Source organism: Pogona vitticeps, chromosome 1 (genome assembly GCF_051106095.1).
Source record: "Pogona vitticeps strain Pit_001003342236 chromosome 1, PviZW2.1, whole genome shotgun sequence".
NCBI classification, from domain to species: Eukaryota; Metazoa; Chordata; class Lepidosauria; order Squamata; family Agamidae; genus Pogona; species Pogona vitticeps.
In genome coordinates, this window is record NC_135783.1 from 288,362,458 (window position 1) to 288,491,799 (window position 129,342).

The following is a 129,342-nucleotide window of genomic DNA, read 5'->3' on the forward strand; positions in this document are numbered from 1 at the left end:
AAACCCCCACCCCCCTTTTTGCTGTAACCTGTTAGGGATCTAAGCAGGCCACATGTTTCTCCTGGTGCTACCTGAAGCAGGCTGTGAAATCTACCAAATGAAACGGACTCATTTGACAGCTTCTGCCTTCTCGGTGCCCTTCCCAAGTTGTAGTTAAAGTAGAGCTGTTTGAATAATAGAACTTACAGAGAAGTTGACTCACTAAATCTGATTCATTCGGTGGCCCCCCCTCTGCCGAAGAGGCAGAGGAACTCGAGACCAAATCGCTAACTTGCGCTGGATTATGGAGAAAGCCAGAGAGTTCCAGAAAAATATCTACTTCTGCTTCATTGACTATGCAAAAGCCTTTGACTGTGTGGACCACAGCAAACTATGGCAAGTTCTTAAAGAAATGGGAGTGCCTGACCACTTTATCTGTCTCCTGAGAAACCTATATGTGGGACAGGAAGCAACAGTCAGAACTGGTCATGGAACAACTGAGTGGTTCAAAATTGGGAAAGGAGTACGGCAAGGCTGTATACTGTCCCCCAGCTTATTTAACTTGTATGCAGAATACATCATGCGGAAGGCTGGACTGGAAGAAGCCCAAGCCGGAATTAAGATTGCCGGAAGAAATATCAACAACCTCCGATATGCAGATGATACCACTCTGATGGCAGAAAGTGAGGAGGAATTGAAGAACCTTGTAATGAGAGTGAAAGAGGAGAGTGCAAAAAACGGTCTGAAACTCAACATCAAAAAAACTAAGATCATGGCCACTGGTCCCATCACCTCCTGGGAAATAGAAGGGGAAGATATGGAGGCAGTGTCAAATTTTATTTTCCTGGGCTCCATGATCACTGCAACTGGAGACAGCAGCCCCGAAATTAAAAGACGCCTTCTTCTTGGGAGGAAAGCGATGACAAATCTTGACAGCATCTTGAAAAGCAGAGACATCACCTTGCCAACAAAAGTCCGAATAGTCAAAGCTATGGTTTTTCCTGTCGTGATGTATGGAAGTGAGAGCTGGACCATAAAGAAAGCAGACCGCCGAAGAATTGATGCCTTTGAATTGTGGTGCTGGAGGAGGCTCTTGAGAATCCCCTGGACTGCAAGGAGAACAAACCTATCAGTTCTAAAGGAAATCAACCCTGAGTGCTCACTGGAAGGACAGATCCTGAAGCTGAGGCTCCAGTACTTTGGCCATCTCATGAGAAGAAAAGAGTCCTTGGAAAAAACCCTGATGTTAGGAAGGTGTGACGGCAAGAGGAGAAGGGGACGACCGAGGATGAGATGGCTGGACAGTGTCTGCGAAGCAACCAACATGAACCTGACACAACTCCGGGAGGCAGTAGAAGACAGGAGGGCCTGGCGTGCTCTGGTCCATGGGGTCACGAAGAGTCGGACACGACTAAACGACTAAACACACACTGTAGTATTAGTAGTATTAGTATTAGTATGCCACGTTTCTCCCAACAAGGGACCCAGTAGCGTGATTTTGGCCAACAAATATTCCCAACGTTTTGAGGCTTCAACATCCTTGTCGGTTCCACTAGTAATGAGCCCCAGTGAAAACTTCGGCGGCAGCCGGACTTAACTTCTGCAACGCAACCATAGGATTTTAAAGCAGCCATTGAAAGTGCCTGACCACTGGGCGACAACGCCAAGCCAGGCACAGCTCCCAAGACCTGAGATGTTGAACTTGTCCGTGAGCCTCTCAGGAGCCATTCCTCCCACACAGTACTGCCAGCCGCTAGCTGGGGTTCCCGTGTAGAAGGGCACGATCCTCTCCCACGCCCTACCTTCCCGGGGTCCCCCCTCTGGCGACTGTGGGAGGAGAGATGCAGCGACGCTCCCTCCCTGCTCGATGGAACTTGACGTCTATTTGATAACTGAACTCGCCCCGCCCCCCCCCCCGCGAAGTCCTCGGCGCTCTCTTCGCCTTCCAATGAGTAGTAGGCAGAGCTGGGAGAGGCGGGCATGGCGGTGGGCGGGACGGGTGTGGACAGTTGGGCCAATGGCGACTTTGGCGGGAGGGTTTGCCGGGGAGGCGGCTTGCTTTGTCCTTTCTGATTCGTCCTGAGAGCGGGAAGGGGTGTGTGTCTCAAGGTGCGCGCGCAGCGGAGAGGCGGCTCGCCTTCGTTCGTCGTCTCCGTTTGGAAGGCCCGGCTGTGTGTTTTGGGCCTGGTGAGCGGCCTGGCTTTTCTCAGACAGAGAGAGAGAGAGACGAGGAAAGGGGCGGAGAGCAACGGGAGGCCGAGCCGGAGCAGTTTCGAGAGGCTCAGGGGCGGTGGGTGGGCAAATAAACCCCTTCCTTGGAGTTCACTCGGAAGTTGTAAACGAGGGGGGGGGCTGTTAAAGAAAGGAATAAGAGGGTGGGAGGGAGCTGTGGGCAAGACTGGCGGAGGTGGTCGCTTTCCTTTCCTCCGCCTAAGGGAGAAGCCGGCTGTGTTTCAGTGCCTTCCCCCTCTTCAGCCCTGCAGTGAAAGTGCTGCTCCTGTTTTTTTTAGTAAGCGATCTGCCCTCAAGTCGGAACCGAGTTATCGTGACCGTAATAGGGCTTCCAAGGTGAGTGAAATATTTAAGGAGTGTTTTTACCAGTTGCACTCTCATCCGGTGAATTTTGCATGGCCGAGGGGGCCCTTGACACCTGGTCTCCAGAGTCCTAGCCCGCCACCACACTGGGCGTTTAGAGGATATGGAAATAAATCATTCTGATGTTCTTGGGATTGCCTCCTGATCAACTGGGCATAGGATTTGCAGCCTTGATTATGTGGCCCCTTTTAGAGAGCTTGGCTCTGGGGAGCTGCGTCTTTGTTGGTCACTCCCATAGCGTTGCAGATAAAATGTTCGTATCCTGTCGCTGAGAGTGAAGTGGGTTGGTTAATTTTCATTTCATAGTAGGATCCAGTCATGATTGCTCAGAAGAGGTCATTGGGGTCTGAATGAAGATAGGCTTGCAGTTTGAGTTCACACTTTTAACAGGGAATTTGCAGTTTGTAGACTGCGCTGTTAACTGCTATCTTGTGCCTCTTTAGAAGCTAGGGACAGTGAGCTAGATGCAGCTGTTAGTCCCAGCTAGGAAAAAAAACACTGAATGGGATTTGATGTTAATAATACTGTAGTTATGTTAGATGATCCCAATGTGTCTGTTGTAGTCAAGTTTAGCAGCGATTGGATTCAACTCACTGCAACATGAATGTCTGCAATGTTTAATTGTATTTGTCTTGTATTTTGAAGCAGAAGAAACTGGAAATTATTTGCAGGAGGACTGGAAGATAGTGAGACAAAAAAATGGACGATAAAAGAAAACGAGCCAGAGTTCAGGGTGGCTGGGCCAGTTCACTTAACAGCAGAGCTTCCTCTTGTGCAAGTAAGAGTCTGTTTTTATTGTAATATACATAGTGGAAAGGAAATCGCCTTGAATTTCATCTATTATAGGTTGGAATCTCAATGTCTTAAGAAAAATTCTTCTGACTGTAATTTTTTACACTGGTATCAACATCTATACTGTCCAGGTTACATTGCCCCTTCTGTGAGGTATCATATCTCATAGCATACAGGAGGAGAAGAGAGAGTGGGAGGGATTTTGTTGCTCTTCACACCTGTTTGCAGCCTATGCTTAATTGTTAGATATTTTTCCCAGTGTATGACAGAAATGAAAACTGCAACAACAGCTCAGAATATGATGCTAGATTTGCTTGGCTTATGACTAAAAATAAATAGAGCATCTGTAAGTGTAGGATGGATTTATGCAATAGGAATCTCCTGTATGTTATGCTACATTTTTCTTTGTGCATACGTGGGATTTTGCTAAATAGGTATCTGTCTAGATGTTCCAGTGAAAGAAAAAGATTTTTGAAATTGTGTTTCTAGAAATGCTTTGTTGGATATTCCAGTCAGTATTGGAGTTTTCTGTTACATTTTGAATCAGAAAACTTTTGGTTGGCCTACACAGAGGAAGGTTTGATTTAACATTTTTGCTGATTTAAAAATTTTTTTTGCATTAAATGTTTATCTTATTAGTTTTGTATAATGTGTAAGTACATGATTTTTTCCATAGAGCTAAAACGTAGCTTTACTGAAATATTTCATTAAGCAAAACAATCCAGTAAAAGACATATTCAGTGCAATTTTATGCATACTTAATCAGAAACCTCATATGGGGGGAGGGTGTATATGTTTTTAGATTATTCTCAACTTAAAGCAACCCTGTTAATTAATGACTTCTGAAAGATACTAGCATTAGTAGTCATAATCAGATCTTAGAAACAAACAACTAAATTCCTTTATTGAGTCAACTCATATGTTAAATCACTTTTTTTTCCTATTGCTATCCATATTTCCCAGCATTATTGTCTGTTCCAGTGAATATTGTCATCTCATTATATATCCTGAGTATGGTAGCCTTAGTTTAGTTTCTGGTGAGAATTCAGGATTGATTTTATCTAGAAACCCACTTGTCTTTCTGGCGATCCATGGTATCTACAAAATTCACCTCCAACATCACATTTTGAATGAATAAATTAATTTCTTGTATTCGTGAAGGCTTTCACGGCCGGGATCTAATGGTTGTTGTGGGTTTTTCAGGCTCTTTGGCCGTGCTCTGAAGGTTGTTCTTCCTAACGTTTCGCCAGTCTCTGTGGCCTCTGAAGGTGCCAGCCACAGAGACTGGCGAAACGTTAGGAAGAACAACCTTCAGAACATGGCCAAAGAGCCCGAAAAACCCACAACAACCAATTAATTTCTGTCAGATATCTTTGTTGTCCTGCTTTCATATCCCCATGTAGTAATCTTGGCCTTGATCTTGGAAAAGCCATACAGTAGTTCAATAATATTCCATAAATGTTGCCTGCAGAAGGTTGACATTATAAGGTAGTTCCAGGAAACTACCTTGATACCTTCTGCCACTTAGTGTTGGCACTGCTGGCTTGATTTGATATGAAGCAGTTTTCCTTTATTTCTTACTTTAGTAGGACATATTGGCTAGAATCTATTTGCATAGCTTTCCCTGTGCAGTGAGAATGACGTTAGTGGCCATGACAGCTCTTTTTTTGCATTTGGGGTCTATACAACTCACACATAATAATACAAAGTCATATGTGCCCTGGATTAGAAAATGGAAATCTTTAATTAACAGCAATCTGTTATGGCCCATGAAATCACTCTTGTACAGGTAAAGCTATGCAGCAGAATACTGACTAAAGATGGGGGTGTTTGTATACTAATACATATATCCCTGTGCAGCTGGACGAAATCGCTTAGCGACGGGGTTTAAGCGATCGCAAAAGCGATCGCTTAGCAATGGTCCCTATGGGGAAAATTCGCTTTGCAATGATCACGGGGAAGCGATCATCGCAAAGCCCCCATTTTTGGCCAGCTGATCGGCGGTTTCAAAATGGCCGCCCGCTGTGTTGCCTCGCTTTAGAGGCACCGAAAATGGCCACCCCTATGGAGGATTTTCGCTTAAGGTTAGTTTTGAAGCCCATAGGAATGCATTAATGGCGTTTTAATGTGTTTCTATGGGCTTTTTAAATCCGTTTAGCGATGAAATCGCTTAGCAACATTTTTTCCTGCAGGGATTAACGTCGCTAAGCGAGGCACCACTGTATTTGTAAACTTCTTGATAGTACTATAAATATTTTTAAATGGGGCAGCCCAATAGCATATGCTTATGTTGTTTAAATTAAGACGAAAGGACATCACAGAAAAGTGTTAACATATGAATTTTACTATTCCTAGATTGCTATGTAGCTAAGTTTATGTACTTCTTTGTAATAATAATCTGAAATCGTTAATTAGAAGCCTGAGTTTAGATTTCACTAGTATTTTAATCACTCAGGCTACATAGTTGAACTTCTGTTCTTTTTATTAACTGATCTTGTAAAGGGCCACATTTCTAAATGCAAAGTATATATACATCAGTAAAAAATTAATTTGTAACCTTAGGATTTTCTTTACAAATGCAGGGTGTAACAAGCAGAACATTCTGACTTTGAACTTAAACAGGATCTAGAGATGGTTTCATTGGCAGAAAATAGCTTTCTACTTGTGTAGGATCTGGTGGATTCTACTCAAGCAGCAGGAGAAGAGGAACCACCCATGAAACACAGCAAATTAGCAGGATGCTAGTTTGTGTTTTATGTTATAACTTCATCTTAGGAAAGGACCTTTCCTTTCATAGGTAGATCTTTGCAAATACATATTGACACAGAAGGTAGTATTGGAAATGTTAAAAAACATTTCTTAGTTCCCATACATGTTCCCTGCCAAGGGATATGTACTAGGTTGTAGCATATATGCTCTTAAAATTACAGTTGCTAGGTTTTGGGGTTTTTTTGCAGAGAAACTATGAGAGATAAACTGTTTATAGTTATCTGGTGTAGGAGTGTGCTCATAGTGCTGGATATACCAGTACTGAATAATGGTAAAGATACATTGTTCATATTTTTCCCATAGTTTATATTAAATTTTTAGCTCCTCCTTCTCCTTTTTACCTTAGCTTCTGGGGCTTCCAATGCTAAGAACCAAGTCTTTCCAAGCTCTCCACAGTCACGGGCAGGAAGAGGGGAACAGCTTTCATCCAAAAAGCACTTTGTTTTTAAAGCACCAGAACAGGTAAATAGTAAACCATCTTGTTCTCATGTTGTACATATTGCACACACATGCAGACACAAACATGTATAATCTGTTATTAATCTGCAACAGTTTCTAAAGCAGATTATAAATGTATAACAACTACTTCTTGCATATACCTTTTAAAAAGATTTATCTCAAATCAGATTAATTTCTGACTATTAGTTATTGCAAATAATGTGTAGGTTACATTCATAATTAAAAATGAAAGGTAAGTTTTCATAGTAACAGCCATTATTTATCGTATTTTACCGTGTATGACACTTTTTCCTAAAATAATTAGAGGAAAATTTAAGGTTTGTCTTATAAACGGAAGGAAGCAGTCACGCATGCATGCTCGGGCACCTCTTGCTGCCATCGCTGTCGCCCAATTGCCTCTTTCAGAGCTCATGGCTTGTCTGCTCCGTGGCTGACGCAGCATCAGCAGCAGGAGGCAGAGGCAAAGAAGCATTTCCATGCACTCCGGCACCTCTTGATGCCTGCCTCCCGCCCGCCCGCCCGATCACCACCTCCAGTGATACTGAGGGGCTCAGCTCAGTCTCTTCCTTGTCCTCTCCAGGGGCCTTGACAGCAGGAGGCATAGGTGAAAGAGCATTCACACGTGCTCCGGCACCTCCGGCTGCTGCCTCCCCCTGCCAGATCACCGCTGCCTTGTCCCCTCCCGTGGTGGAGGCAGCAGGAGGCGCACACTGGGGTGCCTCTTCCTGCCTCATTAGCAAAGGAAAGGGAGCAACTGCTCTTCCTTTTTTGCTAAAGCCCACGCCCCTTGCCTTTTGAGAAGGCACGGAGGTTAGCAAAAAGGGAGCAATGGTTCTCCATCCTTTTTTGCTAAACCCAGTGCACCCTCGCCTTTTGAGAAGGCACGGAGGTTAGCAAAAGGCATGCTTTTGCTAACCTTCTCAAAAGGCGAGGAAAAGCGGCAGCCACTTTGACATCCCCTTTCCTTGCCTTTTGCCAAGGCTTAGCAAAAAGGGAGCCATTTGATCTCTGCTTTTTTAAATTTGGGGTTAAAAAGGGGGGTTCGTCTTATACTTTGGATCGTCTCATACACCGAAAAATAGGGTAGATGTCTGTCAGATTTTTTCTGAAGCAGTGGTAAAAAAGATGACATTGAATAGTTTCTGTTATTGACATCTAATGTGTGTATTGTTTTGGTTGGCTATATGGGTAAAACCCAGCACTGGCTACTGATTAGCTTAAATATTTACCTTATTTGGATCATTTGTATGTTGCCTAGCAGAGCTGTGGGTTAGATTTAAAAATATATAAATGTGGCTGAAATTACTGTATTTTTCCATGTATAAAATGACACTTTTTACTTAAATAATTAGACAAAAAAATTGAGAGTCATTTTATACACGGAAGGCAGCCGCTTTCCCTGCCTTTTGCGAAGCCACAGGGTAAAGCAACCATGAAAGGGTAGCACACTCGCACCCCTTTGATCCTGAAGTAGCCATGAAAGGGCTTCAGGATCAAAGGGGTGCGATCGTGCAAATGTTCAAATTTGGGGGTTAGGAAAGGGGGTCGTCTTATACATTGGGTCATCTTATAAGTGGAAAAATACAGTAAATAGAGTGATAGATACCATATAAAATGTCTGTGTATAAAACGACATTTTTTCCTAAAATAATTAGAGGAAAAGTTGAGTGACGTTTTATAAACGGAAGGAAGCAGTTGTGTGTGCTCTCACGCACCTCTTGCTGCCGCCGCCGCTGCTGCCCAATAGTCTCTTCCAGAGCTCATGGCTTGTCCCCTCTGGTGGCCATGAGGCAGCAGGAGGCGGAGGTCAAAGAGCATTCACATGCGCTCAGGCGCCTCTTGCTGCTGCCTTCGCCCACCCGATCACGACCTCCACTGGGACTGACTGGCTCAGCTCACATCGCCGCCTTGTCCCCTCTAGTAGTGGAGGCAAGAGGAGGCGGAGGCAAACAACCACTTGCGCATGCTTGGGCGCCGCTTCCTGGTGCCGCCGCCAGATCACCTCCTCCCATGATCTCCTTAGGGCAGGGGACAAGGCAGCAACGTGAGCTGGAGGTGAGCCCCAGCAGTCACACTGGAGGAAGTAATCGGGCGGGCAGCGGAGATAGCAGCAGCTGGAGGTGGAGGTGGAGGAGCAGTTGCCCATTAACAGCTCTTCCGTATCCATCAAGGGTCAGAATTAGGGGGTCATTTTATACATTGGGGGCTCGTATACACGGTAAAATATGGTAATTCATTTTTCAGTAGAGATGGCAACTAACAGTATAAGAGAGCATCTACACTGGCATATAGATTTGGTATATGGATTGTAATGGCATGGTTTATATCGGGGGAGCCCATGTCTGCAAGTGTTTCTACTTAGATCAAACCATCCTTCCCCTTTAAGAGCTGTTGTGCACTTTTCTGGCCCAGCAGCAGTAGAGCATATATTCTTTTTAGCATGCTTACTTCTTGTTTAGTCTTTTTTATCTGGGAGATAGCAGTCTTGTGACTGAGAAAGTCAGATGGAATCCCAGTCTGGATAGGCCCCAAGTAAAAATATTTGGTTTTGCCTTTCTTGAAAAAATGTATGCAGGAATTCTCCCTCCACAGCTCCCAATGCAGTGCCTAAGCCCATAGAATGATTTTTTAAAATGTGATCAGTCCCTTAAACGAAAGATGTACCTCAGAATTAATGAGTCATCAAAACATTCCTCGTTGTCTCAGATACTTGGATATGCCTGCTGTATAAAACTTTGGTATTTTTCTTCTAGGTGATACGCAAAGCCCCACAGCCTAAAATGATAGAGTAAGTATGAATTCCATATCTCAGCTGTAGACCCAAGACCACATCAGCTGTTGCTCATTTTAACATCTCTGTTGCAAAGTGGCTTCCGTTGACTGGGCAACAGGCATAGCAGCTCATATTTCTGTATTTGAGCCCATTGGGTATATTTTCCTTCCTCTGTGCCTTTACTGTTGTTTGAAATCTTGTCCCTCCCTTCTCAATAGGAAACAAGGTGTTTATGAGATCAGCACATCACCTTCAGGAGTGTCGCGGTAAGCAAATAAAATGGATGTATATATTGTTGAAATATGATACAGTATGATTCTCTCTTAGGGCTTGGATCAGCTGGAATGTTGTGGGATGCACTATTGCAATACAGTGGTGCCCCGCTTGACGACGATAATCCATTCTGTTAAAATCACTGTTAAGCGATATTGTCATCAAGCGAAAGTAAAAAAAACCCATTGAAATGCATTGAAAACCGTTCAGTGCATTCCATTGGGAGAAATACCTCATCGTAAAGCGAAGATCCTCCGTAGGGGAAGCCATTTTTGATTGCTGTCTTCCAGAAATAGGTCCGGAAAACAGCGGGAGGCCATTCTGAAAACCCAACAATCAGCTGTTTTTTTTATCATCATGAAGCGAAAAACCAGTTCCCGAAGCAGGGAACCGATCGTTGTCAAACGAAAAAAACCCATTGAATTGTTGCTATAGTGATTGCAAAATACTAATCATAAAGCGATTTCGACAGCTAATGGGGTAATCGTCAAGCCGGGCACCATTATATAAAACTTTTGTTCAGTAGTCTAAACTTGGTCTATCTGACATGGCAGTACTTCTGTTAATTTAATAACTAGACACAGAAATTGTTGGAAGACTTCAGAACTACTTAACTCTATAAATCTTCATTTGAAAAACTCAAAAGTACGGAAATAGAAACAAACCCTGAAAGGCAGGCAACTGCTAGTTTTAGCACCGTTACACATATTCAGATTATCATTATCATCTTCGAATTGCAGAGCTGGAGGGGACCTTATTAATTATCAAGTCCAGCCCTGTCGAGGAGACACAGTGGGGAATAACTCCTAACCTCTGGCTCTGCAGCCAGATACCTAAACCACTGAGCGGTCCAACAGTTTTACGTTACTTGCTGTGTTCAGAAATATTTGTGCTAAAAGTTACAGTTGCGCTAGTGTGTCATTTTTAATACTGCAAGGAAATTGCAATTTTCTGTGTAATGTTGGAACTTGCTTGTTCATGTTCTTACAAGAAAGCACTGGACACTATGACTTTTGGAAATATGACCATAAGATTCCTCAGTCTATTTAGCTTCAGATTTTTAAAGTATCAAGAAAATTAGACAGCCCATTTGGATTTAAACTGAAATTGAGTTGTTGTTATTAGAAATGATCCCAGAAGTTAACTAACCTGCAGAATTGTTTACTGGCCTTTTGGGAGCTAGTAGAGGAGGGACTAATGACTTTGTGCATCCTACTCATGGGCATTTCTGTACCATTCCGGATTAATCGTCGCTATCCGGAAACATCACTAAACGGAATTAAAAACCCCATAGGAATGCATTAAACTTCGTTTAATGCGTTCCTATGGGGCCCAAACTCACCGTTCAGCGAAGATCCCCCATAGCGCCGCCATTTTCGCCGCCTCAGTAAGCGAGGGCAGCGCGCGAAAATGCTTGTGGCGGCCATTTTGGAACCGCCGATCAGCTGTTCTATAAACATCGCATTGCGATGATTGGTAAGCGTTTCGCGTTTGCCCATTCAGAACATCGCGTTTGCCCATTCAGAACATCGCAATGCGATCGCATTAGCGATCCCAAAAAATAGATCGCTATGCGGATTCATCGTTAAACGGTGCACTCGTTATGTGAGGCACCACTGTACAAGAATGCAGTTGTACATTGTCTTGTCTGGAGAACAGGTGTTGCAATAGTCTTGTTGAATCAGTTTTTGTTGTGTTCTAGAATCCATTTGATTCCTGGCTTCATTGATTTAAATGAAGCAGACTGGATGTTTGAACAGCTCTTCCATGAAATCCCCTGGAGGCAGAGAGCACACGTCAGACAAGGTAACTGTATCATTGTTCTCATTTAACTCCTCACTCTTGTTATGCCAGTCTGGCTCACTGTCAGCAGCCAGCATACATACCTACTGGTGTTCGCATACTCCAGTAGGACTCGCTGACTCCTATGTTTTGCCTCAGGTGCTACAGGGCTTGATAGTGTTGCATTGACAAGCCTACATCTTGCACAATTTCTTGGGCAGGCTTTCAGGAGGAGTGGCAGAACAGTAACGCACTGGCTACGTCTGCTTGTTTCTGTTGTCAGAAACAAGATAACAGTGCTCAGGAACTGATTAGAACAAACCAACAGCTCTGTTTCCAGCCCACTGCAGTTTTCTTAGGAGAGCACAAACTCCTACTCATACATAAGCAGCTACAGCAGTGCTTCCATCTAGGTGCCTGAATGTGAGCAGACACTAGCAGAGGTTGAGAAAATTGCTTTTTAAAGTGACTCAGAATCCCCCACCCTGCATGACTAATTTTGGGACCTATGTTCCCAATAAGTAACTTTTCTGATATCTAGGTGCTGGCATCATAGTGAACCAGGAGAAATACACCTCCCAGTCCTGACTATGGGCCTTATTGTGGTAAGTCTATTCCCTCTAGAGCAGGGGTCCCCAACCTCTGGGCCATGGACTGGTACTGGTCCATGGCCTTGGAAGGACTGGGCCACTGGGACAGATGAGCGGCAAGTAGGAGGTGAGCGGCGAGCAAAGCTCCGCCTCCTGTCAGCATGCTCCTGTTAGGTTGTCATGCCGCTGCTGATCTGACAGGAGGTGTAATGATAATATGAATAAAGGGCACCTACATGTAATGAGCTCGATTTAAAGCTATCTTCCAACAACCTACTGCATAACAAGTCCCCCCCCTGCCCGCCCCAGTCCTTGGGAGAATGGTCTAAACCAGTCCCTGGTGTCAAAAAGGTTGGGGACCACTGCTCTAATGCAATGGTTCCCAACTGTGGGTCCCCAGATGTTCTTGGACTACAGCTCCCAGAAATCCTGGCCAACATAGTTAGTGGTGAAGGCGTCTGGGAGTTTTAGTCCAAGAATTTCTGGGGACCTAAAGTTGGAAACCACTGCTCTAGAGTTCCCAAGCTCTAATTCTGACAACACTTCCTGCATACCTTTAAAAATATTAGGGTGGTTGTATTTCCCATAGTCTTTCGTAGCTGTATCTCATGACACAGTCTGAGGCTAGAGAAAAGACCTTAATGTTTCTGTTGTCTACTGTTTTTGTCCCAAATTTGCTTGCTGCTGCATGGAAGCACCTTGGCATGGAGCTTGTAGACTTTATGTAGCAAACTATTTAAATATTTTATCTAGGCACAGCTGTGATTTGTCGTATGTAATAACCTGCATTTATATTCTGCTTGATCTGACCATTAGGGGGCAGTTGTGCTGTTTCTTTGTAATGCAGGAAAGATGTCATTATTCACATGTAGTCTAGAAAATCCTGAAGGGGAACAAATTTCATACCAAGGGGCTTTACTAGAATGCACATGTCCAGCTCTATAATATTGTGTTTTTTATTTGGAAGCAGGGTGGATTTGATTTCAATCAAATTGATTTAAATTACAATTCAAATCACAGTTTAAATTTTAAAAAAATCAGATTTCTTGATGATTTAAATCAATTAGATTTTTAAAATCATTGATTTTTATCCACCCTGTTTGGAAGTCATGAATGACGTATTTTCTTTGTCTAGATCTATCTTATGATGAACCCAGACTCACAGCATGGTATGGTGAACTTCCATACACTTATTCCAGACTTACAATGTTGGCAAACCCTCATGTACGTATACGCTTACCTGTGATCTGAATTTCACTATTGAAAGTGGCCAATAGTGGTGTCATGGAATTAATAATAGTGATGATAAAGATGAAACAGTCAGGATGATAATAATTATATATGCCAGTTTTCAGATGATGAAGACAAATAGGGTATGTGAATTTAATGAATATAGTTTAAATGAATGTTGGATGACAAAACAGGCTTGAAATAATTCAACTTCATTAAACATATATGCATGCCTCAAGCACAGTAAATACAGCTCTTTGTATTTTTAAAAAAGTATTCCAAAGCATCACTAAGCATGTTTGAGTATGGATAGCTTGCTCACATTAATGAATAAAATGTGCATTTCTGTATGTCTTTCCTACAAGTAGTTTAGACTGGTGAGCTATATCCTTGAGTAAATATTTGAACCTGGGTTATCGCTAAGTGCTAAACATCCATATCTGACACTTCTAAAAAACTGTGCTAGTTCCAGATAAAACTTTATCTGGAAATTTGTTCCTTCTCGTTTGTTTAGAAATTGCATAATGGAAAAAAGTATATCAGTTAGAGTGAATATTCTTAAAATCAGTTTGTTAGTTGTGAACAATGGGATTGGTGTGCTGAGCTCAGATGTCACTTCAAGCAGTTCTGATCTGTTATTTCACTATTTCTTTTTCAACTTATCTGCTTCTTTGTCCCTCTGCAATATGAGGGTTTGATCCTCAGTGCTTAGTTTGTTGGGATAGCATACACATATCCTATAGCAGTCATGCTTAATTGCTAAGTGCTTTATAACCTGCAGTAACTTTTTCCATAACAATTACTGTTCAGTTGTACATAGATGCCTGTAGCCTTGCTGAGGTCACTGTGGAAGAATGTTGCAGTGAGAACCCAGGGGAATCTTGGAATGATTCAACACTGGAGGAGCAGTACTGAAAGATAAAAAATGTTATGATATGTGTTTCTTTACCTTAATTAGAAGGGATGGCAATCACATCATCTCCCTAACAGTATGAGTGAATGGCTCTGTATATTGGAACCAGTTCAAAATCAGTTTAAGTTACATGGTTTTGCTGAAGTCTAGAGTGCTGCCATCTTGAGACAGCACTACATGTTTTGCTAGTAATCTCTAATTTCTTTTAACACTTCCAGAGATCCTTAGGAGTCAAGGGAGTCCTTAGGAGTGTTAGTTTAAATTTTGTAATGCAGACAAGACACATGTAGTAGGGAATGCTTAAAGAAGTGCAGGGTGTATTGGAAATAATACTTCATATAGATAGTTGTGCATGAGCAGAGTAGAATATTAATTTAGAATATACCATATTTAAAATTATCTTATAATATGAAACATGTTCTAGCTTTGGTGTCACCAAGAGGAAGACTCTCCTCACTATTCTGTTCTGAAAGGAACTTATCAGATGTCAGCTGAACTTGGATCCTCTGACTGTTTGCTTAAGGCATGAGAAACCTGAGCCTCCAAGAGCTTTGTGTTAAGATCAGCACATCTCCAGAATCTGGAAAATTAAAAAGACTTCGGGACATTGTATGAACAGTGGTGTGTGTATATATGGATGTAGATACAGAAAAAAGCAGCCTTTCATACCCAGTATTTAGAATTAAGTTGCAGACTGTTAAGTAAGCTCCAAATTATGCATAGTGGCATTGGTAATTGGCATCCCATGGAGGCTGATAAATTTGATTTTGTGTACAGCTTATTTGCATGCCTCAATAATAGCAAATACAGCGCTTCATATTATTTTTATGTTCCAAAGCACCACTAAGCATGTTTGGGTATAGATAGCTTGCTCACCAGAATTTACTGTGTATTACTAGAGAAGACCATATTTTTTCTTTTGGCTCTCTTTCTCTATACTTACTCCTTTCCCACCATAGTACATTAGATGCATTGAGACTATAGTAGATGCAACATCTTGCTATCACAAGAGTTCTTGGGAAAGAGATGGACAAAGATTCAACATTCCAGGAGGAAAGTGCATTGAGAAATCTCAAAATTTCAAGCAAAAAGGATGAAAAGCTGAAATAAAATACATGAAAATGGCACTTCCTGTGCACGGATATACTGTGTTTCCCCAAAAATAAGACAGGGCCTTATATTAATTTTTGCTCCAAAAATGTATTAGGGCTTATTTTCAGGGGATATTTTATTATTTCATGTACAACTATCTACATTTATTCAAATGTAGTCATGTCGTCATCTTCTGGTTGCTGTAATGGTGGAGGGTGGACTTTCACTTAACTCGGGCTTATTCTGGGGGTAGGGCTTACATTATGAGCATCCTGAAAAATCATACTAGGGCTTATTTTCGGGTTAGGGCTTATTTTTGGGAAAACATGGTACTTAACGCATTTCTGAAGCCATGACCATAGTTATGCCATTAGACAGCTTTATGGTTTTCTTTTCCCATTCATCTACATTAATGTATGTGTTTGAATGGCATTTTGTCTGTGTATAAGTGTGAAAGGTGATAGCCTGGTCTTCAGAAATGTTTGATGTCAGTTCAGGGCCTATATAGTCAGAAAGATGGTGCTTGAAATGTGAAATATCTAGTAATGAGAAATGTTTTAGGCCATTGTTTCAGTATTTAGTGTTGCTAGCTAAAACCTTAGTGGAACCATTTAGTATTTTTGCCTGCTGTCCCTAGGGCTTCACGCCTCACTCAAATACTTTGCATTTCCCCCTCATGCCTTTATAGCTCTCTAGGTAAATTGAGTCAGATTTTTGGAATGCTGTCATTTCTGGTATTAGAGACATATCAAACATTACATGCTTTTAGCATCTGTCAAAAACCCTCCTCTTCACACAGGCCTTTTTGAACTGATTCTGTAGTACTGTTTCCACTAAGGGGGAGGATATAAGAGAAATATAAATTCTGCTGCCCATCTGAAAATTGTGCTTTGAGTATCTGATTTTAAATGCTACAGTTTGGTTGTTTTAATTGATTATTTAATGTTTTGTATTTTAATATATAGTATATTTTGTTACTTTATTGTCTACTGTTCCATGATACTGTAATGTATTGGCAGTGATAAAATAATAACTTTTCAAGTAATTCTGTTGATTTCAGTGGCATCCACTACTGACTATGCTGAAAGATCGTGTTGAAGATTTCACTAAAAACACCTTCAATTCTCTGCTCTGCAACCTGTATCGGAATGAAAAAGACAGTGTTGACTGGCACAGTGATGATGAGCCAGCATTGGGACAAAATCCTGTTATTGCTTCACTCAGCTTTGGTGCTACCCGGATGTTTGAGATGAGGAAGAAACCTTTGCCTGTGAGTGTGTTGACTCTCTACGTTGTATAGAATGTTGTAGTAACTAGAGATGGGGGTATTCATATTTGTACAGTATATGAATATGAATATCCCTGTGCAGCTGGAATTATGAGGGTCTGTCCCCTGGGGCCAGACTGTCCACTCACGCGTCCAGTGGCAGTGGCCTCACTGATCCAGTCACTCCCGGATACCTGGTCTTTTCCTGCTCGGCAGCTGTGCAGTAAGTCTCCTCCTCCCTCCCCTTGCCTGGAGTGGCTAGCCGAGCAGGAAGAGAGAGGGGCTCTGGGAGTGATTGGAAGGGTGAGTGAGGCCACCACCACCACCGGATGTGTGAGTGGATGGTCCAGCTCCAGGGGACAGACCCTTGTTAACTCAAGCTGCGTGGGGGTATTTGTATACGAATACAAATACTCCCATCTCTAGTAATAACCCTTTCATAACAGTTATTTTTAATTTATAAAAATGGTACAGCCAGTAGTAAAGAGCGGTGAAAACAACTAAAACAATAGTAAATGAAATTAGAAAACGTATTTGACTACCGCCATAAAATATTAAAAATGATGTTTATGGGGCGGTTCATAATTACTTAATAAAACAGGAGTCTTACTTATGAAGTGCTGTCAAGTCCCATCTGATTTACTGCAGCCCTAATAGATCTGCCTAACAGGATTTTCAAGAGGTGTGATATATTTAAGCAGTGTTTTTGCCATTATCATCCCCTGGTGCGTGTCTGTGGCTGGGCATGGTTTGAATCCAGGTTTCCGGAATCCTAGTCTGACATTCCATACACTATGCCATACTGACAATATTTAACTATCAGTTGTTCATTATTTGACTCAAGCAATGCAAAAAGACAGTCAAGATGCTTTGTTCCAAAACTAAATTTATTTATTTATTTATTTATAGCCCACCCATCTAGATTGAAGTCTACTCTGGACGGCTAACAATAATAGATAAAAGTAAAAACAATATATAAAATAAAAGCAACAGCAATAATATAATTCAAGATCAGAAAAATAATCAAGTGATGATAGGAGGAAAAGCCTGCCTAAAGAGCCAGGTCTTAAGTTTGCTCTTAAAAACACCCAACACGGGAGCCAGACAGATCTCTGGGGGTAGACTGTTCCAGAGGCGAGGGGCCACTGTCAAGAAGGCCCTGTTTCTTGTTCTTTCTCTCCTGTTCTCCTTCAGCCTTAGGCCCCTCAGCCGCCCTTCCTGGCTAGAATGATTGATTCGGGTAGATCTAGGTGGGAGGAGGCGTTCTGCTAGATATTGAGGTCCTAAACCGTTAGGGCTTTATATGTCATCATTAACAGTTTGAAATCAATGCGGAAGCTAGCAGGCAGCCAATGCAAGGCAGCCAGAGTGGGGGAAATATGCTGATATTTTCTCACCTCAGTAAGAAGTCTGGCTGCTGCATTCTGTACCATTTGAAGCTCCTGCATCAATCTCAAAGGTAGCTCCACGTAGAGTGTGTTACATCTCGAGATTACAAGTGCATGGGCCAGAGTGGTGAGCACCCCAACATCAAGATAGGGACGCAGCTGGGCAATCCGCAAGAGATGAAAATAGGTAGAGCAGACTACTGACACCATGGGTTTCCATGGTGAGTGCCAGATCCAGATCCAGAATCCCAAGCTATGAACCTTATTCTTTGCGGTGAGAGTCACTTCCCCAAAAGAGAGGGAGTTTCCCAAACCACCAATGGAGGCGCCACCCACCCTCAGAACCTCCGTCTTGTCTGGATTCAGCCTCAGTTCATTCTCCTGCATCCATTGCAGTACAGACTCCAGGCAGCGCTGAAGGGACGGAATGGCATCCCCTGTGGTTGGAAAAAAGGAGATGTAGAGTTGGGTGTCATTAGAGTACTGATGACACAAAGCCCCACACCCCCTGATGACCCCACCCAGCAGCCTCATAATAGATATTAAACAGCATGGGGAGATAACCGAGCCCTACAGAACCCCACAGTTGAGACTCCACGGGGCCGAAATACTCTCCCCAGTCTGTACTCTCTGAGGACAGTCCTCCAAGAAGGATCGGAGCCAGGCAAGTGCCAGACCACCAATTCCCAACATGGAGAGCCTCCCCAGGAGGATACCGTGGTCGACAATATCGAAGGTGGCTGAGATATCGAGGAGTACCAACAGAGACGTTTTGCCCTTGTTGACCTCCCTCAGTAGGTCATCAAACAGGGCGACCAATGCAGTTTCCGTACCTTGGTGTGGCCTGAAGCCCGACTAAAATGTATCCAGGGCATTGGTTTAATCCAAAAAGGCCTGAAGCTGGTCAGCCACCAACCTCTGTCCCACTTTGCTGAGGAAAGAAACATTGGCGACAGGCCTGTAATTGCCATTGTTCTCCGCTGCCAAACTTGGTTTCTTTCTAATGGGCCTAATGAGTATCTCCTGGAGAGACCCATCAATTATTGCAGTGGCCCATTCAGTTGTTATAGGCCTGGCTGCTTTGATGAGCCAGGCTGGGCAAGGGTCAAGGGAGGAGGTGGTGGCATTACAGTGGTCAAGCGCTTTGTCCACCATATCTGGTGTCAGAGGCTGAAAGAGATCGAGTCTCATCAGGCAAGGCGGAGTGCTGGACATCTCTGCTCGATCTATGTTCAAAAAAGGAGAGAGCTCCCAGCAGATGGCCTCCACTTTAGATTTTAAAATTCTGCAAATTGGTCAGGTCAAATACTAGTAGGAAGCCTATCACTTAGACCAATTCCAGATAGATCGCAGGCTATACAGAAAAGTTCTGCCTGCTGATTTGAAGCTTCGCTTATCCGGGCAGCGAAGTGAGCTTGACTGGCAGCCCAGCCCTCACCTTAGTAAGATAATGATTAGTCATGATCCTGACAGCTTTCCAATTATATTCTGTCGGGTTCCATCTCCAATTGCACTCAGGCCTTCTATTCTGCAGCTGCTGGTTAAACCAGGGTGCTGGATGAGCTCTGCAACAGTGACGGCGTTTAGGAGTGATCGTGTCAACAGTCCTGGTGGCGGTGGCAAGCCAGCTATCAGCCAGAGCCTCGACAGGCCTGTCAGATCAGCCGGAATCCTTCTCATGGAGTCCTGGAATCCTATAGGATCCAGTAGCCTTTGAGCGTGGACCATTAAAATAGGTCTTTACTCCCTGCAGGGAAAGAGAGCCACTGAGAGGTTGCATTTTCTTAGGCAGTGATCCAACCATGACAAGGGAACTGACACAAGGTCAAGTCACCATCAGACCACACTCACTCCGCTCGGTGGAGAACACCAGGTCTAGCGTGTGACCGCCCACGTGGGTGGGGCTGTTAACATGTCCAAGGAAGCCATAATTTCCAAGAACTCAAGAGCAGGACCAGAAACCTCCGCCTCTGCATGGATGTTGAAATCACCCAAGACCAGAAGCCTCGGGGATTCCAACAGTGCTGCAGAGACTAGGTCTGCCAGTAAGGAAATGGCTGGGTCACAGGGAGCGTGGTAACCCAGCAAGATACCAAGACCATCCCTGGCCCCAATCAACATGTGGAGGGCCTCCAGACCTGGCTTCACCACCGTAGAGCACCTAACAACCTCTAGAGTGCTGTCCTCTGAAGATGCCGGCCACAGAGACTGGCAAAACGTTAGGAAGAACAACCTTCAGAACACGGCCAAAGAGCCTGAAAAACCCACAACAACCATTAGACCCTGGCCGTGAAAGCCTTTGCAAATACAAACCTCTAGAGTGTTTCTATAAACAATGGTACTTCTCTCTCTCTCTCTCTCTCTCTCTCTTTCTTTCTTTCTTTCTTTCTTTCTTTCTTTCTTTCTTTCTTTCTCTGGTCTGCCCTAGTGTTGGACTGTATAACCGGGAGGACAGGCAAGGGTCAAGGGAACGCCCCCTTTCCTGCCCATCCAAGTTTCAGTGATGTATGCCGGATCTGCATCCTCCTCCAGAATAAGATCTTGAATAATCTGGGACTTATTGGATACAGATCTGGCATTCAATAACACCAGATTTAGATTGGAGGGATGGCTTATCTGGCAACCTCGAGTCTGATAGGTAGTCACAGTGCCAGAACAGTGAACAGCTTCAAACATCTGTTCACCATTCTGAAATGAGTAGGAACTGTGCCATCACCATACCTCCCTCTACCCCTAATAACTCAGATTACGCCTAAAGGTATTGGAATGATTTTGGTTGCTTATAGATGTAATCAATGAATGGAGACCATGTTTTTTTGGCAGTTTATTAATATGCATCATGTTTTGAAAAACCCCTCCCTCGACACCCCCAAGCCTATACACAGTAAAGAATGCAGGAAATTTGGAAATTTCTTTTGTTTTTAAAGAAGTCTGAAGGTTTCGTGAAGTTTTCAGGGCTAGTGTGGCTTCTGATGGGTTCTGGGATGGTTGTAGTGGTCAGAGCTTTCTTCTGAAGCATGCTTCCGTGTTCTGAGCAAATGTTTGTTGATGCTGAAACTGGAAGACTGAAATGCGATATTTGCATAAACCTTCGTAATGGATTCTTTTATTCCTGTAATGTCCTTACATAATGGCCTTTGACAAGCAGTTGTGTTTGTTTTCTTTATTATGCTAGACCCAAGGCTACTGACCAGCAGAGTCTGCTATATGCAGAATATGTGTGATGCCTTGTGGGTCTGTCTCAGCTGACAACATCATTTCCCTGGAAAAGTACTAGAATGGTATAAATCCTAGAAGCCAGTCACAACAATTACCTTGCACTGGTTACTGACTGTTGCATAAGAGATGCTGCATATAAGAGAAATGCTGATTGAGGAATGGAGTCAGTAATGTTTGTTTCTGTAGTGCGAGTACATATTCCTGCCAGAAAGAAATTCATTTGTTTGTTCAAAGCTCAGTGCATAGTCTCTGGAATGATTGGCCATTTGTGGCCTCAAACATGTTCTATTCTTTGAACAGAATTATCTGCATACTTAAATATGTTTCTGAACTCATTCACTGATGCTGCTTATGCTGTGTTTAGTTCTGTGGATGTTACTAATGTGTCAAAATAGGACTTTGCTGTTACTTATCTTGGTCAAGGTTAAGATTCTGGACAGAGAATCAAAGGAAATGAACTGGCTGCCTGAGCAAATTTCCCTGCCCGAGAGATGGTCATTGTCATGATACCTGCTGTGATGATACGTATTGGCCCAAATTCTCTCACTTAGTTATGCTGTCATAGCACAAACAATGTAACATGTGGAGGCACATTGCCCTAAGTTACGAAATCACCATGGACATTGTCAGTTGCATATTGAACTGCATGATTCAGCATGATTTTTTAACTTGGGGCAAATTTCCTCCAGAAGTTATGTATTTGCATAACTATGCAAAAGGATTTTGGTCATTATGGCCAAAAATTGACAGTCAAAAATTGATAGTCAATCTTGGGCTGTTTGAAGTGAAGACTGTGGATGAAACTGATAATGTAAGTTTTTTTAAAAATCTATTTGGCATAATACTATGAAGAACAATTTAAAGGTATTGTTCTTTCTCCCTGCCACCCTGCCAAAAAATCCTGGGTATTCATAGCGATTCACCATGCAGTTTTGAATATTTAGAAAGATCAAGGATTAATGTTCTTAGCATTTTATCTCAGAACCCTTTTTAGTTTCATGTTTCATGTCAAGGGAGATTTAACAAGCACTTTGTCATAGGCCTCACTATGTTCTCTTGTTCAAAGCTGCCTAGAAGCATGCCTGTCAGTAAATTTCCTCTGCCTGTTGAACTCATCCCAGATTGTGTGGCACCCTATGGGCAGGTGAAAGTGCTCATTTCTCTGCTTCTGTCATCCACCATTCATGGCAGTCAGAATGAATTTCATCCTTAGATCCAGCAAAGACTTCTGTAGAACCTTAAACCAAGAGATTTATAGTTATTTTACATAGCAGTATGGATCTTAGCCTTGCAAAGCAAGCAGTTGTGAGCTATAAACACACGACTGTGGGAAAGATCTGTGGCTTAGATCTCTTGCTTATTTCTTGAATGCTGCCACTTTCCGCTCTTAAAGATGTTGTTTGAAAAATGCAAGTCAAAACATGAGAGAATTCTGTATTTCTTCTCATCTAGTTCTGCAGTCACAGGTAAGCAGTTGCTGGCACAACTTCAGTTGAACTGGTTTAAACCAACAGGTAATCTCATTACAGATTTCTCCCTTTTGCCTCAAACTGTAACCTAAGCTTAATTTAAAGTTCGATAATTACAGGCTTTGGTAGAATAACCCACTAATAATAATTATTATTACATGGTGTCAAATTAATTCTAATTGAGGATGACACTTGCTAGAGTTTTCTACATATAGAATACTCAGGTGGTTTACCATCCCTTTTTCTGGGGCACTCTGGGACTGGGCAGCTTGCCAGGTGACCATGCGCAACCCCAATGGAGCTCTGGGCAAACACATGCACAGCTTAGAGAGAACATTGCTCAAGACTACAGAGAAGTATCAAGATTCTCTGGAGAGCCAGGGTTGCACCACTGAGAGTGTCCTTTCCCAAGTACCACCTGCCTCATCTCATCTGACAGATGCACACACAGAGCAAGGCCTCTAGAGTGGTTCTTAAGACCTGAGGCCACTTGTCCTGTCACCTCCTGGCAAATAGAAGGGGAATATATGGAGGCAGTGACAGATTTTACTTTCTTGGGCTCCATGATCACTGCAGATGGAGACAGCAGCCACGAAATTAAAAGACACCTGCTTCTTGGGAGGAAAGCGATGACAAACCTTGACAGCATCTTAAAAAGCAGAGACATCACTTTGCCAACGAAAGTCCGCATAGTCAAAGCTATGGTTTTTCCATTAGTTATGTATGGAAGTGAGAGCTGGACCATAAAGAAAGCTGACCGCCGAAGAATTGATGCTTTTGAATTGTGGTGTTGGAGGAGGCTCTTGAGAGTCCCCTGGACTGCAAGGAGAACTAACCTATCAATTCTAAAGGAAATCAACCCTGAGTGCTCACTGGAAGGACAGATTCTGAAGCTGAGGCTCCAGTACTTTGGCCATCTCATGAGAAGAGAAGACTCCTTGGAAAAGACCTTGATGTTAGGAAAGTGTGAAGGCAGGAGGAGAAGGGGACGACAGAGGATGAGATGGTTGGACAATGTCATCGAAGCTACCAACATGAATTTGACACAACTCCGGGGGGCAGTGGAAGATAGGAGGGCCTGGCGTGCTCTGGTCCATGGGGTCATGAAGAGTCGGACACGACTAAACGAAACGAAATAGATATGGAGGAAAGTGAACCTTCAGCTATGCTTGTCCCAAGCTATTAAGAAGGGTGAACGGTTAAAACAGCCATTTTAATTGAAGCTGGAAGTGGATGGAGACCCAGTGCAGCTGATAAAATGTGGGGTGGGAGGGAGTCTTTGTAGCTGAATGAGAGACTAAACCCTGGATAGACATTCTGCTAGGAGGTGTGCGAGAGAAGACATTCCTAACCTCCTAACACTAAAAAAAAAAAACAAAAAAAACCCAACAAGCAATTGGTTTAGTTAAAACATTATAGCTTTGCTCCAGGATTGGGGGAATGGCAATGTTAGGGGGGGGACTTTTCTGTTTGCCTTTCAAAGGCAAGAGTCCCATACAGTATTTCCCTTAATAGTCCCCAAAATTCAAAAATCAGTTCAGGGAGTAGTGCACAGTATAATTTGAGCAAAACCTGAAAATAACACAAGGGAGCATATAATCCTCTGTGACCTATGTCTGATGCCATTTCCATGAATATCATCCAGAGAAGTCTTATTGGTTCATTCTTCACTGAAGAATGTTGCTCCTGTATTAGCTCTCACCTTTGCTTACAAGCTGACTCGTACTTTTACTTGTGCACTTTTACATGGTTAACAAAGGATTTGTTGCTTTAGGGTTCCTAGCTTTGTTATTAGGTGCAATGCTAAGCCTTAATATGAGACAGGCAGGGAGTCTCCTTTTTCTGTTCAACACACTTTTTCGAAGAACCAGATTCATTTGTGGTCACTTCTAGATGGCATAAATATAGGAAGTGTACTGTACTTGGAATTTAAAAGTAGTGACATCGTGGCTAATTTTGCAACCTATAGAGTGGCCTTTAGATTTGGAAAGAACCTGGCATATTGTTTTAAGTGGCAGATCCTGAGATCTGCCAAAAATAAAAATCCCACTGCCCTCCCTCCCCCCTCCCGTTTCTTTGCTGCAGAGCCCTGTGTTTGCTTGGGGAATTAGTTCAGTGCTGTTAACTTGCCAGCTTTAAATCTACACTGCAGTGTATGCTATGAAACTGAGCTATAATCGCTAGTTGGCAAGCAGCAGTTAGTTTGTAACCAAGGAAACAGTGGGGAGGGGGCAGGAGGAGGAATTGGGATGTATGTGTTAGATCAGCAAACTCCAACCTTTTTTGAGACCACGGACCGGCTGAGCCTCTCAGGAAGGCGGGGCACCTCCACACACTTTTGCATGTGCATGCTCTCGGGCACATGCGCAAAGTGGTGGGGGAGCGCGGGTGTGAGCGCGCTCTCACCCCTTCATGCATGCACAGAAGCACCTGCATGACCTTGCGCGAATGCCCATCCCTTTGCGCGGGTGTGTGCACGAAGGGATGGGGGAGTGCTCATGCTGGTGCTGGCACGTGTGTGTGTGCGTAAAGCAGCTGTGGGGAGGGGAATACTAGTGGGGGGTGGAAGGTCTGTCTCCACAGCCCGGTCTGGCTCAGGCCACGGACCGGCACCAAGTTGCAGACCGGGGGTTGACAACCTCTGTGTTAGATAATAATGGGGTGTTCATAATGTACTGGAAATACTGGTGGTAAATACCATTGGAAACTCAGCCTCTGGATAACTTTGTTTTTCCAGTAAAATACCAAGCAAGGTGTTGTCTTCCTTGGCACTGTGGAATGTGAAGTATCTTATTTATTACAGAGTAAAAGAAAGGCGATTCTGGAAAACAGAGCAGATATTTTGCTTCGTTAATATGGAGACACTGAAAATCTCAGCCTGTAAAAGCAAGTCCCAATGTAGTGCAAAGGTTTACTACAAAGAAACATCCTATGTGGAAAGGGAAAGATGGTAAATTCCTTGTAAATGCAGTGTGGTGAATTTGTAGCCTGCCAAAGGTTGGAGTAGAACTTTCATCAACCTTTACCATTGGGGCTGAAGGGAACTGAAATCCAATAACTTGAGAGAACATTATTAGGTTGTCATTTGGGTTTTTGTAGATCACTACTCGGAGCAGAAAATCTACATGTAGGTGTAAAAGAAGCAGTAAACAGTGTGGTACTGTAATTGTAGCAGAGACTAGAGCTTATGCTGGTGATGCTTTGGAAATGAAAGGTTATCCAACTTGAAATGAGTTATGTAGACCTGTTAACAAAGATGGCTCAAGCACTGGATGTCAGTTATGATACCATGTTTGAAGCTATTATTATCTTTAGCGGGGGCAGTCTTGGGAGTATAGATTTGAAAATTGGGTTTTCTGGTTGTTGAGGCAGAATTTGTATTGACTACTGCGATGATACTATAGAAATGCCATGTTGACTTTTCTGATTGACCTTGAAACTTGAAGACTTCAAAGAAGAATCTTTAAGCTCCATGGTTCAGGGGTATGGAGATGTCTTAACTGTAGAATATTCCATTTCAGGTGTGATAATTAACTGTGCAAGTATTTATTTTATTAAGCAGAGAGAATATAACAGAGTTCTACTATAGCCAGGCAAGTCCAGCTCTGTTAAGCTGCCTGATGAAAGTTATGTATTTGTGTGTCCTTCATCCTGAGCTCCTTGGCAGAAGAACATGATACAAATATAGGTGTCACAGTAGTGATGATGAAATAGTTATTAATAAAGACCAGACTTGAATGCATTGATTATGATGAAAACATGGGGCACCTGGTCAACATGCTAACAAAATTTCATTTCTCTGTTAGGAATGCATTCCTGCTCAATGAATGCTGTACTTCGTGCTTCCTAGTCTGTGCCTAAGTGCTTTCTGAGGTCATTGCTGTTCTGGTTTCGTCCCATTCCTTGACTGATGCCTGACAAAATATCCAGCCATAGCCATCTGGGCAATTGTTTGTCCAGACACATCATCCAGCCAAATTCATGCTGGGCAGCTTCTTCCAGGGCTGCATCATCAGTGATTCATCTATGGTTGCCTCTTGCATTAATCAGTACTGGCCTGGATGAGGGACTCTTCTAATCTTAACCCTAAAAAAATATTCTGAGTTGGGAAAGAAGAGGACAAGCAATAGAACAGTCATCACTTATTTAGTTCTGCACTGAGTTTATTCTCTCTTCCCACCCCCACCCCCCCCATACTCTAAAGGCTAATATCCTATTCTCAAGCTCTGTCCTCCCTCTGGAGAAGGGATGAGATTTTCTGTCCTCCCTCTGGAGAAGGGGTGAGATTTATAGCATAGTAAGTGAAAGTGGTGATTGTGCTACAGAACGATTAGACTAGAAAACCCTTCTATGAGCAGCTGTTCATACACTGATCATATTAAACATTTGTCTTTTCAGGAAGATAACAATGACTATACTTATGTGCAGAGAGTACATATACCACTAGATCATGGAACTTTGCTCATGATGGAAGGAGCTACTCAAGAAGACTGGCAGGTGAGCCTGTTCTAAACACAGGTAGCATAAATGGTTTATTACAGAGTAAAGGAAAGGCGATAACATAGTGGTATGTTATCTCCTTCACTAGATAACCATTGGGGAACTTGTGATTATAAGTTAATTAGCAGTTGGAACACTTATAGGCAGAGAGACATGGAGAGTTTACCAATAAGAAAGAACCACTTCTCACACTTGGCTCACAAGACTGTTTCTTAAACAGAGTGGGGATGAAGGGTAGAATTGACCACCATTCCAGACCTAAATGTAATAACCTAGGAAGCCAGTGTATACTAAGACCATTGATCCAGCTGGCCCAGTGTTTCTGGATTCACAAGGCTCCAGACACTGTTCTGAAGGTATAAATTCTAATTTCTACAAATTTTAAGCTTTAAAAATCAGTTGCAATGGATTAAGGTCCCCAACTATCATCAGAATCCTATTGCTGATTCAAATTTTAAGGGCATCATTTATATCTGGATAAGTGCACAACCAATTGAGTGCAAACTCAGAAATGCAGCTGGTATCATGTGTAAAGAGCAGCAATTTATTGCAATTCGTCAAACAATTTCCATTAGACAAGTATAAATTGGTAATAAGATTCTGGCCTATACTAATGAAGTAGTATTCAGTGATCTGGGATAAACACAGAATACTCGTTATCAAAACGAGAAAGCTGATTTCCAGAAAATAGAACAAAAGGAAGCTAAGGGGTATTTGTATATTTAAGTGTATGAATACATATAATTGTCAGCATCATCTTAAAACTGCCAAGTTGAAAAGGACCCTGTGGATTGTTGAGCCCAGCCCCTGTCAAAGAGGCACAGTGGGGAATGAAACTCCTAACTTCTGGCTCCACAGCTAGATGCCTATACAACTGAACTACCTAACATATTTATATTAAAAGCTGTGTAGAACCTCAGCCTTTTGATCTGAAGTATAAATTGTGAAGAATGTGAAAATTTCTTTGCAGAAGCAGAGAAAAATGTTGATACTTCTATATTCCTATAAATTTAGCATATACCACACGTGGACTCTGTTTTGGTTTTTATATTTCAGCACCGTGTACCCAAGGACTATCACTCTCGGGAACCACGTATAAATTTGACGTTTAGGACTATGTATCCAGACCCTGAGGCAATGCATACATGACTGAGAGAATCTGTGATGCCCACTCCTGCTACTGAGCCCAAAGGTTAATTCTGGTCTGAGCAAAACAGCCCAGTTGGGTTTGGTGATTGGCTATTCATGTATGAGAGAGAAAAGGAAAATGTTGCTAAAATGAAAGCTACTAATTGTTTCAACTGCCTAATGATGAGTGGTGCATTTTATGGGACTGCTTGCTAATGCACGATGCTTGATAGAAATTGATTTTGTTTTGTTGAACAGTATGTTCGTTTGTTAGAGCATTCATTTTTGATAAGGCTCTTTTGAATCAGATCTGAGGCTTGGTTAATTTATTAATACCATCTTTAACTAGTTGTTTCTGGTAATGCTGAGATTTTCCTGGCAGAGAATACCAACTGCCTTCTTATATTTTTGTTTTTGTGCCATGTTCTGTCCTTTCATTTGTTTCATATATGTGAATAAGAATCTTCTTCGTTAACTGGACAAGATAGTATGAATATAACTTGCAGTACTGCAATCATGCCCAATAAGTCCAGGTCAGCTTAGAATTCTGAAAAACTTGATGTGAGAAGGAGAAAGGCAGATTTGAAGTAGGGAGTCACAGGTATCATAAAATGATGTATAAGAAGATACACAGAACAGTAACAGGTTTCAGAAACTCTTATCTCCATCTTTATTGTTATATTTACTTACTGTCTCCATGTTATTGGTATGTTCTTAATGCTCTCAGAATTATTGTTTAGGAAAATAAAATGAGCTAATTATGTCCCTGTGGTTAGATAAATAGCACCTTCTCCTTCCCAGTAAGAGTTTTTTCTGGAGGTGAGAATGAGCATGACATTGTGGCTTTTAAAATGTCAAGCCATAGGCCCATCTTACCCCATGCACTCACTGGTGGTAGTTTCCCACATTCTTGGGAAAGGGCTTCTCCCAGCTCTGATCTGAAGAAATATTTTGGCTAAAAATGCCAGAAATTGAGTTGGAGTTTTTCTGCCTGGGATCTACTATGTCACCCATCTGCTAAAGCTGGATAATATCAGATGGAGGCCTTTTCTGACATTATTGGCTCCCTGCCCCATTTAGTTATAGCGGCTTCACCCTCCCCAGTTGAGGAGGATTTAAAGTTTTTCAGAAAGTGGCAAATAAAGTCCTTGGTCTAGCTGCTTTCATTTCCAATTACTGATCAGATATACAGTGGTACCTCGCTAGACGACGACCCCGCTGTATGACAAATCTGCAGGACGGTGACTTTTTGCGATCGCTATAGCGATTCGCAAAACAGTCGTTCCTATGGGCATGGCAACCGTTTGTTCACAAGACGCCGATTTTTCTGGCTCCGCAAAACAGCTGATCGGCGCTCAGAAAATGGCTTCCCCATGGGCAATCTTTGCTGGATGATGAGGTAATTTCCCCATTGGAATGCATTAAACGAGTTTCAGTGCATTCCAATGGGAAATGGCTTTTCGCATGACGACGATTTTGCTTAAAAGCGATTTTCCCGTCATGCAGTGCACCACTGTATCAGCAGGGATTCTCCTGCTCATTTAAGTCTCAGTGGTGGGGCCCAGGAGACTGGCATGGCAAACAGAGAGTCTTACATGTAATAGTCTAGAAATTATGATCAAGACATTTTTGCAGAATTCTGCCACAGCTCCTGAGGAATTTGGTTTTCTTTGGTGATTGTGAGTTGATCTTGTCACAGGACTACATTGACTAATTTTTTTTGTCATAGTAAGGGAAGGGATGTATAACAGAATGTTAAAAGGAACAACATATTAAATCATGCATTAAAAATAGAGTGCATATTATTTGTTGATGGTTAGATATGTGTGTCATTCAGTGAAAGCAGATGAGAACCTCAGCATTACTTATCTAAGTAATTCTTCAGAAAATATACTGACAACTCTTCAGCCCATCTCTGTACCATGCCTAGAAATGTCTCCTCCTTGGGTACAGACTAAGGTAATCCTCTACTATATACAAATTGTTACTTTTAGTGATTTTTGTGACTGCAAACAATCAGTTCCTATGCCACTATGGGTACAACACAACTGTGTAGGACTTATTTTTGTATAAAAGTGATAAAGAGAATAGCTTGATGTTTAGCCAAAGAGAGGATACATATTTAAGAATGAATTATATCGCACTAAGGATTAACATCAGAAAGAAGGAAAGAACTGATTAAAAATGGGAAACGTTCTGTAGGTAGCCAAAGCCGAAAAGGCTTTGGCCCCCTACATTTTGGATGACACCTCCTAGAATCTCATAGCATTGACCATGCTATGTGGGGCCAAGGGCAATTGCAGGCCAAAGTATCTGGAGAGCCAAAGGTTCCCTTTGTGCCTTCTTTAGATGAGCTGTCTTCTACCTTTTTTTGGCCACAGCCATAACCACAATATGAAAGAAATAAAGTCCAAATTAGGATTTTATATAAGGTGGTGTGTGAAGAACTCTTTCCAGTTTGTTGCCCCGTCAAATTTTGCCAGGGGTCCCCATTGAGAATGGGTACTTTAGATCCTTAGTTGTCAACTGGTGTGTCATGAACTGTAACTGATACTTGATCCAACCTAAAGTAAGTAAGTAGGTAACATTGATGAAGTTCTTTCGTGTCTGTTTGAAAACAAAGGAGATCAAGAAAAGAGACATATGAAAAAATGCATGGAACCTAACCATGTAGGCTGCAGTTCAAGACACTTCCTGGGCCAGAAGAGTTTGAGAATCCCCAATCTATAATCTTCACTCTCGTGAACCCAAGCAACTTCGAGAAAATCTAATGATGTTGTTTTCCTGGAAGTCTCTGATAAAACTGCTGGAATATATATATATATATATAGTGTGTGTGTGTGTGTGTGTGTGGGTGGGTGGGTGGGTGGGTGGTTGTGTGTGTGTTTTTTGCAGTGGGTGGAGCTGAGAGCTTAACCCTTTCCCTTGCTCATTAGATTCTTTAAGTGCCAACTATCAACCTCCTGCCTCTCCCATCACTAAACTGAGTTTGCAGTTGCAACCTTATCACTGTTGCTGGTGATTACAAGTTAAAGAAACATTTGCAGTTGCAACCTTATCACTGTTGCTGGTGATTACAAGTTAAAGAAACATTGTGAGGCAAAATAACCAGTCATTGTTTTAGTGCCCCTTTCCCATCCCAGAATCAAAATATTATAGAGCAAAACATGAGGAAAAACAAACCTAATTCCCTACCTCCTCTACAATTTTTATCTTCCTGGTCCTTTTGCTATTTAAGCATTTCTGTTCTGAGCTATCTTCACTTAGTCATTCATGCATTTTTATCACACTGCCAGGTTAGCACCATTCCATCTCCTTCTGTTATCCTCTTTAAGAGGACAGTCTGAGTGATCAATTTGGCCGAGTTACCAAATTCCTAATGTGAGGGCCCAATGACATACATGCCTAGTGGCAGAAAAGAAGTTAAGGCACTGGAGAACTAACTTTAATGCGTACAAGTGGCCCAGGGCAGTGTATTTTCCCAAAGGGTTGACATGTGACATTATAATGAAGAATGGCAAGACAGTTAGAAATACATCAAGTACCGGCATCACTTACTTAACACAGTTATCACCCAGTTTGCCTTTTCTGGTCAAATACTTAGAAATAGAAACAGTTTTGTTGGTATGTTTTTGGTTCTACTTTTAAATCTCATGTTTCTATAGCAACACATTTTATTTACTTGAATTGTGTCCCATTAGAATACTCTCAAGAACAAATCTGTTCTGTGACTCGTGAGCATATCCCAGGTTTCTTTTTCCAAGCTAGAGCTGCTTTGTAAACACTTGGCTGCTTGGGTTTGGCCTCCTCCCCCTGAGAAGTACAAGACAGGCAAGTATTCCAGGAGGAGGGAGGAGGGTCTACACAGTATGGAGTGACTGCGATTGGATCTTCTGCTACATTTGCACTTCAGAGGCGCTTCCATGTTGGCTATCAGTGTGATAGGTCTTCCGCTCAGTAGTGCTCCTAATTGTACCCTATTACTTTTCTCTTTAAAATGTATTGATTGTCATAAGAGGAAGCACTTCGATGTGCTGTTCTTGACAACTCTGTTGTACTAACAGCAGCACCTAGTTTCCAGTCTTGATATGAGGTGGTTCAGCCTTCACAGACATGCATTTTGTAAGAGTATTATCCTGCCTTCCCAATCTGAGCTCTCAAGATGTTTTTGTGTCTCTATGGGCTTTAAACATCGACTATGTTAGCTGGTTCTTATAGGAGTTGTAGCCTGCAAAATTAAATTGTAAAATGCCTAGAAAGTGTTTTAAGTGCTATGGGGTAGTATATAAATTGCACACTTTGCTCTTTTGCTTTTAATCCCATGAAAGACCTGAGGGCAAGTCTATGTACAGATTATCCCCATTCTGCTTCCCAGGGCTTTGTAAAATACAAGTCTTTTCATGCATCAGAATCCTCCTGCCCTTCATAATGTTCATTCTTGCATCTACTAGATTATAGAATTGGGAAGCTTTCTCCATTACTGTATTGCCCACAAAAAATGTACAACAAGCAAAAATCAATAGGAAAAAGAATGGAAACTGTCAATGAAGAAAAAGACGCAGTTTTATAGACTTATGTTAGACTTTTATCTCTCTCAATATCCAGAGATCATTGAGAGTAGTCAGTGTGCAATCAAATTGAACATGGCAGTCTTAGTCTCTTCAGCTTAACGAGAAAGCATGTTTTAATGTAAAGTGCAGTATGCAATTAGGTAATAAAGCATGGTAAGGTAATTTTCAGTTTTCATTGTCTTGGTTTGCACCTGCAAGAATTAAAGCTGTAATATATAATAGAGTTTGGAATATGTACTTTTTTGTCTCTATGTATGTGTACTAATGGGTCTGTGTCTGCACAGAAGCATTCCTTTGGAACTTTCTAGATATATAGAGTGGCTTTTGGTGGTAGCCCTGGCCCTCTGTGAGTTCATGTGCATGCTGCTGTTCCACTCTGGTCATCATGGTCGCTGGTTCACTGCAGGATCCTAGACTTGACAGCCCAAAAAACTTACTTTCAGGCTCTTATGTCGAAACATTTAGCAGAGGCACAAGAATCCTTTGTGTGAGATAGTTGTTTTCTGAGCGGGGAAGTGGCAAGCATAATACAACATAATCAGAGTCACCAATACCCACCTACTTCTGCAAGAGGAGGAGGTATGTATGTGAATAGAGAGCCATTGGATAAATAAATTGACTTGAGAAAGGAATGTGTTTTGCCTACGTTAACGTGATGGATCTGCCTGTGCTTAAAAGCTGGACCTGGTTAAATTTCCCAAATAGGCTGATAATGCAACAAGGTAAAGTACAAAAAATAGTGTTTGAAAATAAAGCATATCTCAGATTAATTTAAAATCAGTGATGACCCCCTTTTTTGTCAACATTGGTATTTTATGGTGTTTTGTACTGCGAATGGAAGGAAATAAACATACTATTTTCTTTCAGCATGTTTTCTGATGGACTGTAGTCTTTGCCTATCTTTATTTTGACATGTATATCTTGGCTTTCTATTATACATTCAAATTTGGGGTGATCTGCAATTGAAAAAAAACAAACCACAAGGATATTTGAAAAGTCATCAATACAACAGTGGTAAAACAATCATAAAATGAGGTGATGGAAACCATATCAACAGCAGCTGACTAAAGGTACATTGAAAGCTCAATTAAAATGGCTTTCAGAGTGGTTTTTTTATCCCATTTAAAAGCAGGCAAAGAATGACAAAAGATTAACTTCTCTTAGGAAGCTGTTCTATAGATTTGCTACTACAACTCTGAAAAAGACCTCATTTATTTGGCTTTGACATTGTAAAACAGGAAGAACAGCCATTTATCTTGCTTTTTTTTACCATTACCTCTGGTTGTGCCATGTAACCAACCTGTTTCCTAGTGAGACTTAATCGACATTACTGCTATGCAACTCATAAAACGCAAAACTGAAGATGACCAGTTCTGATTATTTTTGCTTTTTCTGTCCGTTTCAGCCATATCTAGTTTTTAAAAGCTACATCGCGACTATGATATAGATATATGATATAGATTTTGGCTATTCCCAATTAAGGCACTGTGGCCTATATATCTTAAATTTGTTCTAACTGAACAGCATATGTGGTACTCTCATTTCCCTTGTCCTGTCTCAATCACTGAGAAGATATTTGAGGTAGAACGAGTATTAGTTGTTTGCCATATGAAGAGACTTTTGGGAAAAATATGGCAACCTGCGACTGTTGCTCACAAACAATGCCCTTCAGGCTGAAAGAGTGGGTCTCAGTTACAAGTTGTGCAACAACTGAAAGTAATAAGGCATTGGGAAATAAAGAATTTAGGCAGTTATAGAGATGCAGCATCAATATAACTCATTCAAATCTATGCTGCGGATGCTGAAGAAGAAAATGGAAGCTTTTATGCAAGCATTCAGGGGAAAATTGATCACACACCAAAACACAAGGTGCTGATAATCATAGGTGACTGAAATCTAAAAGAAATAAGGCAAAACTAATTTTTGTTGAATTTGCCCTAGAAGTCAGAAATGAAGCAGGAGAACAACTCAAGAGTTCAGTGAAGACAACAATCTGTATATCGCATGGGTATCAACAGCTGACCAATATAGAAATCAAATAAACTATATAATCAGAAGCAGGAGATGGAGAGGCTGCAATTTTTCTGCCAAAACAAGACCAGGAACAGATTGTGGAACTGTTAATTTCCAACAGAGTAATGCTGAAAAATAACTGTGCGAAAATATAGTTAAATTGCATTTCTAAAGAATTTAAAGGCTGCATTAAGAACAGATTTGCATTACTAAACTTAATGTACCATGATCAAAAGAACTGTGGCTTGAAAACAGATACAGTATGTTATTAGGGAAGAATGAGAAAAGACTATTCCTGTAATAAAAAGAAAAGAAAAATCTAGATGGATGATGGAAGAAAAAATTGTTAAGGATGATGAGAAGCAAAAGTAAAAGGTGACAGAAGTAGGGTGAGAATTTTGAATGAAACTTTTCAGTGCCTCATGTAGAGACAAAGAACCATTACAAGATTCAGTGCAAAGAAATACAAGAGAACAACCAAAGGGGGGAAAACAAGAACTCTCTTCCAGAAGATCTAAAAATTCAAAAGGAAACTTAAACCTAGATCACGAATGCTGAAAGGCAAACAGGGAGGCACACTATTTGACCAGGGTAAATTAAAGAGAAGGTGAAAACAGCAAGTTGGGGACTTCTACTGAAAAGTTTAAAAGTTTGACAGTTTCCTTTGAAGAGAAAACCTATGACAAAGAACCGACAGCTTTAGAAAGTGAAGTGGAAGCTGTTTTGAAAGCACTCAGAAAAAAATAATTCAGCAAGGTATGAATTAGAATACAGATAGAACTATTTCAAGCTGAAGAGACTGAATCTGTCAAAGTCCTAATAGGAATATGCCAAAAATATGGAAAACAAAACAATGGCCCACAGACTGGAAACATTAAATATAGATTCCAGTCCCCAAGAAAGGAGATGCCAAAGAATGCAGTAACTGTAGGAGATGCCAAGGAGTGCAGTAATTTCCTATGCTAGCAAAATGATGCTCAGGGTGTTGCAACAGATTTTTACCCTACGTAGAGTGAGACATGCTTGATGTTCAAGATGGATTTCAAATTCCCCCTCCCCAAAGCATGCTACTTGTACAGTTTAATTATGCAGGGCACATTCCCCCCCCCCAAGAGCTGGGTACTCAGTTTACCGACCTTGGAAGGCTGGGTCAGCCTCAAGCCAGCTGCCTGGGATTGAATCCTGATTGTGAGCAGAATTTTGGCTGCAGTTTAACCACTGCACCAGAGGGCTCCCAAAAAGGAAAAAAAGGCATGTAAGATCACATCACATCACAAATATATGCTGGCTACTGGCGCACAACAAAGTTTCAGAAGAAAATAAGTCTTATGTTTTATAGACTATAGCACAGCCCTTGACTTTGTGGATCATGAGAAGCTCTGGTTCTGCAAGAAACTGGTTTCAGCATTTGATTGTTTCAATTCATAACCTGTATTATGAACAAGAAGTTATTGTAGGAATGGTTTCTTACAGGCAAAGGTGTCAGACAAAGGAGTATTGTATCTCCCTGTCTGCTTGAGCTGTATGCAGAACATATTCAGAAAGGTGGACTAGGCACAGATGGAAGAGAGAAAATATTGATGGAAGAAACAATAATTTAAAATATGCAGTTGACACTATCTTGTTGGCAGAAAACAGCAATGACCTGAAAGGACTTGTAATTAAAGAAGAAAGTCCCAGAGGACTGAACTTTAAGACAAAAATCATGGCTACAGAAAAACTAAAGAATTTTAAAGTGAAAAATGAAGAAACTGAAATTTTTGAAGATTTTGTATACTTGGTTCAGTCATCAGTCCAAATGGAGACTGCAGCCAAGAAATCATAAGAGAGACTTAGAAGGACAACTATGAATGAACCAGAAAAAGATCCTCAAGTGCAAGGATGTGTTGCTGGGGACCAAGGCCAAGATCATCCACATGATTATGTTCCTGAATATTATGTATGATGTTAGAGGAAAGGTGGAGTACTAGAAAGATGAACCTGCAGATTCTAAAGCAAATCAAAACTTTCTCTGAAAGCAAAAATAATGAAACAGGCTGTTCTGCTATGGGCAAGAGGCCATGAGAAGGCAAGTTTCGCTGCAAAAGACAATAATGCTTGGAAACGTTGAAGACAGTAGGAAAAGAGGAAGATCAAATGTGAGATGGATCGACTACAAAAGAACCACAGTGTTAGAAGAGATGAGCAGAGTTGTTGAAGAATGTTTTGGAGGACACTCATTCCTAGAATCACTGTAAATTGGAGACAACTAGACAGCATGTAACAGCAGAACTAAACAATGTATCCATCCTTACATCTGTAAAGCTGGGATTACATTTTAGCTATTGCAGTAGATTGTAAATGTCAATTAAAGACCAACTAGTGATCATACCCAGTGACTGATACTCTACTTTCATAGTTTTGAAATTGGTTCCAGACAAAGAACAGTGAACTAAGAGAGAGGAGTGCCAAATGAATGGTTGCATGATATGTGATGCCACTCAGCTCTCCAAGTTAAGCAGATTTGATTTTGGACATTCAGCTGTCTATGTGGGAGAATTCTTTAAAACTACATATAAGCTTTCTTGGGATCTTCAGAGGGAAAACCAAGATGTGGGTGTAATGAGTGCTAGAAAAATGCTTACAAAATTTCTGAGTGCTGCTTTTGTCATGGCCACAGAAAGAAAGGAAACAAGTTGATTCACATTTGTAAGCCACTTCATACAGCTGCATGATTCAATACAAAACCTCAAGTTGCATCAATTTGGTGGTGAAATATTTGTGTTATGTTCCTTGAATTAATGTGTGCAGTGTGTCGTTGATGGTTTAGTGGAAGAGCTGCTATTCACTGTGACACCTGTCAGCCAACTTAACTAAAATACATAACTCATTCACTCACTGTAGCAGGATCTGTACTAAAACATTTCATTTTCACCGTTTGAAAGGAAACATCTCAGTTTTGTCTCTACATTGATCTGTGCTAAATTAAGAACTTTGAGCCCTGTGATATTGCCTCTTGCACACCCATGTATTGGCTATGCTTTTACGTAGCTGATTAAAAAAAATTTTTAAGAAAAACATTGCTCATTGTAGAGTAACACAAATTCCATTTAATTTTCAGCTACTCCATTTGTCTTTTTGGTGCAAAGATTGGTAAATTACTGTAATTAAAGGGTTGGGCAGGAATTACTACTGTGAACTAAAGCATTTTTAAAATATCTCATAACCCACAGTCATCTTTCATATCACTCCAACTAGTTCTCACATTCAACCAAAATATAAATTTTGGTTCCTCACTATAATCTGCATCTAATGGCAACAGCTATTCCAGAAAGGATTATTTCCAAACTTGTCGTGAAGATGGAAGAATGAAGATGCAAGAATTGGGGCTTTTGCATCCAAAGCATCTGAGTATGCTACAAGTTACAGCCCTTTCTCAAACTGGAGTGGACATCTAGGATCAAGAGAAAACTATCCTAAAGATGACCTTTTAATCCAAAGTTTCTCTTTAGCCCTCCAAAAATTTTGGCCATCCTAAAAGCCTTAGTTGGCACAGTCAGTAATAAGGAAGTATGACATCTTGGAACCCTGCAGTGTCTTTGCAAATGAGTTAATTGTGGAGATTGATAGGACATGTAGTGCTACCACTCAAAAGGCATTGTGCAGCTATTGTGTTGTTTCCTCTTGAACAGATTGTCTGTGGGGAAAAGGTGAGAAAAAAGAAGTATGTTTTCATTTCGTAACTGCAAAATGGTATCAGTTGCACTTTAAAAGTTTACATGGCACTCAATATCTGGACCCTGTGTAAAATTCTGTGAATGAGGTGGGATGATTCCAGTAACATGAAATATATAAAGAGAAACCCCATTCTGCTTTAGTACAAGGCTCTGAATGTTAAATTTCTGTCTTTATTTCCAATAGCTTAGATTAGAGGTAGACAAGCTTCTTTCCTCCACATGTTCCAATGGCAAGGAGTTACAAGAGCATCAATCCAATCCATCTTGTCTATCCCTGAGTGACATCTACCTTCTATACTAAATATTAGTAAAAAGAGCAATGGACAATTTGGGGCTCCACTACTATCACCCCTGTCATAAGGCATTTACAGTATTCCACACATACGAAATAATTTGTGCTGCTATAGAAACTATTTGTTATTGAATCAACTGGAGGACTTTAAAAAAAAAGACATACATTATTATAGAGTGAAGTCATTTACAGCCTAGGAACACAACATTATTTCTGTCTGGTGGAGCAGTTTTGTTATCAGCATCTTATTGTATGGGAAGCCTTCTCAGCTAAATGTGTTTTAATGTCAGCCTGTCTCTCAGAGTTTGTTTCTTGGCACTGATTACTTCTAGTGGAAAAATGGAGGTGCACTGAGGAAAACAACTGGAACTGAAGGAAAGACCAAAAAAAGTGTACAAATCTTCTTACCTTGGGGGCAGATTAACCTTGTAAATGTTTTACTGCAGGAGGATAGCAACTAAAATACATAGAGCACTTTATGCACTTGGCTTCATTTGAACCAAAGTACCCAAAAGGATTTAATTGGTATACTCAGTTTTAAAAACTCAGCCACTGCTAATGGTATGAGAAAAAATATACTTGCAAGTGAAAAATGCAAATATCTCACAGTGGCTATTTATACTGTTGGAAGCCAAAGTCTTCTCCAGATAGAATGTTTGTTCTCTGTTTTGGGCATCGATGCCAGTATTTTTCCCACTGAGCTGACTATGCAGCTCTTAAACTGATACCTATGGACTGCAACAGTGACAAGACCAACAAAACAAAACACAACCTGTTTTTCTGTGATTTTTAAAACCTGCTTGTTTTATTTTACTTTGACCCAATGGGAAAGTTCAGTTGGCAAGAGATTATCAATTTGGAAGATTTCAATTTAGTGCTATTTCACTGATAAACAAGCAAAAGCATTCACAAATAAGATAATTTTGAAGGGGATTCTGCCTGATTTTTAAAGGAATTGTAAAGAGAGCTGAAGCAGAAAGCAGTGGATCCATGCTGTATCAGAAGTTGTCAGTTTAAGCATTCTTTCAGTTGATAAAACCCCCCAAACCATAAAAATCCAAAACAGAAGTTCATTTCAGTGGTTGCTTCCAAATTTGTAAGAGTAGTTTTTGAAGGCAGCTGATTTCCAAAGTAGATTGATGGCAGATGTCTGCTGCCACTGAAAGCTTTCAATTTAGCTTTAGTATACTGAAACAAAGGGAAAATAGAAAATGAAACAGGTGATCACCTTAAAAGGGTTTTAAAGGGTTCTTGAAGGATTTTGAACAATTTTTTAAATCTTGTGTTAAAGAGCTGCTGATTACTTGAATGGAAGAGAAGTGAGAAGTCAAATGTTGATGGAAATCCCAGTAAGATCTGCACTCAAGTGGTACCAGTTGGCATAATGTTGAAATGTGTTTGCATTTTAGCTTCTTGAATCACTGCTTTAGCCCCACCCCCCACCAAAGATCTGAGCTACAGTTTTGTGAAAGGAAACAATTCATTTAGTCATCAAATATTTATAAAAAGTAAGGGACTCAATGTTGGCAAACCCTCTGATGAGGACTGGACAAAGGCTTAAGCATCTTTGTTGGAAAACTGTGCAGGTTCTAGGGAGAGGCAGTACAAGGACAAGAACCTTAAAAAAGAAGGAAAATAGAAAAAACGGAGCTAAAAGAGGAGGTGTTGGAAACATAATGAGGGAACTTATTATCATATGTGGTGGTCATGTGAAAAAGCCAGGGTTTATTGGTTATAGTTGTGGGAAATGATAAAAGGAATTATTCAAAAGAAATTAAATTTTAAACCTGAAATAGCATTATTAAACATTATGCCAGAAATTACTGACAAGAAAATTAAATATTGTTTGATGTATATATTGATAGCAGCTAGGTCACTCTGGGCCCAAAAATGGAAAAGTGAAGACGTACCTACAATGGAGGAGCTCCTGAAGAAGCTGTTGGACATTATAGAACTGGATTCACTAGCAGAAGCACTACGAGATCAACCAAGAGACTATGCAAAACGAAGTTGGAACTTAATACATGCTTGGGCCCAGGGGCAGACTTGAAGATAGGGCAAAATGATTAATGGGCTTTGTCTTTTTTAGTTTTTCTTTTTTCTTTTTTTCAATGCTCTCTGGAGTTTGGGAAAGCTGGAATATAATGAGGTCTGAATCCATGTCCTCAAAGGGGGGGGGAATGTCTGGGGTATCTGTACTGCATTTTAGATATGTGTAGTTGAAATAAAATTATTTTTGTTTTAAAAAGAAACATAATGAGGCAGCAAAAGGGTCAGAAGAAGAAGACTGGAAAAGAAGGTTCAGAGGGTTTAGTGCATAAAAAGAAGGAATGAGCAGAAAAGAGAGATACACATGACCATGAGTTTGAGAGGTAAGAAGAGCTGATACAGGGATTTCAAATAACTAGCAAAGCATTTGGTGATAAATCTTCATGGGACTTTGGATTCCTGAGAATAATATTTTAATTTACTAATTAGATTCAGAGATACAATTCCCCAAAGCACAAGAGGGTTGAAAAAAGAAACATTAATTCATAACTCTTATTCTACATAATACTGGCAAAATAACAGCTGTTCTATAATTTCAGTGGCTGTGGGAGAGGCAATGCAACCATGTACATTAGGACCTATCACCAATGGTGAGGTACCCCATTGCTGCAGCTGTCCAATGACTCTGCAATGAGTGTGAATCTGAAAGGGCCCTTTTTCCTTATGGCTGGGAATCCCGACTGAGCTAAAGAGCACCAGGCATGGACTGTGCTACTGTGCAAGACATGCTGTTACAACTAGAATGGTGTTTCCTAATTTTCAAGTCAATCCTTCCTGTGATTTAACTTACTGCTTTCTCTGATATAAGTGTACTGTACATACAAAGTAAACATTCTGATATAAAAAATGATACCCATATCACTGTCCAGTTGGGCTTACATAGGGACTGATGAGTGCTTATTTAGTGATAAATCCCACTTAATTCATTGGCATTTACTATCCATTAAGAAGTCATAGTATAGTAACCTTGAGCTTTTTAAGATCCAGAGGTGGGTCTCATGATGATGCAGTGGTTAAATTGCAGTCTTGCAGTCAAAGCTCTCCTCGTGATTTGCATTCAATCCCAGAGGATTCAGATAGCCAGCTCAAGATTGACTCAGCCTTCCATCCTTATGAGGTTGGTACAGTAAATTGAGGAGGCAAGCAGGTAGCCTGCATAATTAAATTGTAAACTACCCAGAGAGTATTTGACCTGATGGACTACGGAGCATTTCGATATCATCTTGTCATGTTTACTCTTGTTGTTTATTAGCTGGAATCACCCATGTAATTATTCACAGAAAGAAAATAATCATAAGGGAGTTTATGATGCTGCACCTACATTACTTCTTAGGTATTAGGAAAACAGTGGCAGTGACAGAATTGGCAAAGGGTGAATATTTGTGTACTTTTAGGGAATATTAGGAAAATATGCCTTCCCTAAAAGTGTTTTTAAAAACAAAAAAATGCAAAACACTTGGTGGTGTCAAGCCAGCTACCATTAAAACAATAGCTTTTCAAAAGCATCAGTTTTCTGAAAATTATCTGAAGGCTGCAGTTTTGATGTGAGCTATAATGTCATTTTATCAAAACATTAACTGTTCCGCTTATAAATGTATGAATTTGATTATTAAGAAACTAAAATATACAATAAAACCAGGCAGCATGAATTAAAGTTAACATAATAAGAGTTTTTAGTTGTCCAATCAAATAGCATAACTCTAAGCCAAAACATCAGCAATGTCATCTGGTTGCAGCTGCCTTTGCTTTGCATTATAAACTGTTGGTTTAAATAACATACAGCACTCCAAACATTACCAGATATAGACAAGAAGTGAATGCTTGTTTCTTCCAGTCCTGGCCAGCCATTTCGTGAATGTATATGCTATATTGAATTTGCTCTATGCAATGAATATACTTACTTGGAGCAACCACATGGCATGGAGTATCAGTCATCTATACGTCACATATCATATTTCAGATACCAGGAGGGATCTAGATTAAAGCAATAACTTAAGCCGCTGGAACAAATATAGACATCAGTGCACTTTGCAAGCCAAAGCTGGAAGATTACATCATTGCATATTTTCACTGATTTGGCTCATTAGTTTTTTAGCTTCCTTGGGCAAAACCTACTTGCCCCAGCTGTTGTGCATCTCTTCTGGTTCATTCACAGTTAGGAGTGATTTGCAGATGGGCTATATAATGAAATAAACAGAAACTGCTCAGCAGTATTGTTTGGCTGTCGGCTTCCCTTCTTGTTACATGGGGTGATGATACATTGACTCAGCAGAACATCTTCCAAAACCATTAGCAATTCCAGTGATGATGCATGAGTGCTTATTCCAGATGGACTAAAAGCAGTTATACTGGTTTATAAGTCTGTTTATAAAACGAAGGGAGAGAGAAAGGAAGAAAATGGTCAGAAATTGTCTTTAATTATAGGTTAGCAATCAAATATATTTTGTACGGAGCTTTTAGTTCTTTCCTGTCATGTTTGCTTCCAAGAAAGAACAAATAACTGTTTATGTAAGAGGAAAATTACTCTTGCTTAGTGTTTTCTCTCTGTGTTAGTAGCTCATTTCTAATACAGTGAAAATGCTCAATAATGTTACATAATTTTTTGCTGTTTGAAAGCAGAGACTGGGAAATATGTGTATTTACTAAGTATAAGCAATGTTATATTGTTTTGTCAGTGCAATTATCATGAGCCATTATTACTTTCCAGCAAAGACTGGTTGACCAGGAAGGCTATAGACTACATCTGTGTGATGCATTCAGACGTGCCTGTTCAGATTGCTAGATACTAAGAACAAACAACAGAGGATAGATATTATTCATGACCATCATCTGTTTATGAATCTGTTTGGGAAATATGACTGGTGATGTGACTAATTCCATGCAACACCATGGTTTGGATATGTATTTCTTAACCAATATTTTTATTACTGTGTAATGGCTATATTTTGAAACTGAAAGGAGTTTCAGAAATATCTTGAAATATGGAAGTGGCAAAGTCAAACATTGTATACACCCAAGCCCTTGAGTCACACAAAATAATTATTTTGATTGATGTCTAAATCTCAATTCCTGGGTGAAATGTTTCCATTAAAATATAGAATACATTATCTTAAAAAATCTGCAAAGCAATGATTGGCATCAAAAGTAACAATCATGCTTCTAGAAACTCCTAACCAGGTAGCTTCATTTGGTCTTTCATCAAGGAACTTGTTTTGTTAATGTGTAAAAGTCTAAATAACTCCTAAGGTTTCAGTCCTTTGTATATTTAGTGAAAGGAAGCTTCACAACATCATGGGGTATATTTTTTGCATAAGCATGCTTACTGTTGTGCTATAAAAACAATTTCATCCAAATGAAGAACTATAGCAATGTTATGTCTGGAATAAGAAACTTTCCTTTTAATGAGAGGTTACAGCAGAAGCTGTTTTATATTTCATACAACAAAGGCTCTGTTGACCTCTTCATGTATTATATTTATTGTGTACTTTCAAGTCAGAACTAACTTATAGACAACCCTAATAGGGGGTTCAAAGTAAAGTATGTGAGATATTTAAGGAGTGGTTTTACCAGTTCCATGCCCTCAGTGAGTTTCCATGGCTGAGTGGAATTTGAACACAGACCTGACCCTGTCTGTCACTCTGTCCACTACATTACACTGGATATGTGTGAAGGAGCTGAGAGCGCAATTGTTCCATCCGTAATAATAGAGGCCATAGGAGGAGGAGGAGGAGAGACAAATAGGGAAAAATCAAAGGAGAACAAGGTGACAGTTAAAGAAAAGGTGGGAGAATGAGAATCAAAGGAAAAAGTGGGAAACACGGAGGTTTATTTAGCTGAGGAGGCAAAAGGGGGAGAATGGGCGGAGCAAGAAGTGACAGTTTGGGAGGAAGATATATATGAGGAAGGGGTTTAGTTCAGTAGTGGCAGAGTATGAGAGGAAGAGAGCATAAGAAGGCATTTGAAAGAATAAGAACCCAAGGACTTCTAAGAGACTTTCCTAACCTCAGAGTGGGGGGATTGCTGCCAGAACCTATGCCAAGAGGAACTGAACCCGCGCACTATGTGACCAAAGAATGGACTAATAGTTGCACCGTGTGAGCTCGAGCTGCAGCGTGAGTTAGAAATCTCCCACAAGCCCGACTCTACGACAAGCCCGACGAAAGAGGGTGGGTTCGGCACACATGTTGTGGGCTGATCTGCGCCCTACGGAGTACTCCTCCCCAAGGCCGGAATACAAGGAATAGTGTGTGTGTGTGGGGTCTCCCCGTTGAGTCCCTGGGACTATGATAAAAGTTTTGGTTCACTTAGTTGTGGCTTGTTGCCGGAGTTAAGAGTTTTCGACCCCATAAGTAATGTGCTGGAGGATGAGAGTGTTAATAAAGATGAAGGTTTAAAGGTTATTAAAACGACTCCATTGTTATTTCCCGCCGAGAGTGAGGGGTTGCCCAAAAAGATGGAAGAACCTGATCACATTGGCGCCGAACGTGGGGCAACCCCTCTGGCGGGAAACTGAGATATTTTGAAATTGCAGCAGACGATAGAGAGACAAGAAAAACTCATTGAAAATCTGGCTGAGCAACAATTTGTTGACAAGGCAACTACTGAAACAAGATAATACCAGAGATAAGGGGGACAAAGGAGCGAAGAAGGTTAAGAATCCATGGGTAGCGGGACCAACGCCTATTCACATACAAAAAATGAGTTTGACCAATGACCCCGAAGCATACCTACACACATTTGAATGAGTTGCCACAGCTGTGAGGTGGCCAAAGGAGCAATGGACACTAATCTTAGTTTCGTGCGTGACTGGGATACTACAAGAAGTAGTGGATACTTTATCGCTGAGGCGACACAAAACGAGATGGTAAAAGGAGCTATCTTGCAGGCATTGAACTTGACTGAAGAGGCATACAGGAAAAGATTTAGGGAACTAAAACTAAAGACTGGAATACACCTGCATCCCTTAACCCAAAGAATGAAGGCTAACCTAGTACGCTGGCTACGACCAGAAGAAAAGACTAAAGGGGAGGTATTGAAGGTATTAGTGATGGAGCAATTAATTACGATGTTGGGGAATAACCTTCCCAACTGGGTACAGAGGAATCGGCCAAAACAATTGGAGGACGCCGTCCACCTAATAGAGGACTTCTGTATGGCCAAAGAAGGCAGAAGAGAGCCTTCCCACTCCACCCCGAGAGAAAAGATGGTGACTGGCAGCAGTGGCGCACCTCCATATGGAGCCTCTGGGCTGCCAAATGGAGCAAGGGAGAGAAATCGCAGCTTTGAACCAATGGGACCCAAACCTGTGAGACCAATCACCTATGACTATTGTTTGAGCCCGTCACAGGGCTGAAGATGAGTAAAGATGGCAAACCTGTCTGCTTCAATTGCAGGTGTCCAGGCCATGTGAAGCAGGAATGCCCTGGGACAGACTGCTCTTGGGTAGGACTGATAAATGAAACTACCCCAATAGTAGGGTCAGAACGAGAAGGATGGGAGGTAATTGTGCAAGTAAATGGGCATGAGAAGAGAGCTTTGATTGATAAGGGATACGGAAAGACTTTGGTACATAGTTTAGAGGGAGCTATTCCTAGTGAAGACTTGATGGTAAAATGTATACATGGAGATTCTAAGAAATATATGACTAAGTGAGCAACAGTACAAATTGGGAAGGACAGCCGAAAAATGAAGATAGGGGTGTTCCGGGACTGTCTAGAGAAATGTTTTTGGGAAGAGACTGGGTGGGTACCAGTAACCTACTACAATGGAAAGTGCATGATCGAGAAATCGAAACTGACTTTTTGAAAGATGCCTTTAGGGAACAAATGAGACTGTGGCAGCAAGATGACCCCACACTGCAGGAGGTATTACAAGAGACTCGTGAGGCTGGGACAACAAAGAAAGGGGAAATGGGGTTTGAATTAGAGGGGGGCCCCTGCTATATCACATGGATAAAGAAGGAGAAGACAATTGGTAGTCTCTTTGAAATGGAGAAAAGATATAATGGAAGTGGCACATGATAGTGAGGGATTGCCCAAAAAGATGGAAGAACCCGATCACAGTATGTCATATATAACATAGTTCTGACTGGGTACCAAGTGTGGTGTAGTGGACAGAGTGATTGATTAGGACTCAGGAGATCTGGGTTCAAATTCTGCTCAGCCATGGAAATTTACTGAGGGTGTGGAACTGGTAAAGTACTCCTTGAACATCTTACTCAAAAGCTTTATTAGGGTTACTGTTAGTCAGTTCCAACTTGATAGCATGTAATAACAATTCATGGACAATCAACTCAGCAGATCACCTCAGATGTATTTGGGTCACTGGGCAAAAAGGGACAGAATCAGATTTTAATCAAGCTCAATCTCAAGGCTTCATTTAAGGACAGATGAGAAGTGGGGAGCTGACATATAAAGTCAGGGTGTTCAGATGATGCTTTGTGTTCTTTTCCATCAGCAGGGCAATAGGTAAGCATGAGAGACAGAATCTTTTCAGGTGTGGCATCTAGAATATGAAATGCCCTCTCTCTGGGTATCCTTCTTTAAATGCATTTCCTTTTCCTATGCATATTTTGTTTGCTCCTAATCCAGACATCTAAGTTCCACTTTGCCTTCAAAAATTATGTTTTTCTAGTCAAAATGTTAGTAGAAACAATTGATACTTCCTTGAGTAAAAAGGAAAAAAAATGACCTTTCGTTTTTAATTTACTTGGTTTTAGGAATTCTTGTTATTAACTTTGGAGTCAAAACAGAAGTGGCAATTAGTTCAGGACTTAATTCACCCAATTCATGGTTTTAATTGTTTTATGAATAATTTTATTGTGAGCCGCCCTGAGTAGACATAGTCTAGAAGGGTGGGATAAAAATCTAACAAAACAAACAAACAAACTGATATATTTGTTTCCATGGTGTTCGCTTGAGTCTCTCATTTAGTAGAAAGGTTTTTTCTGCATCTGCAGGATGTCTGGAGGAGTACAACTGAACAAATGCAGGCACAGCATAGTAGCTGTAGCTCTTTGATATTTGTTGAGTCATCTAAATATGTTGTATAATGTTCCTTCTTAGTGTTAGGGTAGCTAGAGAGGAACTTCCATGAAAGCCCGGGTTCTACAGCTTCTAATGTTCTTACTCAATTGTGTTGTCTAGCTTACATTTGATCTAGGATTTGTCCTTTATTTCTTTCAGTATCTTCTGGGTAGACAAGTTAATGAATGTGAAAGTGAAACGGGATTAAGTGACAATGAAAGCACCCATCTACTAATTGTTAATATACTATACTAGCTATATAATATAAACATCTATGTAGGAAAAGCTTTAATCTATCTGCCTATATAGCAGCCTTACACTCCAAATGCCAGACAAGTTCCACTTTCTTAGTATTTCAGTGAGAATAACAAAGGCATCCCCATAGAAATCATAGCTGCCAAGTTAGCACCCTTCCAGCATGACCCCTGCCCTGATATGATTTTGTGAACTGAAATATGGTTTCACAAAGGACCAAGAAGTATACCAGATACTGTAGTAATCTCAATCAGAGCTTAATGCAGCACTTTGGGCTGTGTGAAAAAAGGACAAAGAAATTGTACCTGGGGCAACGTTTTGGGTTGGAACTTTTCCAGACACATAACCTAAATACCTCTTTCTCTGTTTCTTTTATAGATAGTGGAAAAATCACTTTACATTTCAGTAGATTTTTAAAAGATGAGAATAGCAAGTGGATCAGTAACAGAATCTTGCCAATCATTCTGTTTTGAAAAACTAGTTGAAGCATTTAAAAAAGTATAATCCTTGCTTCTCCAAAGGTTCTTTCTTGAGATACTGTTATCAAGTAGCTCTTTAGCAATTTTCCTTACAAGAACATTATCGATTATGGATTGGTCTAATTATGAAATGTCTTTACAATAAAAATGTAACTAGAACACTGAGTTTCTTTTCATAAAGAGTTTGAGGTATTCCATGGGAAACTGTGTTTTTTGCCTTCCTTTTATCTCCGCAATCCACCCTGATGGCCAAACAGTAATGATGGATTTTTATGAGTAACCCTGGGATCTCATAGCTTCCTTCCCAGAGACCACTTACCATTCTGTTCATCAGGAAATATGAGAAATTTTAACAATGTCTGTATTATATTGTATTGTGGCCTGATCCTTATGGAACAGGCTCCCCCAGGAGATCTGTCCAGCCCCTTCTTTGATTACATTCAAAAGGTTGCTGAAGACTGAGCTGTTCAAGGAAGTGTTCAGAGAGATCTTTGCCTGAGATGACAGTGGGATTTGGTTTCACTTCACACTACTTGTGTGGTGGCGCTGTGGGCTAAACCGCAGAAGCCTGTGCTGCAGGGTCATAAGACCAAGCAGTCGTAAGATCGAATCCACGCGGCGGAGTGGGCGCCCGTCGCTTGTCCCAGCTCCCGCCAACCTAGCAGTTCGAAAGCATGTAAATGTGAGTAGATAAATAGGTACCACCTTGGTGGGAAGGTAACAGTGTTCCGTGTCTAAAGTCGCACTGGCCATGTGACCACGGAAGATTGTCTTTGGACAAAACACTGGCTCTATGGCTTGGAAACGGGGATGAGCACCGCCCCCTAGAGTCGAACAAAACTGGACAAAAATGGTCAAGGGGAACCTTTACCTTTACCACACTACTTACATCATCAGTTGTTTTGGTTATTTTTAGCTGTCTTATTATCTAAATTTTAGTTGCTCTGTTTATGTCTTTATTGGGTTGTTGGGAATTAGCAGTGGATGTATTGTTTACATTTGTTGTTAACCGCCCTGAGTAGTACGTATAATCCACTAAATTGGGCAGTACGTATATAAATGGAATAAATAAATAATATGAAGTTGTGTAACATCAAGTCACTTCTGACTTTTGGCAACTCTACAAATTAGCAACTTCCAAAATACCATATTAATAATAACAGCCTCGCTCGGGTTTTCTAGATTCAGGGTTGTGTCATCCTTTATTGATTCAGTACAAGGAAAAGCTGTAAAAAAACTATTATTCTCCTTTCATTTTTATGGCTTATGTTTATGAACCCAAACCTAGATGGTTCTTGTGTCATAGGCACAGGACATTCTGTGTGAGTGTGAATGAGGAATGAGTCTTTGAACATGGCATCTGCCATCTACAAAGGCAGTGTATTTTAGTGAGTAGTGGTAGATTGGAATTTCAGAGACCTGGGTTCAGATCTATATTCAGCCATGGAAACTCACTGGGAGGCCGAGGGGATGGCAGTGGTCTGTGAACATCTGCCATACTTTTGAACTCAATTAAGGTCTTTGCAAGTCACATACACACACCTTTAAAGCATTTGTTGTGTTTTAAAAGGGTTGCTAGATTAATCTAATCTGCCTTTCCCCCACTCAGTTGGTAAATGTTTAATCAATCAGTCCAACCAATAAATGAGCCCGAAAAACCCACAACAATCACCAGAACATGGTTTGCTTCCTTGGGAAATTCTGTAAGCGGTCTGTTAATATATTGCCTCAGGAAATTGTTGCTTTTATGTGGAATTTGTCTGGGGCCCTTGGGCAGCACCGGCCACATCGCGCGACGTTGAGCATCCCAAGAAACCATTGCAGGGAAGCGAGAAGAGGCGATTGCATGGAACCTAAACAGACCTTGCCAACGACGCCTTCCTAAAGTGGATCGGCTCTGTGAAGCTTTCCTTTCCTGGAGACGGGACCATTTGCCGGGTTCCTGTCACCTTTATATTCTCAGATATAACGATGCGTGTCTTTCCCTGCTGCTGCTTGTAACCTACGCGACCCCACAGCTAGACTAACAGTGACGAGATAGACGGGGGCGCAAGTCAGTGGAGTTTCGTCGTCGCCCTCCTTTTCTAAGGTTAAAACTCGACATGGCTTGCTTTAGTTCTTTTTTAAAAAAGTTACAGCAAGATGCGTGGTAGGAAGTCCTACCACGCATCGTGTCACGCCTGTGCACCCCCCCCCCCCACGCCACATATTTATCCCTGAGAGGCCGGAATAATTCGCCTTTCCGGCTATGCAGTCATCTCTCTTCCCCTCACACTCTCGGGCCTGTAATTCCTTCGTCTTCCCCCGTGCAAGGAACGGCTGTCAGATTTTCTCGTCCCATCGATTATCTAGGGAAACCCCCTCCCCGTGGGTGTTGAAGTCTATGTACTCCGTGTCCTTCCCCCACTTGCTTCCCCTTCGCCTTCCGGATTCCCTCTCCTTTGTGCGGGGGCTTGCCGTCGCTGCTCTGATGATAATAACAATAATAATATTTTGGAGGGGGGGGAGAGAGGATGTAGACGTCAGGCGGAAGAGAAGCGGCCTCATCGCCTTTAAATGGTATTGCTTGTCATCTGAGCATGCTCCTGTGTGGGCAGGCGAAGGGTATATAATGGCTGGGACGCGGCACCGGGGAACTCAGGCAAGCGACACCAACCAGCTGGAGCAGCCTCGCCGAGCCAGGCGAAGGATTGGGGCGAGCTGCGTTTTTCTGCTGGGCTGGAGGTGGCCGCTGACTGACTGAAAGGGGATTTATTCTCCGCGCTGTTGACGCTAAGGCGCAACAGAGGCGACCTTCCTTCACACACACCCCCTCCGGCGGCTTTCCCGCGCTTTTCGGCGCCTTGGATCGTCCCTGAAGGGAAAAAAAAAACTCGACACCCCGAGGAGAAGTCGCAACAGCGAGACAAGCCGAGCAGCAGCTCCCTTCGTGTTGCCCTTGCTGCCGGGCGGTGACTTGTTGTTGTTGTCGCCCTCGTCTTCCTTGCCTCAAAAGCAAGCATGATGGCAGCCGCCGCCAAGCCCGCCGAGCTGATGGGCATCTGCTCGAGCTACCAGGCGGTCATGCCGCACTTCGTGTGCATCGCCGAGGAGTTCCCTCAGCCCATCCGGCCGGCCAAGTTGTCCAAGGGCAAGCTGCGCAGACCTCGCCAGTCCCGCTTCAAGACGCAGCCGGTCACTTTCGACGAGATCCAAGAGGTGGAAGAGGAAGGGGTCTCTCCGATGGAGGAGGAGAAAGCCAAGAAGTCCTTCCTGCAGTCCCTCGAGTGCCTCCGCCGCAGCACCCAGAACCTCAGCCTGCAGAAGGAGAAGAGGCTCAGCAGCTGCAGCCGCCTGAGGAACAGCCTCGACTCCAGCGACTCCGACTCGACCCTCTGAAGGGTCTGCAGGACTGGCAGAAAGCGAGCCGAGGGACATGGCGCGGAGTATCGCTTTTTTTAAAAGACAAAAAACCCTGAAAGGGACCGTTTCCGAAGAGGCTTGGCTGCTGCTGACTGTGGTGATTTGGCTTTCCCCTTTTCCAATAAACGCCCACTGGGCTCTCGCCTCTTCATTTTGAACGGTGGAGCCGAATCTTTACGGACAGGAACTTGAAAGGATGTCATATGTCCATCCTCCTCCTCCGTTTTGCTTTATTTACGGGGGGGGGGGGGGAGCCTGATAAAAATCCAGTGTGACTGTGTTAAAAGTTGGAGAGCAGTTTGCAAATAACGTCAAAATCTTTTTAAAGGAAGTGCTTGTATGTATGTTTCTACCTTGGCTATTTTTTTTAAGAAAATGAAAATGCACATCTTTTTCTAGCTGTTAAGGGGAAATATATATTTACAGTACATATATATATATATTGAAATGTTTTATGGATGCAAACAGCTTCTGGACTTTATATTTATTTTTGCATTTAAACTCTTGACTATATTAATTTAATATGTTTCTACCTGAATGTCTGTAATTATTTACACAAGCAAGAAATAAAACTGATATATTTGCACAATGCATTCAAAGTGGCTGATACTGCAAACAGTATTTTTTGTGTTCTTTGGGGATAGAAATGGATTTGGGGGGAAGAAAAGGAAGGTACTGGTGAATGTGATACATTGTTTTGGAATTTAAAAAATTAAGTGTAGTTTGCTTTAAAATCAAATTTTGCATCAGAATGGGCATATTTTTCTTTTAAAAAAACCTTTGTAAACATGGTAAGAATTGGTTGAACTACCTTCAAATATACTTTCCAGGTCTAAAATTCTGTTATTTGAAATCTAAGCAGATATGCAGAGGGGCCAAATTCTGATACTGACAATGGCCTTTTAAAAGAGCCATCCTCCCATCTTTTGGTACATCAAATGATTTAAAATTGAGACTGGATACAGTGCTGATGTTTGTTACACAAGATATACAAGGCATTTTCTTTGCATCCCTATAAAAGCTAAGAAGGTAGCCTACACTACTGCCTTGCTGCATATAGTCATGCAAACACAATTTTTTTACATTTAATTGCTTTATTTTTGTAGATTAAATTCAATTGTAAAATGCTAAGATTCCCAAGAACTACTATACCCACTTTCTTAGGCTTCAGTATACTGTATCCACGAGCTCTTCTGGTTATCTTCACATGTGTACAGGCTCACATTGCACTACCAGCTATCCATTGTTATTCTATCCAGATTTACTGTTCAAGGCTCAGCACTGTAGTTTTGTATAGCAAAGGACTTGTAGATTGCATTACTCGTGGTAAGAACTTTCCAACTCTGTATGGATAGAAATGGAATTGATCCTTTAAAGGGATAACCAGATTCTGCATATGGAGATTTGGGCATACCAGTGCCGGAGTGCACTTTGCTTACTAGCTAATGATCAGTGATGGGTTTCAGTACTGTAGTTAAAATTTGGGACTACAAATAATATGTGTTAGGAATACAAGACATTTGAAAAGCTTGAATATATAGGACCGTTCAGGAGTTTTTGGTTCAAAAGAAAATGTGCTAAAACTGGAATAGCATTAAACACTGTAGATTAGAACAGAGGCAATTGAAGGAAGCCTCATTGTCTAATGCTGCTTATCAATGTTGAAGAGCATTAGCAAAACAGTGTTTGGACTATAGCTGTCACAATATTTTTCCAATAAAAATCAAAATGTAAGAAAGTCTTTCATGCTGCATCATGCAGAAAAGTTTCATTGATAATCTAACAAGTAAAGAAATAAGATTCAGCAAGATCATCCTGTAAAAGAGCCAGACCTCTTCATCATAACACAATGAAGTGTATTTTGTGTGTGTGCATAAACATGCATATTTACGTACAGGTAGACAAACAGACTCAAGCGAAAGATTCCATTTTAAATTAGAAGGTAGTCTTTAACCTGAATACAAATAGTCCCATGTCAAAGTTCATGAAAAATTAATCATTTACTATTCACCTAGATGAGTTTTTTCTCCTTAACAAATTCCTGTCACTACTTTACTGCAGCATATTGATGTGGATGGAAATCTGGGATTGATTTAAACATGGTAACATAACTGTGGTAGGAGACCAACCATTTATAAACACTGGGATAAATTCATTAAAAATTTCTTGCCTGAAGAAGTGGTTTGTAATCCATGAAAACTTACATTGAAATAAATTTGTTACAGCCATTCCAGATGGGGCCTAAACTTTGTCCCAGTTGATCTCTTAGGCACAAAGGAGATTGGAGTTTACCAGCATTTGCATCCATACTATACCATAGAAGGCCATCATCACTTCTCTTAACTAACAGCCTTTCCAAGCTTGTGTTCCTTGTAGCAATAGTTGGAGAAAAAGTAATGGGGATCAAAATGAGTAAAGGGAGCCAGGATGGAAATTACTTCTTTCAGACACCCCTCTCATCTTTTTAGTGAACAAGGAGATGCTACAGAAGCAGGGAGGGGGTGCTGTTAGAATTCCTTCTTTAAAAACAGTTCCTTTAAAAACCCAACTTTTTTGAAGCTTGTACTAGAAAGCAGTTGATAAATTCCAACTGAAGGGATGATTGGAAAGTCCTAAACTGCCCTCCCTCAACAAACTGAAATAAACCATGCCTTGTTAAACGAACAAACAAACAAATAGACAGAAAGTCATAGATTTTGTCACCAATTGCAATGAGGCAATCATTTATGTCATTTGGATGGTGGGGGGAAAACTGTTAACATCACTATCACTACAACTCAATCAGAAAATGGAGAACACAAGCTCTCTATATGGACAAGTCCTTAGATTTAAATACATGCCATTGGATGTTTGCCAAAGCCAACACACCTCTTCCTGCGTAAGGGAAATTCTATTGTTAATAGCCAATTGCCTCTCATTAAAAACTTGCTTTCTAGACTTTAGGTATATATGCCTCACATACAATGTGAAATCACATGAACCCCAAAAGTGAAAAAGGAAGTCTCTAATCAGTGGCAGTCTGATAATGATGTCATTATTGTTACAAAGGTGGAACCCAAAAGGATTTCAGACTTTGTTTTTACAGTATTTTTATTATACCTTATGTTTATTTAACATGCAGAAACAAATGAACATGGCTACCTTTTTGAAAATTGGTGCTTCAAGTGAAGCCACTCTGCAGATTTTTGAAAGCCTAAGTAAAAAATTGAAGTTCGTTATACAAAAAGTTGGCTCAGGAAGCATCTCTGCATGAATGGAAAAAAAAAAACACACCTCCCCTTCTTTTGCTTTCTATTCTGCTTTCCAAGCAGGCATTAAAAGGAAACTGTTTACCTGCATGCTTTTCACTGCTGTGTTTGAATATTTCTAGCCTACAATGCCATCAGAAATTGGGTAAGAAAAGCTGCACTGTCAGCCTGCAGACAGAACTCAGCTGTAGGCAGTGACATCCGTTGCAGGCAGAGAATTCACATTTGCTTTATACTTCCAAGAATTGAATTAGGAACTAATCTCACACAGAGAGAGAACATTATTATTATTGCTCCACGATAGCATCTCTTCCAAATAAACAGAAAGAAATTATTTAGTGGAATATATCAAGTAATTGAAATGAATGCAAATGCATTTTTTCACGTTTCTTTGAAAAGAAAAACAGCCATGGCATTAAAACTTCCATTTGATCTTCTATCTTCCATAAAATGATTCAGTATCTCTTCCTGAAGAATTTTTCTGCGCTTTTGAGTATCTACACAATGTGGAAAATTTAGCAGATATCACTTTTCCTGTTATTTCAGCATTGTGGGGAAAATATTTAGGTTTTCCCTACCATGAAACTAAAGATTCAGGGAGCCTATTTGAGTCAGAGGTTCACGACCCTATGACCCAGATAAGCAACTTAACAGAAATGAAATCATTTGTATTTGTTTATACCTCACCTTTCTCCCAGTACTGAGGCTCAAAGCAGCTCACAGCAAAATCAAGACAGATACAAATAAAACAGTTAAAACCAGACACAGGTAAAGACATTACATGGTTAACACATTTAAACAAGTTTAAGCTTGTTACTTAAACTAACAAGTACCGAATTAAAAGTAATTCTTTAAAAAATGATTCAGTCACCACCACCACCTCAAGCTATTAAAAGCCCTTTCTTAAAAGCAAAAAGAAACAAACAAAAATTGCATAAAACCTGACAAAATAAAAAAAAGTCTCTGCTTGGAAGCAGAAGGGCAACAGGGAGGAGGTGAGTTTAATTTATCTTAGAAGGGACTTTCACAGCCTGGGAGCAACTGCTACAAAGACTACTGAGGTAGCTAAAGAATAGGGGTACCATCTTAAAATGATTCTCTCTCCCTCCCTCTCTTTTGGTTTCAAAATTCTTGAACTTCATCTCTAAATTGAAATACTGTGTTTAGTATATTTTCTGTAGTAGTTTTATCAATATTATGGCCAACTGCTCACTTAATAAAATAATTCCTTCAAGGATCTTTTTCAAATTTTGTTCTAACTTAAGATGACCCTATAAATTACTGATATCATGAAAGGATCTGATGATGTTAAGGAGTCGAGGTGGACATCCAATCTTGGGAAGCATTTTAAAAAGGTCATCCCTGCTAACCAAGTCAAAGGTCTTTGTAAGATCTATGAAGGCCACAAAGAGTGGCTGTCATCGTTCCTACATTTCTCCTCGAACTGTCTGAGGAAAAATACCATGTGGATCTATTAGCTCGAAATCCACACTGTGATTCTGGATAGACTCTGTTTCCAAGCACCTGGAGACTCTTCAGCATGTCCCGGGCAAGCAGCTTCCCTACAACACTGAGAAGAGAGATGCCACAGTAGTAATTGCAGTCACCCCTGTCACCTTTGTTCTTACACAGTGTAATGATGTTTGCATCCTTCATGTCCTGTGGTACTCCACCTCCCCTCCAGCAAAGACAAAAGATTTCATACAGCTCAGTGATGATGGTCTCTTTATAGCACTTCAGCACTTCAAAAGGGATGTTATCCTTCCCTGGTACTTTCCTGGAAGTGAGGGAATCCAAGGCCCCTTTTATGTCTGCTATAGTTGGTTCGCTGTCCGACTCTTCCAAGACAGGCAGGCACTTGATTTTATTTAATGCCTCTTCGGTTATTACATTCTCTCTACAATATAGCTCAGAGTAGCGCTGCACTCAGTGTTCCATCTCCTGTGCTCGTTCCTGGAAGAAATCAAATTTACAGACAACACAAAATTGGGTGGACTAGCTAATACCCTGGAAGACAAAAACAAAATTCAAAAGGATCTGGATAAGCTTGAGCATGGGGCTGAAAACAACAGAATGAAACTTAATAGGGATAAGTGCAAAGTAGTGTAGCTAGGAAAAAGAAACCAATTGCACAGTTACAAGACGGGGAATACCTAGCTCAGCAATACTACAAGTGAGAAGGATTTTGGAATCATTGTGGATCACAAGCTGAATATGAGCCAACAGTGTGATGTGGCTACAAAAAAGGTGCATGCTATTTTAGATTTTTTTAAATTTTCTATAACTATAACATAAACAAAAACATATACATATAACATATAAACTCAAATACAATAACTGTGTTCCCCACCACCATGTACAGGACCTCTTGCCATATTCTTCTTCTTCTTCTTCCTCCTCCTCCTCCTCCTCTCCAAAACTGCATTGATTCATGATTTGGAGCTTTCCCTTTCCCCCTTATCAACACATATTCCAAAACTTTACCCCATATTTCATAAAAAATATTCTTTTCCAACTCTCCTTTCTTAATCTTTAAATTACAAGTTAATTGATCATTTATTGCTATATTCCATATTTCTTTGTACCATTCTTCGATTTGCAATTCAGCTTTTAATTTCCATTGCCAAGCAATAATCAGTCTAGCTATTTTAGGCTGCATTAACAGAAGTATAGTCTCTATGTCCTGCGAGGTACTAGTTCCCCTCTATTCAGCAGTGGTTTGGCCTCACCAAGAAGGATGTTACTAAATAGGAAAAAGTTCAATGGAGGGCAACAAGGATGATCAGGGAGCTGGAAACCATGCCCTATGAGGAAAGCCTGAAAGAACTTGGTCATGCAGAGGAGGGGCAGGATCTGTTCTCGATCATCCCAGAGTGCAGGACACACAACAGTGAGTTCAAGCTACAGGAACCCTGATATTTCAGTTGAATGTCAGAAAAAAACTTCATAACTGTTAGAGCAGTGCGGCAATGGAACCAATTATCTTGAGAGGTGGGGAGTGCTCCAACACTGGAGGCATTCAGAAGAAATTTAGACAACCACCTTGCAGATATCCTTTGATTTGTATTCCTGCATTGAGCAGGGGGTTGAGCTTGATGGTCTTATAGGCCTTTTCCAACTACATTATTCTATGATTCTATGATTCATTCATATATTTACTCATTCATTCATTCAAAATATTTTACCTCACCTTTCTCCTTAAAAAAGACAATACTTAAAGCTGAAAACAATGAGTATACAATGGTGATTTACACCATGTCGTCTCATGATGTCGCTTAATTATAGTAATCTCAATTTAATCATTTTTTATTCTAGGGAAACTTTAAGCTTGAATTGATCTAACACCCACTTATTGGTGGTCCATGAGATCCATAAAACTTCAATCCAACACCATATAGAGTGGTCGAAATGACCAGATAGGCAGGGTATAAATTGAATGAATGAATGAATGAATGAATGAATGAATGAATGAATGAATCAATCAATCAATCAATCAATCAATCAATCAATCAATCAATCAATATTTCAAATGAATAAATTGATTTCCTGTTGTCTTTCTTCAACATCCAGTTTTCTCATCCATATGTAGTAATTGAAAGTATCATAGTATAGATAATCTTCACCCTGGTTTCCATTGGCAAATCCTTACTCTTGAGGATCTTTTCTTCTTCCTTCATAGTTGCTCTCAGAGCCTCATTCTGTTTCTGATTTCTTATCTGGAGTAATGGATCGAGCAGAGAGAAGTAGATTAAGCACTTATTAAAAAAAAAGCAGAAGCTAAAGTATAATAAAAGATATGCACTCCAGTGCTGCAGAGCCAGAGATTACACTTATTTTAGAACCTTTTTTTAAAAAACAAACAAAAAAACAAGGAAATATCTTATAAAATGTTTTGCCCTAGATAATGAGACCATATTGGTGGTGTTTGCTAAGTTTTTTCCCCCTAAGGGCTCCATGAAAACTAATGCACGTGGTTGGAAAATGAAGACAGTTTTTAAGGAAGCATCATTAATCTTATAATCTTAGAACTGCAGAGCTGGAAGGAACCCAATGGATCATTGAATCCATCCCCAAGGAGGCTCAGTGGGGAATCAAACTCACAAGCATACCTAACCCACTTCCCCCCCATGAATCAAGAAAGGGCCATTATTGAGTAACCCACACAGATTGCAGTAGCCTTTGTGGAGAGAATGACATTCTGGGAATAACAATATATGAAAAATTCCAACTCTCAAACATACTGTAGTTGATTTTTTAAAGAAAATGTTTCTATGTTCAGTGAATAAATGAGGAAGAGCTGGCCACTCTGCATTTAGGAAGCTCTCTGGAGGTGCCTGTGGCGGAACCCCCACGGCATGCCTGTCCATCATGGGGAGCTCAAGGGCAGGAGCCTATGAGAAGACAGGAGGGGCGGAACCAGAAGAAGAGTTAGAGAGTTAGTTAGAGAGGAGAGTTGGAGAAAAAGAAATTTGAGATAGGGAATTGAAGAGAGAGAGCTAGGAGTTTGATTTGAGAAAGATGACAGAGATTTGAAAGTTGGAGGGCTAGAAATAATAGGAAAGAGTTCAAATGCATAGTGAATAAATAGATAGTCAGAGAATATTGCAACAGTGAAGAAATACACATACAAACCAATGTAAAAGCAAATGAAATTAAATGACCAATCCTAAACATCTGTGATTTACTCCTGTGATTTGCATAACATCTATATTATCAATAAATCTGTAGTATTGGCAATACGTGTCTAAGATCTATTTATTTATTTATTTATTTATTTATTTATTTATTTATTTATTTATTTATTTATTTAATATCCCGCCTATCTGGTCGGATCAGGACCACTCTAGGCGGCTAACAATCAGATATATACCAATATATTTGGTAAGGGAATAATACCTGGTGGCAGCGTGAAGAGAGGAAACACATCCAGAGGGTGGACTTGTGTTTAGAGGGAAAATAAACAAAGGATACTGGGTGGACGCGACAGTGCCCTTTCTTGCTACTGGACATAAAGTTAAGGTCATTTTCCAATCTTAATTGTCAAAGCTGGAGGCAGATAATGGACAGAGATAGGGGATGCCTTGCCCCAAAATTTCAGTGGGAAGTGCCACTCTCCCAGTTGCAAGCTGCTCTGCCTAGTATCCTGAAATCCTGTTGCTTAGTGTTGTAATTCTAGAGTAGAATGACTGAATCATTGGGGGTTTCGCAAGTCAGCTCCTGTATAAGTTTCACTGACATAAATCACAAGTAGAGTAGGCCCATTTGAATCAAATGAACCTACTGAGGGGTTGACACACCAGATTCCCATTGATTCAATGGAATTACTTTAGTATAACTTACTACATTGAGCAATGTGGTTTCAGCGAATGTCTCAGTCATCATAGTGGAAGTTATTATAATTTTTCTCCTTCCCTCACCAAGGATTCAAATCAAACAAAGTACCATATTTTTCAGTGTATAAGATGCCCCCATGTATAAGACGCCCCCCGTTTTTAATCCAAAATTAAGAAATTTAAGTGGGGCTTAGCAAGTGTAGGGGGAAAGGGATCAAAGCGCTGCAGGATTGCTCTGATCCCTGCTTTCCCCTCCACTTGTTTTGTTCTCTCCTCAGCTTACTTCCATGTATAAGACAACCCTCAATTTTTAGTTTAAAGATTTTAGACAAAAGTATAGTCTTATACACGGAAAAATACGGTATATAAATAAGAAAACGCATGACATTGAGTAACTGTAACATGTAATCATCCCCCAATGCTCCATTTTGATTGGTGGCAGCTCCTTAATCCATCTCATTGGCACCTCTAAAGGTCTGTTGCATAATTAGTCACTGAAAATCCTTAAAAACCAGCCCAGCACCTGCCTGCCTATTTCTGCTCCATTCTACTATTCTTCTAAGACACTCATGCTGCTTGACATGCAAAGTATGCATTTTATCACCAAGCCCTGGCTACCGTTATCCCTGAATACTGATGAAGTATGGATACAGAGAGAGAAAGGGATCTTTTCTTTCTCTCCCTACACTATGCACACTATAGGAACACCTTAGTATGTTAATCTGATTAGGCACACTAGTACATTTGTGCTGGAAAAATATGTAAATTGTATTCCTATAATATGAACATTTGTATATTTTCAAAAGATGTTCAGCACATTCACAGTGTTAATATGTCCCTAAAACCACTGAGCTCCTAAAACCTCACTGTACAAGTCTTATACTGTAAGGCAGGGGTAGACAACCTGTCCCCCCCCATCTGTTGTTGAACTGAAACTCACAACACTCTGAGCCAGAACTGTCACTGATAAGGGAGTCCTAGGAACTCTGGCCCAGCAACTGTGCCTGACATTCCCACTGCTGTATGATACCAGCAGTACACTGAAGGTATTTAATTATAATTCATCTCCAATCTCAAAGGTCAAAGGACATCGATTCACAAAGAAGAAACCAACAAGCCTCATTGCACATTGCCACACATTATTATTCACTGTTAAATGCTTAACAACAATGAAAATATGCTCATTTTGGGTGAATACTTTGGGAGTACTGGTAAATTTTCATGCAATATGTAGTGAAATTGTGTGGTAATATAAACCTAATTGTTTTCCTATAACTTTGATCTCTGTTCTTTCTTCCTCCTCATTTGTCTTTCAGGCAAGAGTTAGCTGAAAAGATTTAGGAGGCATCTATTTTACATAATTTTTAAAAATACTTTGTGTCCTGAAAGTGCTATATTAATTCAGATACAATACTGGATAAGCTATGGAAAAGTACAAGATCATTTATACATCTTGGATGTAGTCTGTGGTTGCAAGCTGTTTTCCCCTCATAGTTCTGAGCCATTAGACAGATCAATAAACTGAGAGCAATAGATGAGATAGTCTTCTTATGTGATGGCAAAACTCCATTTAAATAAACTGATGTGTGCCGCTTTAGAAGTTTCAAAGCTTTCAAGTATTAGCTTGAACCTATAGTGATCCTTTCAGGCAATCAGGTATTTGACAACTATGTCACATGAAGATACCTGGAGGAATGATACCTTGAGAACATAAGTATCATTCCTCTAAGAAATTCTTCTGTTTCAAAAGCAACACCATTTCCCTCATGTATAAACTACATAATGTATTATTATTAGAACCAAACAGTCCCAATTAGTAGGCCATTGTGATTTGGAGTATTGCTTTAAATTTAAATGATGATTGTATGAACATCTTTTAAAAAACCACAAAAAACCCACCACATTTTATTAGTTTTTCAATCTATCTACATTCAATTTGTGCTTGTTAAGCATCATGTTACATGAGTTGCTTATAATAATTTTTTTTGCATCTTGTCTTTTTGGTTGTCTCTTCAAAATCTATACATTTTTTAAGCATTTAAACCATTCATGTGTGTATTTTAGTATACAATATTGGCTACTATCATAATATTGCTCTCAGAGTATACAATGTTCTCAAAATCCTCTAGAAACATACCTAATAGAAGTAATTCTGGTTCTAAATCTATATAATTTTGAGGTGATTTAACTGACAAACTTTGTATTTTATACCAATAATAACTGAGTAGGTTCCTAACAAATAATAGATTTTATCAAAAGCATTTTATACAGATTTTATCTATGTAATTGTTTAGCCATTTCTATCTCCACATTTTCTATCATGTCTCTATCAATATCATATCTAATATATGTTCATTAAGTACTATTTGTTTTGTCCCGTCATTATATCTAGCTTCAATTTACTGTGTTATGCATTTACCCTGATTAATAATCCCTTATTTCAGTTTAATTCCCCCTTTTAATATATAAGATATGCCCCTTTACAATTCCAGAAGTTAAGTATATATAGGCTTTCAATGTTGAGGGCCACCTTAATATTTTTCCCTTTTTCATCTTTCTAAGTAGCTCCTTCTCTTATTTGTCTTTTCCAATTCTTGTTTCTATCTCTCTAAACATTCTACCATCCCTTGTGTCATCTGAAAACATTTTATACACTTGATCTATCTCCAATAGCTCTTCCAGGCTATTTTTTAATTAATTCTGCTGGTTTTTCCTCTTATCTTCCCTTAACACAGCTAAAATTCTCATCGGCTCTAGGGTTAGAATTAAATCTCCTAATTTGTCCCCTCTAATTTCCACCAGCCCTTCTTTTGGTTGGCATACATCATCCACCACCCTCACATTTCCTTGTTCATTATTCCCTGTCTCCTGTTGAATATAATCCTTTAGTTGCTCCTTGAATGATTTCATCTCTTTGTTATGGGATCTCACTATTTTTAAGATTGCTTGAAGGGCAGATTTTGTTTCATCCCAAAATTTCTCTTGTTGTAGCATTATGTCACTAGATGCCAAGTACTTGTATTTCAAGTAAAAGATGTCCAGTAGCTTAGAGCAGTCAGTCCAGTGCCATCAATAATGGCTTCAATAAGTCCACTTTATTAAATTGATCACCTTTAGGGTTAATTTGAATCCAGTCTCTGATGTAAGTTGACAGCCCCATTCACTCGATGTTTGTATTAGACTTTCCAAAGTCTAATAATTGTATTAGACTTTCCAAAATCTAAAAAAGACATAATTGTCTATGTTTTAGTCAGTTCTCAGAAAAAAAGGAAAGTCAAAACAGAGTTTCAAGTTTGAGTATTCAAGGTCATGTTCTGGGCTTTTTGCCAACACTGTAGATAGCCATAACAGTTTAACTCCCAGCGTTGTTTGGCTAAAATAATTTTAAGAGGAAAATTTCTTAAGTTTAATGCCAAAGTAATACCAAACTTCCTTCCTTGAAATATAATTGTTTAATTAATGTCTAATTTATTTTCTTTGCATCTCTTTGAGTCTCTTTCTCCTTCTCCAGATCCACTGCTGCTAAATTTAGTAGTGGGGCTAAGAAACACTTTTTTTCTGTTAAAGGGATTATTCCATCCAGGGATAATCATAGAGCAGTATACTTATGATTTTGTATCTCACCCAGTGGTAATGACAATGTTAAATTGACTGATTTATCACTTCTTCTTTTGCCGACTGCTGATGACTTGCAAGGAAGCTAATTCAGCTGCTTGTTTCCACCCGCTGGTTGAGTGGAAAGTTTCCTGGATCAAATGTGGGTAACCACTACTCCCCCCATGATAAACAGTCTTTTCCTCCATTTCACCACCTCTTTTGGGTTGTTTTAACCTAACCTGTTTGGGGAGGAGGTCCCAAACAGGTCAGAATTCAGCCCAGGACTGAATTAAGTCTGTCCTACTCCTGCTGTCTTGTCGCAGCATCAAGACAGAAGTCTAGCAGTTGTATGAACATCTGAGGTACCTATTGGCTAGTGCCTGTGACATCACAACCCATTATTCATGCAATAGCCAAAATCTGCTACTTCACATAAGCAAAATTGTAACTTTTCATCTGTTCCTCTCTGGAAATATAGCATCCTCTCTATGATTCTCAGGGCATAGGTGTGCTCACATCAAAAATGGTGGCAGGGATAGTTTGTTTATTGGAGAGGAATGTACCAAATGTTACAATCAGACTTCTGCTAGGCAACAGGATTTCTGTGAATCAGTCACTCCAAACCCCCTGGTAAACAGGGAAATCCAGCACACCATATCGTGAGAGTAGGGCAAACCTAACAATCCCCCTCTGCTGTTGCTATCTGTTATCTTATTGTTCGGACTCCAACCTGAGTAGTACATATGTTTCTTTCCTGGAATAGGCCCCTGAATCAGCATTTTGCAGTTGACGCATAGAATTATAGAATAATGAATTGGGAAGGGGCCTATAAGGCCATTAAGTCCAATCCCCTGCTCAGTTTAGGAATCACATCATTTCCTGGGACTAGTAATAAAGCTAGGACTCATTTGGGACCTTAGGTTTATTTAACATTGTCACTGAATAGAAAGAGAGAGAGGGAGTTCCAGAATACCATCTACTGTACTTGGTAAGGCAAGGGTTTGAATTTACCATCGAACTTTCTCTTGTTGCTATCTATTTACCTTACCCCTAGGACTTCAAGTTCTCATTTACAAAGGCAGTGTTAATACTATTTTCTCTGGTCATGTGCATGTGTGCATATGTTGGAACACATCTGAAAACACAGTGAATTCATCTCTATTATTTACAACAACAAAACAAATTGAACCTGAACTATTATTTGTAATTTGAGGCTCCTTTGTGTCCGTCTTTTCCCCGCAAAATCTTCGTATGGAAAAGGCTGAGTTGTTCATTGAAATTAGGATACAGAGGAAATTTTCTCCCCTGTTTGATTTTAAATCCTGTTCATCTTTAATGCCTGTGGAAAAAAACTAGCTTTCTTGAGGAAGGAGGAAGAAAGATAGTGTTGTGGGAGAAAAGGAGCTTATTATTGTTGCTGTTTGGTCCTGGCAATTGAATGTCTGCAAACCACATAAAGTCCTAAACTAACTGCTTGCAACAGTCCAAGAGGACTGCACAAAGCAAAGCATGATTATACATTTCTCAACACAGTTCTGGAAATGTTCAATGACAGGAGAGTACAGTTCCTTAATACCCTGGAAAAAAACATGAATAACTGCTCAAGGATTTATTTTTTCATTGTCTACAGCAGTTCCACTCCTATCAGATGTGGTGATCTTTGATTAGTAGCTTTATAGCAAGTGACATCCACCAAGTCTTTGGCAGTCTCTATCTCATTTAGCCCTTATAAGTGTTTCTGTGCAGTATAGCATTATTATTTTAATTGTACACACACAGTACAGATGCATTTCATCTAGGTGTGTCTCATTTAAGGCCAATTCATTTGTTTTTGGCTGAGCAGATGTATGGGGCCAGCTTGTCAGGGCCAACCCTACCATTACACATGGTGAAGCAGTGGCGAGCTATCATAAAAGAACAAAACATTTTTAGTTTTTTAGATTTTAATTTTAGTAACAGGAAAAGGGAGCCATGAGAAATGTTCTGCTTCAATTGGTAAAATAACTTTATAGGCTATGGGGACTACATATCCATACTTGGAAGGGAAGGTATCGTTTGCTGATCTATAGGCAACAAAAAAAAGTCTTGGGTCAACTCTGAAGATGGTCCATAGTTAGAGAGTGGTAGACATTCATATGAGCAAAGCCAGTGACAAATAAATGTTACTGAGACTTGATTCAAGGTTTCTCAAATTAACAAGTTTGACAAGTGTGGGACTGACTATCAAAATACTCTCTGTATGAGAACATAGTATAATGCATTCTTTATTGATCATAATCAGGCTGATGGTTGTCGAGACTGTAGGAAAATGGCAGCATCTACTCCTGTACTTTTAACAGTATGTGAGTATTCACAACACAACAGGAAATACTTGTCAGGGGACATAATTAAATGTTAGCTTTTTAAACTCATTGCATTGAATGTACAGATGCCAGGAGTAGGAACCACCTCTATGTGTTCATTGTATTACATATGAAAAGGGCTGCAGCCATCATAGCCTATCAATGCCTGTATATGAAGTTGATGCTAAGAAAGATGGCTGATGAGGCCAAATTAATTGTTGGCAAACCTAGTGTATAATATCTGGCACCAAGTGGGTTGATGTTTGATCATTATGCTAACAGCCTTGTATTTTCCAGGAAATAAGTATATGCATAAATCAGTGCATACCAGGCCAGATGATGCTATTTTAAAACCACAGAAATCCAAAGCTGTGTTTAGTGGACGTGCTAGGACTTGGTGTTCTCTGAGAATGGTACTATGGATAAGAATTAAAAGAAATAAAGAAGGAAAGGAGAGATAAAAAGAAAAATAGGATCTTAAAATAACATCCTTGTCTCTGAATACCATTGCAGATTACATAGTTGCGGCTATACAGTGAATGATTTATGTCGTCTTTAATATGTGATTACTTTAATTCTCCTTTCTTTAGTGAGAACTAACAAAGTCACAGTGCTGGCCATACACTTATTACTTTGTAAGCACAGGTAAAAGTAAGAACATGTGATTAGGGTCAGGGCATTGTTGAAATGCCTGTGATGCTAGAACAGCCCTTTCTAAGTTATAAGCCTCACAAACCTTTCTTTCAAAAAAAATTTGAGATTTTGTTATCCATTGTCATTTCAGCACTCTGGGTCTCTTGCTTCTCCTCCATTTGGCTAATTCTTACTGTGACGGCTGAGATCACTACTGCTGCCCTCCAGTACAACTGTACCCTTAGGATTGCAAACAGGCAGGCGGGTTGTGGGGGATGCCATAATCTGCCCCTTATCCCTTTGACAGCAGCTTAATGTGTAGAAGACGTGGCTGTTAACCAAAACACATCGCCTGTTTGTACTTGTTGGCAATATGACCAATCAATGTTGATTAACGTAGTAATGTTGACTAATAAATCAAACATTGGTTTTTAACTTTATAAAACTAAAAGCATGGAAGTAGTTACACCATCTGTGTTCTTCTTTAGGGAGGCTGTCCTCTAAAACACTGGTTCTTAACCTTGGGTTACTCAGGAGTTTTGGACTGTAACTCCCAGAAGCCTTCACCACCAACTGTGCTGGCTGGGGTTTCTGGGAGTTGCAGTTCAAAAACATCCGAGTAACAAAGGTTAAGAACCACTGCTCTAAAACTATGTTCTAACTGAAATATTTTAAAGATAGAGACCCATAAGAATGGAGAGTAATTGGTCCATCAGATGTGACCACCTGAACAGTAGAGCAAGAGTATTTTCTTGCCACATTAGTCTCCGCTAGAATGAACATATTCTATTTCTGAATGGTAATAAATGATAACAATATATAGATTTGCATCTCTACAATCAATCTAAGCAATCTTGTTTTTCCCCCATTTTATTTATTTTTTATTCTATCCCCACTGATATATTTCCCACAATGTTTGCTGATAAATGCATGGATACCTATTAAACTGTGTTGCTTGTGGTTATCTCAAATATGTTCTCTCCAAATGACACTCCTTGGTAGAGGACCTAAATGTTTGGGAAATATGCATTTTTAAAATTGGGGTCTTTTCTGCCAGATTTTAAACTTCTTTTCCTTTATCTTGAAAAGCATTATAAATGCACCCGAAAATATCCTGATTCCTCAAAAAACAAACAGCCCTTTCTGAAAAGTTAAGAACATTCTAATTAATATGAAATATCAGCTGATTTCAAGGATTTTTAAGTACCAAAGAAGCATTTTGGTTGCTGCTGAAATGTGTACCAATATTTCACCTCTACCTCATCATCTATCTAAGCAATAATAAGATTGAAGGATCTTGTTTTGTAGATTTATCCTTACATTCGCTTTTCCATGAGCAAAATGCTCAGAAAAGTTTTCAGCAAAGTAGATGCTGTTGACTAATGTTCCTGATCATGCAGTACATTGTAAACATGCTTCTTATTCCCATAAAAGGCTAAGAGAAATGAACCACCAAGCTGACTCAGGACTTTCCATACCCCCTTGTCACCTATGTGAGGGAGAGAAAAAATGCTTGTGGGTCCGGTGGTCCAGATAGGCGGGGTATAAATCAAATCAAATCAAATCAATAAATGAATAAATGAATAAATGAATAAATGAATAAAAATAAAAATAAAAATAAAAATAAAAATAAAAATAAAAATAAAAATAAAAATAAAAATAATAATAATAATAATAATAATAATAATAATAATAATAATAATAATAATAAGAAGAAGAAGAAGAAGAAGAAGAAGAAGAAGAAGAAGAAGATGATGATGATGATGATGATGATGATGATGATGATGATGATGATGATGATGATGATGATTTTGGTGAAAATTAAAAGGTCACATCTATCATGTCTTTACCCAAATCTTGTTGCAGAAGTTCTCTCATCTCCTTCAGGGGATGGGAACCTGCCAACCCACTGTGCTTAGCTGGCCAGCATCTACTACGTTTCTCTGCCTGCCATGTTACTATGGCCTGTCCTCTTTTACATACTAGAAAGATCTCTGCCTGAACCTCCACACACTGCCCTCAAGTAAATGTAAACAATAATAGAATGAATGTACAAAGAATCTGACACAACATAGGGCATCTCCTACGTTCTTAAAACGATCAGCACCCTGCTTCTATTCTTATTGCACAGAAACCCACACAAGTAGAGAGAGCTGTTTTTAATACAAGGTGTATGCTGGATAGTTTGTCACTGGGACATATCCATATCCAGAACCCAGATTCAGGCAGCAAGGCATCGTCAACTCACCCAAAGGATTTTGCATGTTCTTGCTCCTTGAATCCAAGCAATCCTGGCACTGGGCATAAGGATGAAAGGATCCATGCATTACTGGATTTACAATGTAAAATCTCATGTCAGGGTTTTGAAACACAACAGGAGGAAGATAAGGTAGCTGTGCTGATGGTATGCAGACAGAGCGATGAAACCAATACATTTCTTTTTCTGTTGCGTGAAGAGAGCACTGTTGAAGGGAAAGCTCTTGAACAAGCTGCCCTGTAATTGAATGCTGGAAGTTATATAACAGAGACACTGTAAAACCTCTTGCTGTTCCGAGTCGTGTACTGCATTGGTAGATCTTATGCAGGGAGACTATGCTCCATTTTCAAACATATGGATTCAGAGGATTGGAGATAATTACATTGTCAGAGTTCAGCAGGCAAGCTTCTGAACTCTGACCACCTGGCTATGCATTTAGAGTAAACACTCAGGATGTTTATGCAAGCAAAAAGCCAAGCTTTGCCTGCACCCCAAGTGGTTCAGGATAATACAGGACAAAACCAAGACATGAGTTGAGAAGTCCCTAGGGCTAACTGCTTTCTGGGCAAGTGTGCTGAGGGCCAACACTGAGGCCTTGTCTGGCCAACCATTAAAGATGAAAGATGAATGAAGAATAAGAAACAATTTCATTGAAGTGGGGGAGTGATCTAAGCTAGAAGCAAAAATAGACAAAAGTCAAAAGGCGGGGGGGGGGACACATCCAAGACTACGTGGTGATCACCTATTGGTCTCTTGCCCCCTACTGATTACTTTTAAATATGGCATTGCTGCATTACTTTCAACAAAGCACGAAGGAAGAGCTTGAAATAACAATTTATAAGTAACATGGTCACTTCTTGTGAGGTTCGATTAAGCTCTCAGGCTGGTTGGACACAAACACAGTCGGCTCAGTTTTCTTGAAGTCAGAATGAGGATTTATTGGAACATTAAACAAGGAATTTTCAACATTAAACTTGTCTGTCGCTTTGTCTCTTGCCGCCAACGGGTCAAACGAGGGTGTCCATAAATCTTGTAAAAATGGGTTGTAACCAGATTCATACCAGGGACCTTTAACAAAAGGGTTCGTGTCCTCATGGTCCCGGTTGTCCAAACCAGTGTCTATCAAGGGAAGGGTCTCCTCATCCCTTCCCTCCAAGTCAAAGGGGTCATCCCCCTCTGTGTAGGGGTCCCAGGGTCCAGTAAATACCTCCTCCGGCGAGCCTCCTCCAGATGCCATGCCAGTCTCTCACGCTATTCCCTCTCTACTGCCTCTTTCTCCTCCCTTAAATGCCTCCGCCACTCTCTGGCTTCTGATTCTCCCCAGTAAGAAGGTTTTGAGGGTAGACCACGTCTCCTTATGTAGTCTGCCTCTTCCCGAGGCACCCGAACCTTCTCACATCTCCCTGTCCAGGGATCCTCCACCCATATCAATTCCCAACCTCCTGGTATGGCGTCTCGTTCCCCTTTTATATCTCCAATTTCTGCCTCAACCAACGGTCTACCTCTTTCCTCCATTCCCGCCTTTTCCAACCCAGTCTGAGTTGCTATTGACAGTTTTGTCATACCCCATTCTAGATCCCGGGTGTCTACTCCCTGTTGTATTTTCACGACTTGGGGAGTTGTTGCCTCTTTCTGTGTCTCTTGCTCTTTCTTAGAGGAGGACGACACTCCTGCGAGGGCTTCAATCCCCTCGCCTCTGGTCTCACACTTCTATAGTACTGAATTAGGTTTTTTGTAATGACACTATAATAGATGTGCATTTCAAAAGTAATATTATAAGTGTAAATGAACTTACAACAGGTGTAGCTAATAGCATTTTCTAGTTTTAAAAGGTATTTGTTAAGGACATTTTAAGACATTCTAGAGGTGTTTTGACAGAAGTGTTAAAACTTTGTGCCATTACCTATCTTGGATATACCCACCCCCGAGTAACAAAAAGAATGGAAAAGCAGTGAGCAAATCAACAAGTAATGAAACAAATTACTTTTAAAACGCTGAAATAAATAACTTTTAGAAAACTAAGGAAAACTTCCCATGTTCTGATGAAAAATCAAGAATAGGGTTTTACAACACCATTAGGCCCAAGATACACAGTTTCCACCACATTTGTTACAGGTGCCTTTATGGTTTGGTGACTAAAGAAAACCTGGTTCTCTGAATTCTCTGTAGATGCTACAGTACAAACCATTGTTCTGAGCTAAAACAAAAAGGACATCATTGTTCTTTATCAAAGGATGGAAAGAGCAAGACTCTCGTGGCCCACTCTTCTTCCCTGTAGCAACAAAGGCAATATGCCTCTGTACATCACTTGCTGGGCATCACAGGCAGATAGAAAGGTTACTTACCTGTAACCATGGTTCTTCGAGTGGACCTCTGTGAATTCACACATATGGGTTTAGTCTGCGCCTGCGCTGACATTCTCGGAGCATTCTAGAGCTAAAAGTAACAATTTTATGGTGTGATCCCCCATGAGGCACAAGCTCCTCCCACCCAAGATTCCCCTCAGTTCCTGCAATTTGTCCGTCGGGCATGAGAGTTATACAACAATAAGATACCCGTGACTACAGAGGGGAGGATGGGTGGGTAGTGTGAATTCACAGAGGTCCACTCGAAGAACCATGGTTACAGGTAAGTAACCTTTCTTTCTTCTTCGTGGCCTCTGTGAATACACACATATGGGTGACTGGCAAGCTTACTTATTGGCAGGTGGGACGTCACGGTAGGAAGGATGGCATCACATTTCTGCCAAATCTAGTGGTATTGCATGTACCTATGTGTAGCCAGTATTGCTCTGCAAAGGTAGATGGCATGGATCATATTGGTGCATGGTAGATGTCGAGAGTCTCGATTGTACTCTGAATGCAGCCGAGGTAGACAGCACTCCGTGGAGCGAGGCTAAAGCTAATTAGACGGTGACTCGTCTGACTGCTGGCAAGCCATAGATACAGCCTGGACCATCGATCTAGAGATGGATAGGAAGAAACTAGACTTTTGAAATGAAAAGAATGAAAGCATCAAAAGAGCCTGTCATCTGTTTAGAAGCTCTGGTAGTGTCCAGAGAAAATGCTGGTGAGCATCTTACATAAATATTGTGGAGCATGTGCTTTAAAGGAGATGATGGTGATCTGAAGAATGATGGTAAGATGAAGCATAGATAAACATGAAAATTAGTCGAATACGTCAGGAATGAGACATTAAAGTAGGAAGTCACTTTATCAGGAAAATTGAATAACAGGTGGATCAAATCACAATCCAGCTATTTCGCGCGTTCCCTTGGCAGATATGACAGCCACTAGGAAGGCTGTTCAAAGTAAGTAATTTGGCATTTGAAGAGAAAATGGGCTCGAATGGCGGGCACATGAGTGAATTTAGAAATCTATAGACCATTGAGGAACAATGTGTTTACATGGAGGACGGATGGTACTGAGTCCTGTGAAAAGATGTTTGACCCTAGAGTGAGACAAAAGTCCTACCTACCAGAATAATCTGGTTAATGGGCAACAATAGCAGATTATAACATTTTAAAGCATAAACAGAAAGCCAAGTAGGCAACAGTTTCTAAGAAAGTTGGTAAGGTAGTTCTTTGTTTCAGTATATTTAATAAAGATTTATTTATTTACACATCGACATCGAGTTCATGGTTTTTGAGCTCGATTGAGCACTGATGCCAAAGTGGGAGTATTTCCCAGGTTGCCTAGTTCATGGAAGTTAGGAGGTGAGGAACCAGAGGGAACTGACATGTGTCTGTCTATATCGATCTGAGACAGGCGAACTAGGACCAAGTACCTCAAGGAGGTATTTGGATCGCATTTGATTAGGAATGATGGTGATGGAAGATTCTCCGTAGAATGAAATGTATCGGAGGGAAGAGTTATGGCAAATTCCCTGTCCACTGCCATATGAATATGTCCCCAACAGTGTTTCCGTCCGCACCTGCACAGGAGCAATAAAACCTGTAGTCGGCGTACGGACCCCAGTGAATACATTGAAGGTCGATACTTTCCAATGGTGATAGAACCGAACTTGCAGTTACTTGGATTAGGGATCCTGCAGTTGGTCAAAAGGAAAAGATGCCACTATTGGAGTGGTTGGAGGCTGAGTCTGGATTGCTTTAGCACTGAAGCCGTGGAGGCCATGAATTTGGGGAGATGATTGCTAGTTATTATTATTATTATTATTATTATTATTATTATTATTATTTTTAAAGAAAAACATACACTATAGTACCAGTACAGGTAGATGTCCATATCTCGCAGGGGAAGGTTATTATCAAACTGATATCCTGTACCATCTGAAAGACCTTGCAAATGTTGAAAAATTGAATGGCAGTGAAACCTTAGGAATTACTGATTAGATAATAGTGTTGAGGCTGGAATCTGAAACTTGCGGTAGAATACACATGAAAAGATTTCTGAGACCAAGGATGGGACGGATGCCTCCGTCCTTTCTATGTATATAATAGCATAGAAGTAGAAGCCATGCATAAGCCAGATGTAGGAACTTGGATTATGACATGTTTGCCCAGGAGGCAGAGGTCTCTTCCTGGAGGATATAGACAAAAAGAGTGAATCTAACGTTACTCAAAGGGGAACAAAGACAATTATATAACGTAACCTTGAGAGATGTGGTGACATTCTTGTATGAACCGAAATGTCTGGGAGGCTGAAACTCCAGATATGGTTGAAAGGACTATGGGTAGAACTGAAAGAGGGATGAAAGGGCTGTCGGCCCATATATAATTTAGCTGTTTTCCTATTCTGTGTAAATAATAATAATATTTCTAGTGTCACCGGTCTAAGACTGAAGAGACTGGTACCATGTAATGGAAGACATTCAATTCTGTCCTATGTGTCCTTGATGAGCCAGTGGTTCGTGACTAGGTGAGCCTTCTATAGATACTAAGGATGTGACAGTAGTTGAAGCCCTTTGCATGTCAAGCAGCAATCCTGTGTTGCTTTGCTAGAGTCGTGGTCTCAGAGCAAGAATTTCTAAGCTCTGTTTTAATGGATTTCAAGAGAGGTAGAATTTGAGACCAAAATTGCTCCAGGTAGGCGCCTATTGTGATTGATAGTTGGCCACATGGAGCAGAAGTGAATGAAGGGAATAAGTCTCCCTGCCAAAGACATCAATGTTTCCGTATTCTTATTAGTAGGGTTCAGGGAAATCATTTCTCGTTTTGGATAAATTTGTTCTACGATGATAGAAATGGGACTGGAGTCATCCCAAAATTTCTATGTCATTTCCTCGTACCTTGTACCTGTAATACATTCTTCCTAGATCTTTAATAGGAAGTGGCTTGGTGCAAGCATCCTTTATTAGCTTCAGCATAGTTAGTGTAAGTGCTCAGCTAAGTGATGGCTGGGTCTGGAAAAGGCGGTTCCTCCATTCCCAATAGACGGGATGCGGTGAACTGAGAAGTGAGCTGCGCGAATGAAAAGAAGCACACTGAAGGTGACAGAGGATGATAATGGATCGCATCATATTGGAGGGAGATTAGTTCAAGGAGTGAGATCCGAGCTTATGTCCAGAATTGGCAGATTCGAAGCCAGGACCGGTCGTGCTCGATCATAATGGGCCTTGACACGAGATGGATTGGAATTTGGAAAGCATCTTTTCCTGCCAAAGTGTTATATGGTAGAGAAAAAGAACAAAAATCTTTTCCATGTTGAGGTCGATCCTAATGGGTTCAATGTACATCGAAGATAGTGGCAAAGCTGGTAGCTACGATAGAAAGAAGTCAAACGGACTGACTGGTTAACAACAGAGAAGTAAAGAGCCTGCTCAGTTTGCAGTCCTACCAGCAGTTCTGCCGGTCAAGGCACTGCCTCCCCACATGTCTAGGGGTGGCGGCTGGTAACTTTGGGGTTGAGGCGTTTAACGTTCCCGGAACGCCATAGGCTGATGGGAACATCTTCAGGCTCTTGCAGATGTTACAGCACAATGAATGTGTCACCTTCTAGATCCTGAACAGGTTATCAAGAATAACAATTTTTTTCTGGCTAAAAAGCCATACACCAACAAATGGCAGGCCCTAACCTGTCAGTTGCTTAGACACTGGTTTTCAGGCGTATCGAGCAGCAGTGTGTTTGTGATGCACCTGCAACAGTGCCTCCCAGTGATGCGGAAGGCCTGAACTGTAAGCGTGCACATGAGCTAACTGCAGGGTGGGCAGAACCAAACTCCATAAGTGGTGATAAGCCCTCATGGCAGAGGAGTACGTGGCTACACGGCGACCAAAAACAAATAACAACGCTGACCAAAGAACTCATCTGTTGACAGTAAAGGAGTGTGACCATCTGTGACAACTGAGAGGGGTGTAGGAAGATTGGTTGGAAACTCTTCCACCCCCCAGCGACTCATGTGAGTCTCAAACCTGAATGGGTTAACAGCAGGTTTTATCAAGGCTCCAAACATTATGATGACGGAGGCGAGTTCGAGGGAGCACTACATCTGTAAAGTGCATGTGGAGGCATAAAGCACTCCATAGCCCATGGCTCAGAATGATGCCAGGTAGAGCGGGATGGTGATGGTGGCCGAGAGCTCATAGCTCCTATCCCAAACAAAAGGGACTGGTCCTACGCAACCTTGTCAGTGTGACAGGACCTACCTGAGGAAAATTATCCAGACTTACCAGACAGCGGCAGGGTTCTCGGGTGGACCCTTGTGAGTCCTTTCCTTATGAGCCTATGCGGGCACTGGCAGCTGAGACAGGGCCGCAGGCTACTTTGTGAGCGAGCCCATTGATAAAGAGGGCTGTTTTGTGCCAAATTAACAGCCACCTGCAGGTGCTGCCCCAGGCAGGAATATCACCGACTAGCAGGGCTAGTGGTGGGAGTTGCTGCAGCCTCCCTTTCAGAGGCAAACTAGGGCTGTCAAGTGCTGCCAGAAAGCTTTCGCCTCAGCACCTGGTTTTGGAAATAGCAGCCACGTGAACAAGGCCTCTGATAAATCAGGCCCAATATACCAAACACCCAAGGGCGTTACCCCAGACAGGCAAAACACTGACATGCAGGGCTAGCCGCAGGAGCTGAAGGGGCCCATTGTATCCCCAAAGGGAAACCAAGGCCTTACCTTATGTTGCTGGCACATCTACAGCCTCGGTGTGCAGCTCCCTCCAGAAGTCGCAGCTACATGAGCAGGCGCACGAAGGAGGGTTGGTGTGCGGCACTCACACACAGAGGCGCTTCCCATGTCAGGAGGAATCACTGACAGTCAGGGAAGGTGCCTGGGGCAATAGGAGGCCCTTCTTCTCCTAGGGACAGGGCAACAGAGCCCTAACTCCTGCAGGGTCCCTTGAACAAGCCCCTTGAAACAATCATCCATCACCAGTCTCTCTCATGGTTGCTCATAGAGAGGGTGTGGTGAGACATGCCTCCTTTTCACTCTCTTCTCCTCATGAGATAGAGAGACTTAAGCTCCAACTCAGGAACGTCAAATGCCCGCCCTCATGTAGGGCTAAAAGGGCCATGGCCGGACTGGATGGTAGCGCAGTCACTGAATGGCCAGTTGGAGCAGAGGCTATCAGGCGATCCCAGAGTCTGTGCAGGTAGAGCTGGCACGTCGTCTCCTCAGAGGCAAATTTGCTAGCCTCTGGCGAGGATTCCTCTGTTGATGTAGACTTCGATTTTAAGGACTCCTTGGCATTGTCGGGTCCCCTACTGCGGCCTGCACCTATCTGGGTAAGATGTAGCTTACTCAGGCAGAAAATCATTAATGTGCCTGAGAGTCAAAATGAGTAGGCCGAAAAAGGCGGGAAAGGAGAAAGAAGCAAACAGTTGAAGCGTGTGTGTGTGCAGGGGGGGGGAGGGGTAAGCCAAATAGCTGGCAAGTGAAAAGAAAACAACTCATGGGGGATCGTAGATTAGATAATTGAGAAGGGAAAGAATCCAATTTAGAGGGAATTGATCAATAAGATAAGGGGGAAAACCCCTGTGGAAATAGCTCTATGCTCTGTAGAACTTTACAGCACGGCGGAAAAAAGGAACTGAGGGGAATCTTGGGTGGGAGGAGCTTGTGCCTCATGGGGGATCACACCATAAAATTGTTACTTTTAGCTCTAGAATGCTCCGAGAATGTCAGCGCAGGCGCAGACTAAACCCATATGTGTGTATTCACAGAGGCCACGAAGAAGAACAATGCAGTTGCACTCCAGTCCCTGAGCACTTCCCACTGGTTAACTCCTGTGTGAGCAGAATACTCTACTAGGTAGTCCTCTAGTCCAATCCAGCAGGGTTCTCCTTTAAATACAATACTCTTAACAACCAAGGACTAGTAGCATCAATGTGAGGAGACCTGTAGGGTTGTTAATTGTAGGACCTTTTAGAGGACAATGATATGCAATGTTGCTGTCAGTCAGTAGTGATTTGATGGCACATAACAAAAGTTCCTTCTCAGTTGCTAAGAGGATGATACTTAAAAGTGCTTTTGCCTGATGTGATCTTACTCATGGCCAGCATCTGCATCACCCTAATCCCCCAGAAGTGGTGGTTGTTCCATAATGTCATAGCTTGTACATGAAAGAGAAGAGAGCTTTCAAGAGAGTCAGCATCTCTTGCATCACAGCTCTCGGGATGGTGTTGGGTCATTACTTTAGCACGAAAGGAGAAGGAGCTGTCTGCTAGCATTAACACTGGCATCTGGATTTTCACACGCATTGGCTGAGGCCAGGAACAGATGTCGGAGGGAGATTCTTAAGTCATGGAAGCATCTGAGTGTCGAAGCTCAAGCTTCTCCCACCTCTGGGATTATACAGATTACCTTGCTTCCTGTGGTGATCATTCTTCAGGATTTAAGTGTGGGATTCACTGGAAGTCTGATTTCACAACTATGGAAAGACTGCCTCACTCACTCTGCTTTCTGCTCATCGCAGTTCTCCCTAGCATTTGTTCCTGGCCTGGGATAATATTTGCAGCCTTAACCACAGACACTTGGAAGAAAACAAGTGCATGTGAAGTAAACAGTAGTAGGCATCCTTCAGTCTCAAGAGACTATGGTAACCTGCTTTGAACAGAGGTCTCGGAACAGCATCTAGTGTGTCTGAGAAGGCCAATTCGAGAGCGACAATCCCATCCACACTGAAGATAAATACAGTCCAGCTCCCTGATTTTGCTGGTTTCGGGACTGCCTCTTTGCCTTGGCCTCCTGGACAAATGTCTCTTCAAAATGGGAGAGGCCATAATGCACCGCCTGCCTCCAGGCTGAACGCTCAGATGTCAAGGTTTCCCATCTGTTGAGGTCCATTCCTAAGGCCTTCAGATCCCGCTTGCAGATATCCCTGTATCGCAGCTGTGGTCTCCCTCTGGGGCGATTTCCCTGCACTAATTCTCCATACAGGAGATCTTTTGGAATCATCCGACTGTCAGCCATTCTCACAATATGCCCAAGCCAACACAGACATCACTGTTTCAGTAATGTAGACATGCTAACAATTCCAGCTCGTTCTAGGACTACTCTCTTTGGAACTTTGCCCTGCCAGGTGATGCCAAAATGCATAGGAGACAACCCATATGGAATCTGTTCAACTTCCTCTCCTGCCATGCATGAAGGGTCCAGGACTCACTGCAGTACAGGAGTGTACTCAGGGCACAGGCCTGTATCTTGGTATATGCCATCAGCTTTTTGTTAAGCCATACTCTCTCTGTGAGTCTAGAAAACATGATAGCTGCTTTGCCAATGCGTTTATCAAGCTTGACATCTAGAGGGACATTGTCAGAGGTTGTTGAGCCAGAGTCAGCAGGAGGGCACAGTCCTGTTTCACTCCGCTTCAGATGTCAAAAGGATCTAATGTTGAGCCATCAAAAACTACAGTGCCCTTCATTTCCTCATGAAAGGATCTGATGATGTTAAGGAGCCGAGGTGGACATCCAATCTTGGGAAGTATTTTAAAAAGGCTGCCCCTGCTAACCAAATCAAAATCCTTTGTGAGATCTATGAAGGCCACAAAGAATGGCTGTCGTTCTTCCCTACATTTCTCCTGGAACTGTTTGAGGGAAAATACCATGTTGATGGTGGAACTATTAGCTCGAAATCCACACTGTGATTCTGGATAGACTCTGTCTGCAGCACCTGGAGCCTCTTCAGCACAACAGGGGCAAGCAGCTTCCCTACAACGCTGAGAAGAGGGATGCCACTCCTGTCATCTTTGTTCTTACACAATGTGACAATGTTTGCATCCTTCATGTCCTGTGGTACTCCACCTTCCCTCCAGCAAAGACAAAAGATTTCATACAGCTCAGTGGTGATGGTCTCTTTACAGCACTTCAGCACTTCAACAGGGATGTTATCCTTCCTTGTTGCTTTGCTGGAGGCGAGGGAATCCGAGGCCACTTTCATTTCTGCTAACGGTGGTTCGCTGTCCAGCTCTTTCAAGACAGGCAGGCACTCTATGTTACTTGACGCCTCTTCGGGAAATAAACAGTACTTGCTTACTATTGCTTGTTTGCTTGTCTGAAATGTTTTTACTTTTTCCTTAAAAAGGACCCAGGGACTTTTAATTTATGTAGCTTACATCATTAAAAGATGTTTAAAGCTATAATCAATAAGTATACATATACTAAACAAACACCACACTAAGAAATGGTAAACAAAAGCAATACCAAAAACTCATTCAAAGTACTAAGCCACAACAATCCATTTAAAAAGCCCACTCAGGAAGTAATTCACTCAGGGAAAGCTTGCTTGAAGAGAAAGGTCTTTGCCTGCTTGCAGCGAAGATTGGGCCAACCTGGTCTCCTGTGGGAGGGAATTCCAATGTCCGGGTCCAGCAACAGAGGAGGTCCTCTTTTATGTTCCCACCTAACACATCCGTGAGGGTGGAGAGACTGAGAGAAAGGCATCTCCTGATAAACTTAGCACACAAGTAGGATCATAAAGCAAGACACGACCCTTGCGATAGTTTGGAACCAAGCCATTTAGGACTTTATATGTCAGAACCAGCACTTTGAATTGTGTCCAGAAATGAATCAGCAACTGGTAGAGCTGCTGTAACAGGTCTGGGGATTATGTGAACCTGGTAACCAACCCCAGTTAATAATCTGGCTGTTGTGTTTTGGACCTGCTGGTTTCTGGACACTTTCCAGAGGCAGCGCTACATACAGCATGTTACAGTAATCGAGATGTAACCAGGGCATGTGTCACCATGGCCAGATCAGCCCTCTCAAGGAACGGGTGAAGCTGGCACACTAGTTTTAATTGTGCAAATATACTCCTGGCCACCACCAAAACCTGGACATCTGCTTTCAGAGGGAGTGTCACCCCATCCAGGTTGCAGCTTTAAAGAGAGGTTGTGCCCTGTACTTTGTGGTGGTGGTGTTCTTTCTTGGGTCCCTGGCCAGAGGGACGTGCTGAATGAAATTCACATTTAGCTTGCTCTTTATAATGATAACTTAAAGCTCTTTGTGCTCTCCCACTAATCCCCCATTGTGCTCCCAAAGAACCTAAGTGGCATTACTCAGATTGGGGAGTGGTTTGACTATGAAAGAAACAGAAAATTACATGAGCAGAATTTGTTCTGCTAAAGCAACCACACAAAGAATGAGAAAACAGCTCTTTACATCATAGCTGCACTAGAAAAGGAAGCTTCTAGGACTATAATCCTGGGAGCATTAAGTTGTAGTTGTCATTGAATTCAGTGGAACCTGTTTTAACACTATAGTATGAGGTTGTTGGTTTGTTCTGCATTCCCTGCTGGGCAGTCCTCTAGTTATGCTATTTTGCTGGTACAGTAGGAGAAAGCTTTCTCAGTTCATTTATTTGACAGAATGAATAGTATTGCAGATTTTTCTGAAGAACACTTATCATAGCAGCAAGCTTTACTCATGATATGATGGAAATCAAAATTTAGAAAGAACTAGTTTGGAATAGCTACTGTACTTACTTGTAAGTAATCCCTTCACGGATTGCTGCCTTGTTGTGGTGAAGGGGCTTGAGTAATTCAGAGAAGCTATGGGCAATGCCACGCAGGGACACCCAAGATGGGTGATCGTGGAGAGTTCTGACTAAACGTGATCCACCTGGAGCAGAAACTGACAAGCCACTCCAGTATCTTTGCCAAGAAAGCTCCATGGACAGAACAAAAAGGTTAAAAGATATGATGCTAGAAGATGACCCCCTCAGGTCGGAACGCATCCAACATGCTACTGAGGAAGAGCAGAGGGCAAGTACAAGTAGCTCCAGAGCTAATGAAGTGATTGGCCCAAGCTGAAAGGACGCTCAGCTGCGGATGCACCTGGAAGTGAAAGGAAAGTCCGATGCTGCAAAGAAAAATACTGCATGGGAACCTGGAATGTAAGATCTATGAACCTTGGGAAGCTGGATGTGGTCAAACAGGAGATGTCAAGAATAAACATTGACACCAAGACCGTCAGTAAACTAAAATGGATGGGAATGGGTGAATTCAGTTCAGATGATTATCATATCTAATATTGTGGGCAAGAATCCCATAGAAGAATGGAATAGCCCTCAGAGTCAACAAAAGAGTGGGAAAAGCTGTACTGGGATACAATCTCTAAAATGATAGAATTATTTCAATATGAATCCGAGGCAGACCTTTCAGCATCACAGTAATCCCAGTCTATGCATCAACCACCTATGCTGAAGAGGCTGAAACGGACCAATTCTATGAAGACTTACAACACTTTATAGAACTGACACCAAAGAAAGATGTTCTTATCATTATAGAGGACTGGAATGCTAAAGTAGGGAGTCAAGAGATAAAAGGAATAACAGGCAAGTTTGGCCTTGGAGTTCAAAATGAAGCAGGGAAAAGGCTAATAGAGTTTTGTCAAGAGAACAAGCTGGTCATCACAAAGACTCTTTTTCAACAACACAAGAGGTGACTCTACACATGGACATCACCAGATGGGCAATACCGAAATCATATTGATTATATTCTCTGTAGCCAAAGATGAAGAAGCTCAATACAGTCAACAAAAACAAGACCTGGAGCTGATTGTGCCTCTGATCATCAGCTTCTTATAGCAAAACCAAGCTTAAACTGAAGAAAGTAGGAAAAACCACTGGGTTTAGGCAGGTGTAATCTAAACCAAATCTCTTATGAATACACAGTGGAAGTGAAGAACAGATTTAAGGAATTAGATTTGGTGGACAGAGTGCCTGAAGAACTATGGATGGAGGCTAGTAACATTGTACAGGAAGCAGCAATGAAAACCATCCCAAAGAAAAGGAAATGCAACAAAGCAAAGTGGCTGTCTAACGACACCTTACAAATAGCACAGAAGAGAAGGGAAACAAAATGAAAGGGAGATAGGGAAAGTTATAGAAAATGGAATGCAGACTTCCAAAGTATAGCAAGGAGAGACAAGAGGGCCTTCTTAAATGAACAGATTTGGATGTTCCGGACAACCCAGGAATTGTAGGAATTGTAGCAAGTTGTTTTGTTGCTTTTGAAGGGGGCTTTCAATGTTCCTTTACCATGTTTATAAATATTAATGCATGTGGGTCTCCACAGACACTGTCCAATATGCTCCTTAGCGTTTGTATGAATCATGCTCAAAAAGTCCCCGTGCTCCTCTTCTCTCTTGCCAGCAGTCTGTAGCAACCATGCCAGCCTACTTCTCAGAAGGAGACAATGATGCAGAAAGAATTTAGTCATAAAATATAGTAAGAAACATGTTGCCTTGGGAGAAAGGAAAGACATTTTCAATCAAATTTATGAAACGGGCTATGTTCTGCTTTACGTGAATTTAAACAGATTTCAGAGAAATATAAACTGGCGGTACCCTCTCAACCAGGCAATACCCTTTGGCCATGATCACATAAGCACAGCCACAAGATGATGTGTGGCATAGGAAACTGTGTGGCATTGGTGCTGCCCACTCTTCCCTAGACACCAGGCCAGGCATGAAGACTATGTGGTCTTTTAGATGTGGCTTGACTTCAGTTCCCATAATCCTTCACCATTGGCTTTGCTGCCAAAGATTGATTTATTATTTATTCATTTAAAATATTTTTACCCTGCCTTCCTCCTTAAAAAGACCCAAGGTGGCTTACATCACTAAAATACAATATTTAAAGCTAAGAACAATGAGTATAAAAAGGCAGCTTAAATCATTAAAATACAATATTAAGTTAAAAACAATAAGCATACAAATATTAAAAGGAACAAGCAAATACTACTCTGAGAAAGTACAAGCAGTAGTAAAAACACAACGCAGCAATACATACCAATCCATCTAAAATCACTCTAAGGTAGCGAATCACTGAGGGAAAGCTTGCCTGAGGAGAAAGGTTTTTGCCTGGTTGTGGAAGGACAGCAAAGGTGGGGCATCCTGTGGGAGGGAGTTCCAAAGTCTGGGAGCAACAGCATGAAGATCCTTGTTTGTGTCCTCATCAGACACACCTATGAAGGTGGTGGGACCACACGAAAGGCTTCTCTTAATTATCTTAGAACCTGAGTTGGGTCATAATGGGAGATACGGTCCTTGAGATAGCTTGGCCCCGGCCATTTAGTGCTTTATAGGTTAAAAACCTTTAAATAAACAATCAAGACCAGTTTTAGCTTTGGTGGTCCTAAACAGGCTGCCTCATTGACCCCACCACCTCCTCCAGCAACAAATGTCAAAATAGAAAATGGAAATTACATATTCTATATAGGGACATTACCTGTAATATGATTCTTTTTTGGGGATGGAAATGGTATTATTTCTGTAAAATAATGTCTATACGTTAAAACCTGTAAAATAATGTTTATAGGTGAAAATGTATAATGGGAGCTGCAATGAGATAGCTTCTGGCTGGCCACATATCTCCCACTCTGGTCTAGGTACCATGCTATTTGGCACCTGAGCTCAGCTCTGTGTTATTATTTGGTAGCAAAGGTACTTGTTACTATTGACAAAGAAGCTCTCCCACAACACTAATGATTTATAGCTGGGCTACAGAATTCCATGATTAGGATAGATATTGGTTAAGGCTTGAAGGGGTGAATCATGTAGTTTGTATAGCATCAGGTGGTTTCTTTGCCTTATAAGCTAATAATGCTGACCTAGCTGACAACCTAGCTGGTCATCACAAACACCCTTTTCCAACAACACAAGAGGCGACTCTATACATGGAAATCACCAGATGGGCAACATCGAAATCAGATTGACTATATTCTCTGCAGCCAAAGATGGAGAAGCTCTATACAGTCAGCAAAAACAAGACCTGGAGCTGATTGTGGCTCTGATCATCAGCTTCTCATAGCAAAATTCAAGCTTAAACTGAAGAGAGTAGGAAAAACCACTGGGCCACTCAGGTATAATCTAAACCAAATCCCTTACGAATACACAGTAGAAGTGAAGAACAGATTTAAGGAACTAGATTTGGTGGACAGAGTGCCTGAAGAACTGTGGATAGAGGCTCGTAACATTGTACAGGAGGCAGCAACAAAAACCATCCCAAAGAAAAGGAAATGCAAGAAAGCAAAGTGGCTGTCCAACGAGGCCTTACAAATAGCAGAAAAGAGAAGGGAAACAAAATGCAGGGGAGATAGGGAAAGTTACAGAAAATGGAATGCAGACTTCCAAAGAATAGCAAGGAGAGACAAGAGGGCCTTCTTAAATGAACAATGCAAAGAAATCGAGGAAAATAACAGAAAAGGAAAAACCAGAGATCTGTTCAGGAAAATTGGAGATATTAGAGGAAAATTTTGTGCAAAGATGGACATGATAAAAGACAAAAATGGAAGGGACCTCACAGAAGCAGAAGACATCAAGAAGAGGTGGCAAGAATACACAGAGGAATTATATCAGAAAGGTTTGGATATCCCGGACAACCCAGACAATATAGTTGCTGACCTAGAGCCAGACATCCTGGAGAGTGAGGTCAAGTGGGCCTTAGAAAGCCTGGCTAACAACAAGGCCAGTGGAGGTGATGGCATTCCAGTTGAACTATTTAAAATCTTAAAGGATGATGCTGTTAAGGTGCTACATTCAATATGCCAACAAGTTTGGAAAACTCAGCAGTGGTCAGAGGACTGGAAAAGATCAGTCTACATCCCAATACCAAAGAAGGGCAGTGCCAAAGAATGCTCCAACTACCGGACAATTGCACTCATCTCACACGCCAGCAAGGTTATGCTCAAAATCATACAAGGTAGGCTTCAGCAGTATGTGGACCGAGAACTCCCAGAAGTACAAGCGGGATTCCGAAGGGGCAGAGGAACTCGAGACCAAATTGCCAACATGCGCTGGATTATGATGAAAGCCAGAGAGTTCCAGAAAAACATCTACTTCTGCTTCATTGACTATGAAAAAGCCTTTGACTGTGTGGACCACAGCAAACTATGACAAGTCCTAAAAGAAATGGGCGTGCCTGACCACCTTATCCATCTCCTGAGAAACCTATATGTGGGACAGGAAGCAACAGTTAGAACTGGATATGGAACAACGGATTGGTTGAAAATTGGGAAAGGAGTACGACAAGGCTGTATATTGTCACCCTGCTTATTTAACTTATATGCAGAATACATCATGCGGATGGCTGGACTGGAGGAATCCCAAACTGGAATTAAGATTGCAGGAAGAAATATCAACAACCTCCGATATGCAGATGATACCACTCTGATGGCGGAAAGTGAGGAGGAACTAAAGAACCTTGTAATGAAGGTGAAAGACGAGAGTGCAAAAAACGGTCTGAAAATCAACATAAAAAAAAACTAAGATCACGGCCACTGGTCCCATCACCTCCTGGGAAATAGAAGGGGAAGATATGGAGGCAGTGACAGATTTTACTTTCTTGGGCTCCATGATCACTGCAGATGGAGACAGCAGCCCCGAAATTAAAAGACGCCTGCTTCTTGGGAGGAAAGCAATGACAAACCTTGACAGCATCTTAAAAAGCAGAGACATCACCTTGCCAACAAAAGTCCGAATAGTCAAAGCTATGGTTTTTCCTGTAGTGTTGTATGGAAGTGAGAGCTGGACCATAAAGAAAGCTGACCGCCGAAGAATTGATGCCTTTGAATTGTGGTGCTGGAGGAGACTCTTGAGAGTTCCCTGGACTGCAAAGAGAACAAACCTATCAATTCTAAAGGAAATCAACCCCGAGTGCTCATTGGAAGGACAGATCCTGAAGCTGAGGCTCCAGTACTTTGGCCATCTCATGAGAAGAGAAGACTCCTTGGAAAAGACTTTGATGTTGGGAAAGTGTGAAGGCAAGAGGAGAAGGGGACGACCGAGGATGAGATGGTTGGACAGTGTCATCGAAGCAACCAACATGAATTTGACACAACTCCGGGAGGCGGTGGAAGATAGGAGGGCCTGGCGTGCTCTGGTCCATGGGGTCACGAAGAGTCGGACACGACTAAACGACTGAACAAACAAACAAACAAAACAGCTGACAACCTTGCCATTACCAAGCTCCTCAGCAGAGACTCCAAATACTGTGTTCAAGTAAGTGAGAAAAGGAATACAGTCATGGCCAAAAATATTGGCACCCTTGCAATTCTGTCTGAAAATGCAACTCTTTTCTCAGAAAATTTTTGCAGTTAAAAATGTTTTGGTACTCACATGTTCATTTCTTTGGTTTTTTATTATTATTTTTATGATGATGATGATGATGATGATGATGATGATGATGATGATGATGATGATGATGATCATCATCATCATCATCATCATCATCATCATCGTTGTTGTTGTTCTTGTTGTTCTTGTTGTTCTTGTTGTTGTTGCCTCTATTCACAGCTTGGTATTTACTCTTTTATTTTCTACAAAGAAGTGACAGTTTACATCTAAATACTACCTAGAAACTGTAAGGCAATTATTTTTGTTTTTGCTCCTCATTCCACTGAGCGGTTGCAAGTTTCATGAGCTATCTTTCTTTCCAAACATCCATTTCCTTGTAAGGAAGAGTTCTAGTGCTATGGTGTTTTTGTAATGTTTATTTCCAAAATATTTAAGCTGAGAAAAAGGGATTAGGCAGGCACCATGAAAGACTGCACTTGCTTTTTAAAATATTGTCCATTTCAGCATTGCAGCGGCAGCAAATCTTTGGTTCCTTGAAGCACTTCCTTACCAGAAGGCTCCAGAAACAGACCTCTCACTGCTTTGCTGGTTACATTCAAAACTCTCCTGTATTTCCTCCCCCAAGTCTAGAAAGAAAAGGGAGTTCAAAATTCATCCTATAAATAGATGCCTGGAGTTTGGAAAAGTTACTCTTTGGGACTGTAGCCCCAGCATCTGGGAACTGTCATCACAAACAAAAGAACAAATATAGTCTAAACTCGAAGTTTGATCTACCTTCTTGGCTCTCAGAATGTAAACTGGCCCTCAATGACTTTTAAGCAAGTTCCAAAACAATGAAAATCATTCTACAATTGGTTCCCAGCCGCCTTGGGTAACCCTGGTATTATTATTATTATTATTATTAAAACACTTTAGAAAACTTATAAGTACTATGTTGGTAACATGATTACTACATGTTGCTTTTTTTAAAAAAGAAATGGATACTTTGCCATATATTTTCAAAATTAAAAAAATTTAAAATTCAGACTGCCATTCTCTTATTGTCTGGAATCCTTCAGAGGTGGCACTAATGCAGTTGCCATCTTCTGATTCTCATGAGAACATGCATATGATTTCCTGGTGGTGATGGCACTGGATAAGCAAGGAGCTAAGCAGTCATTTAGCCCAATTTTTACACATGGCAGATAGCAAAACCTTGGGTTGGCTTGTCCAGGAGCAAGAGAACAGGGGCTGTAACAGCACTGCTGTCAAGATAGGTTGTGGGAAACAGTGGGGAGGGGGAGGGGAGGAACAGCCACTTCAGTGGGCCTTACCAGAGTACATAGAATCATAGAATAATGGAGTTGGAAGGGGCTTAAAAGGTAATTGAGTCCAACTTCCTGCTCAATGCAAGAATCCAAATCAAAGTGTATCTAACTGATGGTTTTCTAATTTTTCTTGAATGCCTCCAGTGTTGAAGCACTCATCAACTCCCAAGGTAATTGGTTCCATTGCTGTACTGCTCTAACAGTTAGGAAGTTTTTCTTTATATATATTTACTCCTAAGCTAGCTTCTTGTAGCTTGAGCCCATTATTACGTGTTTTGTACGCTGGGAAGATCGAGAACAGGTTTTGCCCCTCCTCAGTACGATAATCTTTCAAGTATTTGAAAACTGCTATCATATTTCCCATCAACCTTCTTTTCTCAAGGCTAAACATGCCCAATTCTTTCACTCTTTCCTCATAAGTCTTAATTTCCAGTACTCTGAACCTCTTGAATCCAAATGTGTATCCCTAATTAAAATCTTCCACTGAGCCAGAGCAGAATCTTCTAGTTTTACTTTATCCACTGCATTTGAAACAAACACTCCAAGGTAGTTATTAATATTATACACATTGTCTCTTAACTATCTTGGAATTCAAAAGAATTGATTACACATATTTTCTCTTTAAGTCTGCTTTTTACAGTTCATAATTTATTTAAGACTAAATCAATCTTTCTCCACTAACCAGAATCTATGGAACTTTTACACAGAGTAACAGTTACACCTTTCTGTATTACCATAGGTCAAAATGGTGACATACATCTGTGTTCCATAGATAACATCCAGAGGCATAACAATACAGTACATCAGTTCTCTTAGGAATACATCCTAGCGTGATCTGAGGCAATTTGCTTTGTCATCTCTGACAACTGTACGTTTGGAGGACTGTTGACTTTCATTTTATTAGTTTCAGTCCGGCATTCCAACCAGCCGAGATCATTTGCAAAACTGATTCTATGTGGTGTTATTCAACCCTCCCACTTTCCTGTCATCTGCAGATTCGGTAAGTCCCTTCTCTACGCCTTCTTCCATGTCATCTCTAAAAATGGCGAGCAGTACCAGGCAAAGGATCTAGATTGGTATTCTTCGGCTTTGTTCTTCCTCTATGTCACTTTTTCTTCATTTCGTCTCCTAACTGGAGAGAGAGACCACATAGCTTCTGCAGAATAGCTGCCAGCAGATCTACAAACATGGAAATTAGTTCTATGGCTTCTGTCTTAAGATCTTTGTCTTCCTGCAATATGACTAAATGGGTTTTTAAAGAGAGTAAACTACAAGACTTTTCTTTTTGACTATTACCATTATCCAGGGCCGCTTTATTCAGAGGGCAAAGTGGGCATTTGCCCAGGGCCCACTGTCTGTAGGAGCCCACATGAAGAGGGGCATGGAGTAGCCAGAGCAGCAGTAGCAGCTGGCCAGAAGCGGTTGGAATCTGGCCTGGGGCAATGGTGCAGTGCTGTGGGGGCTGGACAGTGGGCAGGTGGTGTTCAGCTCCTTTGTGCACCGCGTCCTGCCCCCAATGGCCCACCATGGTTCTGCCGCCGCCACCATGCCGGGGGAAGAGTCGCAGGACCCTCCGGCAGGCACACTGCTTTCCTCCACCTGCTCTCCACTCTCCCAGAGGCCAGGTTGCAGTTGCTGTAGGCACCATCCGGGCAGCTGATCTTCTTCCTGTGCCAGACGGTGTCACTGCGCAAGTGGGAGGTACTACTGGGCATTCTGACCGGATGAGGAGAAGGGTGCCCTCCTGCACCTCGAGGGCCTGGTCTGGGACATTTTCTGGGCCCCAGAAGGCACTGTGCCCAGGGGTGGGGCTGCACATGGCCGTCTTCGCCCCCAGCCACTCCAACAACATCCTGGAGCTCAAGCATCTCGGGAAGGCCTACCTGTCCCGACAGAGGTCAGGTGAAGAACAGGGGGCTTCCCTGTCATCATCCTTACAGGTTCAGCCTATTGTTCTCATCCTTGATTATAACTCCCTCCTCCCACTTCTTTTTTTTTTTAAGTCTCAACTCATCAGAAAAGTTCCCTGGTTTATTTAAAAGTCTCTTTTCTTCTTACTGGAATACTTTTTTTACTGCACCATGAACATCTCACTTGTTTAGAATCTCCCATCCTTCTTATGCCCTTTGTTTTTTTAGGATTTCCAGCCAAGTCATCCTATTTATATTTTCTCTGAATGTCTTGAAGCTAGCTTTTCTGAAATCCAACATACCAAGAAATGCCCAGTTTCCTGTCCTTTATCATGACAACCCTGAAATTATATCATGGACTCTTTTTCTGCAGTTTCGACCATTTTGATCAAGTAGTTCTTCTCTATTTGATCTAAGAGGGCCCTGAATTCAACTTCAGGCTTTATCCCTGATTCCTCCCTGTTTTGAATGTTCAAAAGGTGGAAATTAAGCTTTCTCTCATTAGCAAAGTAAGCATTGGCTCTAAGCAAAGCTAAACATCAACACATGGGTTGTTAGTCCCACATTAAAGCAGGTGGAATCAGTTATAAGAAATAACTAACCTTTATTAAGAAAGTTACATTCAAGATAGAATAACCTAAACCCTGATTCTAACTAGATAATCATGTGGACTTGGAGGACACATGAGGGAGAGGCAGCAACATGTCTGCTTCTTAGACAGGAAAGGAAGTGAAGGGAGACTGACAGGTGGACGCTGAAAATAACAATATAACAATAGATGTAGGAAGAAGTTGAGGTCAGAGAGTCAAAAGGACAAACTGGATCTCTGACTACTTTGTTCATCCCCAAATGACCCTTGCAGTCATCTAGCCTGGATAGGAACTATGACACACTGATTGGAGGATGCCAAGCCAGCACTTCCAGCCTTAATATTAGCAACATCATCTCCACACACTACAATAACCTTCTACAAACAGTAGATGGGAGACCATCTTAAAAGGTAAAGGCTTAATTTAGCCACATCCTCTGTAATTTTAGCACCCCAAGTTGAATCCATGAAACACAGTAACACTTTCAATTACAAGATATATTTATAATTCACAGGTTTCAGAATATTTTGATTCTGAATCTCTAGGCCTGAATTCCAAGCGATGTGAGAAAAGACTCTTGAGTCTAGGATTAAAAAAAGACAACCAGGAAAATCAGGCAAGGGACATAGACTTACGGAGACCCCTTTTTCAGGGTTTTCCAGGTGCCCAACTGAAGATGTGTGTGTGTGTGTGTGTGTGTGTGTGTGTGTGTGTGTGTGTGTGTGTGTGTGTGTGTGTGTGTAATACATCACTCATGCAAACAAAGCAAAAATATTATTGATTTTGGTCCATTGGCTTACTAGGCTGGATTAAAAAAAACTGTCTTAAGAAAACAAATTTAAATCATATGTAAAGTAGGTAATTTTCTTCCTATTCAAAATGTTTCCATTTGTCACTGAGCATTCCCCACCATACCCCAATGGCTTTCAGGCAAAATGAGCACCACTGACAGCTGTAACTCTGCCTAATAAATGTCCCTGCAGTGTTTTTCATCTTCCACCCTGAACTTTGTACGTTGCTTGATTTACAGTTTAGAAACAAAATAATCCTTGCTTTCATAATTCCAGTAGACTCACATTTTCCATTTGGCCATTGCTCTTTTTGTTTGACGTATTCAGAGCGGGATGCAGGCTTGGCTGGCTGGACTCAAACTCTGAAGCAGTGGTTTTTAAAGTATTTCACATCTGAAAGTAAGGATCACTATTTTCTTCTTCCCTCTGGTGACACAGATTTGAAATAGATGTCTTCCTGGACAATGGAACTCCTATGCAAAATAACTCAATTCAGCATGTTGATTGTATTTAAAGATGTTCACAGAAATACCTAGTTTTTTCTCAGAATCCTTGACCGAAAATACAAGGCCAAAACACAGCCTTACATTATACGAAGCTAGGAAATACTTAAGAACTTTACATTTCTAATAATACATACACTGGCATGGGCATAACTAGAATCTGTATAATGAACAATGTGATCTAGTGAACAGAAAAGACTGCCCAGAGTTGAATGCAGGTCCCACTACCTGGTTTTTGTTTTGATTTTGTTTTGTTTTGGCAAGCCACTCTATCTCAGCCTTTAATGTGCCAGAAAAAGAATAATATTGGTCTACTTTTTAGGGCTATTGTAAGATGAGAAAGAGTTTAAAGCCAGTGTATAATTTTAAAGAAGTGCTATATAATAAAACACATGGTTGCAGATCATGCATAGTTAATGATAATAATGAGAAACATGGGTCAGACCACACAAAAAAGCAACATCATCCCCTAACAGATTATTCTTATCGTTATTTATTTAAATATTGCTAAACTATTGGGTACTAAGCTGAGCCAAATAAAGTAAAATTGTAGGGCTTTGTTTTACATGCTTGAAAGAGGAAGAATATTAGGCCAGAAAGGCATGAAAAGATACTGGTTATAGGCAATTACAAGCTGCAAAGGCAAACATGTGGTTCCTTTATCAATATTTTTAATGATTAAGGGAGAAATATTGTGGCATTTTAGAAACAGCATATTTTGAAGAAAGGATGGGTTAAAATGATGAAGAGATTAAAGGAACTTTAACTGGGCATATTCAATTAAGACGATTATCATATCTACGACTGTGGACAAGAATCCCGTAGAAAAAATGGAGTAGCCCTCATACTCAACAAAAGAGTGGGAAAAGCTGTACTGGGATACAATCTCAAAAATGAGAGAATTATTTCAATACGAATCCAAGGCAGACCTTTCAGCATCACAGGAATCCAAGTTTATGCACCAACCACCCATGCTGAAGAGGCTGAAATGGACCAATTCTATGAAGACTTACAACACCTTATAGAACTGACACCAAAGAAAGATGTTCTTCTCATTACGTATAGGAGACTGGAATGCTAAAGTAGGGAGCCAAGAGATTAAAGGAACAACAGGGAAGTTTCGCCTTGAAGATCAAAAGGAAGCAGGGCAAAGGCTAATACAGGTTTGTCAAGAGAACAAGCTGGTCATCACAAACACTATTTTCCAACAACACAAGAGGCGACTCTACACATGGACATCACCAGATGGGCAATACCATAATCAGATTGATTATATTCTCTGCAGCCAAAGATGGGGAAGCTCTATATATAGTCAGCAAAAACAAGACCTGGAACTGATTGTGGCTCTGATCATCAGCTTCCCATAGCAAAATTCAAGCTTAAACTGAAGAGAGTAGGAAAAAACACTGGGCTAGTCAGAATTAAGGAACTACATTTGTTGGAAAGAGTGCCTGAAGAACTATGGATGGAGGCTCGTAACATTGTACAGGAGGCAGCAACAAAAACTATCCCAAAGAAAAGGAAATGCAAGAAAGCAAAGTGGCTATCCAATGATGCCTTACAAATAGCAGTAAAGGGAAACAAAATGCAAGAGAGATAGGGAAAGTTACAGAAAATGGAATGCAGATTTTCCAAAGAATAGCAATGAGAAACAAGAGGGCCTTCTTAAATGAACAGTGCAAAGAAATAGAGGAAAATGAGAGAAAGGTAAAAAAACAGAAATCTGTTCAAGAAAAGTGGAGATATTAAGGGAACCTTGTGTACAAAGATGTACATGATAAAGGACAAAAAAGGGAGGGACCTCACAGAAGCAGAAGACATCAAGAAGAGGTGACAAGAATACAGGGAGGAAATATACCAGAAAGATTTGGATGTCTCGGACAATCCAGATAGTGTGGTTGCTGATCTGGATCCAGACATCCTGGAGAGCAAAGTCAAGAGGGCCTTAGAAAGCACGGATAACAACAAGGCCAGTGGAGGTGATAGCATTCCAATTGAACTACTTAAAATCTTAAAAGATGATGCTGTTAACGTGCTACACTCAAAATGCCAGCGAGTTTGGAAACCTCAGCAATGGCCAGAGGATAGGAAAAATATCAGTTTACATCCCAATCCCAAATAAGGGTAGTGCCAAAGAATGCTCCAACTACCGTACAATAGCACTCATTTCACACGCTAGCAAGGTTATGCTCAAAATCCTACAAGGTAGGCTTTAGCAGTATGTGGACCGAGAACTCCCAGAAGTACAAGCGGGATTCCGAAGGGGCAGAGGAACTAGAAACCAAGTTGCTAACATACATTGGATTATGGAGAAAGCCAGAGAGTTCCAGAAAAATATCTACTTCTGCTTCAATGACTACACAAAAACTTTTGGCTGTGTGGACCACAGCAAACTATAACAAGTTCTTAAAGAAATGAGAGTGCCTGACCACCTTATCTATCTCATGAGAAATCTATATGTGGGACAGGAAGCAACAGTTAGAACTGGATATGGAACAACTGATTGGTTCAAATTGGGAAAGAAGTACAACAAGGCTGTATATTGTCACCCTGCTTATTTAACTTATATGCAGAATACATCATGCAGAAGGCTGGACTGGAGGAATCCCAAGCTGGAATTAAGATTGCAGGAAGAAATATCAACAACCTCCGATATGCAGATGATACCACTCTGATGGCGGAAAGTGAGGAGGAACTAAAGAACCTTGTAATGAGGGTGAAAGACGAGAGTGCAAAAAACGGTCTGAAACTCAACATCAAAAAAACTAAGATCATGGCCACTGGTCCCATCACCTCCTGGGAAATAGAAGGGGAAGATATGGAGGCAGTGACAGAATTTACTTTCTTGGGCTCCATCATCACTGCAGATGGTGACAGCAGCCTGCTTTTTGAGAGGAAAGTAATGACAAACCTAGACAGCATCTTAAAAAGCAGAGACATCACCTTGCTGACAAAGGTCCACATAATCAAAGCTATGGTTTTTCCAGTAGTGATGTACAGAAGTGAGAGCTGGACCATAAAGAAAGCTGACCGCCGAAGAATTGATGCTTTTGAACTGTGGTGCTGGAGGAGGTTCTTGAGAGTCCCCTGGACTGCAAGGAGAACAAACCTCTCTGTTCTGAAAGAAATCAACCCTGAGTGCTCACTGGAAGGACAGAACCTGAATCTGAGGCTCCAATACTTTCACCATCTCATGAGAAGAGAAGACTCCCTGGAAAAGACCCTGATGTTGGGAAAGTGTGAAGGCAAGAGGAGAAGGGAACAACAGAGGACAAGATAGTTGGACAGTGTCATTGAAGCTACCAACATGAATTTGACCAAACTCCAGGAGGCAGTGGAAGACAGGAGGGCCTGGCGTGCTCTGGTCCATGGGGTCCCGAGGAGTCAGACACGACTTAACAACTAAACAACAAAGAATAAAAAGAACTGGGCACAAGCAGGTGGCCAGTGAGCTGGGGATCAAACTGGGGGTTGTACAATTTGTTTCAGCATGTTTGATTAAATTTAACAAACAGAAAAACAAAAGTATTGTGTCACCTTAAAGACTTACTGAGCTGGAGATTAGATGCAGGTACAGAAAATGACGTATCAAATTGCTAGTAGCAAGACATCAAAACTGGGAAAAGAACGTCTGTCAGTCTTTATTGAAAAAATTAAGGGAAAAAATTTAAAAGACATTTTGTAAATAAACAAGCAAAGAGCAACAGAGACTCAAAAACTCAAAACCTATTTAGATTTTTAAAGAAACCATACGTATTCACAAGAGAAATAGATCTAATTAAAGACTCTCTCAATACAGGGCAAAGGAATCAGAGTGGACATGTAGCAGGAAATACTGTACATGCCTGAGAGTATTCTAGGCAGGGCAAAGAAGAGTTTGGAGCATAAAATGCTTCAGTGGAATAGAAGGAAACAAAACAAGAAATTGCTTTGGATGTGTATAAGGAGGAAGTTGAGAAAGTGGTAGTGGCAACAGAGCTACCTAAGGAACAATAATAGCTTTGTTGCAGTCAAAACAGTGAGTGGTGTCATCAGTCTAAGCAACAGAATTTTGTGAGGATACTATGCTATGAAAGAAGGCAACAGAGAAGAAAGTGCCTGAAGTTAAGGAAGGTGTGTGTAAGAAATAAATAGTATATATAAAAAAGACAATGTTGTTTTCTCAGAGGTGCTCCTATCGGTTTGAATCATGGTGCAGTCACATGTACAATGGTTTTCTGAGAGAACTTAAGGACTGTTAACTACACCAGTTTGAATGAGTCCACTTCTGCTCTAGCAGTACATTATTATTCACTACAGAGGTAATGCCCAGAACCCTACAAGTGTTTGTATAATTGTGCATAGCTTGCTAAGATGCATCTCTGTCGTGTGCCTGGTCATAAGCCTGACTGAGCAGCCATGATCTGCTTGCTCCAGCACCCTATCAATTAGTCACAACAAGTTATGCAAACCTTACATGAACACCTATAGGATTCTGGCCAATGTATTTGAAGCACATTTTAAATATCCAAATGGCTCTCTATAAATGCTACTATGCTTGCCATTACAAGTACTATGTCCAGTATTCCACAAAACAGAATGGTCCCCATACGGTTTTGCAGATTTTGGTAGTCGGACCACTGGCTATGCATACCTACTTTAGTGATTTCCTACAGGGCAGTATGTCCTATAATCTCATAAACAATACACTCCTCTGCAAGGGTAGTGGGTGTATCTAGTAGCATACAGTCACACAGCATCATTTATTTCTGCTCACATGGTAATCCAGGAATATCTCCACAGGAACATAGCCTTCTTCCCTTTCATATGTCCTTTATCATCAGAGAAGAATTGATGACTAGAAGCTGTAAAAACAACTACCATGGAAAAGCAAGAGAACTAGTCTTGCCATGGGAATAATTAGCTGCAGAGTGCTTTGCTGATGTTGCCTTTGCGCCTGTAGCCAAGTCAGCTGGCTTCTGCCTCCAAGAGAAGTGCCAGCTAAATATAAAAGACTCTTTTTAGTTTGGTTCTTGTACATTTTGACATAATTTATGATTTATGGACATTATCGCTGCACATTTTTTCTTACTAAAAGTTTCCCTCCCCAAATGTAAACACTTCCCACAACCCCACATATTCACTTTTGCACAACATGCATAAGCCTACCCAGCACATTCATCTGCACATGCAAACTCTGGGGCATTTCCAAAGAGAGATCTCTCTTAGCTCTTGAATGAGGCACACCATTAAACCAGGAGTGGGAACATGGTGGCCTTCCAGATGTTGTTATATAACGCCCCCAGCTGTATATCATGGTGAGTGGCATTGAAGGAGTTCTTATCCAGCTATATCTGGAAGGCCACGTGTTTCTCCACCCCTGCTTTAGACAGTTGCAAAATAGCTATTTATCCATAAGCAGTCACCACTCTCCCAAAGCTGAGCTTAGACTTAATTGGCTCAACTGCATAGAGGAATACTGACCAGAAGAGAAAGACTTGTGCAAGTCTTGCAAGGAGAGTTGTGGGATGCGGGTGGGGGAGAAGATGAGACTTCTGCCCATTTAATGGTTCATGATAAGCTATACTCCTGCCTCTGAACGACTACTGAAGTTATATGAGCCCTGTCCTCTTTTGCATCTGATTCCCCTTAACCATGTCTACAAAAGAGATGGGGAATGTGCAGCCTACCAGATGTTATTGCCCTATAATATTCATCAACCCTCACCATGTTGGTTAGGACTAATGTGACTTTACAGTTGGCAATACCCAGAGGGCTATAACTTGATCAACAATTATTTATTTATTTATTTACAAGATTTTTTTAGCCACGCCATTACCAATGGTCTCTGAGCGGCGTACAACAATATTAAAACTTTAAAAACATTAGAACCATTAAAAACAGTCCTATATTAAAACAGTCATTAAAACATTAATATTAATAAATCCTGCTGCTCATATGGCCATAATGTACAGTTTAAACATTTTGCAGTTGTGTGGAAGCTTCTCATGGCTGAGAAATTCCCTGGTGATTGGGAAAACATCTTCTGAAAGAAGACTGGGGGACCTTTGGCCCTCAATCTATTTTTACTTCAGCTCTGAGAAGCCCCTGACTTTATGGCTAATGGTAAGGGATTATGGGAACTGTAGTCCTATACCCTCAGACAATCAACTGTCCTTGTTCTCTGAGAAAAAGAGCAAAACAACATTTTGAATAATAAATGCCCCCTCAATTCTCTCCAACTTCTTGAGTTCCTTCCAATGACATTGATCTACAGCTTGTGATCTCCTCTATACTTAATCATATTCACTGGGTGTTGGCAGAATAAGGAGTAAACTTTAGAAAGCAATTTGCGTATATAAGTCAGCTTCTTGTGTTCTGAAATGGGACCGTTAACCTTGTGACTTCACGTAAGAGCAGATAGCTCTCCATCTGCACAGTGTCTCCTAGAGACAAGTTAATAAATCATCAGGTTTGCATCAAATTCTCACTAAAAGGCAGCCAGAAATGGTAACAGACAGAAGATTTCTGACATGTGGTTATAAATCTGATGAGAAGGAAAAGAGGAAAAAGCATTCACACAGAGGCCCTATATTTACCCTTGGTCCATTAAGGTGGGGGGGGGCATGAGCTCAGAGTAGAACACATGATCTACACGTAGAAAATAGTCCCAAATTAAACTCTTGTTAAAAAGAAATATTCCAATAACTAGAAGCAAAATGAGCTGAATTCCCTTACCCCAGCAAAGATCTATCTCTGGATAAGTTAGATAATTCTACATTAGATAGACCGCATGAACCAAAATTCCCTTCTAGAGGAATATTCCCCAACTTACACAATGAGAGAAATGCACATTTACTTGTTGTGAAGTCGGACCAGGGAATTCTGATTTTTTTCCCCTAGAGTTCTGTAGGGCTCTTAGGAGAATGTTCAGGCATCAGACTTTAAACTGACAAGGCCACAAGGAGGTGGAAGGGAGGAGTGTTTGTTTTGTACCTCAGACTAGCATTTAACATTCAGATGCTTTTCAAAGAAACTTGAAAGAATTTTAATCTTATAATCTTGGAACTGCAGAGTTGGAAAGGACCCACTGGATCATTGAGTATTCTTGAGAAATGAAAGAGCAAAGTAACCTTTTCAAAAGTTATTCATAAGTTCTAATTATAACTACCTATGGTAGATAGAACTATAGTAGTGCCCTAATTATTTTTTAAAGGCTGCTTTCCAAGCTCTGTTCCTACAAGACAAGAATAAGTAAATAATGAGAACTGTTGTGGAAATTATGCAGCCCTCAGATTACCCCTATCACAATAAAAGCTCCCATATTTTTCTCCAAAACAGAGGGCAAATTGCCACTGTAGGAGTATACTGGATGCCATACAGTTTTGGCCAGGTATATACTGGAACCACAAAACAAAGCATCCACACCAGAATCAAAGAACATGAGAGACACTGCAGACTAAAACAACTGAAACAATAGGCAGTACCTGAACATACCCTAAAACAAGCTGGACATGAAATTCTATTTCAAAATACTAAAGTACTGGATAACATCAGCAATCATTATGTTAGACTGCACAGGGAAGCCATTGAAATCCACAAACACCAGCAGAGCTTTCAACAAAAAAGAAGAAAGTCTAAAACTCAACAAAGCCTGGCTCCCAGCACTGAAAAACAAAGCCTGCAAAAGGTCAACAAACTCTACCCACCCACAAGGACCAGTGATCACTCCACACAAAAGACCAGCTAATGGCACCCATCAATCACAGTGACAGATCATCTCTCCCCCTTATCACAACAATACGCCCACAACAAAAAACACACTGATCACCATAATCACCCAATCTCCTGAAAAGGACAAAAGCTGATCCCACAGCTATAAATACTCAACTATCCAACAAACTGCAACAGAGCACAGACAGAGTTCTGACTCCTGTCCTCTGAAGATGTCTGCCACAGAAACTAATGAAACGTTAGGAAGAAAAACCTTAAGAACACAGCCAAACAGCCTGGGAAACCCACAACACAGAGAGAGCAAATTGTTCTCCACAAAAGCATGGTTTGATATTTAATTGTCTTTTGGGTCTTCTGCAGCTTGTTTATTCTCTAAATGTCACACTGGGAAACAGTTTTGAAAAGAATGGTGGGTATAGCCAGTGGGAATGGAAAAGGTTGTGGGGTGACACATCTTCTGTTTTAAGGAGACAACAATCATGTTATAGTAAGGCATCAGAAGGCTAAGCCTCATACTAAGACAGCTACCCTCAACCTAATGCCATCAAAATGTGTTGGATCACAATTGCAAGCATTTCCAGATAGAATTGTAAGAATAATGTAGTTAGAAGGGGCCTTATAAGGCCAACCCCCTCAATGCGGGAATCCAAATCAAAACAGATCTGACAGATAGCTGTCCAATTGGATGGCTCCAGCATTGGAGTGCCCACTACCTCCGAAGGTAATTGGTTCCAGTGTCATACTGCTCTAACAGTATGACACTTAAAGTTAGGATGCTTCTCCTGATATTCAGCCTAAAACTGGCGCCCTACAGCTTGAATGCATAATTATGTGTCCTGCACTCTGAGATGATTGAGAACAGATCCTGCCCCCTCCTCTGTATGACAGCCTTTCAAGTATTTGAAGAGTGGTATCCTATGTTTCCTCAGTCTTCTTTTTCTCAAGGCTAAACATGCCCAATTCTAAGATTGGATAGCATTGGGTTAGAACTGGGAATACGATTGCTGAAGTGCAACTCCTGTCACCTCTGGCCAAAGACCGTACTAGCCAGGGCTAATGGGAATTTGAATCTGCCAAGTCATCGGTTGCCCTCCTCCTCCTTGAAGCAAATTTAGAAGGGATGCTGAGAAATGCGTATACATTAGATGTACCCGAGATTAGTGTCTGAAATTCAGCTTTCTTTCCACATGCTTTAGTCATCAGTAAGTTATACTGGAAATTCTTTCAACAAAAATTTCTGCAAAACTCTTTTGTCTGAAACCCCAAAGAAGCCCACAAAAGATTAATAGTTCAAAACATGTCACTGAATGGCAAATGGTGATGTGTTTCTTGTCATTAAGGGAGTTCTGCTTTTTGTATTTCTGTTTAGTCATCCCCAGTTTCCCTTTACAAATGGATTATACAAAGTGATCCACATTGAAAGTACTAGCATTGTTCACTAATGGTTTTTTGCTACCTACCATCTGGGGAGAATATCCTCAAATGGGAGCTGAAGCAGAACTCACAGTATGGAAGTAATGAGCAGTTGATGATATGGCACACAGTGACTGATACTAGTAGTCAGCATGGGTATGTGAACTCACGATTGAAGTATTTCTTTGGAGTGATAAGCAATTTAATAGCAATGAATCATCATATTGTGGCTGAAGCTTGATTCACAGAGTCATATTTTGTGGGGTGAAGTCAGTACAAAGTACCTGGAGCTCATTTGCTTTAATCATGTTATGAATGTGTATATATATGGTGTGCCTGGTTCAGTGATGCACCTGCCCAGGGTGACCTTTAATAGTTATCTAGAAGAGGAAATTTCAGAACGAGTCAAGCTACAGTTAGCCTGTCCTCTTTTTCAACTAGCCACCCTGCACCTGCCACACATACTTCACAGTGTTGTTTGGGCCAAGATGTATTTGGTTGCAATCGGGATATGGATTCTGCAAGCCAGAGCAACAGATACATAAGCATTGAAAAAGATGTTCCACTAGGAGCCGTGAGAGCAAAGCCAGCCCTGAGACCTAGATCAGGTTTTCTGTGTTGCACAAAACTTTGGGGCAGAGGGAGAAAGTTCTGACCACACTATTCCACCATAAGTCAACCTTATCGCCCTGAACACATCCGGTCCTGTCAAATTTTGGAAGCTAAGCAGGGTCAGGGCCTGTTAGTACTTTTATAGGGAGATGCTGATGATCTCTAGGGACAGCTAGGAAAGAATTTTGGCTAAAGCTCCAGATAGCCACTGCCAGTCAGAAGAAGAAGACCCAGTAAAGACAATGTCTTATATTCCTGTCACAAGTGTTGCATCAGATCAAATATTAGGTCCATATCTGTATTTATCTGTGAAAGAGAAAAGACTGTAATTTCAGAGAGACAGACACAGAGAGGCCTATGTTTTGATTGCTCTGTAAACTAATGGAATGGGATAAATGATGGCTCTCTCTGGAAATCTGATGTAGGCAGCGAGTTTGTCTATTTGCTTAGGCGTTTGTGCTGTGCCTCTACCTATTTTCAAACTCCGTGTTTACAAATAAATCCAACTGTTATAAAATACCATATGCTTCCAGCTGACCTCCCTCTGAAAGAAGCCAAATTTGGGAAAGCTGTAAATTCTCATTGTGTGGGAAGTGCAGGATAAGTTATGTACTACCTTTTCTTGCTAAACAAGGGGCTGTGGGAAGAACACTCGAGGTCATGTATTAATTGAAATAATTTTGGAATTTACAGCTGACTAACACCTTTCTTACAACCAATGAGAACATCACAAAAGAGTGAGCAAGTTTTGAAGTTTATAGAGTTCTTCATCAGGCTGGATGGTAAACCAAAGAGGAGAGAGGAGGAAAGAAAAATATGGGCTTGGCAATGAAGCAATACATTTTGCATTCAGTCAGAATCTGCTGTGACTTTTTACTTTTGTTCTTATTTTTAAACAAGAGCCCATAATATAGATAGGTTCCAGCATCTGTGGAGAGGGGAGGTTAAACCTTCCTGCCAGATCTTTGCCCCACCAAATCCTCCTCTCCCCAAAATGAGGGACTCCATTGATGCTGATTAAGTTTTAGAAATTACAGTTAGCTTCCTCATTAGGGACTGTCTGCTCTGGGTCCACGTGAGCTTACTCTAAAGTGAAAAGAAAGTCAGTGTCAGTTGCATGTTGCACTTTCAGGCAAAGCATGCTTTATCCTCAGAATTTCAGAGTAACCTTCCCCTACTTAAACCACAGGGCTATGCCTAGATTCAGGCTTCTTCTATTTTCTCATGAAAAACTTGGGACCCCTGTGGCATTTTTCTCCCTCAAAAATCAGTGTGAAGAAAATATGAAGAATCCAGCAAACCAGCAGAAGGGGGAGGGGGGGAGGGGAAGAGAGGTCCATTCACCCTACTGGTTACCCTGGCTGGTTGGCAGGGCTTTGGAAGTCATGGTGGACATGCCAGCTCCCTTCCAACTACCGACCCTTTTCACTTAAGCGTTACACTACAAAAATGTAGGAGGAGGGAATAGAGAGGCAATTGTTGTTTTTTAATTGGTACCTGTTTCAGTGAGAATGCCAGAAATACTGTATGTAAGTTTATCATCATTACTTTAGTATGTTTTTGACTCAGGCTATCAGTAAATGCAACAGACTGCCTTCAAATGGCTTATTCAGAATACACTGTGATTAGGAACTCATGAATTCTAATATATTCTGCTACTAAGCAATGATGTTAACATGCTTCTATTTTTATCATAACTGGGGTGTTCATTTATGCTTATTGCTAAGAAGTTTATCAGGACCACAATGTATTCCCAAAATATATTTAAAAAAATCACTTCACATAATGCAGAATTGATCTTCATCAGCATATGAAGCAATGGTCAGTAACAACTGCTAATAGAAAATATAATATCCATGCTTACAAAAATGCTGCCGAATCCACAGTCAGAATACCATGATGCCATCCAACCCTTGGGAAGAAGGGAAGAAGAAGAAGCCACAAAGGATCTCCATCTTAATGACAAGATATACTTAATATTATAAAGAACGAGATAATGGAATGAAATGGAAAGGAACCAAATACCTAGTTGTCTGTGCAGTTAAATTATTCTGACATACAGGAGAGCAACGTTCCTGTTGTCGGGGGAGTCGCTGGTAACATCTGCCATCCCCAGGCACTGGGTGAGAGACAGTGTCTGGGAGTATTTCTGGCCTGCACTCCCCTGCACTTCAGGACCGGGACCCTGCTGCTGCTGCTGCTGCTGCTGCTGCTTTGGGCCACCCCACCCCTTCCTCAACACCAGCCACCTGGCTGGGAGGGGAGGGAGGCTGTAAAAGCAAGAAGCCGGTGCCAGGGCCCTGCGAGAGCAACGTTCCTGTTGTCGGGGGAGTCGCTGGTAACATCTGCCATCCCCAGGCACTGGGTGAGAGACAGTGTCTGGGAGTATTTCTGGCCTGCACTCCCCTGCCCTTCAGGACTGGGACCCTGCTGCTGCTGCTGCTGCTGCTGCTGCTGCTTTGGGCTACCCCACCCCTTCTGCAACACCAGCCATCTGGCTGGGAGGGGAGAAGGGGCATTAGAAGGGTGTGTGGGTTTGTTTTGTTTGTTTTTAACTATCATTGAGTTGCATAGAGACCCACAGTGGACCTGATGGAACAGGAAGGGGGGAGGGCGTTGGAGGGGGCAGCCATTGAGGTGGTGCTGGGTAGGGGAAGGAATGGCGGTGGGGGTAGAACATGCCCGCGTAGGAGAAGAGAGGTTAGATATCTTACATCTATCCCCTCTTCTAGTCCTACCTCCAACCAGATGGTATCAGGCGACCATATCAGCAAACCCTCGAGCCACACGGTGCTGTTGATGAACGCCAGGTCAGTACAAAATAAGACTGCCCTCATCCATGATGTAATTCTGGATGAGGGTGCTGACCTGGCATGCATTACTGAGACCTGGGTGGGAGAGGAAGGTGGTGTCCCCCTCTCCCAGCTGTGTCCTCCTGGGTACTCAGTCCAGCACCAGTGTCGCTCGGAGGGTCGGGGAGGGGGAGTTGCTATAGTCTATAGGAGTTCTATCTCCTTGACCAGGATTCCTATCCCTTTGAGAGGAGGTCTTGAGGGCCTGTATTGTGTGTTGGGCTCACGAGACAGATTAGGGATTCTGTTGGTGTACCGCCCACCCTGCTGCGTACCAACAGTCTCCCTACCTGAGCTGACGGAGGTCGTCTCGGACCTGGTGTTGAGGACTCCCAGGCTGTTGGTGCTGGGAGACTTCAACATCCATGCCGAGGCTGCCTTGACTGGGGCGGCTCAGGACTTCATGGCCGCCATGACAACCATGGGGCTGTCTCAATGTGTCATCGGCCCGACACATGAGAAGGGCCATACCTTGGACCTGGTTTTCTCAACGGGACTGGAAGGTGGTGGTTTGGATGTGGAGGGGCTGGTTGTGACCCCATTGTCATGGTCAGACCACTTCCTGGTCAAGTTCAGTCTATTAGCTTCTTCTTCCCTCTGCAAGGGTGGGGGATCGATTAAGATGATCCGCCCCCGGAGACTAATGGATCCGGATGGTTTCCTGAATGCTCTGGGGGATTATCCGTCTGATATGGTCGGCGCTCCTGTCGAAGCTCAGGTCACCCTATGGAATAGGGAGATGACCCGGGCGGTTGACACGATTGCGCCTAAGCGCCCTCTCCCTGCTCGCCGAGCCCAGACAGCTCCTTGGTATACTTCTGAACTGCGGGCGATGAAGCGAGAGGGGAGACGGCTGGAGCGCAGGTGGAGGAAGTCCCGCTGGGAATCCGATCGAACACGACTTAGAGCCCATTATCGGGCCTATTTCGTGGCAATACGGCTGGCGAAACGGCAATATTTCTCCAGCCGCATTGCTTCCTCAGAATGTCGTCCAGCAGAGCTGTTTCGGGTGGTCCGGGATCTTCTTCAACCGGGAAATCCGGTGGAGGTCCCGGACTGCTCATCAGCTCGCTGTGACGAGTTTGCTATTCATTTTGAGGAAAAAATCACTCAGATTCGCAGTGGGCTGGACTCCACTGTTACTGCAAAATCGGAAGATGTGTCCAGTGTGCCGTGCTTAGGTCAAACTTTAATGGATGAGTTTCAATTGTTGAGACCCGAGGATGTGGACAAGGTGCTTGGATCTGTCCGTTCTACCACCACGCTGCTCGACCCTTGCCCATCTTGGCTAATCGGAAGTTCTGCCAGGGGGGTTCGCACCTGGGTCCAGGAGGCCGTGAACGCCTCTTTGAGAGAGGGAGTGGTCCCTACCGCCTTGAAAGAGGCGGTAATTCGACCACTCCTTAAAAAGCCTAACCTGGACCCAAGGCTGGTGGTTAACTACCGACCAGTGGCGAACCTCCCTTATTTGGGCAAGGTGTTGGAGCGGGTTGTGGCCGGGCAACTCCAGGCGCTGCTGGATGAAACGGATTTTCTGGATCCATTTCAATCAGGTTTCAGGCCGGGTTTTGGTACAGAGACTGCCTTGGTCGCCCTGTACGATGACCTTTGCCGGGAGAGAGACAGGGGGAGTGTGACCCTGTTGATACTCCTGGACCTCTCAGCGGCTTTCGACACCATCGACCATGGTGTCCTTCTGGATAGGCTGGCTGGGTTAGGAGTTGGGGGCACTGTTTTACGGTGGTTCCGCTCCTTCCTAGCTGACCGTGTCCAGAGGGTGGTGCTGGGGGACAGTTGCTCTGCCCCATGGCATTTATGTCATGGGGTTCCTCAGGGCTCGATACTGTCCCCCATGCTGTTTAACATCTACATGAAACCGCTGGGAGAGGTCATCAGGAGGTTTGGGCTGAGGAGTCAGCAATATGCTGACGACACTCAGCTCTACCTCTCGTTTTCCACCAATCCAGGTGAGGCGGTTTCTGTGCTGAACTCGTGTCTGGACCTGATAATGGACTGGATGAGGGTTAATAAATTGAAACTCAATCCAGACAAGACGGAAGTGCTGTTAGTGGGTGCTTCGCCGGACAGGTTGGAGGGCCATTTCCCTGCCCTGAATGGGGTTACACTCCCCCTAAGGGACAGGGTCCGCAGCCTGGGGGTGCTCCTGGACCCCAGTCTAACTTTGGAAGCCCAGGTGGACTCGGTGGCCAGAGGCGCCTTCCTTCAGCTGCGGAAATTATACCAGCTGCGGCCCTACCTGGACAAGCGGAGTCTCATGACAGTTACACACGCACTGGTAACATCTCGTATAGATTATTGCAATGCGCTCTACGTGGGGCTGCCTTTGAAGACGGTCCGGCGACTGCAACTGGTCCAGAATCGAGCTGCGCGGCTGGTGAGTGGTGGAGCCGCTAGAGATCACATCAAGCCGATTCTGTTCAATTTACATTGGTTACCAGTTGCTGCCCGAGCCCAATTCAAAGTGCTTGTTTTGACATATAAAGCCCTAAACGGCTTGGGCCCTGGATACTTGAAGGACCGCCTCCTTCCATATGAGCCTACCCGGCAGTTAAGATCTAGCCAGGGGGCCCTTTTGAAAGAGCCATCCCTCAAAGAGGTAAGAGGGATGGCTTGTAGACAAAGGGCCTTCTCGGCAGCTGCCCCCAGACTATGGAACGCCCTCCCAACTGAAATCCGTCTGGCGCCGACGTTGACGACATTTCGGCGCCAGGTCAAAACCTTCCTGTTCCAGAAGGCTTTTAATTGAAATAACAACTGTGGGTCCTGATGATGGCAATTTTAATTGTATTTTAATTGTATTTTAATTGTATTTTAATCATTTTATTGTACTGAATTTTAATTATTGTAAGCCGCCCAGAGACCTCTGGGTAGAGTGGGCGGCATATAAATTAAATAAATAAATAAATAATAATAATAATAATAATAATAATAATAATAATAATAATAATAATAATAATAATAATAATAATAATAATAATAATAATAATAATAATAATAATAATAATAATAATAACTACGTACTCCAAGAGAAAGAACATTTGTCCAGAAGGACTAATGGATCGATCATGAATGCTTTAAAAAAAAAACTTATCATGGCCAAACTATAAAGATTAGGAACTCTGGGAATTTTTAAAACATTGTTTGGTGCTTTCGCCACCCATTCATTAATATTTGTTATTAATATCATTATTTTGACTATTAAGTCATGGAAAAAAATATGTTCTAGTTCTTGCAACCTTTTACAATGTTGTGATCAGATATGGGAAATTCCAAAAGCATTTTCCCAGAACAGACACTGTGGTTCTTTTTTCCAGTCTGAGCTGGAAGCCAGGGAAACCTCAAATGTAGCATGAACATTCCCTGTTGTTTTGCTTATGAGATCACTTATTCTGAGCAGTCTAAGACCACTGGACTTCATATATACAGTATAAAAAGAAAAAACTGAAAAGGAAGAGAACATAAGCCCCTGTGCTATATATATATCTACCTAGCACAGGGGCTTAGGTTCTCTTCCTTTTCAGTTTTTTCTTTTTAACTTCATAAAAATGTTGTTATGTGCTGTCAAATCAGAACTGACTTATAGTGACCCTAACAGGGTTTTCAAGGTAAGAGAGATATTTAAGACATGGTTTCACCGATTCCACTTCCCCAGTCAGTTTCCATGGCTGAGCAGGGATTCAAACTCTGTTCTCCATGCAGTAGATAGAATCCATCACTCTATCTACTGTATCATACTAGGAACCTCTAAAAATAACCAACATTAAAACACCTAATTAATTAACTTAAACTTAAAGCAAAAGACAGATGATGTACATTGTGCACCCTGTCATTAGGGAGTAACCACTTGAACCAGTTACCCTTCTGGGATCTCCTTCCCTTTCCAAAATTGTATAGACTTATATGTAATACTTTGTCTTTTCCCCTTTATCAGTAAAATATCAATAAATTCTGTCCATATACCTTTATTCTCATGTTTATCTCCTCTTAACTTTAATATTACAAGTAAGTTTATCATTAATTGCAATATCCCAGACTTCCCTGTGCCATTCCCTTAATGATATCTTAATGGTGATCTCAAAGATCAACTATTGTAACACTTTCTACGTGGGACTGCCCTTGAAGCAGACCAGGAGACTCCATCAGGTGCAGAATGTGGTAGTCACACCAGTCTCGACTGTGAACAAGTTTGATCACCTCTCTCTGGCGCTGGCTTGCCTGCATTGGCTTCCTGTTTCTTTCTGGGCCAGGCCCAAGATTTTGATTTTAGCCTATAAAGGCTTTAACATTTTGGGATCCTCTTACTTGTTGGAATGTCCTTCACTCTCTTCTTGTTTGCTTTTCCCTCCCTCCCCCAATTTTTCCTTTTTTAAAGACACTTTTTGCTGCAACAAAAATAAAAGATGGCAGTGGCAGGAATGACGGATCGAATCCTTGCCATGGGTTGGACTGAGTTCCATGATCACTGGTCTAATCAATTGTCGTTAGAATAGAAAACAGAGTTGTAACTAAATGAAACCCTTCAGAAGGAGCAAAGATTCCTTGCAGGGCAACATTTGTGCTTTGCCTCTTCTTCTTCGGTCCAGCTCAGTTCTTGTTATGAAGCCTTCCATGTCTCTACGCACATTACTGCATCTCTGTGCCTCCCCCCCCCTCCTATGTTCCCTAAAACCCTTTTCTTTAATGGCAAAAGGAACCCACAGGGTTTCAGAAAAAATAAATGGGCCAATTGAGTTGGCTTGTAACTGCTGGCAACGCAGGGGGCCTTCGCTGACTCTGTGAAAGGAACAAAAGCAGCTCCTTCACTTCAAAGAATGCCTCTTTTCTGGCAGCAGGACATCGTTTGGTGTGCAGTACCATATTATTTGTTCTTAAAATTCAATCCACTTTCTATTAATATTTCCTGCTGTTCATGTCACAGTTAATGCTCACCTGGCAATCCAGGCAGTAGGTGCTGATGCATTTTTATGACCCACAGATGCCTTGGCACTTTGGCACTAGGGAAGGGGATAGCCGAGGTCTTTTTTCTCATCTCCCTGCAGCCTCCGTAGACTGACAGTGCTTGGAAGGCTTTGGGATACAGAGAAAGCTGCAATATGGCATCTTAAGGCACCAGTAGAAGAGGAATTGTTGTTTTTGAAGCACTTTTAAAACAGAGCCTTTTACAAGAAATAGAATTAAAGGGTGGCTATGTCATCAGGTTTACAATATGGCAGGCACATAATAGGAACATTTAAGGGGGAATAGAGGACCAATATGCCCACTCATTGGCATAAAGAAAATTGTTAGTCCCAAACAGAGTAGACCTATGGAATTAATGGGAACTCGGTAACTCAACAATGATGTAAGTTCTATTAATTCTATGGATCTTCACAAGTTGGGGTGAGCTATTATAGCTTGATTGATTGGAACACCTGGCTGTGAAGCCAGGGACTAGGAGTTCGACTTGCATACTGCTTTGCGGAAAAGGGCCGGCTGAAATCACCCAGCAAGAATGTGACTGATGGGGCTACATGGCCTGCCACCTGTATAGTCCTGTGCAAGCTCCACAGTCCCACCATCAGAGGAGGAGACTGGTTAGCCACTTCTTATTTATTTTATTTCATTTTTAAAAAAATTATACCACCTTTCTCCTTCAAAAGAACTGAAGGTGGCATACATCATTAAAAAGACAATATTTAAAAGCTAAAAAAAGTAGTTATACAAATACTAAAAAAGAATCAAAGAAGTGTTATATTAAAAACAGTAATAAAATCAATACTAAAACACATATAAAACAACAGAGCCCCACAATTCATTTTTTTTTAAAAAAACCCTCTCAGATTACCAGTTATTAAGGGAAAGCCTGCCTGAAGAGAAAGGTCTTCGCCTGCTTGAGGAAGGACAACAATGATGGGGGCAGCCTAGCTCTCCGTGGAAGGGAGTTCCGGAATCTGGGAGCAGCAACAGAGAGGGCCCTCTCCCGTGTCCCAACCAAGTGCACCTGTGAAGGTTGCGGACTGAGAGATGGGCTTCTTTTGATGATCTTAAACCCTAGGCAGGCTCATAGAGAGACATGCAGTCTTTTAGATAGTTTGGAACCAAGCCATTTAGGACTTTATAGGTTAAAGCTAGCCCTTTGAATTGTGCCCAGAAACAGATCAGAAGTCAGTGGAGCTGCTGTAACCATGTGTGTGTGTGTGTGTGTGTGTGTGTGTGTGTGTGTGTGTGAGAGAGAGAGAGAGAGAGAGAGAGAGAGAGAGAGAGAGAGAGAGAGAGATGATCTCTGTAACCAGCCCTAGTCAGCAATCTGGCTGCTGCAAATTGGACCCTCTTGAGTTTCTGAACACTTTCCAAATGCAACCCCATGTAGAGTGTATTACAGTAATCGAGCTGAGATGTAACCAGGGCATGTGTCACCATGCCCAGATCAGCCCTCTCAAGAAACGGGCACAGCTGGCACACTAGTTTTGGCAAAGGCACTCCCGGCCATTGCCAAAACTTGGCCATCCAGGGTCAGAGATGAATCCAGGAACACCCCCTAGCTGTGCACCTGTGTTTTCAGAGGGCGTGTAACTCCATCCAGCTCAGGCTGCAAATCTATTCCTTAATCTACTTTTCGACTGACCAGGAGCACCTCTGTCTTATCTGGATTAAATTTCAGTTTATTCAACCTCGTCCAGTCTATTACTGACACCAGACACTGCTCTAGAACTGAAACAGCTTCTTTGGATTTAGATGGCAAGGCGAAATAGAGTTACGTGTCATCAGCATACTGATGACACTGAACCCCAAACTCCGGACAACGTCTACTAATCGTTTCAGGTAAATGTTAAATAGCATAGGAGACAAAACAGATCCCTGAGGGACACCACAAGCCAAAGGTCAGCCAAAGGTATCAAACAGAACCGGAGCCACGGTAAAACAATTCCTCCAAGTCCCATCCCAGAGATACAGCCCAGAAGGGTACCATGGTTGATGATATCGAAAGCCACTGAGAGGTCCAGCAAAACCAACAGGGACACACTCCCCCTATCCAGTTCCTTGCAACCAAAGCAGTCTCCATCCCGTAACCAGGCCTGAAGCTAGATTTAAATGGATCTAGATAATCTGTCTCATCTAGGAACCCCTGGAGCTGAGAACTTACAACCCACTCCAGGACCTTGCCCAAGAATGGGATATTAGAGACTGGCTGGTAATTATCCAGTACTGTGGGGTCCAAGGAAGATTTTTAAAATAAGGATCTTATCAATGCCTCCTTTAAGCACACTGGGCTGCCCTGCTGCAAGGAAGCATTCACTACCCCTTGGACCCACTTGGCCAGTCCCTCTCTGGCAGCTTTAATAAGCCAGGAAGGGCAAGGATCTAGGAGACAAGTGGCAGCCTTCACCTCTCCAAGAGTCCTGTCTACATTGTCAGGCTACAAAAACTAAAACTTATCCAACAACACCGAACAAGCAGGAGCTATAGTTACATCTATGTGTGTGTGTTTAGTTGTTTAGTCGTGTCCGACTCTTCGTGACCCCATGGACCAGAGCACGCCAGGCCCTCCTATCTTCCACTGCCTCCCGGAGTTGTGTCAAATTCATGTTGGTTGCTTCGCAGACACTGTCCAGCCATCTCATCCTCGGTCGTCCCCTTCTCCTCTTGCCGTCACACTTACATCTATAGGACCTGTATTAACTGCAGCATGCAGGTCAGAGTGGATCTGAGTGATTTTGGCTTCCACTTTCAAATACACACATTCAAACCTGGCAAACTGGGAGATTTGGCATCTCATCAAGGGAACAGAATCACGATAGACCACTGCAACTCCACCTCCCTGCACCCCCCAAGGTCTTGTTTGCTGCTGCACAGAGAATCCTGGTGGACAAAGCTGGGTGAGATTGACACCCTCAGCCTCCTCCAACCAAGGCTCTGTTATATAAGCCAGATCAACCTGCTCATCCATTACCAAGTCCTGGAAGGCTGCTGTTTTTCCTTTTACTAATCTGGTGTTTAGCAGCAGCAGTTTCAACCCAGAGAATCTGTTACCACAGCTATCCAAGCTATCTAAGTACATTATACCTAAAAAATTCCTGGTAGGGTCTTCAGAATTGACGGTACGTATTTATATGTTATTGCTCTAGCTGGAGCTAACAATTAGATTTTGACACACACCCCCGGGGGAGACATGTGCCTCAAATATTGCTTTAAAATGTTGTAAAACACATTTTCACATTAATTCCCTTCCCCCTTCTCCTACAGAAGAGCAGCTATTTCTCCTTCCTAAATAGTTATGCTTTTTTTCTCCCCCCCCCTCCCGCATTCCCCATTTAAGTATCAGTTCTTGTTGCCAGGTGCGCTACATGGGAGAAAGTCCACAAGGATTATTTTCTTTGCTAACAACCGAGTCCCTTTTTGGTAATATCTGTCTAGTAACAAACATGCAGGTAGAGCAGCATTGGAAAAGCATGCAAGCAATGTTAATGCTCAAGAAGAATCAGTCAAATCAATCATAGCAAGCCTCGAGCTTTCTTTCATCTGGCTACATTCCAGATCTGAAAAAAATTCTCTGCACGGCAAGAAATTGTAACTCCAAGGACCTATACTGATAGGTTTTCGTATATGTGTGACAGACCAGCATTATAGGTAATTAATGGCAATCAAGCCAACCAGTAATGTTCACCATCCGTTAGCACAGCAGGCCACACTAGACTCTAGAAAGGGTAGTTTATTTCTTTGTTTGCAGAAACCTTGGCAGCTATCGCACACGTACCTCTCGCTTGGTATTATCTGCAATGTCTGACAGGGACTCTCCAGGGTTTTAAGAAGTTATCTTTCCATTCCCATCTACAGACACCAGGGACTGAACTTGGTTTTCTGTATCAAAAGTATGTGGTCAACAACTGGGGTTTTGCTCTTCCCATTCAAGGGCGTTGAATGGGCAAAATTAATTTCAGTAATGCAATTACTTCCCCTTTGTTTCATTCTCCTCTGCAGTTAGATTGAAAATAATGATTTTCAATTTTTTTTTCAGATCGAAAATAATGATTTTCAGTTCCCTGTCCATAGATATGCACAAAATCAAATTGTTGTGTGCATGTGTGTGCACACACGTGCACTCACAAACATATGTGCAGTGTCAAAACAGAGCAATTGAAGTCTGTTATTCTTGTTAGGTGCTATTAAGTCACCACCAAGAGTGCCCCTGTGAATGTCCTGTCCTCAACAGCCCTAACTCAGCTCTTGTAAATTCAAATTTGTGGTTCCATTTAGGGAGTCAATCCATTTTATATTTGGTCTTCCTTTTTTCCTGCTGCCATCGACCTTTCCAACATTATTGCGTTTTCCAGAGAATCTTGCCTTCTCATGATGTGCCCAAAGTAGGACAGCCTCAGTTTCAAAACTTTTGCCTCCAGAGATAGGCTTGATTTGCTCTAGGTTCCACTTGTTCATCTTCCCGGCAGTACATGGGATCTGCAAAGCTCTCCTTCAGTACCATATTTCAAAAAATCTCTTCCCCCCCCCCCCCCCGGTTTGATTTCTTCACTCTCCAGCATCCTCATCCATATATAGTGATCAAGCATACAATAGTGTGGATGATCTTGGTCTTAGTCTCTAATCACTCATCCTTACAGTTGATAATCTTTTCTTGTTCCTTCTTTGCTGCCCTTCCTATTCTCAGTCTCCTTCTGATTTCTTGGCTGCAGTCTCCCTTTGAATTGATGATTGAACCAAGGTATACAAAATCTCTATTTCAATTTCTTCATTGTCAAAATCTGTAGTCATTTTGTAGTTATGATTTTGGTCTACTTAATGTTCAGCTGCAATTCTGCTTTGGCACTTTCTTCTTTTACTTTACCTAAGTCATTACTGCTTTATGCTAGTAAGATAGTATTATCTGCATATCTTAAATTACTGATGTTTCTTCCCCCAATTTTATCAATAGTCTAAGATGTTTCTTCTTCTTGAAGTACGTCATCCAGATATTATTAATGTGAAAATGAACAAGATATTGCAAGTGCCTTGTACATTAGAAGGACTGGATAATGAAACCTGGAATTGCATTTAGGCAATATTAGAACTCTGTCAGTTTCCACTTGTCTTTAATAAATGGCTAATGTAGAATACTGTTTATAAAGCCATGCTCGGCCTCTTGTCTCTGGTAGAGAGATAATTCTTTGCACAAGGGTAGTATCAAGAGGTGCATGAACCACAGTACATTCTGTTCCTTCAACAAGTTTAGTTTAACCTATTTAGTTTCCTAAATAGCTGTGGATTATATTTTATAATAAAAAAATTTCTTTCGCATCAAGGTCATCATCTTTATAAATATTTGAGGGGAAAATGTAAGATCATATTTGAGTGCTACCCATGATATGTGTAGAAAGATACTTCAGGGTTTTATGATTAACCTTTTATTCCAGATTTCACAAGGTATTACAGTATACACATTTTATCTTATCTTCAAGGTTGTCAGCCAACTAGATAAAAAAAATAATAGCATACAGCCAGATGTCCTTTGAGTCTTTAGCAGCATCTGGATCAGCTAAAATGGCAGGTGGGGCTTTTCATGGTGTGGAAATCAGCACTGTCTTCCCCTAACGTCTGCAGAGATTAGGCCATTGTTGAAGGCAAGAAAAGAGGGTCAGTAAAAAGAAAATACTGGCACAATGCTGGATTTCTTCCCAGAAAACCTTTGTGGTGCCACTTCTTTCTCTTTTTTTTACATGACTCCTCAAAGAAAAAAAATGTGGGCTCTTAGCATTTTCCACTTAACACCCAGGCGTGAGAATGAGGCCTGCATTTATTTTATTTATTTATTTATTCAATTTTTATACCAGTCATCTAACCCAGTGTTACTCTGGATGGTTAACATTTTTAAACAAACAAACAAACAAACAAACATGTATGTTGTTACCTCCATGACGAAGAGCAGTGAGGGGTGAGGGATCTGAAGTGGGCTTGTGATAGTGAAATAATTGCCAGTGGCTGCTTTTTGAAGAAAATTATTTTGAAATATCTAATAACTATCCTGTCATTTGTCCTTTAGTAACATATCTACCCGATTTTTAATCCCTGTCTTCATTAGTGAGATTGCTTAGAAGGCACAAGTCTGGCCAAGCCTTTGAGCAGAGGCAGTTACTTCAAGCAGCAGATGATGGGGTGAGGAAGGACTAAATTGTTAGTGCCTCATGACCTGCCCTGTTTAAGCTGGCCAATGATATTGTTTCCCTGCCAGCGTTGAAGTTACCCTGTTTCCCTGAAAATAAGACCTAACCTGAAAATAAGCCCTAGTACCGTATGATTTTTCAGGATGCCCATAATACAGTGGTACCTAGCAACACAAATTTAATTCGTTCCACGGTTAATGTTGTCTTGCGAAAAATTCATCTTGCGAAACGCATTTTCCCATAAGAATGCATTTAAATCTAATTAATGCGTTCCTATGGGCAAAAAAAGTTAGACAAAGTCAAATTTGGTTTACAAAGGGTTTATTAAGTGCTCTTTAAAGCCATACATATTGTGCAGATGATTTCAAAAACTTCAGTCAAAAAACTTTAACTTTTTAAACATCATAGAAAAACATTTAAAAATCAGCAAACATAGGGCAGGAACAAAAAATGGAAAACATTCGTCTTGCAAAGCACAGCCATAGGAACATTCATCTTGTGAGTCATCAAGCCCATTGCCAACACCATTCGTCTTGCGGGTTTTTTGTCCTGCGAGGCATTCATCTTGTGAGGCACCACTGTTTAAGCCCTACCCCAAAATTAAGCCCCAGTTAAGTGAAACCTCGCCCTCCACCATTGTGCAGCAACCAGAAGATGACATGACTGTATCTGAATAAATGTAGATTGTTGTACATGAAAAAAATAAAACATCTCCTGAAAATAAGCCCTAATGCATTTTTGGAGCAAAAAATAATATAAGACCCTGTCATATTTTTGGGAAAACATGGTAGAATTGACTGCCACTCTTGGCCCATGGAACAGGGGTGGAAGAGCTTTATTAGGCAGATTAACACAGTTCCCTCAGACAAAGGATGCTGGGAAGTGGTCCCTGGTTCATTATTTCCTTAAACTAACCTGTTGTCTTCAGGTATAGTGGAGGATGCTGCCAATGCTGAAAAACAAAAAAATATTTATTTATTTACTTAGCCTATAGGCCACCCGATTTATTGAAATCAGATTCAACTACAATTTCAATGAGTTTTCCCCCCAGGGGCATCTTGTCCTTCATCTCAGACATCAAACTGTTTTCAGCTGAGCCACAAAAGGGAACAACTAGAGTTCATCACAAAAATTGATTCCTTGAGGGTGGACATTTTGTCAGCTGTGAATCACTGTCGCTCAGTGAAGTCACTTCTGATGAAGCTAATCAAAATCATCTTCCAGGAGGAAAACATTTAAATGCTTCTCAGCCTAAGGCAAAACTGTATAGAGGCATCTAAAATGTCCATTCCTATTACTAGTGGCAGCTAGTGCTCACTACAATTGGTGGAGCACATTCAGAAGAAGGGAAATCTGCATACTCTACATCTAGAACACCTTAGCAAGGGATACCATAAGTCAGAATCAACGTGATGACACATAATTATTAAGAAATAATAACTGCCTACAATGTGTGGATTATTTGCTCGTTCCCATTTTATATACTCCTCATTTTGTAGACAGAAGCTGTTATAAATCTGCACTGAGTTTTCCTGCTTCCCTCTGGAGTTTTTTTTTATTTAACTTGAGTCTATAATTGCCCTGTTTCAGCTGTGATGGAAAACACGACAAGGGAACACTCTGTCTGAATACCTTCCCTGAAACCTTGATTATCCATGGCACTGTATCACAGAAAGCGCATCAGCAAGCACAATCTCAGCTGGGAAATGACTCAGCACTTGTCTTGCAAAAGCAACGAGGTTGAGAGGACAAGAAAATTAAAGGTGGGAGAGAAGTATAGGAAAACAACAGCACACACAGTGTTCTTTCATAACCCAAAGCAAGCACTGTATGTTATGTTACCTGCCTCTGAATCACCTTTTCCATCATCGTCCTGAATAGCTCAGACAAGTAAAGCAAAAGATCAAGATGTCTGTTCAGGGAAAGGCAGGCTCCTGATATAAAACAGGCACAACTCTGGCCAGCTGACCTTCTCCTCCTACTGTTAACAAAGCTAGAGGGCAATGCAGGCTTCCAATGTTCATTTGTTATTTAAAGAAATCTAACAGGTACACAAATACCATGAGAGAAAGAGTATCATATTATAGAGGGCCTGATAGCACTGGCAGCTAGGGACTCTGATATTGCAGAGGCTGGTGAAATTGCTTTGGGTTTTAATCCAAACTAGAGAGGGGCACAAACTGCTGATTTGCCGCAGTTCGTTTATCATCCACACAGCTCCTCTGTGGTTCAGTGCCCCGCCTCTTCCAGCAGGTACCCCCTTGAAGGCAGCACCTGCCAGAGGGGGCAGGGTGCTGAACTGGATCTGCTGTGTGGCCAGTAAAAGAAACTGTGCCGAATTGCTGAACTAGCAGTTCGTGCCCATCTCTGCTCCAAACTTTCAATGAACTGTCTAAGCTACTGAACCTATTTTGAGGGTAGGGTTCAGTAGCTGTAACTCAGGCAGAGTAGATTCACTGTCTCCTTCCCCGTGACATTGGACTCACTTGCTTCTGCTACTTGCCACCCCAGTAAGATAAGAACAGGTGCCCATTTTTGGTTCCCTGATATGCAAGGATCACAGTCTTGCATAACAGGAGCATACAAAGACACATAGGAAGTAGCAGGTTAGACCCTTGGTCTCTCTTGCCTGGTATTGTAGACTCTGGTTAGCCATGGATCTCTAAGGTCCTATGAGTCTTTCCTAGCTAAACCTGACTTGAGTTTTCTGCATGCAAACTTATGAGTAGTGACTCTTCTCAAGGTCCGCAGTAATGGGGTAGGTTGAATTCATAAAATGAATCAAATGTTTTGGAATGAGAGAACTGGATGGATAGCTTAATTAGGTAGATTCCCCACTGTGTCTCCTAACAGAAAAGCCAGCCTATATAACCTTGGGCCAGAGTACAGTCCAAGAACACCCCTAAAAGGAGAGACTGGAAATCATAGAATCATAGAATAATTGAGTTGGAAGGGACCTATAAGGTAATTGAGTCTAAAGTCCTGCTCAAAGCAGGTCCAAGTCAAAGCAAATCTGACAGATGGTTGTCCAATTTTCTCTTCAATGCTTCCAGCATTTGAGCGCTCACCACCTCCCGAGGTAATTAGTTCCACTGTCATACTGGTCTAATAGTTAAGAAGTTTTTTCCTGATACTCAATTGAAATCTGGCTGCCTATAGCTTGATCCCATTGTTACATGATCTGCAGTCTGGGATAATCAAGAATAGGTCCTGCCCTTCCTCTGATTACGTTTCAAGTATTTGAAAAGTGCTATCATATCTTCCCTCAGTCTTCTTTTCTCAAGGCTAAACATGTCCAGTTCTTTCAGTCATTCCTCACAGGGCATTGTTTACAGTCCTGAACATACCTATTGCCCTCTTCTGAACTTGCTCCAGTTTGTTGGTATCTTTCTAAAGTGTGGTATCTGGAACTGGACACAATAGGTGAGGCCTACCCAGTGCTGAATAGAGGGGAACTAGTACTTCATGGGATTTGGAGACTATACTTCTGTTAATGTATCCTAAAATAGCATTGGTGTTTTTTGCAGGTGTATCATACTGTTGGCTCATATTCAGCTTTTGAGCTACAACAATTCCAAATCTGTGGGAAAACCCTGCCAAAGGCTGTTAGTTTTTATCTGTTACAGTGAAGAGCAAACTCTCCTGGCAGAGAGCAGTGACTCCTGATGGGCGGGGTGACCTCTCATTCTGCCTTTTCCCTTAGAGTTAAATCATAAGTTCAAAGACTTTCTCAGGCCAATCCTAGTGGCGATTAGGTAACCAGTATCCTATCTGCATTCTCACAACATTATGTGTAATCCTGCTATGTTAATAAAAGAGTTCTCAAGGCGTTGCTTGAGTCTCTCTCTCCGCTGGTTTGGACATCTGCTTGTCCAGTTCTTTGCAATTGCCTTTCTATTGTTCCATGATCACCTACATCTGGCGCCCAATGTGGAGCCATAAACAAGCCATCAGATGCTTCGAACAGACTTTTGAAAGGGAAATCAACATTGCTTGAAGCAATCAACAGTTCACCATGCCCGGCGAGGTTTTCAGACACATCTTTTCATCCATTCTATGATCCCGGTGAGTATTCAGTGAAAATAGAAACACAATGAGAAACTCCCTTTCACCACTTCAAAAAAGACATAAAAAGGAATGGATCTATCTGCTTCACAGGGACAGTTATAATGCTGTTTCTGATCAGGTAGAGAATCTATTGAGGGAAATAAGTACTTTTTGTCCATTGTATAAGGAGAAGGGAAGTCATAAGCTTTCAAATTCGGATTAAATTGGAGATAAGCTTCACAAAGACCCTGTGAGTTCAGTAAAAATTCTTCACACATGGCATTTTTGTCAGGATGTGATTTTAAAGATCACAAACCCTCTGTTAAGACAATCATTAGCCAACAGGACCTCAGATTTTTCCACCCTCCAGGCCACCTGATCTCCATGAAAATAGAAGCAATCTCCCTTCCTACACAGCCCTCACTGCTGTTGCTACAGTCCCTTCTTCTCCCCCTTCCCTCCTCCTCCCCCTCCTCGCTCAGCAGTACAGCAAATGCTACCTGATGTTATGGTTCAAGGAAGCCCTCACAGTCGGGGGGGACTGTCTGGGGCCCCATGTCTGTTTGTTCTGTGGTTCTTAACAACCAAGGACACCGTGTTCGTGAACATTCAAGTGAGGGGAACTCAATGAATGCTACACCAGTTCAAGAAATCCAACCTGCTACTGTTAAAAGTATCAATCATGATTTAATCACAGCTGAAGAGGTGGAGTATCAATTCCCTCTTGCTGGCTACAAAGTCAACACAGCACATCATGGACCAATACCTAAAGACTCTGTAGGTCTCATTTTTCCCCGCTCTAGCATCTCTGCATGGGGTTTATTTATTATACCAGGGAATTGATGGGAATTTTGAAGGACCTCTAATTAATCAAACTGGTCTAATATACCACTGGTCCTTCCTGCAGGTGAATCTATTGCTCAATTGTCCCTGCTTCCATTAACATATATGAGCTCTTTGCAATGTGGCTTGCCTAATGCAAATTTGATTCCCCAACACTATAAGTTAATGATAGTGGATCTCAAGGATTGTTTTTTCACCATTCCTTTGGCACAGGGAAAATTTGCTTTTACAGTCCCTGTGTACAACAACTCTCGTCCTACTCAAAGATACCAGTGCAAAGTCTTGCATCAGGGAATGTTGAATTCTCCCACTTTGTGTCAACATTTTGTGGATGTAGCCCTACAGCAATTTTCTTTAGAACACCCTGAATTGCTTGTATATCATTACATGGATGGCATTTTGGTGTCAGGGCAATCCCTCCCCACTACTGTCTATGATTCTCCAGCTAACCGCTTGGAGAAAAAAGGCCTTCACATAGCTCCAGAAAAGATGCAAACCACACCTCCATTTTCTTATCTAGGACACAAACTACTGCAAACTACATCTTCTCCATTCTTGCGATAACTAAAAACTCAATCACAATTCACATTAGTGCAGTTGCAACAGTTCTTTGGGCACTTAAATTAGGCTCATCCATTTTTGTGCCTCTCTATGCATGAATTACAACCTTTGTTTAATGCACTCCAGGGACATCAGTCTCCTGCTGACTCCATATCCATTACCAAGGCTATGAAACATGCCATACATCAAATTAATGCAGCCTTGCGATGTACCATGGTCGGCCACATTCCTTCTTTTGGTCCCTTGCAGCTGGTCATTTTAAGCACTCCTCGGCTGCCTACCGAATTGTTGTGCAGCCTGAAATCTTTCAAGGCCATTGCTATAGCAGAATGGCTTTATTTACCTAACATTTCTCCCAGAAATGTTTACTCTCAGTGTGATTGCAGATCTTGTAATCAAAGGATGTTATTGTGCCAAACAACTCACAGGCTGGAATCTTCTGTGTTGTTACTTACCTATTTGCAAAGCTGACCAGTATCATTTAATGTCTACGTCTTTAATTTATCAGATTGCTTTTTCAGACTTTTATGGTGACATAGGTTTTAATCGTCCTAAAGACCCTTGCTTAACTTACATTCAGCAAGTACCCTTTCGCTTTTCCTCTCTTTTTTCTGCTACTCCTCTCCCTCAAGCTCTAACTGTTTTTACTGATGGTGTGCCTACCAGAGGTGTCGTTACATTTCAGAAACCTCCAGGAACGTGGAAGACTTTTTTCACTTCTACTCAAATCTCCAGCCAATGTGCAGAGCTGGCAGCAGTCATTCTTACCTTTCAAATATTTCAAGACCTTTATCCTGCTCTTGACTTCTCCTTACTTTCCTTGTTCCTGACTTAAAAAAACCTCCTTGCTGCTAGATCACAACAACTCACATTCGGTCTCATACTGGGTTCCAAGATGCTATCTCAGAGGGAAATCATTGTGCAGACTCTGCTCTTCGTTTCTTGTGTCCCCTTTTTTCTAACTCTATTGACAGCTATTCCTTTTTTCACCGGAGTGCTAAACAACTCCATAAGCAATTTTCTATTCCGCTTTCTCAAGCTTGAGACATCGTCTCCTCCTGCTCTTCCTGTTCTATATCTCTCATTTCCTTTCCTTTTGATGCTGTTAACCCCCAAGGAACAGATGCCGCTCAGCTTTGGCAAATGGATGTCACTCGTGTTCCCACCCTTTGTCCTCTTTCTTATGTTCATTTAACTATTGATACTTATGTGGGATACATTTGGGCTACTCCTCTTCGTGGTGAGACCTCTCGCCATGTCATACAATATTGTTTACATACATTCACAGTTATGGGCCAGCCTCCAGCCTTAAAAACAGACAATGGCCCTGCCTATACCTCTCATGCCTTTACCACCTTTTGTAATGTCTGGGATGTTCAGCTTTCCCATGGTATTCCTTATAACAGCACAGGACAGGCTATTGTGGAAAGAGCACATCACTCTTACATTTCTCCATTCAAAACAAAACAAAACAAAACAGAGGGATCAAGCTCGAGGATGTTCCAGATGTAGTGTCAATAGCATTGTTCACTTTAAATCATTTAACTGTATCTGCAGGTCAGCACAAGCTGTCACCAGTAGAGAAACACTTTCATGAAGAAATCCCTATGGAACGGCCACTGGTGACTTATAAGCAACCTCCTGACCCTCAGTGGGAGGGTCCAGCCCCTTTTTCTAGCATGGGGTCATGGCTATGCTGCTGTGTTTACTCCCACATGTCCTTTGTGGATCCTGGCTCAGTGTGTGAGGCCTTATTGTGGAAAAAATGAGTTGGCATCACCTGCAGGACCCCATTCTGGAATTCAATCCAGCGATGACTCTGGGGCGGGGCCAGACAACTATGCATCGTCAGAAGCACCTGGGAGGCAATGGAAGACAGGAGGGCCTGGCATGCTGAAGTTCATGAGGTCACGAAGAGTCGGGCATGACTTAACGACTAAACAACAACAATCACTTAGCACCTGGACAGCAGCCTCAACAGGCACGGTTCTCCTATAGTCATGGTCTTCCCAACCAGAGTGAGACATAACATATTTTATTTCTATCCCACTGAAAATAAAACCCAGGTTCTGCTGAAAAAAGCTACGAGACATGTGCACATGTGGACTACTGTGCCTAGGGAACAAGGATTTCTGCTTTTCTAGCAGAGGTCTGTTTACTTTCTGATGTGTGTAGAATCAATTTCTTGGAATCGATTCCACATGCGTGTATGCCCCTGCCACTTTTTGTTTTAAATTCTTGCTATCTGATACAGGGGTATACCAGAAGAATTAAAATAAATAAATAAAGAATAAAAGCACCATGCCTGTTGGTGCCTTTCCGATCAATCACCTCCCCGACGCTTGCTCAACTCCCACTCTCATCCCTTGCCCCCTCTTCCCCTCTTCCCCCTGCCCACCCGATCACTCTTACCCTCACTTGCTTGCCCCTCCAGTTGCCCCCTTGCCCAATGGCCCCTACCCTTGCCTGCCCACTCCTTGCTCACCTGACCTCCTGCCTTGCCACCCTCACCCCTTGTCTCTTCTGTCCCTTTCCACCTCTTTCCCATTCACCTCCTTTCCTCCTCTGTTCTCCACACACACACCCAGCTGATTGGAGATACCTGATCTGTGATGGTGGTGGCAGGCGGTGGCACTGATAACATTACAGCAAGGGGGAGTCCGAGCTGATGTAAGAGCAGTGGCAATGAAGAGCCTGAGAAAGCAGCGGCAGTGGTGAGGATATATACTCTGACACAAAAGTTTAGAATTCAGGCTAAAGAACCCCTCCCCCCCAAAAAAAAAACCATGATCTCTCTGCCAGTTTATTCCCACAGTGGGAACGGGCCCTAAATTTTACTCATAATTTCAAAATGCGTCCCTACATATGGTCATAGCAAATTGTATGCAAGCCTGTATCCTCAGTTTACAGATATTTCCTCTTTTGGGGATGATTCATACATAGCCATGCTGCTGGCATGCCATCATGGCTTGAATTAGGTGCAAGACACAAATGAAAGTCACTGCTTCTTGTTCTTTTACACCCCTTGATCTTTGGGGGTTCACTTTGACTTGAGATCTGGTGTTTGTTACAGTGTGTGCTAAAAAAAACTAGCAACACTGGAAGCACTCAAAGAATTAACAAAACAAGGGCAGAAGAAGGATTTGAATACAGATCCTTTGGGACAGGAGCAGCTTGTGAACCTGGACAAGGGGTGCCCCCCATCCTGATCACAAGCTATCCTTCAGGAAAACTACATTTGAACCCAGTCTGTACAGCTACGCTGTTCATCTGCTGGTGTGAGTGAATCTTCTGGATCATCTTCTCAACTCCTTTCTCCTTATCATGATTGGTTCCTGCCTCTGCATCAACTTTACTTCACCATGACAGCCTTTATGTAGCTGTCAGAGATTCAACTTCTAGAGAATCCTGCCCATGCTATTTATGTTCCTTCTCCGGGTTTTACAGGCCTCTTCTGCATGCTATTCTCATCTGTTTCCCTTCAAATTCACTTTGTTGGCCTGTGTTTGCCAAATTCTGACCTCATCTTGCCACTCGATACTGACTTTGCCCTCTTGTTGCAAACACCTCTGTTCTTACTTCTTCTCTCTCTTTTTAAAACAAAATGAACCAAACTTAACAGCAAAAACTAAAACACAAACGTAACATAAAATATATAGTTCTTACTTCTTCTCCTGGCCAAAAAGAGAGCCTTCCCCCCCAGGTAATATGGGAGCATGCTGAGCTATCACTCATTTCCCTTATTTCCCATGACTGCTGGTAGTACAGCTTGTTCCAGAAGCACCAGTAGATATCTGCTTTTCAAAGCATTTGGCCCCAAAACTAGCCATTTCGCAACAACAGAAGTTTATAATCTGACAGATGACCACAGAGGTGTGAGATCTTGGACAATGTGTATGGTATGGGAATAGCTTCCTCAAAAAGCAGGTTGCTCAAGTCGTAAAATCCAAACAACTTCCAGAGTTTCACTGTGGCTGACGTGACAATTAGGATAAGGAGAACGCTCAGGACTTCAACATGAACTCCTGCCTCCAGTCCCCATCAGTATACCCAAAGGGATATGAAGTTTTTCCACTATGGAAATTCCTGTTATGGAAATTCCACTTCAGCTGCTGGAGTAGCAATCATACAAACAGAAATGTGCTGGCAGTGCCACAGTTAAGAGAGATCTAGATTTAAGGAATAGAGGTACAAGTTGAAATCGGGTAAATGGGAATGAGGAGAGCAAAGCAAAACAAAACATCAAAGAGTACAGTTTCTTATTAATCAGACCAGAGGATGCTAAAGGGCATCAAAAGAATATTCCCTTGAAATGCAAATAGTAGCTCCAGACAGGGTTGTTGTTGTTTTTAATTAAGGAGGGAGGAGAGTTGAATTTCCATCTCCACATCCCGGTGATTCTGAGGCTGATTAAGCTTCCTCATGACTGTTTTTTATGTACCCCCATGAATTATTTGCATGCACACAATGGATGCCATGTTTATTTTTGGCCCTAGTGTGTTTGACACTTTCCATAGAGGCAATAGAGTTTGTTCTTTCACAGCCTTTGCCCCTTGCTTCCTCATGCTTCTCTCATGGTATTATGTTTAATCCACCATTTCATTGTTAATGCTTCAGTAAAATGTTTGTTAGAAATAAAAGGGAAGGACTTCTTTTTTTACCATTGTCTATCTACCCTCACATAACTCCATTTATCTTTGGGAAATCCCCACCAGAATAAGTGGATCTGCTCAAAATTTACAGCAAGATACCTGAAAGTAAAACCAACCTGTCTACTATGGCAAAAGATGATTGCTTTGTTCTGTCAGGTTCCAAACCTGGGAACTAGGGATGTACTTTTATGATGTCAGAAGAAATGCACTCCTGAGCAACAATGGAAAATGGCATGTAATATATTGACAATGTGGTGGCACAGGGACGAGTTAAAAGACCAATGGCCATTCTGCCTCCCAGAATGTGGTGGGAGAAATCTGTAGATGATTGCTACCTCAAGCAGGAGGAAGTAGTTGGATTGAAAACATTGTTTTCAAAACCAGAGGTGGACCAAAAGTAAATTTAGATGAACTAATTGATCTCTGGGCATTCTACAGTAAGTCCAAAAGAATCTCTGACTCCCAATGTTGTGATTGAACAATAGGAGCAATGATGACCCACCCCAGCCCTTATGTGGTGTTAATATGAAGAATACTTTGGGTAAATCAGAGTGTTGTTGTTGAAGGACTGTAAGCTCCATTTAGTTTGGGCAAAATAAACATTTAGGGTCAGAATTTTGTATCTCTTGGTGAGTGTCTCAGTAGCAGCCTGTGACCTGGGCAGAATGCTCACTCAAACCTAGAGTTGCCAGGTCAACAGCATCCCATATTCCTTGAGATTTCACACCCAGTGCCTGAGACCTATAGACTAAACTCCAAAATCTGAACCTTAGGGTCAAAGCCTGAGACTGGGAAACCTAAGCAGAGATTGTACCCTATGTAGCACAAGGATGGCCTTTGTGGGAAAGGCTGGATTTCTGATGTGGCCATTTTATGTGCAGCCTTACAATGTTTTGTGCTTAGGTTTAAGTAGTGACCTTCCTGTGGCGTTCAGCACAGTGTGTACAGCAGCAGTTACCGAAAAGGTGTTGAAAGCAGTTAATTAAAACATGTCCTCTCTTTATCACTTTGGTGCTGTTACAGAATGTACAGGTGATTTTTCCATACCAATCCCCTCACCACATTTCAACTCTTTTCAGGGCAGGGAGGTGGGGGGTGGAGCAGCCCTCAAGACACAGGAGTGACCTGAATACTACTGAATGCTGGAGGCAGGGAGAGGAGGAAGTACTGTTCAGTAATAAACTGGCCTGAAGAACAAATTGGCAGAACTATTTTTGTAGATGCCATATTTAAAACGTAAATGAATTCATACAAGTATGTGTAGAGTTTAAATGTTTATTTATTATATATTTCAGTCACCCAATAATGTAAGTGCTCCATGGGCTAAATTCAGTTGCCAGTCTCAACAAGAGTAAACTCATGAATGAGACTTTATTCAGTCACCACTTATTTAAGACCTTTTGATTCAACGAGTCTACTCTACTTGAGGCTACCAGTTGGATTTAGCCCTATTTAGAAAATTTATTCACTGCAATTATAGCAGATCAAGAGCCCAGTGCTTTGAATGATCACAACGTTAATTCATATTAACTTGGTGGAATTACTTCTGATTATGTATGCATAGATTTCCAGCCTTACTCATGATAGCTTAGCCTTGAAACTTATTTCGGCTCCAGTTTCTATGGTGATTTCTGGTTTCTGAGCCAGTTGGCAAAGCATAGGGAGAGTGCAGCAGATGAAGATGGTGAAAGGGTTTCCACTGGTTTGCTGTTCTCTAACTGGATGATGAGGGAAAGGGACTACAACAATGCAGAGCAGGAAGAGAGGTTTAACACCCCTCAGCTTTCCCCCACCCACAGAAAACAGTTCAGTATTAGTGCATGGGAAGTTGTTCCACTGGAGGTTTCTGCACCATAGAGCTCTCCCATAAGGCACTACAGGCAGAGACTCCTAATAAAACAAGTGGTCATCACCCTTACCTTTCCTGTTGGCTTTCAAGTCAGCATTCCACATGTCTTTCCTGAGGTGTGAGTCTTCACCATCTTCATGAAAAGTCATCATGTCTGAGATGGAGCCTTTATTTCTCAGCAATAAAGAATTAAAAACACCAGAGAGAACTTTGATTTGGGGGAAGCTAAAGCCCCTATAATTCTGCGGGGGGGGGGGATGCATGCAAACCTCTGTGGGCTATAATCTGAAAAATACAAAATTCTCATGTCTAAAATATTTCTATTCAACTGGTATTCACAGACAGTCTGTCTCAGATTTTTAGTGTGAACTTGACTATTCAGGTAAGTCACATCCTGATGAAAATTATTCCATAATTTTAAAAAGCACTTAGAAGCAGTATATTAAAACTAACAAAACTACTTATGATATCTTACGTGCCATCAAGCCACTTCGATCCCATGGCAACTCGGTTAATTAACTGCCTTCAAAAATTCCTACTGCCCTGCTGAGATCCTCCAAGCTAAAGGCTATGGCTTCCTTTATTAAGTCAATCCATTACATGATCAAACTTCCTGTTTTCCCATTGCCGCCTCCTCTTCCGAGCATTATTGTCCTTTCCAATAATTCTTGTCTTCTCATGACATGTTCAAAGTATGATAGACCCAGTGCAATCATTTCAGCTTCTAGTGAAAGATCTAGCTGGGTTTTATCTGGAATCCATTTGTTTGTCTTTTTAGCAATCCACTGTACAGTATATATAAAGCTTTATTCTAATACCACATTTCAAAAGAATGGATTTTTTTACCCCATCAGCTTTCTTCATTGTGCATTTGGGAATATTCTAATGTGAATGACATTTGCCTTCTTCTCCAGCAACATATACTTATATTTAAATATCTTTTCGGGTACTTTCACTGCTGCCCTTCCAAGACTCAGTCTTTTAAAAATTATTATTTTTTGGCCAAAGTCTCCACTTGGACTGATGATTGTGAGACATTATGACCTAAACCCTGTTTCTAGAGTGGACTCATTGAATTAATTGTTGAATGGCGAGTCAATACAGTTACCTGTATAAATCTCATTGTTTCTTTGTGTCTGCTCTCAACCAGCAATGCTGTCCCCTTGAGTATGTAATTCATGTACGATTAGTTCAAAAGTACATGGGGGCAAATTTTCCAGTACTGTATATGGGGGAAATTTATTTCAAAGTATTGTTTCAGAGGAATTGCTTTCCAAAAGAGGAATAAAAAACCAAACCATGATACCTTCTCAAATAGCACTGACTTTAGTTATGCTTATAATTTTTTATAAATTATGTTTATATGTTTATAAATGTTGATGTGTAACAGTAACAATTTCCATTTGAAATGCATTGTTTGTACCTGCCTTAAAGTCCCAATTGTACACTTACCTTCTTGCCCTGAAATCCAAATGATGTCCTTTTATTTTGCCATGAAAAAGCAAACTTTCAGGCTATAGTTTCAATATTGCACTTCGTGAAGAAGTATTTCCTGATTCTTCCTCCCTTCAACCTCATTGGATAATTTCTGTTTCTAATATTTGCTGATATATAGTCCTAGATGTAGCCTCTATGACTGAACAAGTCT

General features: G+C 41.5%; 2 protein-coding genes and 2 long non-coding RNA genes across 8 annotated transcripts; 2 read left to right on the forward strand and 2 right to left on the reverse strand.

Annotated features, from left to right (window-relative positions):
- Positions 1-2,048: 2,048 nt before the first annotated feature.
- On the forward strand, positions 2,049-30,023 carry ALKBH3 (alkB homolog 3, alpha-ketoglutarate dependent dioxygenase). 5 transcript variants are annotated; one of them, XM_020798271.3, is made up of 11 exons: positions 2,049-2,166; positions 2,490-2,547; positions 3,220-3,352; positions 6,482-6,597; positions 9,348-9,382; positions 9,586-9,633; positions 11,343-11,446; positions 13,148-13,236; positions 16,308-16,517; positions 26,989-27,087; positions 28,147-30,023. In XM_020798271.3, the coding sequence occupies exons 3-11, from the start codon at positions 3,274-3,276 to the stop codon at positions 28,237-28,239; spliced, it is 873 nt and encodes a 290-aa protein (XP_020653930.3). In that variant the 5' UTR covers positions 2,049-2,166; positions 2,490-2,547; positions 3,220-3,273; the 3' UTR covers positions 28,240-30,023. The 5 variants fall into 5 exon arrangements, with proteins under 5 accessions (XP_020653930.3, XP_020653937.3, XP_072842066.2 ...); XM_020798278.3 differs by having other exon boundaries at positions 2,052-2,166; positions 3,223-3,352; XM_072985965.2 differs by having other exon boundaries at positions 2,121-2,269.
- LOC144587886 (uncharacterized) lies at positions 29,883-32,566 on the reverse strand. The gene is made up of 2 exons (XR_013543081.1): positions 31,273-32,566; positions 29,883-31,220 (listed from the first exon to the last, which is right to left on the reverse strand). It is a non-coding gene; the product is annotated as an uncharacterized LOC144587886 (long non-coding RNA).
- An 18,689-nt stretch (positions 32,567-51,255) lies between these two features.
- Positions 51,256-52,613, forward strand: C1H11orf96 (chromosome 1 C11orf96 homolog). The gene has a single exon (XM_020800069.3). It carries the CDS (start codon positions 51,619-51,621, stop codon positions 51,994-51,996), a length of 378 nt encoding a protein of 125 aa, XP_020655728.1. The 5' UTR covers positions 51,256-51,618; the 3' UTR covers positions 51,997-52,613.
- A 4,366-nt stretch (positions 52,614-56,979) lies between these two features.
- On the reverse strand, positions 56,980-117,709 carry LOC110081457 (uncharacterized). The gene is made up of 4 exons (XR_002300964.3): positions 117,585-117,709; positions 116,658-116,694; positions 58,918-58,984; positions 56,980-57,221 (listed from the first exon to the last, which is right to left on the reverse strand). It is a non-coding gene; the product is annotated as an uncharacterized LOC110081457 (long non-coding RNA).
- Positions 117,710-129,342: the final 11,633 nt, after the last annotated feature.

What these genes read in the sequence shown, in the direction of transcription:
- ALKBH3 (XM_020798271.3), top strand. Translation starts at nt 3,274, where the DNA reads ATGGACGATAAAAGAAAACGAGCCAGAGTTCAGGGTGGCTGGGCCAGT. An exon ending in TTTTTAAAGCACCAGAACAG is followed by an intron (nt 6,598 to 9,347) that starts GTAAATAGTAAA and finishes TTTTTCTTCTAG; the next exon opens with GTGATACGCAAAGCCCCACA. An exon ending in CCACAGCCTAAAATGATAGA is followed by an intron (nt 9,383 to 9,585) that starts GTAAGTATGAAT and finishes CCTTCTCAATAG; the next exon opens with GAAACAAGGTGTTTATGAGA.
- C1H11orf96 (XM_020800069.3), top strand. Translation starts at nt 51,619, where the DNA reads ATGATGGCAGCCGCCGCCAAGCCCGCCGAGCTGATGGGCATCTGCTCG.